A 144,179-nucleotide genomic window follows, 5' to 3' on the forward strand; every position below is an offset into this window, starting at 1 on the left:
TTATTTAGCTTATTGTATAACATTTAAAATCATTCAATTAATAACCATAAAAGGTATAGTAGGTGCCAAATGCTGAGCTTGAGCATCTGTTGAGACAATGCCAGAAATGAAAAAGTGGAGGGGCTTAGCTGCCTGCTTGTAATCAGATTTCCTCCCTCTGCCCAGCCAAATTGGTCAGGTCAATGACAGGGCAGTGAAGAGGAAGATAGTATACTGCCTTTACATCAGACATGGTCGACTAGTGAGTGGGTCAATACCGGACCAGACCATCTTTTTCAGTCTAAATGTGTTCAATGTATTGCATAACATGTGTGTTGTAAAGCTAAAATAGTAAAACATTAATTATTTCAGATTGTCTATGAGCAAATTAGCTCTTAGAACCTGAATAGAAGATATTAACATGTTATTAATTTAATATCTCCTATTTGACAGTTTCTTAACTTTTATAGGCTAATAAAGTATTGTAATATCCTTCCCTGTGGGATTTTAAAAATGTATTATTTCTAGGCAACAGTACGCAACAAACTTCTGCTCGCCTCAATCATGCCACTTCCCCTACAAACTTTTACCATTCTTGAGTTCCTACAATTGGTATAGTAGTTGTTACAGATAGTTTTTCTTCACTAACTGGTTGTTAGTTAGTGTCGCCCCCTCTTGCTTTAAAAAAACATTACATCCTGGTTGTCTCATCGTGCATGACCATAATTTAGATGATGTCATAGTAAAAACTCGGTGTCACTGTGAAAATGATTTATGTATTGAGTAATATGCAGGAAATACAACTTTTGCACAACGAGGGAATCTTGACACAATCATGCCACAAGGGATGAGCATAAAGAACAGATCATATTCAATTGGGGTTTCGAGCTCTCAGTTGTATAAAAAGAAAATGGTACCATACTGAATAAAGGCTGCAGTACTTTAGAATCAGTGAAAAGTCTATTATTATCAACCCCTGTGGAGTAAACACAATATTTCATTGCACTTAACAGGCAATTTCTGCATCACTATTGGCTGGTTTGTGGCTAGCCAGAGGTCACAGTCTCTGTCTTTTCTGTTCTTTAACCTTGTTTCTTCACACATCCTGAAACACAGCTCACTCTCACAGTGAGTGCTCTGTCTCCTCCCTAGGCATCATTTGAACTTTTAATGCGCAAATGGGATTGACAAAAGGCAGAAAACATGAACATGTTAGTACTTCAGGGACTGCAAACGGTAGCGTTTACTGCATATTGGGGAAATTAATAAATGTATAAATATATTGGAGAAATGGAAAGGTGAGGTTGGAGAGATGGGGGGGTAGCCAACCTCTCCATTCATGAGTATTGTATGTGTTAGGAGGACATTATTTAAGACATTACAGAGCGATGGCCCGCCCTGAAATAAATATCTTATGACTATTAATCATGGCCTGTACGACTTTAGAACCTGTAGAATTTGTAAATGTAAACATGGATAGTAAAATGTAATGCTCAGCTCCTAAATGTGTAATCTATCTCAGGTGACATAAATGTATGGCTTCCCTTTCTTTTTGACTTCATCCTTCCCCAAGCAGTTTCAGTATATTCTCATCGTAGACCAGTGTAGACCAGTGTCTCTCTCACTCATTCACTGACTGTTTCTGGTGAGTGGAGATAGGTGGAACTCACTGGCTGAGGTCATCAGTTTGGTCTATCTTCCTCCTATACCACAGCAGAACTAACAGAAAAGAATCCACACCTGCCTTTATTCTTTTAGACTATGATGAGTCCATTCCCAACAATACAGAGTTACCGACCCTTTTTTCCAAATTTCCGCCTAAAATGACATACCCAAATCTAACTGCCTGTATCTCAGGACCTGAAGCAACGATATACATATTATTGATACCATTTGAAAGAAAACACTTTGAAGTTTGTGGAAATGTGAAATGAATGTAGGAGAATATAACACATTAGCACCGATCATGTAGAGTTTAAAAAGCATGGAAAATTTGCTAAATAAAAAAAGGAAATATTAACACAAAATAATCATAATGAGGCTATAAACAAGGAATACCACTAACGAGTCAATGCGTAGGGATATGAGGTAGTTGGGGTAAATGAGGTGTGCGACCGTACTCTGAAAATATTCAGCCCTCTTCACTTTTTCCACATTTTATTACGTTAGTCTTATTCTAAAATGAAGAAAAAAAATACAATTTCCTCAATTTACACACAATACCCTACACTGACAAAGTGAATACAGGTTTTAAAAAATACCTTATTTACGCAAGTATTCAGACCCTTTGCTATGAGACTCGAAATTAAGCTCAGGTGAAACCTGTTTCCATTGATCATCCTTGAGATTTTTCTCCAACTTGACTGGTGTCCACCTGCGATAAATTTAATTGTTTGGACATGATTTGGGAAGGCACACACCTGTCTGTATAAGGTCCAACAGTTGACAGTGCATGTCAGAGCATAAACCAAGCTATGAGGTTGAAGAAATTGTCCATAGAGCGCCGAGACAGGATTGTGTCGAGGCACAGATCTGGGGAAGGGTACCAAAACATTTCTGCAGCATTGAAGGTCCCCAAGAACACAGTGGCCTCCATCATTCTTAAATGGAAAAAGTTTGGAACAACCAAGACTCTTCCTAGAGCTGGCCACCCGGCCAAACTGATCAATCGGGGGAGAAGGGCCTTGGTTAGGTAGGTTTCTAAGAACCCGAATGTCACTCAGACACAGCTCCAGAGTTCCTCTGTGGAGATGGGAGAACCTTCCAGAAGGACAACCATCTCTCAGCACTCCGCCAACCAGGCCTTTATGGTAGAGCAGCCAGACAGAAGACACTCCTCAATAAAGCCCGCATGGAGTTTGCCAAAAAGCACCTAAAGACTCTCAGACCATGAGAAACAAAATTCTCTGGTCTGATGAAACCAAGATTTAACTATTTGGCCTGAATGCCAAGCGTCATATCTGGAGGAAACCTGGCACCATCCCTGCAGTGAAGCATGGTGGTGGTAGCATCATGCCGTGGGGAATGTTTTTCAGCGTCAGGGACTGGGAGACTAGTCAGGATTGAGGAAAAGATGAACGGAGAAAAGTACAGAGGGATCCTTGATGAAAACCTGCTCCAGAGTGCTTAGGACCTCAGACTGGGGCGAAGATTCACATTCTCCAAGCACACAGACAAGATAACACAGGAGTGGCTTCGGGACAAGTCTCTGAATGTCCTTGAGTGACCCAGTCAGAACCTGGACTTGATCCCGATCAAACATCTCTGGAGAGACCTGAAAATTGCTGTGCAGTGACGCTCCAAATCCAATGAGTTTGAGATTATCTGCAGAGAAGAATGGGAGAAACTCCCCAAATACAGGTGTGCCAAGCTTTTAGGGTCATACCCAAGAAGATTTTAGGCTCTTATCGCTGCCAAAGGTGCTTCAACAAAGTACTGAGTAAAATGTCTGAATACTTTTGTAAATGTGATATTTCATGTTTTTTATTTTTAAAACATTTGCAAAAAATGTCTGAGAACCTGTTTTTGCTTTGTCATTATGGAACATTGTGTGTAGATTGATGGGGGGAAAAAACAAATCAATTTTAGAATAAGGCTGTAACATAACAAAATGTGGAAAAAGTCAAGGGCTGATGCTGTCGGATTTGGTACCTCGTTGCATGTTTTAAAGTGACTGTTTAGAATGTATATGTCTGTGTAAGTTTTGTTGCCTTGTTGCAGTGTCACAACTCAGTTGGCACAGTATGTTTCAACATTTGTGCTGACACTTATGCCAATGTCTCTGTGGACCAGTGGAGGCTGGTGGGAGGAGCTACAGGAGGACGGCTGGTATGGAACAGACAGAACGGAGTCAAACATGTGGTTTCCATATGTTTGATGTATTTGATACCGTTCCATTGATTCCATTCCAGCCATTACAATGAGCCCAAAAGGCAGAAGGCATGAACATGTTACTACTTCAGGGACTGCAAACGGTCAGACATCAGTCTCTCTCGCTCTCTCTCTCTCTCCCTCACTCACTCAAGTCACCGACTGGTTCTGGGGAGAGGAGTTAGATGGAACTCAGTGGCGCTGTAGACGAGATCACCAGTTTAGTCTGTCTTCCTCCTACACCACAACAGAACTGACAGAAAAGCATCCACACAAGGTAAGCACCTGCCTTTATTCTTGTATTATTTTATACTACGATACAGTCCACCCCACACAGGGCAAAAACACTACCTTGTGGTTTCTGAGCATCATAGAGCAAATGATTATTTGCACAATATGTTTGAAACCTGTTATGAGGAAAATGCTGAACGTGAGAGCATGATTGTTAGGTTCTGAAGCACAAAGCATGCTCTCCTTAGGATTTTGCATGTATATAGATGTTAGATGATGCTGTCTGATGTTCAGTCTGTGACCCAGATCAGTCTGTAACCCATGTGTTCTGTTTTTTAATAGCATTTATGAATTGGTACCTCATTGCATGTTTTAAAGTGACTGTTTAAAACATCAGTCTGTGAAAGTCTTCTTGCCTTGTGGCAGTGTCACAACTCAGTTGACACACTAGGTTTCAACATATTTTTGAAATGTCTCTGTGGTCATACTGTAAATCTAAGATATTACCCATGAGTCCTTACTCAGTAATAGGTATTGTGTACTTTGCATTACTTAAGATATGTATGAGTGGTCCAAGTACCTATGAGGAACAGAAAAGTAGTCTACTGTGAACTGTCAATCAAAAAATATTTCAGGTCCACACAGAGAGAAGAAGCCTAACGTGGTGTAATAAGCAGATTGCATATACTCGGCCGTCATCTCCCTCAAGCAGATTTAGAAATATTGTCACTAAGGTCAATAAGGGTCTCTGTAAAAAGTAATTTACTTCCTATTTCTCCAGCCCCCATATTCCAAAATGTACTTTCATAAAGCAGATATTTGTGATGGAGAAAATAATAATGATGATCATTCAGAACCTCATAAAATGAAAACAAAATGTAAGCAAAAAGTGGGGCACTGGTGCAATGCCGTAAAAAAGTGACCTATTTGTCTGGTTATGAATGTCCTATTACTATAGACACAGCAGGGCCGTAACTAGAGTTCGAGTTTTAGCGAGATTCTTTTTGAAAGTTGAAGCTCATTGACTGCATTTCTATACAATTTAAAAACTTTAAAACGGCTATTTGGAGAACAGAAAAAAAACGACAAAAATTAACCATTATCACCTGCTGTAGGTTCATTCACCTAAATCGATATACAAAAAACACAAATCCAACATTTACTGAGAGCTAACTCGGCAAATAGCACTGCTGGGTGATTTAATGAGTCATAGTCAATCGATCAATAACATAATAATGTTCTTAGCAAAGGTGATCATTTTTAATGTACAATCTGTAGAAACTATGAGAATAGAAAGGTTCATAACTTTAGTGAAACATCACAGCACTGTGTAAAAATATATGGCAGACAGAAATCAACTGGATGGTCTTCAAAGATAGATGGGAGGGTTAGAGGGTAGCTGAAAGCTGGGACGAAAAAAACTAAAGATAATTAATGTAAAATATACTGTCTGAAATGTATGTAGTATGTATAAACTGGAAGTGGAAGCATAAGTATTGTTGTCCATTAGTTTACTCCAAGTAGGGAAGGGTTAGCGGGGAAAAATGAATAAGGGAAAATATAAAACATATATCTAACATATACAAGGGGTACAAGGGTACAAAAACACAGTGGAAGGGTACAAAAACACAGTGGCCTCCATCAGTTTGGAACCACCAAGACTCTTCCTAGAGCAGTCCTCCCAGCCAAACTGAGCAAAAGCACCTATACACTATCTCCAAAGTCAGGGAGGTGACCAAGAACCTGATGGTCACTGACAGAGCTCCAGAGTACCTTTGTGGAGATGGGAGAACCTTTAAGAAAGACAACCATCTCTGCAGCGCTCCACCAATCTGGCCTTTATGATAGAGTGGCCAGACGGAAGCCACTCCTCAGTAAAAGACACGTGACAGCCCGCTTGGAATTTGCCAAAAGGCACCTAAAGACTCTCAGACCATAAGAAACAAGATTCTCTGGTCTAATGAAACCAAGATTGAACTCTTGGGCCTGAATGCCAAGCGTCATGTATGGAGGAAACCTGGCCCACATTCCTACGGTGAAGCATGGTGACAGCATCATGCTGTGGGGATGTTTTTCAGCGGCAGGGAATGGGAGATTAATCAGGATTGAGGGAAAGATGAACGGAGCAATGTACAGAGAGATCCTTGATGAAAACCTGCTCCAGAGCGCTCAGGACCTCAGACTGGGGTTCACCTTCCCACAAGTACAATGACCCAAATCACACAGCCAAGACAACGCAGGACTGGCTTCGGGACAAGTCTTTGAGTGGCCCAGCAGAGCCCGGACTTGAACCTGATCGAACATCTATGGAGACCTGAAAATAGCTGTGCAGCGATTCTCCCCATCCAACTTGACAGAGCTTGAGAGGATCTGCAGAGAAGAATGGGAGAAACTCCACAAATACAGATGTGCCAAGCTAGTAGCTTCATACCGAAGAAGACTTGAGGCTGTAATCACTGCCAAAGGTGCTTCAACAAAGTACTGAGTAAAGGGTCTGAAAACTTACGTAAATATGGTATTTCCAGTTTTTTTTATTTATTATACATTTGCAAAAACGTCTTACCTGTTTTTCCTTTGTCATTATGGGGTATTGTGTGTAGATTGATGAAGGAAAAAAAAACAATTTAATCCATTTTAGAAAAAGTCTAACGTAACAAAATATGGTTAAAGTCAGGGGGTCTGAATACTTTCCAAATGAACTGTATAGTTTATCTGGAAGCGCGTATTTACCAGTTGCGAACTTATTCTCTAAGAGTCAGTTTTTGTTTGACATGGCAGGAGTAGCGGGATGGTCAAGTTGACAAAATTGCCTTTCGGCCAGCATCTCGCAAACAGCGTTTTCTTCTTCGTGTGAAAATCTGGCAGACTAGATGCTGTATTGCATATTTCCATCTTTCGCAGGTCAGAGGGCAGATTGGACACTTAAAATACACCACTATCTAACTCTGCACCTATACACTATCCCCAAAACCCCCCATCTAACCCTGCACATATACACTATCCCCATAACCCCCCATCTAACCCTGCACCTATACACTATCCCCAACCCCCCCCCCTCTAACCCTGCACCTATACACTATACCCATAACCCCCCATCTAACCCTGCACCTATACACTATCCCCAACCCCCCCCTCTAACCCTGCACCTATACACTATCCCCATAACCCCCCATCTAACCCTGCACATATACACTATCCCCATAACCCCCCATCTAACCCTGCACCTATACACTATCCCCATAACCCCCCATCTAACCCTGCACATATACACTATCCCCAACCCCCCCCTCTAACCCTGCACATATACACTATCCCCATAACCCCCCATCTAACCCTGCACCTATACACTATCCCCAACCCCCCCCTCTAACCCTGCACCTATACACTATCCCCAAAACCCCCCATCTAACCCTGCACATATACACTATCCCCAAAACCCCCTCATCTAACCCTGCACATATACACTATCCCCAAAACACCCCATCTAACCCTGCACATATACACTATCCCCCAAACCCCCCATCTAACCCTGCACATATACACCATCCCCAAAACCCCCCATCTAACCCTGCACATATACACTATCCCCAAAACCCCCCATATAACCCTGCACATATACACTATCCCCAAAACCCCCCATCTAACCCTGCACCTATACACTATCCCCAAACCCCCCATCTAACCCTGCACATATACACTATCCCCCAAACACCCCATCTAACCCTGCACATATACACTATCCCCAAAACCCCCCATCTAACCCTGCACATATACACCATCCCCAAAACCCCCCATCTAACCCTGCACATATACACTATCCCCAAAACCCCCCATATAACCCTGCACATATACACTATCCCCCAAACCCCCCATCTAACCCTGCACATATACACCGTCCCCAAAACCCCCCGTCTAACCCTGCACATATACACTATCCCCAAAACCCCCCATATAACCCTGCACATATACACTATCCCCAAAAACCCCCCATCTAACCCTGCACCTATACACTATCCCCAACCCCCCATCTAACCCTGCACCTATTCACTATCCCCATAACCCCCCATCTAACCCGGCACCTATACACTCTCCCAACCCCCCCCCCCCCCCCCCCCCATCTAACCCTGCACCTATACACTATCCCCATAACCCCCCATCTAACCCTGCACCTATACACTATCCCCAACCCCCCATCTAACCCTGCACCTATACACTATCCCCATAACCCTCCATCTAACCCTGCACCTATACACTATCCCCAAAACCCCCCATCTAACCCTGCACATATACACTATCCCCAAACCCCCCATCTAACCCTGCACATATACACTATCCCCAAACCCCCCATCTAACCCTGCACATATTCACTATCCCCAAACCCCCCCATCTAACCCTGTACATATACACTATCCCCAACCCCCCATCTAACCTTGCACCTAAACACTATCCCCAACCCCCCCCCCCCCCCCCCCCATCTAACCCTGCACCTAAACACTATCCCCAACCCCCCCCCCCCCATCTAACCCTGCACCTATACACTATCCCCAAAACCCCCCCATCTAACCCTGCACCTATACACTATCCCCAAAACCCCCCATCTAACCCTGCACCTATAAACTATCCCCAAAACTCCCCATCTAACCCTGCACCTATACACTATCCCCAAAACCCCCCATCTAACCCTGCACCTATACACTATTCCTAAAACCCCCCATCTAACCCTGCACCTATACACTATCCCCAAACCCCCCATCTAACCCTGCACATACACACTATCCCTAAAACCCCCCATCTAACCCTGCACCTATACACTATCCCCAACACCCCCCCCATCTAACCCTGCACCTATTCACTATCCCCAAACCCCCCATCTAACCCTGCACATATACACTATCCCCAAACCCCCCATCTAACCCTGCACCTATACACTATCCCCAAACCCCCCATCTAACCCTGCACATATACACTATCCCCAAACCCCCCCATCTAACCCTGCACCTATACACTATCCCCAAACCCCCCCATCTAACCCTGCACCTATACACTATCCCCAAACCCCCCATCTAACCCTGCACATATACACTATCCCCAAACCCCCCCATCTAACCCTGCACATATACACTATCCCCAAAACCCCCCATATAACCCTGCACATATACACTATCCCCAAAACCCCCCATCTAACCCTGCACCTATACACTATCCCCACCCCCCATCTAACCCTGCACCTATACACTATCCCCACCCCCCATCTAACCCTGCACATATACACTATCCCCAAAACCCCCCATCTAACCCTGCACCTATACACTATCCCCAACCCCCCGTCTAACCCTGCACATATACACTATCCCCAACCCCCCCATCTAACCCTGCACCTATACACTATCCCCAAAACCCCCCATCTAACCCTGCACCTATACACTATCCCCAAAACCCCCCATCTAACCCTGCACCTATACACTATCCCCACCCCCCATCTAACCCTGCACCTATACACTATCCCCACCCCCCATCTAACCCTGCACATATACACTATCCCCAAAACCCCCCATCTAACCCTGCACCTATACACTATCCCCAACCCCCCGTCTAACCCTGCACATATACACTATCCCCAACCCCCCCATCTAACCCTGCACCTATACACTATCCCCAAAACCCCCCATCTAACCCTGCACCTATACACTATCCCCAAAACCCCCCATCTAACCCTGCACCTATACACTATCCCCAAAAACCCCCATCTAACCCTGCACATATACACTATCCCCAAAACCCCCCATCTAACCCTGCACATATACACTATCCCCAAATCCCCCCATCTAACCCTGCACATACACACTATCCCCAAAAACCCCCATCTAACCCTGCACCTATACACTATCCCCACCCCCCATCTAACCCTGCACATATACACTATCCCCAAAACGCCCCATCTAACCCTGCACCTATACACTATCCCCAAAACCCCCCATCTAACCCTGCACCTATACACTATCCCCAAAACCCCCCATCTAACCCTGCACCTATACACTATCCCCAAACCCCCCCATCTAACCCTGCCCCTATACACTATCCCCAAAACCCCCCATCTAACCCTGCACATATACACTATCCCCAACCCCCCCCATCTAACCCTGCACATATACACTATCCCCAAACCCCCCATCTAACCCTGCACCTATACACTATCCCCAACCCCCCATCTAACCCTGCACATATACACTATCCCCAACCCCCCCATCTAACCCTGCACATATACACTATCCCCAAACCCCCCATCTAACCCTGCACCTATACACTATCCCCAACCCCCCATCTAACCCTGCACCTATACACTATCCCCAAAACCCCCCATCTAACCCTGCACATATACACTATCCCCAACCCCCCCATCTAACCCTGCACATATACACTATCCCCAAACCCCCCATCTAACCCTGCACCTATACACTATCCCCAACCCCCCATCTAACCCTGCACCTATACACTATCCCCAAAACCCCCCATCTAACCCTGCACATATACACTATCCCCAAACCCCCCTTCTAACCCTGCACCTATACACTATCCCCAACCCCCCATCTAACCCTGCACCTATACACTATCCCCAAAACCCCCATCTAACCCTGCACATACACACTATCCCCAAAACCCCCCATCTAACCCTGCACATACACACTATCCCAATAACCCCCCATCTAACCCTGCACATATACACTATCCCCATAACCCCCCATCTAACCCTGCACATACACACTATCCCAATAACCCCCCATCTAACCCTGCACCTATACACTATCCCCAACCCCCCCATCTAACCCTGCACCTATACACTATCCCCATAACCCCCCATCTAACCCTGCACATACACACTATCCCCATAACCCCCCATCTAACCCTGCACATACACACTATCCCCATAACCCCCCATCTAACCCTGCACATACACACTATCCAAATAACCCCCCATCTAACCCTGCACCTATACACTATCCCCATAACCCCCCATCTAACCCTGCACATACACACTATCCCCAAAACCCCCCCATCTAACCCTGCACCTATACACTATCCCCATAACCCCCCATCTAACCCTGCACGTACACACTATCCCCATAACCCCCCATCTAACCCTGCACATACACACTATCCCAATAACCCCCCATCTAACCCTGCACATACACACTATCCCCATAACCCCCCATCTAACCCTGCACATACACACTATCCCCATAACCCCCCATCTAACCCTGCACATACACACTATCCCAATAACCCCCCATCTAACCCTGCACATACACACTATCCCCATAACCCCCCATCTAACCCTGCACATACACACTATCCCCATAACCCCCCATCTAACCCTGCACATACACACTATCCCAATAACCCCCCATCTAACCCTGCACATACACACTATCCCCATAACCCCCCATCTAACCCTGCACATACACACTATCCCCATAACCCCCCATCTAACCCTGCACCTATACACTATCCCCATAACCCCCCATCTAACCCTGCACATACACACTATCCCCAAAAAACCCCATCTAACCCTGCACCTATACACTACCCCCAACCCCCCCCCATCTAACCCTGCACATATACACTATCCCCAAAACACCCCATCTAACCCTGCACCTATACACTATCCCCAAAAACCCCATCTAACCCTGCACCTATACACTATCCCCAAAAACCCCATCTAACCCTGCACCTATACACTATCCCCAAAACCCCCCATCTAACCCTGCACCTATAGCCTATCCCCAAATCCCCCCATCTAACCCTGCACCTAAACACTACCCCCCCCCCCCATCTAACCCTGCACCTATACACTATCCCCAACCCCCCATCTAACCCTGCACCTATACACTATCCCCAAAACACCCCATCTAACCCTGCACCTATACACTACCCCCCCCCCATCTAACCCTGCACCTATACACTATCCCCAAAACCCCCCATCTACCCCTGCACATATACACTATCCCCAACCCCCCCCTCTAACCCTGCACCTATACACTATCCCCAAAACCCCCCATCTAACCCTGCACATATACACTATCCCCACCCCCCATCTAACCCTGCACCTATACACTATCCCCAAAACCCCCCATCTAACCCTGCACCTATACACTATCCCCAAAACCCCCCCATCTAACCCTGCACCTATACACTATCCCCAAAACCCCCCATCTAACCCTGCACATATACACTATCCCCAAAACCCCCCATCTAACCCTGCACATATACACTATCCCCATAACCCCCCATCTAACCCTGCACCTATACACTATCCCCAACCCCCCCCCCCCTCTAACCCTGCACCTATACACTATCCCCAACCCCCCATCTAACCCTGCACATATACACTATCCCCAACCCCCCCATCTAACCCTGCACATATACACTATCCCCAAACCCCCCATCTAACCCTGCACCTATACACTATCCCCAACCCCCCATCTAACCCTGCACCTATACACTATCCCCAAAACCCCCCATCTAACCCTGCACATATACACTATCCCCAACCCCCCCATCTAACCCTGCACATATACACTATCCCCAAACCCCCCATCTAACCCTGCACCTATACACTATCCCCAACCCCCCATCTAACCCTGCACCTATACACTATCCCCAAAACCCCCCATCTAACCCTGCACATATACACTATCCCCAAACCCCCCTTCTAACCCTGCACCTATACACTATCCCCAACCCCCCATCTAACCCTGCACCTATACACTATCCCCAAAACCCCCATCTAACCCTGCACATACACACTATCCCCAAAACCCCCCATCTAACCCTGCACATACACACTATCCCAATAACCCCCCCATCTAACCCTGCACATACACACTATCCCCATAACCCCCCATCTAACCCTGCACCTATACACTATCCCCAACCCCCCATCTAACCCTGCACCTATACACTATCCCCAACCCCCCCATCTAACCCTGCACCTATACACTATCCCCAAAACCCCCCATCTAACCCTGCACATACACACTATCCCAATAACCCCCCATCTAACCCTGCACCTATACACTATCCCCAAACCCCCCATCTAACCCTGCACCTATACACTATCCCCACCCCCCATCTAACCCTGCACCTATACACTATCCCCACCCCCCATCTAACCCTGCACCTATACACTATCCCCAACCCCCCATCTAACCCTGCACATACACACTATCCCAATAACCCCCCATCTAACCCTGCACCTATACACTATCCCCAAACCCCCCATCTAACCCTGCACCTATACACTATCCCCACCCCCCATCTAACCCTGCACCTATACACTATCCCCAAAACCCCCCATCTAACCCTGCACCTATACACTATCCCCAAAACCCCCCATCTAACCCTGCACATATACACTATCCCCAAAACCCCCCATCTAACCCTGCACACATACACTATCCCCATAACCCCCCATCTAACCCTGCACCTATACACTATCCCCAACCCCCCCCCCATCTAACCCTGCACCTATACACTATCCCCAACCCCAAATCTAACCCTGCACATATACACTATCCCCAACCCCCCCATCTAACCCTGCACATATACACTATCCCCAAACCCCCCATCTAACCCTGCACCTATACACTATCCCCAACCCCCCATCTAACCCTGCACCTATACACTATCCCCAAAACCCCCCATCTAACCCTGCACATATACACTATCCCCAACCCCCCCATCTAACCCTGCACATATACACTATCCCCAAACCCCCCATCTAACCCTGCACCTATACACTATCCCCAACCCCCCATCTAACCCTGCACCTATACACTATCCCCAAAACCCCCCATCTAACCCTGCACATATACACTATCCCCAAACCCCCCTTCTAACCCTGCACCTATACACTATCCCCAACCCCCATCTAACCCTGCACCTATACACTATCCCCAAAACCCCCATCTAACCCTGCACATACACACTATCCCCAAAACCCCCCATCTAACCCTGCACATACACACTATCCCCATAACCCCCTATCTAACCCTGCACCTATACACTATCCCCAACCCCCCATCTAACCCTGCACATATACACTATCCCCAAAACCCCCATCTAACCCTGCACCTATACACTATCCCCAACCCCCCATCTAACCCTGCACATACACACTATCCCAATAACCCCCCATCTAACCCTGCACCTATACACTATCCCCAAACCCCCCATCTAACCCTGCACATATACACTATCCCCAACCCCCCATCTAACCCTGCACATACACACTATCCCAATAACCCCCCATCTAACCCTGCACCTATACACTATCCCCAACCCCCCCCATCTAACCCTGCACCTATACACTATCCCCATAACCCCCCATCTAACCCTGCACATACACACTATCCCCATAACCCCCCATCTAACCCTGCACATACACACTATCCCCATAACCCCCCATCTAACCCTGCACATACACACTATCCAAATAACCCCCCATCTAACCCTGCACCTATACACTATCCCCATAACCCCCCATCTAACCCTGCACATACACACTATCCCCAAACCCCCCCCATCTAACCCTGCACCTATACACTATCCCCATAACCCCCCATTTAACCCTGCACATACACACTATCCCCATAACCCCCCATCTAACCCTGCACATACACACTATCCCAATAACCCCCCATCTAACCCTGCACATACACACTATCCCAATAACCCCCCATCTAACCCTGCACATACACACTATCCCAATAACCCCCCATCTAACCCTGCACATACACACTATCCCCATAACCCCCCATCTAACCCTGCACATACACACTATCCCCATAACCCCCCATCTAACCCTGCACATACACACTATCCCCATAACCCCCCATCTAACCCTGCACATACACACTATCCCAATAACCCCCCATCTAACCCTGCACATACACACTATCCCCATAACCCCCCATCTAACCCTGCACATACACACTATCCCCATAACCCCCCATCTAACCCTGCACCTATACACTATCCCCATAACCCCCCATCTAACCCTGCACATACACACTATCCCCAAAAAAACCCATCTAACCCTGCACCTATACACTACCCCCATAACCCCCCATCTAACCCTGCACATACACACTATCCCCATAACCCCCCATCTAAACCTGCACATACACACCATCCCCATAACCCCCCATCTAACCCTGCACATATACACTATCCCCAACCCCCCCCCATCTAACCCTGCACATATACACTATCCCCAAAACACCCCATCTAACCCTGCACCTATACACTATCCCCAAAAACCCCATCTAACCCTGCACCTATACACTATCCCCAAAAACCCCATCTAACCCTGCACCTATACACTATCCCCAAAACCCCCCATCTAACCCTGCACCTATAGCCTATCCCCAAATCCCCCCATCTAACCCTGCACCTAAACACTACCCCCCCCCCCATCTAACCCTGCACCTATACACTATCCCCAACCCCCCATCTAACCCTGCACCTATACACTATCCCCAAAACACCCCATCTAACCCTGCACCTATACACTACCCCCCCCCCCCCCCCATCTAACCCTGCACCTATACACTATCCCCAAAACCCCCCATCTACCCCTGCACATATACACTATCCCCAACCCCCCCCTCTAACCCTGCACCTATACACTATCCCCAAAACCCCCCATCTAACCCTGCACATATACACTATCCCCACCCCCCATCTAACCCTGCACCTATACACTATCCCCAAAACCCCCCATCTAACCCTGCACCTATACACTATCCCCATAACCCCCCATCTAACCCTGCACATATACACTATCCCCAAAACCCCCCATCTAACCCTGCACATATACACTATCCCCATAACCCCCCATCTAACCCTGCACCTATACACTATCCCCAACCCCCCCCCCCCTCTAACCCTGCACCTATACACTATACCCATAACCCCCCATCTAACCCTGCACCTATACACTATCCCCAACCCCCCCCTCTAACCCTGCACCTATACACTATCCCCATAACCCCCCATCTAACCCTGCACATATACACTATCCCCATAACCCCCCATCTAACCCTGCACCTATACACTATCCCCATAACCCCCCATCTAACCCTGCACATATACACTATCCCCAACCCCCCCCTCTAACCCTGCACATATACACTATCCCCATAACCCCCCATCTAACCCTGCACCTATACACTATCCCCAACCCCCCCCCTCTAACCCTGCACCTATACACTATCCCCAAAACCCCCCATCTAACCCTGCACATATACACTATCCCCAAAACCCCCTCATCTAACCCTGCACATATACACTATCCCCAAAACACCCCATCTAACCCTGCACATATACACTATCCCCCAAACCCCCCATCTAACCCTGCACATATACACCATCCCCAAAACCCCCCATCTAACCCTGCACATATACACTATCCCCAAAACCCCCCATATAACCCTGCACATATACACTATCCCCAAAACCCCCCATCTAACCCTGCACCTATACACTATCCCCAAACCCCCCATCTAACCCTGCACATATACACTATCCCCCAAACACCCCATCTAACCCTGCACATATGCACTATCCCCCAAACCCCCCATCTAACCCTGCACATATACACTATCCCCAAAACCCCCCATCTAACCCTGCACATATACACCATCCCCAAAACCCCCCATCTAACCCTGCACATATACACTATCCCCAAAACCCCCCATATAACCCTGCACATATACACTATCCCCCAAACCCCCCATCTAACCCTGCACATATACACCGTCCCCGAAACCCCCCGTCTAACCCTGCACATATACACTATCCCCAAAACCCCCCATATAACCCTGCACATATACACTATCCCCAAAACCCCCCATCTAACCCTGCACATATACACCGTCCCCAAAACCCCCCATCTAACCCTGCACATACACACTATCCCAATAACCCCCCCATCTAACCCTGCACATATACACTATCCCCAAAACCCCCCATATAACCCTGCACATATACACTATCCCCAAAACCCCCCATCTAACCCTGCACCTATACACTATCCCCAACCCCCCATCTAACCCTGCACCTATACACTATCCCCATAACCCTCCATCTAACCCTGCACCTATACACTATCCCCAAAACCCCCCATCTAACCCTGCACATATACACTATCCCCAAACCCCCCATCTAACCCTGCACATATACACTATCCCCAAACCCCCCATCTAACCCTGCACATATACACTATCCCCAAACCCCCCCATCTAACCCTGCACATATACACTATCCCCAACCCCCCATCTAACCCTGCACCTAAACACTATCCCCAACCCCCCCCCCCCCCCCCATCTAACCCTGCACCTAAACACTATCCCCAAACCCCCCCCCCCCATCTAACCCTGCACCTATACACTATCCCCAAAACCCCCCATCTAACCCTGCACCTATACACTATCCCCAAAACCCCCCATCTAACCCTGCACCTATACACTATCCCCAAAACTCCCCATCTAACCCTGCACCTATACACTATCCCCAAAACCCCCCATCTAACCCTGCACCTATACACTATTCCTAAAACCCCCCATCTAACCCTGCACCTATACACTATCCCCAAACCCCCCATCTAACCCTGCACATACACACTATCCCTAAAACCCCCCATCTAACCCTGCACCTATACACTATCCCCAACACCCCCCCCCATCTAACCCTGCACCTATTCACTATCCCCAAACCCCCCATCTAACCCTGCACATATACACTATCCCCAAATCCCCCATCTAACTCTGCACCTATACACTATCCCCAAACCCCCCATCTAACCCTGCACATATACACTATCCCCAAACCCCCCCATCTAACCCTGCACCTATACACTATCCCCAAACCCCCCATCTAACCCTGCACCTATACACTATCCCCAAACCCCCCATCTAACCCTGCACATATACACTATCCCCAAACCCCCCCATCTAACCCTGCACATATACACTATCCCCAAAACCCCCCATATAACCCTGCACATATACACTATCCCCAAAACCCCCCATCTAACCCTGCACCTATACACTATCCCCACCCCCCATCTAACCCTGCACCTATACACTATCCCCACCCCCCATCTAACCCTGCACATATACACTATCCCCAAAACCCCCCATCTAACCCTGCACCTATACACTATCCCCAACCCCCCGTCTAACCCTGCACATATACACTATCCCCAACCCCCCCATCTAACCCTGCACCTATACACTATCCCCAAAACCCCCCATCTAACCCTGCACCTATACACTATCCCCAAAACCCCCCATCTAACCCTGCACCTATACACTATCCCCAAAAACCCCCATCTAACCCTGCACATATACACTATCCCCAAACCCCCCCATCTAACCCTGCACCTATACACTATCCCCAAACCCCCCATCTAACCCTGCACCTATACACTATCCCCAAACCCCCCATCTAACCCTGCACATATACACTATCCCCAAACCCCCCCATCTAACCCTGCACATATACACTATCCCCAAAACCCCCCATATAACCCTGCACATATACACTATCCCCAAAACCCCCCATCTAACCCTGCACCTATACACTATCCCCACCCCCCATCTAACCCTGCACCTATACACTATCCCCACCCCCCATCTAACCCTGCACATATACACTATCCCCAAAACCCCCCATCTAACCCTGCACCTATACACTATCCCCAACCCCCCATCTAACCCTGCACCTATACACTATCCCCATAACCCCCCATCTAACCCTGCACCTATACACTATCCCCAACCCCCCATCTAACCCTGCACATATACACTATCCCCAACCCCCCCATCTAACCCTGCACCTATACACTATCCCCAAAACCCCCCATCTAACCCTGCACCTATACACTATCCCCAAAACCCCCCATCTAACCCTGAACCTATACACTATCCCCAAAAACCCCCATCTAACCCTGCACATATACACTATCCCCAAAACCCCCCATCTAACCCTGCACATATACACTATCCCCAAATCCCCCCATCTAACCCTGCACATACACACTATCCCCAAAAACCCCCATCTAACCCTGCACCTATACACTATCCCCACCCCCCATCTAACCCTGCACATATACACTATCCCCAAAACGCCCCATCTAACCCTGCACCTATACACTATCCCCAAAACCCCCCATCTAACCCTGCACCTATACACTATCCCCAAAACCCCCCATCTAACCCTGCACCTATACACTATCCCCAACCCCCCATCTAACCCTGCACCTATACACTATCCCCAAAACCCCCCATCTAACCCTGCACATATACACTATCCCCAACCCCCCCATCTAACCCTGCACATATACACTATCCCCAAACCCCCCATCTAACCCTGCACCTATACACTATCCCCAACCCCCCATCTAACCCTGCACCTATACACTATCCCCAAAACCCCCCATCTAACCCTGCACATATACACTATCCCCAAACCCCCCTTCTAACCCTGCACCTATACACTATCCCCAACCCCCCATCTAACCCTGCACCTATACACTATCCCCAAAACCCCCATCTAACCCTGCACATACACACTATCCCCAAAACCCCCCATCTAACCCTGCACATACACACTATCCCAATAACCCCCCCATCTAACCCTGCACATACACACTATCCCCATAACCCCCCATCTAACCCTGCACCTATACACTATCCCCAACCCCCCATCTAACCCTGCACCTATACACTATCCCCAACCCCCCATCTAACCCTGCACATACACACTATCCCAATAACCCCCCATCTAACCCTGCACCTATACACTATCCCCAAACCCCCCATCTAACCCTGCACATATACACTATCCCCAACCCCCCATCTAACCCTGCACATACACACTATCCCCATAACCCCCCATCTAACCCTGCACCTATACACTATCCCCAACCCCCCCATCTAACCCTGCACCTATACACTATCCCCATAACCCCCCATCTAACCCTGCACATACACACTATCCCCATAACCCCCCATCTAACCCTGCACATACACACTATCCCCATAACCCCCCATCTAACCCTGCACATACACACTATCCAAATAACCCCCCATCTAACCCTGCACCTATACACTATCCCCATAACCCCCCATCTAACCCTGCACATACACACTATCCCCAAAACCCCCCCATCTAACCCTGCACCTATACACTATCCCCATAACCCCCCATCTAACCCTGCACATACACACTATCCCCATAACCCCCCATCTAACCCTGCACATACACACTATCCCAATAACCCCCCATCTAACCCTGCACATACACACTATCCCAATAACCCCCCATCTAACCCTGCACATACACACTATCCCAATAACCCCCCATCTAACCCTGCACATACACACTATCCCCATAACCCCCCATCTAACCCTGCACATACACACTATCCCCATAACCCCCCATCTAACCCTGCACATACACACTATCCCCATAACCCCCCATCTAACCCTGCACATACACACTATCCCCATAACCCCCCATCTAACCCTGCACATACACACTATCCCAATAACCCCCCATCTAACCCTGCACATACACACTATCCCCATAACCCCCCATCTAACCCTGCACATACACACTATCCCCATAACCCCCCATCTAACCCTGCACCTATACACTATCCCCATAACCCCCCATCTAACCCTGCACATACACACTATCCCCCCAAAAACCCATCTAACCCTGCACCTATACACTACCCCCATAACCCCCCATCTAACCCTGCACATACACACTATCCCCATAACCCCCCATCTAAACCTGCACATACACACTATCCCCATAACCCCCCATCTAACCCTGCACATATACACTATCCCCAACCCCCCCCCATCTAACCCTGCACATATACACTATCCCCAAAACACCCCATCTAACCCTGCACCTATACACTATCCCCAAAAACCCCATCTAACCCTGCACCTATACACTATCCCCAAAAACCCCATCTAACCCTGCACCTATACACTATCCCCAAAACCCCCCATCTAACCCTGCACCTATAGCCTATCCCCAAATCCCCCCATCTAACCCTGCACCTAAACACTACCCCCCCCCCCCCATCTAACCCTGCACCTATACACTATCCCCAACCCCCCATCTAACCCTGCACCTATACACTATCCCCAAAACACCCCATCTAACCCTGCACCTATACACTACCCCCCCCCCCCCATCTAACCCTGCACCTATACACTATCCCCAAAACCCCCCATCTACCCCTGCACATATACACTATCCCCAACCCCCCCCTCTAACCCTGCACCTATACACTATCCCCAAAACCCCCCATCTAACCCTGCACATATACACTATCCCCACCCCCCATCTAACCCTGCACCTATACACTATCCCCAAAACCCCCCATCTAACCCTGCACCTATACACTATCCCCAAAACCCCCCATCTAACCCTGCACATATACACTATCCCCAAAACCCCCCATCTAACCCTGCACATATACACTATCCCCAAAACCCCCCATCTAACCCTGCACCTATACACTATCCCCAAAACCCCCCATCTAACCCTGCACCTATACACTATCCCCAACCCCCCATCTAACCCTGCACATATACACTATCCCCAAAACACCCCATCTAACCGTGCACATATACACTATCCCCAAAACCCCCATCTAACCCTGCACCTATACACTATCCCCAACCTCCCCCATCTAACCCTGCACCTATACACTATCCCCAAAATCCCCCATCTAACCCTGCACCTATACACTATCCCCAAACCCCAACATCTAACCCTGCACCTATACACTATCCCCAACCCGCCCCCCCGCCCATCTGACCCTGCACCTATACACTATCCCCAACCCCCCCCCTCCCCATCTACGATCGTACACCAGGACATTGGCCTGGGAGGATGGAACCCCTTCTCTGAAAACCTCATGTAGATCTTCTGCTCTAAAATCTGCTGCTGCAACTACTAGATCCAACTTCATCAGCGCAGTGCAGTTGATCACCATGGCTATAAATGCAAGAAATCCAACCTTACTCATCCTCTCTGGATCCCTCTCTTCAGGCCTACTCACTGGCGCTCTTCAGGCCTACCCTTGGGCTATCCTCTACTCTCTTCACTGCCACAGCATAGGAAACTTTCTGCCCCACTGTAACTCTGGCAATCTCAACCTGTCGCTCTTACACAGGGCACTTTGGATCACCTGCTGTATGGACACCCCCACAGTTGTCACACAGTGCCTTCTCTATCCCGACTGTACACTTCCTCTGACTATGTCCTCCTAAACATTTCAAACATCGTGGGAACTCCCTTCTACAACATGTCCGAATTCTTGGCACCTAAATCACTGTAGCGGGTTCGTAACATAGGCCCGCACAGAATAGCAAATATAACCTAACCTCTGTGTCAAAGCGCAACAAGACAGACAAGGTATTCTCAGTCTCGTCATTTCCACCGGGTCTCACCAAAAGACAGGTGTCACAAACACCAGGAATATTATTTTTCATTTGATCCACCTCTACAATCAACGTTCCCCCACTGATCACTCCTTTTAGCGGTGCCCTGCTCCAGAGAACAAAGCACTACACAGGTTGCGCCCGCTTCCTCTGGGCCGAGGATGCACAAAAATAAAAAAATTCCACTCCTCAAAACTTTCACAGATCTAACCATTCCCAGTTTGTCCTTTACCCAGCTTGACACAACAGCCAAAAAGCAGGAATCCACTTTTTCCAAAAATCTCACTCCTACCGGATCAAAATAATCTCCTGCAGGATTCACAGAGCAAACGCTGGAAGTCTCTACCACACCTGTCGCCGCAGGTAGGCACACTTCATCATGGTCTGGCTCAACTTCAGAGTGCCAACTGACTTCATTTCGAGATCCTAAAGGTTCTCAAGGGAGCATGTACGTTTGTTTTCAGGAGACAAAGTGTGTACACAGGAAACAAATGATATATTCTGCACTTCTTCTGCATTGAGGAGTAGAGGGGTGTGCAGTGAGTTTGCAGCAGCATCTCTAGACTAGTTGCCTATTGAGCCGACTGCGAGCTGGGGTAGTTTGTTTCACTTCAGGGAGGCAAATCCAGGGGGGCGCAGGCGAACATTATTCCACTTGTTCCCATAGAGGCAAGCGCGGTTAGAACTCAGTCAGATCAAGAATAAGCATTCTGAGCTTTGATCAACGCTGGGAGCAATATTTACATTTTGATCCGTAAAATCACTAGGGAATCAGCTCAAAGTTATTTCCATTTTGGAAATATGTTCCTAAGTATTCCCACGCATATATAGGAGAGACATACACCTTCCTAATATTGAGTTTGGACCCACTTTTGCCCCCAGAACAGCCTCAATTCGTCGGGGCATGGACTCAGTGTCAAAAGCGTTCCACAGGGATGCTGGCCAAATGTGTCCCACAGTTGTGTCAAGTTGGCTGGATGTCCTTTGGGGGAACATTCTTGATACACACGGGAAACTGTTGAGCTCGAAAAACCCAGGAGCGTTGCAGTTCTTGACACACTCAAACCGGTGCGCCTGGCACCTACTACCATACTCAGTTCAAAGGCATTTAGAAATGTTGTCTTGCCCACTCGCACTCTGAATGGCACTCAGTCTAAGTCATGGAAAGAGCAGGGGTTCCTAATGTTTTGTACACTCAGTGTATGCGATCATATCCCAATGTAATCAAGGTTTGAAATTATTTTATTTTTGTCAAATACTGTATCTATTTGGGCTACTTGAGGTCAATTTGTACAAATTATTTATAATTATGTTTCGGGACCCCCCGACCATCCGCTCATGAAGAAAATCGGCCCATGGCTTAATGTAATTGGGGACCCTTGCTATAGTGCATAGAGAGGATGAGGATATGCTTTCCAAGCTTAGTCTGACTGTACTAGACCTTAATGACCGTGGCCTGGTGAGACCCAACTCAACACTGTCTTTCTAACCTAATGTACTTCCATCAACAGCTGGAAATGATGACCAGAGGCCATCTGCAAGGCTCTTTCCACCAAGCCCACTCATGTGGTTACTATGAATCACATCATTGTCTCCAGTAATGATAAAAATGTATATATTTTTTCTCAGGAAGTCACCACCCAATTCATTCACTTCAAGTGAGAGCCTCAAGGTCGAAGTGAGAGATATCTAGAGGTAGCTTTATGTCTATTGATAATGTGTTTGTTTGTACCGTGCCTCTTGAGGTGGGCTAGAAGGGATGGATTTTTCTCTGCTGTAAATAGACAGAGTATTGTTTTGAGGTGATCAAACAGGTCCCCGTGTTTAAATGGTTATGTTTCCACAGAATGTCTGAAGCTTGTTTTTGGTGGATTTCATTTTCTTCTAATAGGAATATATTTGAACACACAGACCTGTTTCATCACCTCAAAACAATACTCTGTCAATTTACAGCAGAGAAAAAAATATCAACGATAATAAAAAATAGAACAATAATTGGTTTTGAATGAACACATTCACAAGCCATTTATTAGCATATTTTCGCCATGAAGAGACCCTGAAACGATTCAGGAAGGTGGCAATTAGGAGGCAACTCCTTCTGACAACGCATTGGAGGAAAGGGTCAGAGGTTCCTCCCCTTGGACCGTCTCCTCCAATGCGTTTTGAGAAGGAAGCGAGGAACGGGAATGCGAAAAGGATGTACAATTTAAGATGCACCATTCAGGAAGTTCTGTTTAAGTAATCAGATAATGTCTCCATCCAGTGGTCATACTTGGTACTGTCTGATGACTTTTGACCCATCTGAATTTCTATGGGTACATACAGTATGAGAACAATGTTCATACATTTCCACTCTGCACCTCTAAGTAGATCTCAGAGCTAACCCCTGACCTATAAGAGATGGATGGATGGGACAAGCCTGTAGGGGCCATGATGTCCGAAGACAATGGCAGCAGCCCCACATCAGCTCTGGGTATGTATATTAGAATATTGTCATCATATTTTAAATAGAATTACTTATAATACAATAACTGCATCTCTTTAAATATTCTTTGATATTAAAAATAAATATTACATATGATGATGATGATGATTGATAATGTGAGTTCACATTGGCTGCCATACAACATAAGCCAATCACTGATGTCTGAATTGTATTCCTGTGTCAACAGTCAACCGGTCCTGTGCGGACCTGAAGTGCTATATGGTTCTGTTCGAGGTGGAGAAGACAGCCATCGGCTCCATCTGTTTCCTGGCCGGACCCTTCACTTTCCTGGAGAATGCGTTGGTCCTGGGTGTGATCGCCGCCACCGCCACCCTGCGACAGCGTCCCTCCTACCTTTTCATCAGCAGCCTGGCCCTGGCCGACGTCTTTGCCAGCTGCTTCTTCACCAGCAGCTTCCTGGACTTCCACCTGTTCCACCGCCTTGACGGCCCCAACGCCTACCTCTTCAAGCTGGGCGGGGTGACGATGGCTTTCACCGGCTCGGTGGGTAGTCTTCTGTTGACTGCTCTGGACCGCTATCTGTGTATACATCAGGCGTTGAGTTATAAAGTGGTGTTAACGCGCCGCAGGGCCCTGTTTGCTCTCCTTGCCCTGTGGAGCACCACCATCCTCATCTCCTTCCTCCCTCTGATGGGCTGGAGGTGCCCCACAGGGCTCAGCCCGCCCTGCTCGCGCCTCTTCCCATACATCGACCACCGCTATCTGGCCTGCTGGGTCAGCTTCATCCTGGTGCTGCTGTCACTCATCCTGAGCGCCTACGCCCTGATCCTGTGGAGGGCCAATCGGCATGAGGCCTCCATGACGGGCCTCCAGGGGGTGCCTACCCGTGGTCAGGCCCGCATGCGGCTGGACATTCGGTTGGCACGTACCCTGGGCCTGATTCTGCTTATCATGGTGGGCTGTTGGCTGCCGACCCTCTCCTTCATGCTGGCAGATGTCTCGGTGCAGCTCACACATGTCCAGCAGAGGGCCTTTGCTTTCTGCAGCACCATGTGCCTGGTCAACTCAGCCGTCAACCCACTGCTGTATGCCCTGCGCTGCCGGGAGCTGAGGTTGGCACTGATGCGGCTGTTGGGGGGCCTGAGTGAGGGGCTGGGGTGCTGCCAGAGGCACGTAGGGGAAGACACGACCACTACCCTTCCCTTAGGCGACAGCAACAGCTGTAGCGCGCACTCCGAGAGTGAGGCGCCCAGACTCGTTAGCTGCCGACCGAACACAGTCTCAGAAATGGTTGGCAAGCAGCAGCTGGACATGACTGGAAAATGAGAAGGGTTGGGAGGCTTACTGTATATCAGGGTTATAGCACTGTTGTGAACTTGTGTTTCTTCTGTTGTGTTCATAGTGATAAGGAGGTAATGTCTCTAAAATGTACTGTGATAACAGGGACTAAAACAAAGACATCGACCATGTTACCATAAATTGTGCTGACCCACCTACAAGCCAAGTCACTCAGAGAAAATATTATTTTATTATTTGTCCAAGGGACATGATAGATTTAAAAAACATTATTTTTTTTTACAAACCAGTAGAAATGGTGAAATATCCCAAATGAACACCTTTGAGAAAACAACAGCATTGTTGGTGTTGGCAGTGTACATGTAGATAGCTATGTGTATCCTATGCTTGTTTTCGCTTGCGTGTTTGTCCTTTAGCGTCCAGAAGAGGATCCTGACGGGTTCCCATCTGCACATAAATACCTGTCCTGAATAGAGGCCCTGTGGATTGTAAACAATGGCCTCCACATGTGACTGCAAGCAGTGTCGAGATCAGAGGTGTAGGAAAGGCTGAGCCTGGGTGGGTCCAATCAGAAAAAAAGAAGAAGTCCACTCAGATTTTGTATTATTTATTTAAATATTTTTTTATGCTCTTTACTTGTCAGTGTTCCAAATGGAACATTGTCTTTTTACCTAAATATGCAAAAACTATCAGAATTCATAGCAAGCAGTACACTGGGTTAGTCAGATTTGATTAAATATAACAGAACAGATGACATGGAATGACATCACATACCAAAAAGAACTAACTGAAAGCCACACCCCAATGAGCAACGAATATGACTGCATTGAGGGATATGTCACTGTGCTTTTATGGCTATATGCACCATGCCACTAGCTATTTCATTTGTTCCTTTAGCAAACAAGACAGCTCATAATCCAGTGCCTTTATCACAGTCAACACACCTATATTTTAGCTTAAAAAATCCTACATTTCTCTCACCTTCATGGCAAAATGTGTAGAATAGCATGAGATGAGCTAAAAAAGCTGCACACGTTCCTCTTTATCCTATGGCAAAATGTGTAGAATTGCAGGAAATTTGCTTTAAAACAGCAACATGCCAAAATGTGTAGAATAATATGAGATTAGCTATAAACTGCACATTTGTCTCTGTTCCATGGCAAAATGTCAAAAATAAAATTGGGGGTCAGGACAAATTTCTGCAGGCCCACCCAACAACAAATTTCTGGCTACGCCACTGGTCGAGATAAGTGGGGCACAGGTCAGAAAGATAATGTCACACAACACAGAGACTAGAACACTTTTTTCTATAGAACACTACAAATGGCAACTATAGTTCACAAGTCATTTTAGTAGATCAATCACAAAACAATCAAACACAAAGATAGATGTTTTGTCTTGTAGATGGTCTAAGTAAAATCAAATCAAAATAACATTTTATTTGTCACATGCTTAAACAACAGGTGTAGACTAACAGTTTAATGCTTACTTACGGGTCCTTTTCCAACAATGCAGTTTATTTTTTAAATTCGTATTTATTTTATTGATACGAGAAATACATACACAGTGAATAACAATAACGAGTTACAATTAGGCAATGTGCATGGGTACTAGTATTGTGTTATGTGTTTATAGTCCCACCTCCCTCAAGAGGTTCCTTCTGAACACAAATGACAGCCTGGAGACAGGGAGCCTGCCATTTCAGGTCAGAGAACAGTGGAAAAAAAGGACAGACAGCATGGTTTATGAGAGGTGGTGAGTTGTCAGAGACTAGAACGAGAGAGATACTGAGTCATTTCTGGGAAACAAGTAAGTACCTTATGGTGATTACTTCCGACCATTTTAATTGAAAATAAACAAAAATAGCTGCATTGATGTGGCCGGAACGACTGGGTGATCTTGCTCTCCGTAGCAGAAACGACTGGGTGATCTTGCTCTCCGTAACAGAAACGACTGGGTGATCTTGCTCTCCGTAGCAGAAACGACTGGGTGATCTCGCTCTCCGTAGCAGAAACGACTGGGTGATCTCGCTCTCCGTAGCAGAAACGACTGGGTGATCTTGCTCTCCGTAGCAGAAACGACTGGGTGATCTTGCTCTCCGTAGCAGAAACGACTGGGTGATCTCGCTCTCCGTAGCAGAAACGACTGGGTGATCTCGCTCTCCGTAGCAGAAACGACTAGGTGATCTTGCTCTCCGTAGCAGAAACGACTGGGTGATCTTGCTATCCGTAGCAGAAACGACTGGGTGATCTCGCTCTCCGTAGCAGAAACGACTAGGTGATCTTGCACTGCTTGTTTCAAGCAGACCACAGTAGTCCTCTTGCCCAAGAACACCAAGGTAACCTACCTAAATGACTATCGCCCACGTAGCACTCACAGTTATAGCCATGAAATAGGTTGAAAGGCTGGTTTGACTCACATCAACATCATCATCCCAGACACCTCCAATTCGCATATCCCCCCAACAGATCCACAGATGACGCAATCTCTATTGCACTCCACACAACCCTCACCAACCTGGACAAAAGGAATACCTATGTAAGAATGCTGTTCATTGATTACAACTCAGCATTCAACACCATAGTCCCCTCCAAGCTCAGCATCAAGCTCTGGACCATGGGATGGAACATCTACCCCTGCAACTGGATCCTGGACTTCCTGTCGGGCTGCCTTCAGGCAGCGAGGGTAGGCAACAACACATTTGCAACGCTGGCCATCAACACGGGGGCCCCTCAAGGGTGTGTGCTTAGTCCCCTCCTGTACTCCCTGTTCACCCACAACTGTGTGGTCGCACATGACTCCAACACCATCATCAAGTTTGCTGACGAAACGACGGTGGTAGGAATAATCAACAACTACGAGGCAGCCTTCAGTTAGAAGGTCAGAGACAACAACCTCTACCTCAACGTCAGCAAGATAAAGGAGCTAATCGTAGACTACAGGAAACAGAGGGGCAAGCACGCCCCATCCACATCGATGGGGCTGTAGTGGAGTGGGTCGAGAAAGTTCAAGTTCCTCTGTGTTTACGTCACTAAGGAATTAACATGGTCTAAACACACCTACACCGTTGTGAAGAAGGAACGACAGTGCCTCTCCCGCCTCAGGAGGCTGAAAAGATTTGACATGGGCTCTCAGATCCTCAAAAAGTTCTACAGCTGCACCATTGATAGCATCTTGACTAGCTGCATCACCGCTTGGCACGGCAACTGCAAGGCACCGGACCGCAAGGCGCTACAGAGGGTGGTGAGTACGGCCCAGTACATCACTAGGGGCAAGCTCCCTGCCATTCAGGACCTCTATACCAGGCGGTGTCAGAGGAAAGCTCCAAAAATTGTCAAAGACTCCAGCCATCCAAGCCATAGACTGTTTTCTCTGCTACTGCATAGCAAGCGTTACCAGTGCACCAAGACTGGAACCAACAGGACCCTGAACATAAGACTGCTAAATAGCTAATCAAATGGCTACCCAAACTACCTGAATTTACCCTTTTTGAACTAACTATCTTGCACTGACACACATTGGACACTACCTATACACATACTTACACACACACACACACACACACTAAATATGCCCACATACATAACATGCATACTGATACCATATACACACACACACTCACCATAATATGCTGCTGCTACAGCTCAGTCTATTATCTATCCTGTTGCCTAGTCACTTTACCCATACCTATGTGTACATAGCTACCTCAATTTCCTGGTATCCCTGCACATCGACTCGGTACTGGTACTCCCGGTATATAGCCATGTTATTTGTACTTGTTATTCACTGTGTATTTATACCTTGTGTCACTATGTCTAGTAATTTAAAAAAATCTTTATCTTTAACGGTGCGGCAGGTAGTCTAGTGGATAGAGCAATGGGCCAGTAACTGAAAAGTTGCTAGATCAAACCCCCGAGCTGACAAGGTACAAATCTGTCGTTCTGCCCCTGAACAAGGCAGTTAATCCACTGTTCCAAGGCTGTCATTGAAAATAAGAATTTGTTCTCAACTGGCTTGCCTAGTTAAATAAAGGTTAAATAAAATAAATACAAATAAAAAAATAAACTGCATTGTTGGAAAAAGACCCTTAAGTAAGCATTTCACTGTAAGTCTACACCTGTTGTTTACAAAGCATGTGACAAAGAACATTTGATTTGAAGCACTGTTTAGTTATGATTATGAACAGTCAGATAGCTAGTAACAATGACAAGAAGCTGCCATGTGGGGAATCATAGGTGGCTCGTTTCAGCTAGTTGTATCTTGTTCTTGATACCATGTCTTGTTTTGCGGTGTTTTGACTTATTTCATGTCAATGTTAATATGGCTCAAATTCGCCAGCTAGCTAACCAACAACTGTAACAATGTATTTGAGAGAGAATAAGTACTCATTGTGCAAATGTATTTATGTTTTCAATAAACATTTGGTGACGAAATATAGTTTACCCCGTCTGTTTTGCCCCATAGTTGCACGTGTCGGTTTTGTTGCTAAACAACCAACCCATTTAATGGTCTATTAACTAATGTACTGCCTGGTGATGTCACCATGCAGGCAGGCCAAAACTGTGTTTTCAAACAGCTCTTACACTAAAAGGGCATTATCATAATTTTAACAATTCCAACCTCATAGTGTGGAAATATATATATAAAATACCCAGGGAAATCAAGTTTTTGACTGCACTGGGCCTTTAAGGCAAGGTGGCAGACAAGATGACCACGGAGAACAAATCCATGTCAATACATAAAGCACGACCGTCTCAGGTACTAGGGTCCAGAAACACAATGGATAACTCACTAATGATTTGACTTCAATGTTTATGTGCAACCACACATGACATTTTGCACTCTGAATAAAAATATGAGGATATATGAATCTAAAAGGACACATTCAATTGCTCTGTAGAAAAAGAACACAAAGCCTGTAGATCTACATTGTGCCAGGCCCAACTAACGCTTTGTGGGGGGTGAAGTGCTCAAATGTCAACTTGATTCATTTAGCTGAGAGCCTCCTCAACTGTGCATCACATGAATAAATGTGTCTGGTGTGAGCTGTGGTATCACCCCTTCTATCCACACACAGTGAGCTTGCAGCTACTACATATTGCCTCAGTGTCAGTGACCATTGAGGATCACTTAGACTGCGTGAACTTCTAATAGACAATGGTAGAGAGAAAAGCCATGGGGAGAGACCTTTAATGACATGATATGCTAACGTCCACCATTCAAAAAGAAGCCTCCCCTGTGCAGAGGGCTCTAGGCTACATGGTACACAACGCATTTCACCTGTAGTGTCACAATGGACTCAGTATGTAATTAAATGCATCACAATTAGCAAATGTTTAGGCTGTATTCTTGCAGAGACAGTGGCATATTAACCTATGAGGAGCCTTAGCCAAATCTATCAATTTGTGGTTCAAAGGTTTTCCCTGTGATATTCTTTGCAATATTGAAAAAACATGGATGAAATAATATGAAGGCAAAAAGCAAGAAGGGAGGTGAGACTGCAAAGTAACAAGAACTAATTAAATTGAGCATCTAGAGACAGCATCTAAAACAGACTGGCACTCAGGCTATCATGCGTAACCGTCACTCACTGTCATGTTTGGCTTGGCAATAAACAATGTAGTTGGAAAGAGCACCAACAGATCTGGTGCTCTTGCTTGAGTTGCTCAACAGTAATTTAAAAAGACATAATTGATGGGAAGTGAAGGGACATTTGAAATGCCTTTGGTTTTCATTGATGTATGTCAAGTGTAAAGAGGGAACACAGTGTTTTGATTTAGTATTTATAAAGAACACGATAGAGAACAGATAAACTGTGGCCTACCTGATAAAAGGAGCAGAAAAATCACTCTAGTCAACCGATTAGAAAACAATCGGGTGCTCTCGTTAACCTCAAATTTGAGTTAAACTGAAAACAGTCGTCATAAAAGAAAAGGGGTGGATGACAACAATAAACGTGTAAAGTAGTACATCATTGACCAAATTTACCACCCATGTATGTTGAATGGATAAAATCTAAAATAAAATCTAAATATCACAATTATGCTCTATACGAAACATTTTACCTGAATAATTTATTTTCCGAAATCTAAATTCTCCCTATTTTTGTAGAATGGTACGGTCGGCCCTTGTGACGTTTTAGAAATTCAGTCGATAGGCACCGCAGTTGGCTGGCTCACTATCCCGGTTTCGGCAAACCGTTGTTGTGAAGAGAGGGAAACGGAAAAGAGAAAGTAGACTACAGCATTTTTAGAAGATATTTTTCGTTTATCTATCGTGCATCTTCGTTGTCTCTTTTGAGCAGGCACCATGGCGTGTGGAGCTACGTTAAAGCGCTCGATGGAGTTTGAGGCCCTACTCAGTCCTCAGTCTCCTAAGCGAAGAAGGTGCAATGCACTACCGGGGGCTCCAAGCACTCCGTCCCCTCAAAGGTGCAACCTCCGTCCGCCAGTTGACTGCCCATCATCACACTCGATGTCTCCCCCGGCTATGGGAGGAGAGCACAGGCTAACTCCAGGTAAGAAATGGTCAAAAGTTGGATTTAGCTGCATTTCATTGGGGTGATATGGGGAGGGGTGTTAGGGTGGAGTGGAATGGGTGGTTCGCGAGAATGGGGGTTGGTGTATAACCTAACGTTAACTAGTTAGGTACCTAACGTTACAGTAGCTAGCTTAACGTTTGCTCTGTTACGTAAACGCAGTCAGGTAGCTAACCTAACGTTATAACTGGCTAACTAGTTAGTCGTTGACGAATGTATATTAAGGAATTAATTTGAATTGCCTGGCATGGTAGCTAGCTAGAACCATTATCTATGACACAAAGCAAAAAAGGTATGTTTTGTTGTCAGCTTGCTAAAATAGCTAACGTCAGTTTGCTAAGCTAGCTGCATAACAACCCTAACCCAGCTAGTTAGCTAACGTAACGTTACATGTTTTCTTTGCATGGTCCACAATCAATGATTTGTTTCGTGTGACTAAAATAAAACATGCGAAGTTAGCAATGACCAGGTGAGTTTGCCTAACTAAATTAGGTACTTAGTGCTGCAAATTTAACCCACTTTATTCCATGAGCAGACTCCATTTTTATGTAGTAGAACGCTGCATTGAAACGTCCAAGCTTTTTCGTTTAGAAGTGTGGGAACGCAGGTAATTTTTTTTGTACCATCTCGCTTTTCCCTGGGCTGAGGGCATTGTTCTACTCCTTTATGCTCGCACCCATCCTGCCCACCCGCTTGAAAATGAGAGTTGAGCCAGTGTGGGGGCTGCAGGGGTGGCAAGATAATTTACCTGGATATCTCGACTGCAATCCAACAAAGCTCATTGAATGTGCCGTCACCTGGGTAGAGGCGAGCTATTTGACAGCATCTAATCTTCACAGCTGTCTAAACCCTAATTAAAACCCTGCTCCCACTTGGCACAATTTGAACCTATTTCTTTGTTGATATGTGTGTGTATAATATGTTAACTGGAGGATTACAATGCTGGGTGCCCCATCTTTTATTTTGAACCCCATGTTCGTTTCATGCAGATATTTTTTTTTTTAGTTTGGTGCACACCAGTACATTTTTTTAATTTTCCGAGTCTCAAATTTAGCTGAGTATAACCCTAATTCAAGCCCTGCATCCTGCTGCAATTCAATGGATGGGCAGCACCTCCTGTCACAATAATTTCAATGACTCAAAAACCTAAGAGTGCCCCTCCTGGGCAGTCTGGTTAACTGGTTAACCCCCCTGGTTGGCTTTGTCTGGCCTCTCTTTTTAAATTGTTGACTGCTTTTCCTTCAGTCCTTAACCAAGGCAGTTGGTGGTTGCACCTTTTTTTACATATTTGCAGGGATGCCAACTTATTCATTGTTTCGATCTCTTCACCATTATACCCCGATGAAGACAGCTATTTCTGTCAACATGTTGGTTATAAAATCATTGCATCGGAGTTCCTGGTGTGCAGCTCTCCTTTTTATTTTTCAAGTGTTCTGCTCCGCTAGCCAGCACCTTGCCTAACGGGTGTTTCTTTCACCTCCAGATTGATCTCAAAATAGGTCATCCATGTGAATCGTGTAGATCCGTAAGGGGGGATGGGGGTGTTGACCATGTTTGCAGACTCAGTATATTACCCATTGAGCAATACAAGATCGGTTCAAACAGATCTTCCCCTGGTGTGATCACTACCTTCTCTCTCTCAAAATGACTGCGCACAGAATGCATCCCCACACGTCCTACAACTAGAATATCAGAGTACGATGCCAGATATGGCATCTCAGAATGAGTGCTTCATCCAATATCACGTGTGGCAGCTGTGAGCAGTCAGCCGCATCCCTTAACCAGCCATTAGTCTACTCAGCTGCTTTTCTCCGTCTGTTCTTTCTGTGCATCTCTCTATCAGTTTTAAAATGTTATTTAGCTGGGGTGTGCAGGCAGTACTTTACTTTGTTATATTTTTTTAATTATTGGTGCTGCATGTCTTTTTAATTTTGCCTGTAACAAGCAGGCCCGTCTGAATAGGCTTCGCTGTCACGCAGCGTCAGAGTGCCACAGCCATAGAGGAAAAGTGGACCACAGTAACAGTCATGCTTGTGCCTTTATATCACTGGAAACCGCTCAAAAGTTATGCCCCATATTACCGAAGTTACCTCATCCCGCAACAAACTCTTGTTTTGTCATGTTACCTGGCTAGCTAGCTAACAACTTACATTGGCTATGCAAAAATGTGGATGACACTGGAAAAAGGGATAAATAGCATTCAATGTGTTGGATTGAGTAGAGGTGTGAATGTCAGGGACATGTTTTTGTGCAGCACACGTGCTGAACATATAGAATGGGAACAGGTGTCCTTGGTATCGTGATGGTGGGGGGGCGCAAACTCTGTGGTATCATGATACTACTATTGTGATACCAGGCCAAGTATCACATTATTAGTAAAATGTTGGTATTGTGACAACCCCACTCTGAAAATTGGCACATTTTTCTTGCATTTTAGAAACTCTCATCTTCACCTTTTTGGTACATCACCAGTTTGTATCCCTGTATTTGTCCAACATTCCTATCTTCAGAATATTCCATGAAACTGATCTCCCATGGCCACCGGCTTCCTGCGCCCCACCTGTGGTTTTTATTTTTATTTAACCTTTATTTAACTAGGCAAGTCAGTTAAGAACAAATTCTTATTTACAATGACGGCTTACCCCAGCCAAACCCGGACGGCGCTGGGCCAATTGTGCGCCGCCCTCATAGCCCGATGTGATACAGCATAGATTCGAACCAGGGGACTGTAGTGTTGCCTCTTGCACTGAGATGCAGTGCCTTAGACCGCTGTACCACTCGGGAGTTGGTATTCTTCATGGCACCCATTGACCTTTTGAAAGGGGTGAGCGCTCTCCTGGAATGTTCCTAATTGAATGCCCACAGAGTGCATACCTAACATTCCCCAACCACTTTTGTCCTCTGATAATGTTACTCCAAAATGACAATGATATCAAAAAAGGTGAGTGGATATTAGGGGGTAGCTTTGAAATCTTCTGTCCTTGAGATATTTGTGCTTGGCATGAACTGTGGGTTCCCACAAGCTTTGACTTGTTGATAGTGGAAGTGAAATGGGAACCGTGTGACTGGCGTCCCAGTTCTGGACAAGCCAAACAAAGACAGTTGGCCTGGTCCTGTCTAGCCCCTCGCACCAAATCAGATTGTGCAACTGACATGTAGGCTAGTCCTAAGCCTGTTTGTTTGGACAAGGACTTGTTTCATAGCTACATTTTCTCTCTTTTGTAAAGGAGAAGCTGTGTATCCAGGGTTTATCTGCCAGTGAAATCATTGGGGGCTCCACCTAAGCAATTTTTTGGGACGCTTAAGTCCAAACAGGGTGTATTCATTTTCTGGATGGGGAATAACGCTTTCTGTGTAAAATTAAACAACTGAAACCAGATATAAAGTATGTAGATATCTTTTGAGAACTAACAATCACTCAAATAAAATCTAGGAGTGAATTAAATTCTATAACAATACATTTATTCAGTTTATGTTTGAGCAAAATTAAAACTGCATAGGCCATGGCAAAAGGCAGGAAAATATCTTTAAAAAGGCAATTCCCTCATCTCAATGGCAGAATGTGTGGAATCATAGGAAATTTGCTTTAAGGGGGACTCTAGAATTCACAAATTTGGCTGTGCCAACAGACCCACCACAGCCCCCACCTAAGCCCCTCTTTGATCCAGAAAAAACCCTGATCCATCACAAGATAAGGCTAATGGCACTTTTGATGCACGAAGCAGAAAATCTAGTAACGTCACAAGGGTGTTGGCAGGTTTACACGCATGCAGGTTTCAACAGCTGAAGAAGCTCGTGTAATGGGCAGATGGAGGAAGAGGTGTTTGTCTGCCTTCCTGTGTGCAATGCACACAATCTCCTTCTGCAATTTAGCCCCTTTCTCTTGATTAGTTGGGTCTTCTTTCACCACTTTAATGGCTTTTGTGTATGTACAGGCCAGCTATCCTCCTCAATGTACAATGGCATTTTACTCAGTATCCGCCTCGCTTGCTGAATTGCATACTGCAGAGGGGAAAGGAATGTAAGATGTTGGTGTGTCTGCAGACATTGATTTGCCAGTGAAGGCAGTTTCTTCTGTCCAGCCCCCCCTGCATATTTATTGGCATTCCCTACAAGCCGGTCGAGTTTCCTTTGTTGTAGTTCCCAGGGCACATGGACGGGTTCTCCTCCTCCCTCTTCAGCCCACTTGATTGGAATAATTAACTGATCTACGAGACTTTAATGAGGACCAGTCAACCTTTTTCATTCAGGATGCAGAGTATTAAAACTGTCACATGTGAGAAAGTGAATGGCGCTATGGTAGAAGGTTTAAGAGTAGTGGCTGCTGCAATCTGGTAAATAGTGTCAACAACTGTCAGGGAAGTTGTCTGTACAATCTGTTTTCTGCTATTTAGGGAGGGCCTAGATCTATTTCAAAAACAAAAAGCCTGCTTTAAATCTTGGATTTTTAACTAGCTCATCCATGTTTTTTTTAAAAACATGAAGTCTTTGTCAATCCAATGCCGTACTGGTAGAGAGTGAATTCCTTGACTCCTTCCATGTCGACTCCCATTTCTTTGCTCAAATATTTTTTTATTGAACCCGCATAAGAATGGTGTATATGGACGGTTGAGCAGTTCTAGATGTAGGAAGATGTTCTATAACTTGGCCTCTAATCTGTAGGTATCTGAATAAGTTACTTTTGGGTAGATTACAGGTTTCCCTTAGCAAATCAAAGGAGGCAAAGGTCCCTTCTATATATAGATCCCCTGTGGTATTGATCCCTAGCTCTCCCCATCGCTCAGTCGTTATCAAGGTAAGCGTGGGAAAAGGAGAGATTCCTCACTATAGGTAGGCCAATATCATTCCTGCTAAGGTAAAATTTTTAAATTGCTTCTGGATAGACTGTGGTATGTATAATATGATTATTACTATAAAGTGACATCTCCAAATTGATGGGACATAACCACAGCACCAATAAAGGGGTGGCAATCCTCACGCTCCATACTAAGTGAGCAGCCAAAACGTAACAGCACAGAGGTTAGCGGCCCAATAGTTAAATATAACATTTGGAAGTGTCAGTCGGTAGGCCGTCATTGTAAATAAGATTTTGTTCTTAGCTAACTTGGCTAGTTTTATAAAGGTAAAACCAAGGTGTTTAGAAGAAAAAAACATCTGTTTTTTATAATAGAGTCCAGTTGTTCATTAACCTCTCTGGGATATGTGGGACGCTAGGGTACCGCATGGCCAACATCCAGTGAAAATGCAGAGCTCCAAGTTCAAATAAATTAGTATAAAAATGTCACTTTCATGAAATCACACATGCAATACACCAAATTAAAGCTACACTTGTTGTGAATCCATCCAACGTGTCAGATTTCAAAAAGGCTTTACGACGAAAGCACACCAAATGATTGTTAGGTCAGTACATAGCCACAGAAAAACACGGCCATTTTTCCAGTCAAAGAGAGGAGTCACAAAAAGCACAAATAGAGATTAAATTAGTCACTAACCTTTTGATCTTCATCAGATGACACTCATAGGGCTTCATGTTACACAATACATGTATGTTTTGTTCGATAAAGTTCATATTTATATCCAAAAATCTTAGTTTACATTGGCGTGTTTATGTTCAGTAATATTTTGCCTCCAAAACATCCGATGATTTTGCATTGAGCCACATCAATTTACAGAAATACTAATTATAAATGTTGATGAAAATACAAGTGTTATGCATGGAACTTTAGATACACTTCTCCTTAAATACAAAGGAGCGTTGTTTGGTAACTACTATTACTAGATAGGAAAACATTTCTGAAGAGCGCACTTAAATGGAAGATGTTCTAACCAAGAGGGGTTTTGCAACTGACTGGGCATTAGTTTGCTCTTGTTCCAATTGGTTCTATGTCACGAGACGGTACCAAACAGGTTAATCAAATAAAAAATAACAAATACTGGATTGTGGTTCTGTTACAGAGAATGTCATCTGCATATAGAGGAATCTTATTTACAACGTCTTTAGTATTATAGCCTTGTTTTGTTGTGTGAGATCTGACCTCTTGAGCAGGGTTCAATGGCTATAGCAAAAAGCAGAGGCAACAGCGCACAACCTTGTCTTGTCCCTCTAAAGGTTAAATCAGGGCGACTGATTGGTTTGTTGATTATTCTTGCACATGGGGTTCCTAAATAGAAGCTGGCTCCATTTATTTTATTTTTATGAACGTGTCTCCAATATTACATTTCTGTAGAACCACAAATAGGACCACTCAACTTGGTCAAAGGCTTTGTCAGCGTTTAGATGTAACGACAAGGTCAACGTTGGGTAACCTGAGAATACATAATGTTGAAGAGGCGCCTGAGATTGAAGAATGAGTTTCTGTCGGGGATAATGCCGGTCTGGTCCGACTGGACCAATTTGCCTACTAAAGTGCTAAGCCTGTTAGCCAGAGTTTTTGCAAAGATCTTCTGGTCTTTATTGAGGTGAGATATTGGACAGTACGACCCTGCTTCTTCTGGATCTTTACCCTTTTTATTTATAACTGTAATAACTGCCACATTTCAAGTAGGTAGGAGAGCTCCATCCTCATTGGCCTGAACAAGTAGTTTGTACAGTTAGGGAGAGAATGTTGCTTAATGTTTTATAGAATTCACCAGGGAATCCATCTGGGCCTGGGTTCTTGTCGCTTTTTAGAGATTTAATTCTTACTCCAATTTCTCAGATTTCCTTATTCTGGAAGTTAGAATATTCCTGGTTCAGGGCAGGGAGATTAGTCTTTCCAAAAGTTTTGCATGATTAAAGGGTTAGGATCTGCTTTAGATGTGTCTATATAGTCTCTTGTAAAACTTACGGAATCTGTCATTGATGTCCTTGGGAGAAGAGCTTAATTCCCTATTTACACATTTTAACTTTGAATCATTCAGTCACTCTGTTTTTCAAAGTCGTCTGGCCAATTTGTTTTCTTGGTATATAGAGAAAAGATTACACAACTTTAGCTGACATCCAAATTTTGTATATTCTAATTGTGAAGCGCTTATTTTGTTTTTTTCCCATAGATGGATGACTAGTATTCTCTCTGTTCTCATGACTGGCCTGTGAGGATAAGGTTACAATGGATCACAGTTCTACGGAGATCTCTCCCTCCTGCAGAGGGAGGGATTGTTGTTGTTGCTGGGGGGGGGGGGGGGGGTTGTTTATGATGCCTCATGTCCATTGTAACTCTTAAGGCAGCAGACCAATCCTTGGGACTGGAATGTCTGTGTGGGCCTTGTGGAGAATCTACCTCAGAACTGTAACACGCAATAAATGGACTTTGGGACATTTTATATTTCATCAGCCAAAATGGTGTTAACAATGATAGATGGTATATGAAAATTAATGTCGTTTTTATGTTAAATGATGATGTTATGGCGGAGACATTGTAACTTTAAGAGTTTTTTTCATAATACAGTTGAAGTCGGAAGTTTACATACACTTAGGTTGGAGTCATTAAAACTAGTTTTTCAACCAGTTAACTTCTTCTAGTTCCTCCCAAACCCGGATCCGGGAGCACTCCCATCAGTAAAAAAAGCTGACTAGCATAGCGTCACAAGTAAATACTAGCATCTAAATATCATTAAATCACAAGTCCAAGACACCAGATGAAAGATACACATCTTGTGAATCCAGCCATCATTTCTGATTTTTAAAATGTTTTACAGGGAAGACACAATGTAAATCTATTAGCTAACCACGTTAGCAAAAGACACCACTTTTTTTACTCCACCATTTTTTTTTTACTGCATCAGTAGCTATCACAAATTCGACCAAATAAAGATATAAATGGCCACTAACCAAGAAACAACTTCATCAGATGACAGTCTGATAACATTTATTGTATAGCATATATTTTGTTAGAAAAATTTGCATATTTCAGGTATAAATCATAGTTTACCATTGCAGCCACCATCACAACTCACCAAAGCAACTAGAATAACTACAGAGACCATCGTGTATTACCTAATTACTCATCATAAAACATTTCTTAAAAATACACAGCGTACAGCAAATGAAAGACACATCTTGTGAATCCAGCCAATATTTCAGATTTTCTAAGTGTTTTACAGCGAAAACACAATATAGCATTATATTAGCTGACCACAAAAGCCAGAAACACAACACCATTTACCAGCAGCAAAGGTTAGCGATCGTAACAAACAGGCAAAAGATATATAATTTTTGACTAACCTTGATATTCTTCATCAGATGACAGTCCTGTAACATCATATTACACAATGCATATAGGGTTTGTTCGAAAATGTGCATATTTAGCGGCACAAATCGTGGTTATACAATGTGATTAGTGGCCAAAACTTCAAGCAATCTGTCCGGCGCCATCTTGGAGAGGCACCTATTCTAATCGATAAGTAATCATAAACTTGACTAAATAAATACAGGTTGGACAGCAAATGAAAGATACATTAGTTCTTAATGCAACCGCTGTGTTAGACTTTTAAAATTAACGTTACTGCGCAATACAGCGTGCGCTAAAGCGAGACCGCACCGAAATTCATGGCGGAATTATTATTTGACATTTGTCAACATAAATACGAATTAACAGCATAAAGACTGCTTACTATTTGCTGAGCTTCCATCAGAATCTTGGGCAAGGTGTCCTTTATCCAGAACAATCATCTTTTGGTTGAAAGATGTCCTCTTCTCCTGTAGAAATAGCAGCTAACTATAGCCATCCACTGGAGAGGTGTCCAACTCGTGATAGCGCGTCACAAAGAAATCCCAGAAAGTCGCAATAAACTGATATAAACTGCTATAAGTCGGTTTAAATGAACTACCTTATGATGTCTTTAACACCTATAACGAATTAAAACATAACCGGAGACATAGAACTGCTAAAACGAAAGCTTTTCAGGGCGCCATTGTGATGTCCCTCTTGCGCCAGGCGCCCCGTTGAAAAGAACGGTACTTCCGTTCCATGAGCTTTTATAGTGCCCCAGATGGTGCAATCCACTCCATTCAAATTCTCACCGCTTACTGACATCTAGAGGAAGGCGTATGCAGTGCATGTAGCCCCATAGCTTACATGGGGACTTATAAACTGACCCTAGAACAGGGGCCTCGATTTCAGAAATCTCACTTCCTGACAGGGAATGTGCTGCAGAATGAGTTCTGTTTCACTCAGAGAAATAATTCAAACGGTTTTAGAAACTAGAGTGTTTTCTATCCAATAGTAATAATAATATGCATATTGTACGAGCAAGAATTGAGTAAGAGGCAGTTTAGTTTGGGAATGAATTTTTACAAAGTCGAAATGGCGCCCCCCTATTGACAAAAGGTTAACAAACTGTAGTTTTGGCCAGTCGGTTAGGACATCTACTTTGTGCATGACACAAATAATTCACTGTCTGTAGAAAAAAATACAAGTGAAATAAACTCACAATCACAATTCCAGTGGGTCAGAAGTTTACATACACTAAGTTGACTGTGCCTTTTAAACGGCTTGGAAAATTCCAGAAAATGATGTCATGGCTTTAGAAGCTTCTGATAGGCTTATTGGCATCATTGGAGTCAATTGGAGGTTTACCTGTGGGTGTATTTCAAGGCCTACCTTCAAACTCAGTGCCTCTTTGCTTGACGTCATGGGTAAATCAAAAGAAATCAGCCAAGACCTCAGAAAAAGAATTGTAGGCCTCCAAGTCTGGTTCATCATTGGGAGCAATTTCCAAAGGCCTGGAGGTACCACGTTCATCTGTACAAACAATAGTAAGCTAGTATGAACACCATGGGACAACGCAGCCGTCATACCGCTCAGGAAGGAGACTCGTTCTGTCTCCTAGAGATGAACGTACTTTGGTGCAAATCCAGCAAAGGACCTTGTGAAGATGCTGGAGGAAACAGGGTAAAAAACATCTGTTTCCACAGTAAAACAAGTCCTATATTGACATAACCTGAAAGGCCGCTCGGCAAGGAAGAAGCCGCTGCTCCAAAACCGCCAAAAAAGCCAGACTACAGTTTGCAACTGCACATGGGGACACATATCGTACTTTTTGGAGAAATGTCCTCTGGTCTGATGAAACAAAAATAGAACTGTTTGGCAATATTGACCATTATGTTTGGAGGAAAAAGGGGGACGCTTGCAAGCCAAAGAACACCATCCCAAACGTGAAACACGGGGGTGGCAGCATCATGTTGTGAGGGTGCATTGCTGCAGGAGGGACTGGTGCACTTCACAAAATGGATGGCATCATGAGGCAGGACACTTGTGGATATATTGAAGCAACATCTCAAGACATCAGTCAGGAAGTTAAAGCTTGGTCACAAATGGGTCTTCCAAATGGATAATGACCCCCAGCATACTTCCAAAGTTGTGGCAAAATGGCTTAACTTCTTCGGGGGCGCCCCTCCCTTCTCAATTTCTGCCTAAAGACATACCCTAATCTAACTGCCTGTAGCTCAGGCCCAGAAGCAAGGGTATGCATATTCTTGGTATCATTTGAAAGGAAACACTCTGAATTTTGTGGAAATGTGAATTGAATGTAGGAGAATATAACACAATAGATCTGGTAGAAGAAAATGCAAGGAAATAAACACATGTTTTTTGTTGTTGCTGCATCTTACAAATGACCAAGAACAGCCAAACATACAGATAGGATTTGAATTAAGAACATAAGATGGCAACAATAGCTGAGCAAAGGTTTAGACAGAACTTCAAAAATGAGCGAGCTACATGACATTGAGCATGAAGTCACCCAGGTGTCCCACACAAATGTTTCCGAATTGGTACAGTGATACATTTTGAAGGAAAGAACTATATACAAAATACATAAATGCTATTCTAACCCCCCCAAGGGTAACTATAACTACAAGGGTAACTATTTACACATTTTTTATTTACAATATTGTGAAGACCCTCAGTCCTCTACACAATATTGTGCTGCTGGTGCCATGGCCCATAGCAGTCTCTTTCTGCTGTAAAGCAGAGGCTTACTGAACAGGTGGTGCAGGTGATGGGGCATTTCCTGTGACAAAGGGCACAACGACGTCTCCCTAATGTGCCCTTTTTGCCCTGAGGCACATTCATGCCTGCAGAGATTAATCTGTTCAGGTGAACACCACTGGTTGGAGCAGAAGGGACAGAGGTAGAGGGGACAGAAGGTGCTACAGTGGACTTGCTGTAGCTAGCAAGCTCCTGGATGAGCTGCTCCCTGAAGGGTAGCTGTGAGATTGGGGGGGGGGGGGGCTATCCACAGCTCTTGGCCATTTTCTTCTGGAGGATGAAGGCATTCACCACAGCAATGTCAATGAAATGATAGAAAAATGTCTTGTACCATTTCATGGTCTTGTGGAGAACATTGTAGTATCCTATCAGTGCATCTGACAGATCCACACCTCCCATGCCCTTGTTGTAGTCCTTCACAGCAGCTGGAATGGGAACATTTTGTGGTTTATGCCCCGCTACCATCCTTCACACGCCTGACGACGTGATCACCACTGAAGGACTTGTGGATAGTTGTGCACATGACGAGAGGTCGACCGATTATGATTTTTCAACGCTGATACCGATTTTAATCGGCCGATTTTAAAATTAAAAAATGTATTAATTAATAATAAAATATATATATATATTTGTAATGATGACAGTTACAATAATACTGAATGAACACTTTAACTTAATACATCAAAATCAATTTAGCTTCAAATAAATAATGAAACATGTTCAATTTGGTTTAAATAATGCAAGAACAAAGTGTTGGATAAGTAAAAGTGCAATATGTGCCATGTAAGAAAGCTAACGTTTAAGTTCCTTGCTCAGAACATGAGAACATATGAAAGCTGGTGGTTCCTTTTAGCATGAGTCTTCAATATTCCCAGGTAAGAAGTTTTAGGTTGTAGTTATTATAGGACTATTTCTCTCTCTACGATTTGGATTTCATATACCTTTTGACTATTGGATGTTCTTATAGGCACTTTAGTATTGCCAGTGTAACAGTATGTAGAGCTTCCATCCCTCTCCTCGCTGCTACCTGGGCTCGAACCAGGAACACATCGACAACAGCCACCCTCGAAGCAGCGTGACCAATGCAGAGCAAGGGGAACAACTACTCCAAGTCTCAGAGCGAGTGACGTTTGAAACGCTATTAGCGCGCACCCCGCTAACTATCTAGCCATTTCACATCGGTTACACCAGCCTAATCTCTGGAGTTGATAGGCTTGAATTCATAAACAGCAGAGCTGCTGGCAAAACGCAGGAAAGTGCTGTTTGAATGAATGCTTACGAGCCTGCTGGTGCCCACCATTGCTCAGTCAGACTGCTCGATCAAATCATAGACGTAATTATAATATAATAACACATAGAAATATGAGCCTTAGGTCATATGGTCGAATCCGGAAACTATCAACTCGAAAACAAAACATTTATTCTTTCAGTGAAATACTGAATCGTTCCGTATTTATCTAACGGGTGGCATCCATCAGTCTAAATATTTCTGTTACATTGCACAACCTTCAATGTTATGTCATGATTATGTAATATTCTGGCAAATGTTCGCAATGAGCCAGGCGGCCCAAACTGTTGCATATACCCTGACTCTGCGTGCAATGAACGCAAGAGAAGTGACACAATTTTACCTGGTTAATATTGCCTGCTAACCTGGATTTCTTTTAGCTAAATATGCAGGTTTAAAAATATATACTTCTGTGTATTGATGTTTATGGTTAGGTACACGTTGGAGCAACGACAGTCCTTTTTCGCGAATGCGCACTGCATCGATTATATGCAACGCAGGACACGCTAGATAAACTAGTAATATCGTCAACCATGTGTAGTTATCTTATAAAAAACAATCACTAGTTATAAGTTTAATGCTAGCTAGCAACTTAGCTTGGCTTCTTACTGCATTCGCGTAACAGGCGGGCTCCTCGTGAGGCAGGTGGTTAGAGCGTTGGACTAGTTAACCGTAAAAGTGAATCCCTGAGCTGACAAGATGAAAAAAAATCTGTCGTTCTGCCCCTGAACAAGGCAGTTAACCCACCGTTCCTAGGCTGTCATTGAAAATAAGAATGTTCTTAACTGACTTGCCTAGTTAAATAAAGGTACATAAAAAATTGGCGTCAAATTACAGATTTCCGTTTTTTATTTTGAAAACGGCCCTAATTAATCGGCCATTCCGATTTAATCGGTCGACCTCTACACATGACCACCTCTCTGGTATCCATCCACTTTACAAACAGCAGGCCATCTTCACGAATCCATCGCATGGTACCCCGCTCAGCCCGCTTAGGCATGTCGTAGGCATGTCGTTCACCTTTGTTTTTGGAAAGCCCACTCTGTTGGTCCAAATGGTGCCACAAGCCCACACATTCTATTTCCTCAGCTCTGTAAACAGGGTAGGGCTTGTGTAGAAGTTGTCCACAAACAGTTTGTAGCCCTTCCCCAGCAGTTAAATTCAATATCTCCATAATGGAATCATAACTCAGTCCATTACCGGTAGCAAAACTATTTTCCCCCTCATAAACAAAAGTAGAAGTGTATGCACACACAGAATCAGCCAAAACAAACAGTTTGTAACCCCATTTGGTTGGATTGTTACGCATGTATTGTTTGAAACTGATTCTGGCCTTAGAGGCTACCATCTTCTCATCGATGGACAGGTTCTGGGCAGGCTGAAAATAGGTCTTGCAGGCCTCAACGATGCTGGGGTAGAGGTTTGATTTTGCAGAGCCTATCAAACCTTGCTGTGCCTCTTCTTGTCATTCTTCCCATCAACTTCTGGGTCCCATCAACTTTCTCTCTTCCCCACCTCCGCTTCTTTTTCACTGACTTCAAACCTCTAGATGGCAGGGTAGGTGTGGGGCCAGAGACAGCAGGGGTCCGGCTGGATGAACAAGCTTCAGAGGGGGATGGACACCTAGACATTGGTGGCGCATAATCAGAACCACTGCCACTGTCGGGGGAAAAATTGTTTCAGTAAGAATACTTTCACTTATGAGCCCTGTATCAACACGTAAAATAAACAGATGTATTATATAGAGTACAGGGAACATAATCACTATGGTGAAGTGCTGTTCCACTCCATGATTATTTATATATATATATCAGACACACACAATGTATAGCCAATGTGTACCTTACACATTTCATTATTGATATTGTTTAGATATTGCAAATAAAATTAAGAAAAAAATAATAATTGTTAAATGATTAAATATTTAATTAATTTCAAACAATGACATTAGCATGAGAATATTTTACCAGTCCAGCATTGCATCCTTTCAGTACAGAAACATGTCTTCCGCTTGGGAGTCAACTTGCCTCGCTGAAAGATTAATCTTCCTGAAGCAACTTGGTTTCGCTTTCTCTATCAATTTCTTCTATAATTTGGGTTACATCTGTATATCTAGACTTTGTTTTAGCTTTTCCTGATTTATTTGCCATAATTTAAATATATAAAATTGCTGAAAATGCTCTTCACTATGTACTGCTATGCGTAACACGTGGCTCCGTCAAGTAGGATTTGCAGTGGCGAATGAACCTCTTTTACGCCAGAGTTTACGACAAATGCTGGTCTTCGAACGTATAACCATTACATATTGCCGTTTACCTAAGCTCATTGGCTATCTCCCAAGCTAGATTTCAAGATGATCAGTGGTCATTGGGCCAAAATACAGTCAATCACCGATTAGACCGCTCCTACCATTGGTGCACAATGTGGTCATTGATTGGTGTCTTCAAATCGGTTTGTTTCGGTCAATACGTCCTGGGAAAAGAGCCATCAAGTGTGCTTGTGTTTCTAACAAAGAGAGGATTGCAATGAAACCAACCATGACTGAATAAACGTGTGTATTTTCCACAAATGTTTTGTCCAAAGTTGAATGAGACGGAAATCACGACGCAAGCGGTTTACAAATGTTTCGTGTTAGGCTATAAAAATGGATTTTATCAAACAAAACTAACATTCACTGTGGAGCTAGGACAATTGGCATTGCCACCAGAGGAATATTTTCAAAGGTAAGTGATTTATTTTGTTATTTCTGACTTCAAAGCCCTGACATCAATCCTATAGACAATTTGTGGGAAGAACTGAAAGTGTGGTAGCAACTCAGTTACACCAGCTCTGTCAGGAGGACTGGGCCAAAATTCACCCAACTTATTGTGGGAAGCTTGTGGAAGGCTACCCAAAACGTTTGACCCAAGTTAAACAATTTAAAGGCAATGCTACCAAATACTAATGGAGTGTATGTAAACTTCTGACCCACTGTGTGATGAAAGCTGAAATAATTCATTCTCTCTACTATTATTCTGACATTTCACATTCTTAAAATAAAGTGGTGATCCTTACTGACCTAAGACAGGGAATTTTTACTAGGATTAAATGTCAGGAATTGTTCAACTGAGTGTAAACTTCCGACTTAAACTGTACATGTTTACATACTGTGCGTTGTGTAGAAAAGAAACACTCTTTGATCTGGATATGTTAAGGTGAACTGTGATAGTTGTCTAAATGAGATCCTGGTAAGTTGTAATACCTTGCCTTTTAACGAGCTACGCTCCAGGGAACCCAGAGAGCATGTCATAAAGACGGAAACGCCCCTTTGTGACCCGAGGGTATAAAACTTGAGTTAAGAATTTACATACCAGACTAAGTTGACCCCGTGCTGCAACAGAGGTCCACGATTAGCCGTGACCCCAAAACGCAACACGAGGACGACAAAGGAACCTCGCAACAATCAAGGCCGTTGTTGGTTACTGTATCTAAGAAGGTGAATTCAAGAAGAACCAACCGGTTATTTCTCTTCAAGTCATCGGTTCTCTACACATCCCTCCAACCCAAGCTGGGCGCGTCGACACGGCTGATTAGCCTCCTCAGAAGCCCACTCTCACAGAACGAGCGCATGGAAACAGACCACTAAGAGAAAATATATTGTCCGCAAGATGTCACAGAGACTTACACTGGCTAACGAAGGAGATGCGACCATCGAAAGAAATGGGTGTTGGCCAAGCCTATCCCACTAAGCGGAACTCAGTTACATAAGTAGATACCCAGCGGAGACCTTCAAGTAAATACGTTCATTATAATTCTGACCCATAAGAGCGACAGTTCATGGTAAGGTGTTCGATAGTTTACAAATGTATGTTTAGTTTAACCCTAAGTGTGCTTTTCTCATGCACTTTCTTTCTTTAAATCTCCATCTTGTGTAACGTGTTATATTTTGTTGGTCCGCTAGGGACCTGTTGCCATTGTATAAAGTTCTAACCAATAACCTAGACTTTATCTTTACTTTATATTTATATTATAATATATATTAGCGTTTATCGTTTGAGTTAATTTGGGAAACGGTAACATATTAAACTTTTCCCATGTTGCCGCATTTTACTCAGTTAACCTCACTAGGGTATGTGGGATGGTAGGGTCCCACATCATCAGCCAGTGAAACTGCAAGGTGCCAAATTCAAAACAACAGAAATCCCATAATTAAAATTCCTAAAACATACAAACATTTTACACCATTTTAAAGATACACTTGTTGTAAATCCAGCCACAGTGTCCGATTTTCAAAAAGGTTTTACGACGAAAGCACACCAAATGATTATGTTAGGTCAGTACATAGCCACAGAAAAACACAGCCATTTTCCCAGCCAAAGAGAGGAGTAACGAAAAGCAGAAATAGAGTTAAAATTAATCACTAACCTTTGGTGATCTTCATCAGATGACACTCATAGGCCTTAATGTTACACAATACATGTATGTTTTGTTCGGTAAAGTTCATATTTATATCCAAAAATCTGAGTTTAAGCAGGACGCTACTGTTTCACTTGGCCAAAAGCCAGAAAATGCAGAGCGCCAAACTCAAATAAATTACTATAAATCTAACTTTCATTAAATCACACATGAATTATACCAAATTAAAGCTACACTGGTTGTGAATCCAGCCAACATGTCAGAATTCAAATAGGCTTTTCGGCAAAAGCAAACGATGCTATTATCTGAGGATAGCGCCATAGTAAACAAATAGAAGCATATTTCAACGCTGCAGGCGCGACACAAACGCAGCAATAAAAATATAATTCATGCCTTACCTTTGACGAGCTTCTGTTGTTGGCACTCCAATATGCCCCATAAACATCACAAATGGTCATTTTGTTCGATTTAGTTCAGTCTATATACACTGCTCAAAAAAATAAAGGGAACACTTAAACAACACAATGTAACTCCAAGTCAATCACACTTCTGTGAAATCAAACTGTCCACTTAGGAAGCAACACTGATTGACAATAAATTTCACATGCTGTTGCGCAAATGGAATAGACAAAAGGTGGAAATTATAGGCAATTAGCAAGACACCCCCAATAAAGGAGTGATTCGCAGGTGGTGACCTGCTGGAGGTCATTTTGCAGGGCTCTGGCAGTGCTCCTCCTTGCACAAAGGCGGAGGTAGCGGTCCTGCTGCTGGGTTGTTGCCCTCCTACGGCCTCCTCCACGTCTCCTGATGTACTGGCCTGTCTCCTGGTAGTGCCTCCATGCTCTGGACACTACGCTGACAGACACCGCAAACCTTGCCACAGCTCGCATTGATGTGCTATCCTGGATGAGCTGCACTACCTGAGCCACTTGTGTGGGTTGTAGACTCCGTCTCATGCTACCATTTACATTTACATTTAAGTCATTTAGCAGACGCTCTTATCCAGAGCGACTTACAAATTGGTGCATTCACCTTATGATATCCAGTGGAACAACCACTTTACAATAGTGCATCTAACTCTTTTAAGGGGGGGGGGGGTTTGAAGGATTACTTTATCCTATCCTAGGTATTCCTTAAAGAGGTGGGGTTTCAGGTGTCTCCGGAAGGTGGTGATTGACTCCGCTGACCTGGCGTCGTGAGGGAGTTTGTTCCACCATTGGGGTGCAGGAGCAGCGAACAGTTTTGACTGGGCTGAGCGGGAACTGTACTTCCTCAGAGGTAGGGAGGCGAGCAGGCCAGAGGTGGATGAACGCAGTGCCCTTGTTTGGGTGTAGGGCCTGATCAGAGCCTGAAGGTACGGAGGTGCCGTTCCCCTCACAGCTCCGTAGGCAAGCACCATGGTCTTGTAGCGGATGCGAGCTTCAACTGGAAGCCAGGGGAGAGAGCGGAGGAGCGGGGTGACGTGAGAGAACTTGGGAAAGTTGAACACCAGACGGGCTGCGGCGTTCTGGATGAGTTGTAGGGGTTTAATGGCACAGGCAGGGAGCCCAGCCAACAGCGAGTTGCAGTAATCCAGACGGGAGATGACAAGTGCCTGGATTAGGACCTGCGCCGCTTCCTGCGTGAGGCAGGGTCGTACTCTGCGAATGTTGTAGAGCATGAACCTACAGGAACGGGTCACCGCCTTGATGTTAGTTGAGAACGACAGGGTGTTGTCCAGGATCACGCCAAGGTTCTTAGCACTCTGGGAGGAGGACACAATGGAGTTGTCAACCGTGATGGCGAGATCATGGAACGGGCAGTCCTTCCCCGGGAGGAAGAGCAGCTCCGTCTTGCCGAGGTTCAGCTTGAGGTGGTGATCCGTCATCCACACTGATATGTCTGCCAGACATGCAGAGATGCGATTCACCACCTGGTTATCAGAGGGGGGAAAGGAGAAGATTAATTGTGTCGTCTGCATAGCAATGATAGGAGAGACCATGTGAGGATATGACAGAGCCAAGTGACTTGGTGTATAGCGAGAATAGGAGAGGGCCTAGAACAGAGCCCTGGGGGACACCAGTGGTGAGAGCACGTGGTGCGGAGACAGATTCTCGCCACGCCACCTGGTAGGAGCGACCTGTCAGGTAGGACGCAATCCAATCGTGGGCCGCGCCGGAGATGCCCAGCTCGGAGAGGGTGGAGAGGAGGATCTGATGGTTCACAGTATCAAAGGCAGCCGATAGGTCTAGAAGGATGAGAGCAGAGGAGAGAGAGTTAGCTTTAGCAGTGCGGAGCGCCTCCGTGACACAGAGAAGAGCAGTCTCAGTTGAATGACTAGTCTTGAAACCTGACTGATTTGGATCAAGAAGGTCATTCTGAGAGAGATAGCAGGAGAGCTGGCCAAGGACGGCACGTTCAAGAGTTTTGGAGAGAAAAGAAAGAAGGGATACTGGTCTGTAGTTGTTGACATCGGAGGGATCGAGTGTAGGTTTTTTCAGAAGGGGTGCAACTCTCGCTCTCTTGAAGACGGAAGGGACGTAGCCAGCGGTCAAGGATGAGTTGATGAGCGAGGTGAGGTAAGGGAGAAGGTCTCCGGAAATGGTCTGGAGAAGAGAGGAGGGGATAGGGTCAAGCGGGCAGGTTGTTGGGCGGCCGGCCGTCACAAGACGCGAGATTTCATCTGGAGAGAGAGGGGAGAAAGAGGTCAAAGCACAGGGTAGGGCAGTGTGAGCAGAACCAGCGGTGTCGTTTGACTTAGCAAACGAGGATCGGATGTCGTCGACCTTCTTTTCAAAATGGTTGACGAAGTCATCAGCAGAGAGGGAGGAGGGGGAGGAGGATTCAGGAGGGAGGAGAAGGTGGCAAATAGCTTCCTAGGGTTAGAGGCAGATGCTTGGAATTTAGAGTGGTAGAAATTGGCTTTAGCAGCAGAGACAGAAGAGGAGAATGTAGAGAGGAGGGAGTGAAAGGATGCCAGGTCCGCAGGGAGGCGAGTTTTCCTCCATTTCCGCTCGGCTGCCCGGAGCCCTGTTCTGTGAGCTCGCAATGAGTCGTCGAGCCACGGAGCAGGAGGGGAGGACCGAGCCGGCCTGGAGGATAGGGGACATAGAGAGTCAAAGGATGCAGAAAGGGAGGAGAGGAGGGTTGAGGAGGCAGAATCAGGAGATAGGTTGGAGAAGGTTTGAGCAGAGGGAAGAGATGATAGGATGGAAGAGGAGAGAGTAGCGGGGGAGAGAGAGCGAAGGTTGGGACGGCGCGATACCATCCGAGTAGGGGCAGTGTGGGAAGTGTTGGATGAGAGCGAGAGGGAAAAGGATACAAGGTAGTGGTCGGAGACTTGGAGGGGAGTTGCAATGAGATTAGTGGAAGAACAGCATCTAGTAAAGATGAGGTCAAGCGTATTGCCTGCCTTGTGAGTAGGGGGGGAAGGTGAGAGGGTGAGGTCAAAAGAGGAGAGGAGTGGAAAGGAGGCAGAGAGGAATGAGTCAAAGGTAGACGTGGGGAGGTTAAAGTCACCCAGAACTGTGAGAGGTGAGCCATCCTCAGGAAAGGAACTTATCAGGGCGTCAAGCTCATTGATGAACTCTCCAAGTGAACCTGGAGGGCGATAAATGATAAGGATGTTAAGCTTGAAAGGGCTGGTAACTGTGACAGCATGGAATTCAAAGGAGGCGATAGACAGATGGGTCAGGGGAGAAAGAGAGAATGTCCACTTGGGAGAGATGAGGATCCCAGTGCCACCACCCCGCTGACCAGAAGCTCTCGGGGTGTGCGAGAACACGTGGGCAGACGAGGAGAGAGCAGTAGGAGTAGCAGTGTTATCAGTGGTAATCCATGTTTCCGTCAGTGCCAAGAAGTCGAGGGACTGGAGGGAAGCATAGGCTGAGATGAACTCTGCCTTGTTGGCCGCAGATCGGCAGTTCCAGAGGCTGCCTGAGACCTGGAACTCCACGTGGGTCGTGCGCGCTGGGACCACCAGGTTAGAGTAGCAGCGGCCACGCGGTGTGAAGCGTTTGTATGGTCTGTGCAGAGAGGAGAGAACAGGGATAGACAGACACATAGTTGACAGGCTACAGAAGAGGCTACGCTAATGCAAAGGAGATTGGAATGACAAGTGGACTACACGTCTCGAATGTTCAGAAAGTTAAGCTTACGTTGCAAAAAATCTTATTGACTAAAATGATATAGTACTGCTGGCTGGTGAAATAGGCTAGCTAGCAGTGGCTGCGTTGTTGACTTTGTTTGAAAGTGTAGCTGGCTAGGTAACCTCTAACTGGCTAGGTAACCTCGACAATTACTCTAGACTACACAATTATCTTGGATACAAAGACGGCTATGTAGCCAGCTAAGATCAAACAAATCAAACTGTTGTACTGTAATGATACCACTAGAGTGAGAGCACCGCCAGCATTCAAAAGTGACCAAAACATCAGCCAGGAAGCATAGGAACTGAGAAGTGGTCTGTGGTCACCACCTGCAGAATCACTCCTGTTTTGGGGGGTGTCTTGCTAATTGCCTATAATTTCCACCTTTTGTCTATTCCATTTGCACAACAGCATGTGACATTTATTGTCAATCAGTGTTGCTTCCTAAGTGGACAGTTTGATTTCACAGAAGTGTGATTGACTTGGAGTTACATTGTGTTGTTTAAGTGTTCCCTTTATTTTTTTGAGCAGTGTATATCCAAAATGTCCATTTTATTTGGCGCGTTTGATCCAGAAAAACACCGGTTCCAACTTGTGAAACGTGACTACAAAATATCTCAAGGTTACCTGTAAACTTTGCCAAAACATTTCAAACTACTTTTGTAATACAACTTTAGGTATTTTTTAACATAAATAATCGATAAAATTGAAGAAAGGATGATCTGTGTTCAATACAGGATTAAAACAAACTGTAGCTAGCTTTCTGGTCACATACCTCTAACAAACAGGAAGGACACTTCAAGTGACCCTCGTTCAAGATGGCCGTACTTCTTCATTACACAAAGGAAAAAACCTCAACCAATTTCTATAGACTGTCGACATCCAGTGGAAGCGGTAGGAACTGCAAGCAGGTGCCTTAGAAATCTGGATTCCCAATGAAAACCCATTGAAAAAAGTGACCTAAAAAAAATAAAAATAAAATCAATGGTTTGTCCTCGTGGTTTCGCCTGCTTAATAAGTTCTGTTACACTCACAGACATGATTCAAACAGTTTTAGAAACTTCAGTGTTTTCTATCCAAATCTACTAATAATATGCATATCTTATCTTCTGGGGATGAGTAGCTGGCAGTTTAATTTGGGCATGCTTTTCATCCAAAATTCCGAATGCTGCGCCCTACCCTAGAGAAGTTAATGGTTACCTGATTAATTTAATCACTTAATTATAAACAGTTAATTATTCAACATAACAATTATCACATTAATACCAACGTCACGACACCGTCCAATAAGTTGACTCCCATTTCTGAGTAACAAGATTTGGCGTCGACTCCTAAGATTCAGTATTTTTGGAACGGAGGAGACTGATCTAGTTGCAGTACTTCTGCGAGCACACACACACACACACACACACACACACACACACACACACACACACACACACACACCTTTCCTAGTGAGGGACACAGTATAGGCAGGTCGACCACCAGGCAGGCAGACAGAACCTTGCACTAGGCCCATCTATTGGCAATCAAAAGCTGCATCTCGCAATGGAACTCTGTCTTGCATTTCTTGTCTTGCAATGGCTCGCAACTTCAGTAAAGTAGGGCTTATCTTCAATGAATAGGCTAGAATATTCTACACACGACTGAACACGTTCACATCCCTACTTGTGGTACGTGTGCTGTATTGTCATGACGGACTGCATCAGCTCAGATGTCTTCAGTGGGTCACTGAGTTGGGGTATGTTGGATTTAAATATATGTGCAGAATTCTTAAGAATACCTTCCAGGTTCTTACCTTGTGCAATAACTGAAGCTGGTTTGTGTTTTGAAGAATACTGCAACCTGACCTACTTCTCTGTGCTAATGTTCAGCACAGCGTGAGCCTAGCTAGTCTAGTACTCGTCGCCAGAATTTTCCTTCAATTCATTATACCCCAACTTCCCGGCAGTTAGTAAGCCCTGTGGCCAGTTCCCACCCATAGCCATGCTCTAGTAGCAACCAATGATGTCTCTATACTTTAACAGGGTCTTTGCTACATCAACTTGGCCTGACCCACAATACAGCCTGCTTCCTGGCGGCTTTGCAGTCCGTAAGTCCCCTCACTATACTTCAGCAATGGAGGGTGAAATGAGTCAGACTTTTTTTTAATTATTTTTTTCACCGCCAACCGTTGTCCCCCACGTCCAACTTATCTGGCCAATCTCTTTCCTTATACACTTTTTGTTTGTTTTCCCTAAGCCTTTTAGCTGAGGCTTTTGCCTCTCGCAGGAAGTCTCTGTGATTGATTGCTTTGGCCTGGCCGTGACAGGGTCGTTGTTGCTAGGCAACACCCTAAGATTGGTATTCTGGTGGTTGGCAGTGCTGGCCTGGCTGGCAGTGACTGGCAGCAGGAGAGGGATTTCACTTGTCACTCAAAAGGTTACCCTGGAGCTCTGAGATCATTCAGCACAGACACCCAAGTCCAGATGTGCCCTGATTCGGAAAAGGATGTCTCTTGTCAACTTAATGCGTTTGATCAAATCAGGTGGAGAAATTAAGGAGGTCCAGTATGGCATCCCAGCCAAATAAATAGTGGCGGTACGCCATACTGGTAAAACATCGCCTATTACAATAATTAAAACAATGTCATGAAAACGAGGCTATTACACCATTTTTTAACATTAGCCACCTGCATGTCAGAGGCATGAACAATGAGAAAATGTACTTTATTAAAATAGGTGGTATAGCCTACGCTCAAATTCAATGTGGTTCGATGAGAACACTGACATTTTGCCACGCCAGAGATGAATGGCTGACGCTCGGACAGCAGTGGATGCATGAATTCTGGCCTAATGACAATCGACAAAATGTCATTACAGTCGGTGTTTTGCCTAACATGTCTATTTCCATTCACCACTGTTTGGATGTTGGAAATATGTTGCAAGTAGATGAATGTGTGTGGGTAGCCTAGTAAAGGAGCCCTTTTTGAAGTGGTTTGTTTGACAATCAGATGAAAATATCACAACATGTTTATGCTACAATAACAGGTCATACATCTCAAAAGCTAAATGATGAATCTTTACATCGAGGCCCACAGAGATCGGTTAGTTACATAGAATCCCAATATTAATTCAATGATTTTAATTTTGTGCACTAAAAGTAAGTCCCGTACTGGGAGGAACTGAAATATACTTTCACCCATGTATCAAATGGAGTGTCTCAATGTAGTCTACAGGAATGGAGATTGAGATACCGGTGACTTTTGCTGTCATGGCACCGACATAAAGAATCAAACATTTTGACTACTTAATGTTAGGGAGTGACTTATGACTTGGGCTTAAGCCTCGTTGTAGGTAAGCTATTTAGATAAACAATGTGACGCTCAAGCTAATAGCTCATTGCACCAATCTGTTTGTCTGCCAATTCTACCCCAATCGGACACATTGGCCTTTCAACTAGTCCGTTCATGCAGCATCGTGAAACATTTTGAGTCACGCCTCAACTGAACTTTTAAAGGGGGGGGGTCATCCAGGTCTAGCCCCCTTCATATACTCCTGTCTCTGGGATAAATACAGCTTTTTAAGTTAGGAAGGTTTAGCAGTGGCTAAATAAACAAAGCCTGTCAGATTAGAGCTGCATTAACACAGGAAGGCTTCAGCTCATCAACCCCTCTGCTGCTTTTATCATGTACTCTGCTAAATTGAAGCTTCCAGCTTGATAATACAGAGCAAGCTATGTGACTGACTGGCAATCTCACTCTCAAAATTACATCTGAAAATGGCTAGTTTTCAATGAATCTAGCCTAGATTCAGTTCTCTTGTTGCTTCTACAGAGTGCATTGGACACATTCGATATGTCCCTCCCCGCTGACTACTGCTTATGATGCATTTTGAGGAGGTGAGGAAAAATGAATTGAACGTGCCCATCTAGGCTGGCTAGCTGGCTTCCCCCGCAGAACAGTTCATGGAGACATGCGTGTTTTTTTATTTTATTTAACTTGGCAAGTCAGTTAAGAACAAATTCCTATTTACAAAACCCACTGTTCCTAGGCAGTCTAACTGCCTTGTTCAGGGGCAGAACGACAGCTTGTCAGCTCGGGATTCGATCTAGCAACCACTAGGTTACCTGCCGCCCCCACACCTCATCTTTGCTCTTACCTTGATATGGCTGTTGCTCTCTCAACCAAGATAAATGAGGCAGGCCTCCCTAGAGTGGTGCACACAGGCCCTTTGCCCTTTGAGGAAGAATAAGGATAAGTCCTCCTTTCACACTCTGGCTATCAACACTTTTCCCCTATATATTTTTTAACTTTACACCCAATCTGTGAAATTTCAGTTTAGTACCCGTTTGATGCGTTTAGTTGTCTTTGTATGTTTGCTAATGCTTTTATTGAACATGGCCTAGTCAAAAACCTTGCAAGTAAGGTGCCAGATCTTAGTGAATCTGATTTCAAAAAGGTTTCCAGTGCGATATGGACTCCTTGCCAAGAAAAGTCTTCACCAATTAGGGGCTAGCTACTTCCCTCCAGGGTTGTTTGCTGAATACTGGAATTGGCCCTGAACTGAAGTCAAAAGGCTTTAGGTGCAGTCCCACTGCTTAGGCTAATAAGAATGGGTACCACCACTGCCTGAGCACATGTAGGGCCTAGCTCTGCCCACAGATCTCTAGGCTCGTCCCAAGGCTTAGCGGTGTTGCCAACAACTGGACGCATCCGGTTTTCAAAGCGAATGCTAATTTAACCTAGCTTCCTTTTCCGTTGAGAACCGGATGTGGGAACTCCGCTCTGGTGTTTTGTCTTTTACGCCTGCTACGTTAGATTACCTCACCCCAAATAGCACCCTAATCCCTTTTTAAAGCCTAGTGCCCTACCTTTGACCAGGGCTCTACATGGAGAATAGGGTGCAATTAGGGATGCAGCCTGGCTGAAGCCCAGCTCTGCAGTGATCAAAGACCTTGGAGGATGAAACCCAACCCAGTTTCTCTGGGAAGGAGGCTTGTAGCATGTCAAACCGGTGCCCTGTTTCACACTCCTTCCTGCCCTCTGCATTGCAGTCAGATGTCACCCAGATCTATCTAAATAAATCACTCTGCTATTCAGGTAGTTTTCTTGCTGTGTTATTGCCAGACATGCTGGTACAAGACAACCAATCTACCATTTTTGTCTTGTTTGTGAGAGGCCAACTAAGCCATGAAGACCTGTTAAGCCTGACTGTCTCCTAGTCAGCTATGGATGAATCACAATTCCTGAAAGATTTGAAGGAAGAAGTGAAACAAACTCCTTCGCCCCTTCTCGCCATTCACAGGATCTCAGAAGGGGTGGTTTCTTTTTGAGGAAGTGTGTGCACGCAAGTGTGCTGTGGGGGGTTGACACAGCTGGTGCGTGTTTGTCACTGACGTTAGTCTCGCCCAGCTTTTAAAGCGCTCCTTCCTGTTAGTGTTTTTTGTTTTGAAAACCACATCAGCTGAACACTGCAGCTCACAGGTTGTGTGCATAGCTGTGGGCCTTCATTGAGGCTTGAGGAAAATATTCTATCATTGAACACTACACCTACTAGGCTTATAGCATGACTGGCTTGTAGTGATCAACAACATGCAATTTTGGAACACATTCAGCTTCTGAAAATGCCTATGTTCTTAGCTATCTGACATGGCTGGTTTGCTATGATCAGAGACCATCTAAAAAGAAACCGGTCACCTTTTTATGTTTGGGTATTCAAGGCAGGCTGTGGCTATTTGTCTTCTAAAATCAACTAGACGGGCACCATCTTCATATTGGTGCTCTAGGCTTTATTTGTCCTCTGAGTGCTGGTTGTTCCCGGCCCTGTTTATAACCGTGTCCCCTGTGTTCTGTCCCCTCTACAGAGCAGATCTTCCAGAACATCCGTCAGGAGTACAGCCGCTACCAGCGGCGACGGCAGCTGGAGGGGGCCTTCAACCAGAGTGAGGTTGCCTGTAGCTCCACCGATGCCCCCAGTTCCTCCCTCACCGGCCCCAGCTCCCCACCAGGTGAGATGGATGGAGGGAGGTGTGTGTGGTGTGGGGGGGGGGTTGATGGTGTGCGAGGTGGGCCAACTGAGTCACCTGCCAAACCCCGTCACCACTCATATGGTGTTCAGTGTGAGCATGCAGTGGTAATACAAACCGCAAACATTTCAGCCTCCATAGACGTTACATAATGATGCTTGGAGTCGGTATATGTTTTTATAGCTCCCATTGGCTCAAGTATAGCTAGTCAGTGCCCTCTCCTTAAGAACAAATTCTTATTTACATGACTGCTTACCCCGGCCAAACCCTCCCCTAACCCGGACGACACTGGGCCAATTGTGCGCCGCCCTATGGTACTCCCGATCACGGCCGGTTGTGATACAGCCCAGGATCAGTAGTCCCGCCTCTAGCACTGCAATGCAGTGCCTTAGATTGTTGCGCTACTCGGGAGACCATTGATTTGAATGTGAATATCTGTCACCCCGTTCTAGTAATTATACTTCTCTCCTAGTTCTGAGACTATTGCCTGGAATTGAGCTTTTAAAAGCTTTGGTCAGAAATTCAGAATGGGTCAAAGTACACTTAAAATCCCAGAGCATGAATCATTCAGCCTTCCCCTGGATCCAGCTCCAAGCTCAGGAGACTTGGCGACGGGGCCTCGTTAGTGCCACTTTTTTGTGCCTTTTTTTAACCGTGGCACACCTTGATGGGATATTAAATTCTGCGGCACACCTAAAATAGCCCTATTTTATTTAGCGGTAATGACCTCATATATCATCTGACTCATTCTGCAAACAATCTATTTTCTGTGACAAAAAAAAAAAAAGATTGCATCTGGCTTCTCAGCTGCGCTATCGTCTGAGACCGGCCATCAGGACAGCTGATGAAACTCAAGAGTATTTCTGTCTATAGTAAAGCCCTTTTGTGGGTTAAAACTCAATCTGATTGGCTGGTCCTGGCTCCCCAGTGGGTGGGCCTATGTCCACCCATAGCTGCACCCCTGCCCAGTCATGTGAACACCTGAGTTCAGGGCACGCAGCACATCGGTTGGGAACCACTGGTCTATGCTGCTGCTGAGTCTAAGGCGACAAACGGCAATAAATAAATTATTGCGCAGACATCTGTTCCTAGAGAGGACATTGTGAACTCTGACCTGTAGTGTATGTATAGATGGCATGGGCAATGTCAGCCTGCATAAAATGTCACTGTGTCCCAGGTGCCTCGAGGAAGGACCAGCCGTCGTTCACACTGAGGCAGGTGAGCTACCTGTGCGAGCGCTTGCTCAAAGACCACGAGGAGAAGATCCGGGAGGAGTATGAACAGATCCTCAACACAAAACTTGCAGGTACAGACAGTACATGGCATATCACCATCCTTAAACCTCAAGTCAAATGGGCTTTTCACATTACTGAGCCAAGCCGAAACATGCTGCGCTGTCATGGTTATGCATCCACTGTAGATGATGGGAACCATGTAAAAAGTTGTGAAAATGTCAGCTAGCACAGTGGTTCGGATCAGCACGATAGTGTGAAAATGGCTTTAGTTTGTTCGGTCTTACGAAAGTCTTTAATGTTTTCACACCCTTTAGCACTAGCAATGAAGAAAGACTTCTACAAATGGCACCCTGTGTGCAATAGGAGAGGCTGATTTGCTGCGTCCCCCGAATACCTTTTAATGCCTTTTATCTAATGTCCTGCTGATTGTTCTTGTTTAATTAGGGGCTGCTCTTGGCAGATATGGATTTATGTACTAGACACTACTAGCCAGGACTGCTAATGTTTCTAGAATATACAGCTGCTCTGACTGGAGTGATTAATATGATCAACCTTTTTAGCTGATGTTTAGTGAAGGCTGAATCACCAAGTATTTTTTTTTGCATCACATGTATCAACACATGTTGGGGTCCTATCTGGTACTTGAATCTGCACATTCACAGTTTTGTACTAATCCATTGGCCTTTTAATCGTCTGTTGCAGAACAATACGAATCTTTTGTGAAATTCACACAAGACCAGATCATGCGAAGATACGGCGCCAGGCCTGCTAGTTGTAAGTACCAGTTTCAGTGTTCACATTCTGTCCATACACCATTTTGCTTTTGAAGAGTAAACCAAGCAATCCCTACAGCCACATAAAATAATAGATTTTTCTCTCTGTTCAGAGTTTTAATGCATTATCTTGTCATCTCATTTCTGTCTTCATGCCGTTTTCATCCATTATTCAATCCCTCTGTTTCAGATGTCTCTTGAATTCCCCCATCGATGAGGTACCAGCTTTTCTCTCAAGATGGCTGCTCTTCTACTGCCCCTTCCTCCACTAGATTTGTGATTTTTATTTCCCCTTTTTTTCATGCTATATGAGTACCATGGTTTATCAACATTTTTAATCCAAAACTGATTTCTATAAAATGCTAATGAATCGGAATAAAATGTAAAGATTCAATTATATGCTAGCTCTCTGGATTTTTTTTGACGAAAGCAGATATTTTTTGTTCTCCCCAGCGCTGTAGTGGCTATTCTCTGATCCTTCTGTATTATAACCTGCCAGCACTGCCCCTCTGCAGCAGCTGTATTACTAAAGCCCCCTGGCCTCTCATCCACCCAGTTTATTTTTTATCTTTTTCAACTCTAACTGAGGATGTGGATTTCTTTTGAAATTAAAAGTTCTGTGATTTAAAATGGTTTCCCTCAATTACTTGTTTGTTATGAATGTTGAACAAACTGTTATAACCAACTGTTTTGGTCTTTTTTTTAAATTCTAAAGTAAATGCATGACAAAGTTAGTCTTTTGTCAAAGGAAGGTTCATTTGTGCAGTACATGTGCTCTAAGGTTGCATAACCCCCTTGAATTCAGTACATTTAAGACTGTTACAGTGCATTCGGTTAAGAACTCAGACCCTTTTTCCACATTTTGTTACTTTACAGCCTTATTCTGAAATTGATGACATTTGCATTTTTCCTCACCAGTCTACACAATACCCCAGCGAAAACAGGTTTTTAGAAAAAAAACATGATAGTTATTTACATAAGTATTAAGATCTTTTGCTATGAGACTCAATTGTGCTCAGGTGCATCCTGTTTGCCATTGATCATCCTTGATGTTTCTACAACTTGATTGGAGTCCACCTGTGGTAAATTCAATTGATTGGACATGATTTGGAAAGGCACACACCTGTCTAAATAAGGTCGGACAGTTGACCCTGAATGTCAGAGCAAAACCCAAGACATGAGCTTGATGGAATTGTCCATAGAGCTCCAAGACAGGATTGTGTTGAGAAACAGATCTGGGGAAGGGTGCTAAAACAGTTCTGCAGCATTCAAGGTCCCCAAGAACACAGTGGCCTCCATTCCTAAATGGAAGAAGTTTGGAACCACCAACACTTCCTAGAGCTGGCCATTCACCCAAACTGAGCAATCGGGGGAGAAGGACCTTGGTCAGGGAGGTGACCAAGAACCCAATGGTCACTCTGACAGAGCTCAAGAGTTCCTCTGTGGAGATGGGAGAACCTTCCAGAAGGACAACCATCTCTGCGGCACTCCACTAATCAGGCCTTTATGGTAGAGGGGCCAGACAGAAGCCTCTCCTCAGTAAAAGGCACATGACAGCCCGCTTGGAGTTTGCTAAAAGGCACCTAAAAGACTCCGACCATGAGAAACATTCTCTAGTCTGAGGAAACCAAGATTGAACTCTTTGGGGGGGGGGGGGGGGGGGGGGCAATTTAATCAATTTGACGATAAGACTAATGTAACAAAGTAGAGAAAGTCATGGTCTGAATTCTTTCCGAATGCTCTGTATGACTAGAGTTATCAGGTTGCGGTTAACTTGTGACAATTCCAAAATGTCTAATTTAACATTACTTCCTACCCCCATGGGCACTTATGAAGATCTGAGAGGATTGGTGTATATGTGAAAATCAACAAGCAGCCCAATAAATTCAGTACATGTAAAACTTGTTTTTTGAGGCGGGTCATTATTATGGGTTTTCTTTTGTAATGGTATCTTACACCCTCTACTGGTACAACTCGTATTGTGCAGAAATAGCATTGATGGGATGCTTGACAGTACAGCAGGCTTTTCCTTCGGAATAATTGAAATATGTGGACACCAGAATCGTTGATTGTCTGTGGTCCACGAAACAACGATGCATATCACACTTTAAATCATCAGTTGTTGATGGACATTATGCAGGTAAACTGCCTAGTTAAATAAGGTTTAAATATATATATATATGGGGTTCTCCAGCCAAAGCCCATGACGACATCACCGATATCAGGTGTTACCGGAAGCGCAGGTGAGTTGTTGCTAAATGCCTGCGAAGTTTGCGCTACATTCAATTTTTTAGATTTGCTTTTCAAGTAGGGACGCTTCAGAGGTTTGTTTGGAAAAAGAAAGTTCCGCTGCAGGAAAAGCTAAGCGAGGTCTATAATTATCTCAAGTCATTTATCAGAATAGACCGTCATTTTCCCAATGTGCAGTAGTGAGGATTTTACCCGCTTGGAATGTCCGGACTGTTTTAGAATTGCGTGAAAATATAAAAACAAAAGTATTTGAGAACTTCTACAATTTATGTATTTTAAGATGCTAGTGGAAACGTTGAGTTGAATCATTTTCACGGCAGCTCTTTCAATCAGTACGTAAGTTACTTCTAAACTTTATAAATTCCATTGCATTCTATATAGGCCTACAGAGTAAAGACGCTGTTATTATGGAAAATGTGCAGACCAACTTCTGTACTGAATGGGACATGATCATGTGTGTGGGTTAAGTTTACATAGGCTCATGGTTCATATGCAGGGAAACTGAAGAAAAAAAGAAAAGAAAAATCCTTATAGTCGAAAAGGGGTTTAGGGAAATTAACGTGTATTGCGGTGCTTGAAATTGTATTGCCCGCGCTTGTATTTATTTCATTCAAATTGACCCTAGACTTCAAAGTAGCCCAATATATCAGCCATTGATGTGTAAGGACAGGGTTACCTAATGGGCCGTTCGAATTTATATCCCCCTTAAGTTTTCAGGGAAAATAAATATATCTAGGCCTATATATAGTAAAATAAATAAATAATGAAAACCCATGTGTTCACACACATAGAGAGGCATATGTGATTGTATCTCAATGTAATCAAGGTTTTACGTAGTTTTTGCCAAATTCTATATTTGTTTGGGATTCATGCGGTACATTTTCTGGCCCCCGAAAGCATCCGCTCTGTGTGCCCGAAAGAGTTGCATAACTACTCTAATTGTCCCGAGAGACAACAATTTTATACTTCAAAGCTGAACTTTACATGTTTATCACAGTATCAAATACCTCACTAATGTGTCGTTAACCCTTTTAGCTACTCAACCCGTAATTCAGAAGCCAATATCTCACCCTTAGTTTTGTTAATCCCATTTAACACAACACACACTCTAACAAATCAGGGAAATCCTGACCTTTATGGTTTTAGTCCAAATAAATCCTCCGTAGTTTCCCAGACACCGATTTAAGTCAAATCTAATCAGTGTCTAGGAAGCCAGCCCTCATTGTATGTCTATCGATACATACTGAAAATAGGGAATGCATTATCTAAAATGGAGAAATGTAGCATGTTCTTCCTGTCAATTCATTTAACTCATCCACTCTATTTGTCTAGGCTACAATCTGAGGAGTGATGGACATAGACATTGAAGAGCAGGACCCCCTCGCTGTAGACCCTGTTGACCGAGATGGGAGACGGATGGGGGATAGGGGAGGTGATGATGACGGGAATAGGAAGGTTGGATGCTGCGAGAGGTTCCATCGCTCCATCTCCAAGTGGATGCTTCCGGAAGAACTCCACGAACAGTACCGGGAGCGAGCCAACTGCTGCCCCCCTCCCATCTTCATCATCCTCATCAGCATCGGAGAGGTGAGGGTTGATGCGCATCATACTAATGGCAGCACAGCGCTGACAGCAAGGAGCCTCTATAGCATCTGCATACGTTATGATGATTGTGTTGTTGTACCTGGGTGAATTTTCAATTTCAGGAAATGCTCTGGACGTAGTATTTAAAGAGGTGCAGCTGGAATTGTACCTCCACCATGGTTCATTGGACAAAGCCTATGGGAAAATAAATGTTAATTTGAAAATAAGGTCTGGGTAAACACAGGCTTAGGAGATCTGATACGTTTTGCTCTATGAGATCATCTTCGTCCGCTAACGCCACTTTTGTGTGAATTTTGAAGCATATAAAGCACAAAGGCTTCCTAATTAATAAAGGTCATGTTATGGTCCCGTGTGGCTCAGTTGGTAGAGCATGGCGCTTGCAACGCCAGGGTTGTGGGTTCAATTCCCACGGGGGGACCAGGGTTCAATTCCCACGGGGGGACCAGGATGAATATGTATGAACTTTCCAATTTGTAAGTCGCTCTGGATAAGAGCGTCTGCTAAATGACTTAAATGTAAATGTTAAATGTAAATGTAATGTTAACTGACTGAACAAAACGTATAAACTCTTCTAAGCCTGTGTTAACCTCTGACCTTATTTTCAATGTTTATGTGTAAAACCCTATTCTTTCCCCATTAATTTTCCCAATAGGAATGGCTGAACGAACCCGAGGTAACAGATTTCTGTTTTTTAGGACTACAAGCTGGCGAGCTCTATTAAATTGCTCAACATTGGTATTTGTGTATTCAGACTCTGAGTTTGGATGCGGCTAAGGTCTGAACTGTAGAGCTCTTGTACCTGACATTTCTCTCTCTCCTTCTGCTGTGGGAAGTCTCGGCCAGCTTATCCATCTCAATGTCTGAATTCATCCAAGATTCTTAGAGCAATCCCTAGACCTATGCATTGGCTCAATGGAAATAGAGTTTGAGCACAATTGACATTGGGACCAGGGTTTAAGGAAAGTGTTTTTAATCATACTCAACCGTACACTGTGTCCATGACATTTCACTGCTATTTTAGTAGTATGGTGAGCTTGTTATGGCAGAATCATTGAGATGTGGGTTTTTATGTTAAAGGTGAAGTGAGTTAAAGGGAGTGGAAAAATGTGCCATGTCAATGCAGTATTTTTAAGGAATTTGTCTAGGGTTCTGCGCTCTTCTCATTAACTTTGTTGCCATTGTGTGTTATCAGTCTGAAATATGTTTGTATGCTGCTGTAATGGTCTGCTCTGCCCACACTGCAACACTTTATGAAAGGCTGACTAATGGCTACATTTAAAGCAACTGTTTAACCTTTCAGGACCCCTCCTGTCATTATGTAACTAGTCACTGATCTACCCTGTGTCTGTCTGGACAGTTAGCAGTGTTTATCTACTATGCGGTGTGGAAGCCCCAGAAGCAGTGGGTCACCCTGGGCGAGGGCATCTGGAACAGCCCTCTCTCCTACAGGTCTGACCGGCGGGAGGAGGCGTGGCGCTTCGTCTCCTACATGTTTGTCCACGCTGGGTAAGGGTCACTTCACCTCACACAGATGCCCAAGCCCACTGGAGATTCTCCATTGACCAAACTTTTTAGTCAATCAGCCAATCAAATGTATTTATAATGTATTTATAAAGCCCTTCTCACATCAGCTGATGTCACAAAGTGCTGCACAGAAACCCAGCCTAAAACCACGAACTGCACGAACTGCAAACAATGCAGGTGTAGAAGCACGGTGACTTGGAAAAACGGCCAGAACCTAGGAAGAAACCTAGAGAGGAACCAGGCTATGAGGGGTGGCCAGTCCTCTTCTGACTGTGCCGGATGGAGATTATAACAGAACATGGCCAAGATGTTCAAATGTTCATAGATGACCAGCAGGGTCAAATAATAATAATCACAGTGGTTGTCGAGAGTGCAACAGGTCAGCACCTCAGGAGTAAATGTCAGTTGGCTTTTCATAGCCGATCATTAAGAGTATCTCTACCGCTCCTGCTGTCTCTAGAGAGTTGAAAACAGCATTTCTGGGGGCGCTAACCCGGACAGGAACATCACGTCAGTGACTCAACTCACTCAAGTGACACACCCCTCCTAGGGACAGCATGGAAGAGCACCAGTAAGCCAGTGACTCAGCCCCTGTAATAGGGTTAGAGGCAGAGAATCCCAGTGGAGAGAGGGTAACCGACCAGACAGACAGCAAGGGCGGTTTGTTGCGCCAGTGCCTTTCCGTTCACATTCCCACTCCTGGGCCAGACTACACTCAATCATAGGACCTACAGAGGAGATGAGTCTTCAATAAAGACTTAAAGGTTGAGACCGAGTCTGCATCTCTCACATGGGTAGGCAGACCATTCCATAATAATGGAGCTCTATAGGAGAAAGCCCTGCCTCCAGCTGTTTGCTTAGAAATTCTAGGGACAGTAAGGAGGCCTGCGTCTTGTGACCGTAGCGTACGTGTAGGTATGTTCGGCAGGACCAAATCGGAAAGATAGGTAGGAGCAAGCCCATGTAATGCTTTGCAGGTTAGCAGTAAAACCTTGAAATCAGCCATTGCCTTGATGGGAAGCCAGTGTATGGAGGCTAGCACTGGAGTAATAAGATAAAAAATGTTGGTTCTAGGCAGGATTCTAGCAGCCGTATTTAGCACTAACTGAAGTTTATTTAGTTCGTTATCCAGGTAGCCGGAAAGTAGAGCATTGCAGTAATCTAACCTAGATGTGACAAAAGCATGGATAAATTTTTCTGCATCATTTTTCGACCAAAAGTTTCGGATTTTTGCAATGTTACGTAGATGGAAAAAAGCTGTCCTTGAAACAGTCTTGATATGTTCGTCAAAAGAGAGATCAGGGTACAGAGTAACGCCGAGGTCCTACACAGTTTTATTTGAGACGACTGTACAACCATCAAGATTAATTGTCAGATTCAACAGAAGAACTTTCTTTCTTGGGACCTAGAACAAGCATTTATGTTTTGTCTGAGTTTAAAAGTAGAACATTTGCAGCCATCCACTTCCTTATGTCTGAAACACAGGCTTCCAGCGAGGACAATTTTGGGGTTTCACCATGTTTCATTGGAATGTACAGCTGTGTGTCATCCTCATTGCAGTGAAAGTTAACACTATGTTTCCGAATGACATCCCCAAGAGGTAAAATATATAGTGAAAACAATAGTGGTCCTAAAACGGAGCCTTGACAGATAAGATCTTAACCAGGCCAGAACTTGTCCGTGTAGACCAATTTGGGTTTCCAATCTCTCCAAAAGAATGTGGTGATCGATGGTGTCAAAAGCAGCACTAAGGTCTAGGAGCACGAGGATAGATGCAGAGCCTCGGTCTAACGCCATTAAAAGGTAATTTACCACCTTCACAAGTGCAGTCTCAGTGCTATGATGGGGTCTAAAACCAGACTGAAGCGTTTTGTATACATTGTTTGTCTTCAGGAAGGCAGTGAGTTGCCGTGTAACAGCTTTTTCAACATTTTTTGAGAAGAATGGGAGATTCAATATAGGCCGATAGTTTTTTATATTTTCTGTGTCAAGGTTTGACTTTTTCAAGAGAGGCTTTATTACTGCCACTTTTAGTGAGGTTGGTACACATCCGGTTTATTATGTTCAACATAGGAGGGCCAAGCACAGGAAGCAGCTCTTTCAGTAGTTTAGTTGGAATAGGGTCCGGTATGCAGCTTGACGGTTTAGAGGCCATGATTATTTTCATCAGTGTGTCAAGAGAGTGTCTCCCTTGATCCTAGGTCCTGGCAGAGTTGTGCAGACTCAGGACAACTGAGCTTTGGAGGAATACGTAGATTTAAAGAGGAGTCCGTAATTTGCTTTCTCATGATCTTTTCCGCAAAGAAGTTCATGAATTTATCACTGCTGAAGTGAATGCCATCCTCTCTTGGGGAATGCTGCTTTTTAGTTAGCTTTGCGACAGTATCAAATTGTTTTGGGGGATTGTTCTTATTTTCCTCTGTTGGAAAAATAGGATGATCAAGCAGCAGTGAGGGCTCTTCGATACTGCATGGTACTGTCTTTGCAAGCTAGTCGGAAGACTTCCAGTTTGGTGTAGCGCCATTTCCGTTCCAATTTTCTGGAAGCTTGCTTCAGAGCTCGGGTGTTTTCTGTATACCAGGGAGCTAGTTTCTTATGACAAATGTTTTTTGTTTTTAGGGGTGCGACTGCATGTAGGGTATTGCGCAAGGTTAAATTGAGTTGCTCAGTTAGGTGGTTAACTGATTTTTGTCCTCTGACGTCCTTGGGTAGGCGGAGGGAGTCTGGAAGGGCATCTAGGAATCTTTGGGTTGTCTGTGAATTTATAGCACGACATTTGATGATCCTTGTTTGGGGTCTGAGCAGATTATTTGTTGCGATTGCAAACGTAATAAAATGGTGGTCCGATAGTCCAGGATTATAACGAAAAACATTAAGATCCACAACATTTATTCCACGGGACAAAACTAGTTCCAGAGTATGACTGTGGCAGTGAGTAGGTCCGGAGACATGTTGGACAAAACCCACTGAGTCGATGATGGCTCCGAAAGCCTTTTGGAGTGGGTCTGTGGACTTTCCATGTGAATATTAAAGTCACCAAAAATTTGAATATTATCTGCCATGACTACAAGGTCCGATATGAACTCAGTGAGGAACACTGTATATGGCCCAGGAGGCCTGTAAACAGTAGCTATAAAAAGGGATTGAGTAGGATGCATAGATTTCATGACTAGAAGCTCAAAAGACAAATATACACTGCTCAAAAAAATAAAGGGACACTTAAACAACACAATGTAACTCCAAGTCAATCACACTTCTGTGAAATCAAACTGTCCACTTAGGAAGCAACACTGATTGACAATACATTTCACATGCTGTTGTGCAAATGGAATAGACAACAGGTGGAAATTATAGGCAATTAGCAAGACACCCCCCAAAACAGGAGTGATTCTGCAGGTGGTGACCACAGACCACTTCTCAGTTCCTATGCTTCCTGGCTGATGTTTTGGTCACTTTTGAATGCTGGCGGTGCTCTCACTCTAGTGGTAGCATGAGACGGAGTCTACAACCCACACAAGTGGCTCAGGTAGTGCAGTTCATCCAGGATGGCACATCAATGCGAACTGTGGCAAAAAGGTTTGCTGTGTCTGTCAGCGTAGTGTCCAGAGCATGCAGGCGCTACCAGGAGACAGGCCAGTACATCAGGAGACGTGGAGGAGGCCGTAGGAGGGCAACAACCCAGCAGCAGGACCGCTACCTCCGCCTTTGTGCAAGGAGGTGCACTGCCAGCGCCCTGCAAAATGACCTCCAGCAGGCCACAAATGTGCATGTGTCTGCTCAAACGGTCAGAAACAGACTCCATGAGGGTGGTATGAGGGCCCGACGTCCACAGGTGGGGGTTGTGCTTACAGCCCAACACCGTGCAGGACGTTTGGCATTTGCCAGAGAACACCAAGATTGGCAAATTCGCCACTGGCGCCCTGTGCTCTTCACAGATGAAAGCAGGTTCACACTGAGCACATGAGCACATGTGACAGACGTGACAGAGTCTGGAGACGCCGTGGAGAACGTTCTGCTGCCTTCAACATCCTCCAGCATGACCGGTTTGGCGATGGGTCAGTCATGGTGTGGGGTGGCATTTCTTTGTGGGGCCGCACAGCCCTCCATGTGCTCGCCAGAGGTAGCCTGACTGCCATTAGGTACCGAGATGAGATCCACAGACCCCTTGTGAGACCATATGCTGACACATGCACATTTGTGGCCTGCTGGAGGTCATTTTGCAGGGCTCTGGCAGTGCACCTCCTTGCACTAAGGCGGAGGTAGCGGTCCTGCTGCTGGGTTGTTGCCCTCCTACGGCCTCCTCCACGTCTCCTGATGTACTGGCCTGTCTCCTGGTAGCGCCTGCATGCTCTGGACACTACGCTGACAGACACAGCAAACCTTTTTGCCACAGTTCGCATTGATGTGCCATCCTGGATGAACTGCACTACCTGAGCCACTTGTGTGGGTTGTAGACTCCGTCTCATACTACCACTAAAGTGAGAGCACCGCCAGCATTCAAAAGTGACCAAAACATCAGCCAGGAAGCATAGGAACTGAGAAGTGGTCTGTGGTCACCACCTGCAGAATCACTCCTGTTTTGGGGGGTGTCTTGCTAATTGCCTATAATTTCCACCTTTTGTCTATTCCATTTGCACAACAGCATGTGACATTTATTGTCAATCAGTGTTGCTTCCTAAGTGGACAGTTTGATTTCACAGAAGTGTGATTGACTTGGAGTTACATTGTGTTGTTTAAGTGTCCCTTTATTTTTTTGAGCAGTGTATATATATATATATATATATATATATATATATATATGTATATTTTGTAAATTTAAATTTGCTATCATAAATGTTAGCAACACCTCCGCCTTTGTGGGATGTACGGGGGATATGGTCACTAGTGTAACCAGAAGGTGAGGCCTCATTTAACACAGTAAATTCAGCTTAAGCCATGTTTCAGTCGGGCCAATCACATCAAGATTATGATCAGTGATTAGTTCATTGACTATAACTGCCTTGGAAGTGAGGGATCTAACATTAAGTAGCCCTATTTTGAGATGTGATGTATCACAATCTCTTTCGATAATGGCAGGAATGGAGGAGGTCTTTATTCCAGTGAGATTGCTAAGGCGAACACCGCCATGTTTAGTTTTGCCCAACCTAGGTCGAGGCACAGACACGGTCTCAATGGGGATAGCTGAGCTGACTACACTGACTATGCTAGTGGCAGACTCCACTATGCTGGCAGGCTAGCTATCTCATTGTGGAGCTAGGGGAGTTAGAGCCCTGTCTATGTTCGTAGATAAGATGAGAGCACCCCTCCAGCTAGGATGGAGTCCTTCACTCCTCAACAGGCCAGGCTTGGTCCTGTTTGTGGGTGAGTCCCAGAAAGTGGGCCAATTATCTACAAATTCTATCTTTTGGGAGGGGCAGAAAACAGTTTTCAACCAGCGATTGAGTTGTGAGACTCTGCTGTAGAGCTCATCACTCCCCCTAACTGGGAGAGGGCCAGAGACAATTACTTGATGCCAACACATCTTTCTAGCTGATTTACACGCTGAAGCTATGTTGCGCTTGGTGACCTCTGACTGTTTCATCCTAACATTGTTGGTGCTGACATGCATAACAATATCCCTATGCTCTCTACACTCGCCATTTTTAGCTTTAGCCAGCACCATCTTCAGATTAGCCTTAACGTCGGTAGTGTATGATCGCTGGAGGATTCGTTTTAAGTCTAATACTACGGGTAATGGAGTCGCCAATGACTAGGGTTTTCAATTTGTCAGAGCTAATGGTGGGAGGCTTCGGCATCTCAGACCCCATAACGGGAGGAGTAGAGACCAGAGAAGGCTCAGCCTCTGACTCCGACTCGCTGGTTAATGGGGAGAACCGATTGAAAGTTTCTGTCGGCTGAATGAGCGACATCGGTTGAGCATTCCTACAGCATTTCCTTCCAGAAGCCATGAGAAAGTTGTCTGGCTGCGGGGACTGCGAGGGGATTTATACTATCTGTAAATTATCCTTGCCTAACGATTGCGTCTAAAACTGGGCTTGCAGCACAGCTATCCTCGCCGTAAGGCGATCGTTCTTCTGTATATCATGACTACAACGACTGCAATTAGGCATCATGTTAAAACCTCTCTGGGATATGTGGGACGCTAGTCCCAACTGGCCAACATCCAGTGAAAATGCAGAGCGCCAAATTCAAATAAATTACTATAAAAATTAAACTTTCATGAAATCACACATGCAATACACCAAATGTAAAGCTACGCTTGTTGTGAATCCAGCCAACGTGTCAGATTTCAAAAAGGCTTCACGGCAAACGCAAACGATGCTATTATCTGAAGACAGCACCCCAGCAAACAAACACAGACAATCATATTTCAACCCTCCAGGCGTGACACAAAATGCAGAAATAAAGATATAATTCATGCCTTACCTTTGATGAGCTTCTTCTGTTGGCACTCCAATATGTCCCATAAACATCACAAATGGTCCTTTTGTTCGATTAATTCGGTCAATATATATCCAAAATGTCCATTTATTTGGCGGGTTTGATGCAGAAAAACACCGGTTCCAACTCGCGCAACATGATTACAAAATGTCTTATAAGTTACCTGTAAGCTTTGTCCAAACATTTTAAAATACTTTCCTAATACAACTTTAGGTATTTTTTTAACGTAAATAATCAATCAAATTTAAGACGGGATTAACTGTGTTCAATACCGGAGGAAAACAAAGTGGATTGTGCTTTTCAGGTCACGCGCCTCTATCAAAGAGTACACTTCTGTCTATCCTCATTCTCAACAATGCTACTTCTTCATTTCTCAAAGGAAAAACCTCAACCAATTTCTAAAGACTGTTGACATCCAGTGGAAGTGATAGGAACTGCAAGAAAGTGCCTTAGAAATCTGGATTCCCAATGAAAAACCATTGAAAAGAGTGACCTCAAAAAAAGAAATCTGAATGGTTTGTCCTTGGGGTTTCGCCTGCCAAATAAGTTCTAGAAGTTTTAGAAACTTCAGAGTGTTTTCTATCCAAATCTATTAATAATATGCATATCTTAGCTTCTGGGCCTGAGTAGCAGGCAGTTTACTTTGGACACGCTTTTCATCCGGACGTGAAAATACTGCCCCCTATCACAAAGAAGTTAATGTTACTACTTAGCTTCGGCTGGTGGAGGTCCTGACGAACCACATCCAGATAAAGCGTCCATAGTGAAAAAGTTGAATGAAAAACAAAAAATATAAACAGTAATTAAAAAGTAAAAACCGTGAAGTTGGCAGGTAGCAAAGTAAGGTTAGCAACAAAACGTACAGCAGCACGTAAATAAGTCCAGGGTTAATCCACAGGAGGCTGCTGAGGGGAGGACGGCTCATAATAATGGTTGAAACAGAGTGAATGGAATGGCAACAAAAATTATACCATTCCACTGATTCTGCTGCAGCCATTACCATAAGCTCGTCCTCCCCAATTAAGGTGCTACCAACCTCCTGTGGCTTAATCTGGCTCCCAAGAAACCATCTCAAAGAGTAGAGCATTGCAGATCATTCTTCTTGCCACATCTCCCTGAAATGATTCACTCTCTCCCCTATCATCTGTTTATACAACACATGGACACTTGCTAAAGCAGTTCTGGGTTCTCCGGAGTTTGAGGTCGCAATTCAATCCAAGTGAAAGGCTTTTAAAGGCAATTTCCCAAATGTTCACAGCGATTGCATTCGCTGTAAACGCTGTGGATGTCGACTCAAGCAAAAATGTCCTTTTATAGGGTCAATTGCAGTGTGCACGTTGTTTATGTGTTTCTTTGAATCCTGGCCTGAGTCTTTCCACAGGTTCTGATTCATGGGTAAGACATTCACTTGCCTATCCACTCCCTCATACTCCCATACTGGCGGCGCTATGGGGTAGCAAGACGGTGCTGAAGCCCCTTCTAGAATTGGCCTATGTTTTAAATTCTCAGTATATATATAACGTCTACATATTTCTCTCTCTCAAAATCCTGTTCTCACGAACGAGCTCCAACTGCTCAGCAATCTGGCATAGCCTACATAACGCCGTGCCTCCTCATTGGCTCAGCCAGAATCTCATGCATTTGAGTGGTTGAAAAATCCTGTTGTTTGAGATACTGTATCATCGGACTATGTAAAAGTTGCTTATAGCTAGCTATACGCTATGAAAGTCCCGCCTACAGTGCCTTTTTCTTATTTTGTTGCATTACAACCTGTCATTTAAATAGATTTTTATTTGGATTTCATGTAATGGACATACACAAAATGTAATTTTTTTAAATATATAAAATGGAAAGGTGGTGCGTGCATACAGTTGAAGTCGGAAGTTAACATAAACTTAGGTTGGAGTCATTAAAACTTGTTTTTCAACCACTCCACAAATTTCTTGTTCAACAAACTATAGTTTTGGCAAGTCGGTTAGGACATCTACTTTGTACATGACACGGAACCCAAACCGGCTGTGCTCGTGCGCTATCATACATTTATTTTGTCCCCCTACAGCAAACGCGATCACGACACGCAGGTTAAAATATCAAAACAAACTCTGAACCAATTACATAAATTTGGGGACAGGTCGAAAAGCATTAAACATGTATGACAATTTAGCTAGTTAGCTTGCACTTGCTAACGTTAATTTGTCCTATTTAGCTAGCTTGCTGTTGCTAGCTAATTTGTCCTGGGATATAAACATTGAGTTGTTATTTTACCTGAAATACACAAGGTCCTCTACTCCGACAATTAATCCACAGATAAAACGGCCAACCGAATCGTTTCTAGTCATCTCTCCTCCTTCCAGGCTTTTTTATCTTTGAACTTATATGGTGATCAGCATCTAAACTTTCATAGTATTACCACGACTACCGGCAAAACAGTTTGTCTTTCAATCACCCACGTGGGTATAACCAATGAGAAGATGGCACGTGGGTACCTGCTTCTATAAACCAATTAGGAGATGGGAGAGGCAGGACTTTCAGCGCAATCTGCGTCAGAAATAGAAAGGAGTTCTATTTTAGCCCTTAACATGGGTTTCTAAATTTATTTTGCGACGTGTCCGGTCTGGTCAGCATGTGACAAGTCATTTTTCCAACAATTGTTTACAGACAGATTATTTCACTTCTAATTCACTGTATCACAATTCCAGTGGGTCAGAAGTATACATTCACTAAGTTGACTGTGCCTTTAAACAGCTTGGAAATTCCAGAAAATGGTGTCATGGCTTTAGAAGCTTCTGATAGGCTAATTGACATCATTTAAGATAATTGGAGGTGTACCTGTGGATGTATTTCAAGGCCTACCTTCAAACTCAGTGCCTCTTTGCTTGACATCATGGGAAAATCAAAGAAATCAGCCAAGACCTCAGAAAAAGAATTGTAGACCTCTACAAGTCTGGTTCATCCTTGGGAGCAATTTCCAAACGCCTGGAGGTACCACGTTCATCTGTACAAACAATAGTACGCAAGTACTACCGCTCATACCGTTCAGGAAGGAGACGCGTTCTGTCTCCTAGAGATTAATGTACTTTGGTGCGAAAAGTGCAAATCAATCCCAGAACAACAGCAAAGGACCTTGTGAAGATGCTGGAGGAAACGGGTACAAATGTATCTATATACAGAGTAAAACGAGTCCTATATCGACATAACCTGAAAGACCGCTCGGCAAGGAAGAAGCCACTGCTGCAAAACCGGCATTTAAAAAAAAAAAAGACTACGGTTTGCAACTGCACATGGAGACAAAGATCGTACTTTTTGGAGAAATGTCCTCTGGTCTGATGAAACAAAAATAGAACTGTTTGACCATAATGAACATCGTTATGTTTGGAGGAAAAAGGGGGAGGCTTGCAAGCCCGAAAAACACCATCCCAAACATGAAGCACGGGGGTATCAGCATCATGTTGTGGGGGTGCTTTGCTGCAGGAGGGACTGGTGCACTTCACAAAATAGATGGCATCATGATGAGGAAAAATATGTGGATATATTAAAGCAACATCTTAAGACATCAGTCAGAAAGTTAAAGCTTGGTCACAAATGGGTCTTCCAAATGGACAATGACACCAAGCATACTTCCAAAGTTGTGGCAAAATGGCTTAAGGACAACAAAGTCAAGGTATTGGAGTGGCCATCACAAAGCCCTGACCTTAATCCTATAGAATATTTGTTGGGAGAACTGAAAAATCGTGTGCGAGCAAGGAGGCCTACAAACCTGACTCAGTTACACCAGCTCTGTTAGGAGGAATGGGCCAAAATTCACCCAACCTATAATGGGAAGCTTGTGGAAGGCTACCTGAAACGTTTGACCCAAGTTAAACAATTTAAAGGCAATGCTACTAAGTACAAATTGAGTGTATGTAAACGTCTGACCCACTGGGCATGTGATGAAAGAAATAAAAGCTGAAATAAATAATTCTCTATCATTCTGACATTTTACATTAAAATAAGTTGGTGATCCTAGCTGACCAAAGACGGGGAACTTTTGCTAGGACTAAATGTCAGGAATTATGAAAAACTGAGTTTAAATGTATTTGGCTACGGTGTATGTAAACTTCCGACTCTAAGGGACTGTATATATTCACCCGCTTTGCTTTGAAGCCCCTAAATAAGATCTGTTGCAACCAATTACCTTCAGAAGTCACGTAATTAGTTAAAGTCCACCTGTGTGCAATCTAAGTGTCACATGATCTCAGTATATATACACCTGTTCTGAAGGCCCCAGAGTCTGCATCAACACTAAGCAAGGAGCCCCACCAAGCAAGCGGCACCATGAAGATCAAGGAGCTCTCCAAACAGGTCAGGTACAAAGTTGTGGAGAAGTACAGATCAGGGTTGGGTTATAAAAAAATATCAGAAACTTTGAACAACCCACGGAACACCATTAAATCCATTATAAAACAAATGGCACCACAATAAACCTGCCAAGAGAAGGCCGCCCACCAACACTCACAGACCAGGCAAGGAGGGCATTAATCAGAGAGGCAACAAAGTGACCAAAGATAACCCTGAAGGAGCTGCAAAGCTCCACAGCAGAGATTGGAGTATCTGTCCATAGGACCACTTTAAGCCATACTCTCCACAGAGCTGGGCTTTATGGAAGATTGGCCAGAAAAAAGGCCATTGTTTTAAGAAAAAAATAAGAAAACACATTTGGTGTTCGCCTAAAGGCATGTGGGAAACTCCCCAAACATATGGAAGAAGATACTCTGGTCAGATGAGACTAAAATGTAGCTTTTTGGCCATCAAGGAAAATGCCATGTCTGGCGCAAACCCATCACCTCTCAATACCCCGAGAACATCATCCCCACAGTGAAGCATGGTGTTGGCAGCATCTTGCTGTGGGGATGTTTTTCATTGGCAGGGACTGGGAAACTGGTCAGAATGGAAGGAATGATGGATGGCGCTAAATACAGGGAAATTCTTGAGGGAAACCTGTTTGTCTTCCAGAGATTTGAGACTGGGACGGAGGTTCACCTTCCAGCAGGACAATGACCCTAAGCACACTGCTAAAGCAACACTTGAGTAGTTTAAGGGGAGACATTTAAATGTCTTGCAATGGCCTAGTCAAAGCCCAGACCTCAATCCAATTGAGAATCTGTGGTATGACTTAAATATTGCTGTATAGCAGCGGAACCCATCCAACTTGAAAGAGCTGGAGCAGTTTTGCCTTGAGGAATGGGCAAAAGTCCCAGTGGCTAGATGTGCCAGGCTTATAGAGACATACACCAAGAGACGTGCAGATGTAATTGCTGCAAAGGGTGGCTCTACAAAGTATTGATTTGGGGGGGTGAATAGTTATGCACGCTCAAGTTGTCAGTTTTTTTTTTTGTCTTATTGTTTGTTTCACAATAAAAAAGAAATTGCATCATCAAAGTGGTAGGCATGTTGTGTAAATCAAATGATACAACCCCCCCCCCCCCAAAAAAAATCTATTTTAATTCCATATTTTAAGGCAATAAAATAGGAAAAATGCAAAGGGGGTGAATCCTTTCGCATGCCACTGTACTTCTGGGTGCTTGACCTGTAATGTTTTTGAATGGACTTCAATCTTATTTATCAAATTCAGGAAAATGTGGTAATTTAAGATATGTACAATTTTAAATTCTTATTCATGGCTTAATTTACTTCTCTACCTGATGTCTTTCATGGAGGTTTTGAATTGCATTTTTTTCTCATTTGGAAAATGAATTGGGCAAAGGTTAATACAGTAAATCTCCTAATATAATTTAGCAACTTAAAATGACCCCATTTTCATGAATTTGATATTAGCTTGATGTCCATTCAAAATCGTTGCCCTTGAGTTGAATATGTTAGCTTGCCAGTGGGCTAAATTATGCTGTGGAATTTACCCCATAAGGAGTTTTTACCAGAAATAATTTAAGAGGATCTTCTCAGGTAAAATAATGTTTTGAGGTGTACTTTACTTGCAAACATGGGAACAGGAAGTTGTGGAAAGCTGAACCTTATCCATAGCTCGTCAATTTTGACCAATCAAAGCTTACTATAGCTTCTAGCCCCTGCTGGATTGGCTGTTGATGCTTGCTTTCTAGTTTTTCTGGCAGCCACATTAGGGTGATGCTAGCGTGGCTATCCGATTTAATGCTGATAGTGGAAATCTGCCTTGAGGCTATTAGCTACTACTAGCTTGAAAATATTGAATGCTAGAATGCACAGTTTTCACTTTGGTTGGCAAGTTTACCAGCTGACACTTCTGCTTCTGATATATTTTTTGTGGCTTCAATGATTTATGAACTTCTCTGACACTGGCCCCAGTGTACAGGTATTCTGGGGCAAAGAGGCTACTATTGTCGACATAGTATCTAACTAGCTTGGATTTTAGCTAGTGTGTGTGCGCGTGCGTACTTCGTAGATTGCAAGAACCCCTTTGCAATGACCAATCTACCCCAGTGAAAACTTCCTGGCGCCACCACTGTACTCCCAAGTCTCAACTCCCATGTCTCCATCTCCCCTCTGTCTTCCTCCCCCACAGCGTGGAGCACATCCTGGGCAACCTGGTGATGCAGCTACTGCTGGGCATCCCGCTGGAGCTGGTCCACAAAGGCTTTGAAGTGGGCATGGTCTACATGGCAGGCGTCCTAGCAGGTGGGAATCCACATACACCCCCTTTTTCCATTGACACAGTCAATTAGACACAGTTGTCTTCAAAGGTTTGTTACGACTGAATAAAGTTGCTTTTTAAGTTGACTCTGTTTTGGTTAGTGAAATGAATAGTATAGCATATGATTGGTTAACCAACACAATGTGCGCGACAGGTTGCCTTAGTTATAATATTAGCTCGCTTGTTACATACAACCTCTGGATTTTTCCTGATCATAACTGCACAATGCTAGCAACTCACAGGCACAGAGCTGTGTAGATGGTATTCACGTTTCACACTTAAGTCTCTGAAATTCTTTCGCTTCTCAAAAGTTCGATTTTTCCTGTTTGGGTTTCATAGCTGAAATGTCTGTAATGCTATAGATGACCTTCTCATGCATGTTTTCTTCAGGCTCTCTGGCCAGCTCCATATTTGATCCTCTCAGTGCTCTGGTAGGGGCCTCTGGGGGGGTATATGCCCTCATAGGTGGATACTTCATGAACGCTGTTGTGGTGAGTTCTGGCAAACTGCTGATTCTACTATTTCTGCAGATTTATTTTCTCTCTCTCATTATTTCCCTGTTCCTTCCTCTTGTGTTACACCCTGACCTACAGAACTTCAGAGAGATGATTCCTCTCCTTGGAGTGTTTCGTATTGGAGTGATTGTGATTATTGGTAGGTCTCTTCTCAGATCCACTCTTATTGTTTTCCCACCAGTGCCTCAAGGTTTACTGTTCCAGCAGCGCCCACGCCTCTGTGGTCGTATTTCAGTAACTAAACGTTCAATGTTTTCTTTCTCAAGTCGGGACAGATGTCGGATTCGCCCTTTACAGAAGGTTTCTTACTCACGAAGTTGGCTTGAAGGTAAGACATCTTTTTTTTTTCGCATGCCCTTTCTCTTCTTAAAATGCCTGGCATTGAAATATTTTCCACAAACAGATAAGTATTTTTTCAGCAGAGAGCAATGCTTTTTTAGAACAGTCTTTAGTTCACAGCTGGAGAGGCTCTTAAGTGAAGTCCAACCCTAGACCAATATAACAGTGAGTAGATCTGGCTTTTATCAGTGTATGTAAATAGAGAACTAGAGACAAAAAAACTGCAGTAGCAGTACCACCCAGCTGCATTATACGGGTTACAGTTACACAGGGCTGACTAATCTCTAAACCAGATTGCCCTCTACACACACTGTCACACACACAACCTGTCTGTTCCCCCTGAATTATTGCACCCATACCATTCCTGTCACTAGACTGAGTGTGATCCTTGATTCTGTTCTCTCTGCTTTAGGAGAAGCTGAGAGCACGATAAGGGTTGCAGCTGTTTGTCTTTCCAGCAGCGTAACTGACTGGCCTATAGGCTACTAATCTATCACCTGCTTCCCCTCTCTCATCTTGCATTTATTTCGTGTTTTCTTGGTCTTCGTGAGAAGTGCAGTTCCACATTCACTGGCTGCTTTTAAACTGGTCCTGCGAGTTTTACTGGCTGTCCATCCTTTGCATACTAACCACAGTGACAAGGCAGAGGGCACTAATTGTAAGGCTGCAGCACAGCATGTCTTTGTTGGTTTGAAGGGAAAAGGCGACTGAAATGAGACTCCTCCCTGGTCTCCCCCAGGTCTCGTTTGTGGCGCACATCGGAGGAGGGGTGGCTGGGATGACCATTGGCTACGTGTTCTTCAGCGCCTACAACCAGAAGCTCCTGAAGGACCCGCGCTTCTGGCTCTGCATAGTCGGCTACATAGTCTTCCTCTTGTTCGCTGTGCTCTTCAACATCTTCCTTTCCCCTGCATAATTTCACACTACACGAATGAATGTGTTTTTAATAACGGAAATAGGGCATTTCAGGGACTTGGAAGGTTATCCAAAAAATGTAAACCTCTACTGCAGGAGAGAAGAGATTTAAATGCAGAGGGACCCCCTGTTGCTGAAGTGTAGTATTACACACAGCACACATTCTCTTTGTTACATGTTTTTTTGTGTTGATAATGATCTCTAGGTTTTGTACTGAACTCAATATATCTCAGTTTGTTGGTGTTACAGGTCTTTTTTTCATATGATGTTTGTCCTGATTGGTCAGTGAGGTAGGACATTATTTCCCCAAGCAGGTCCTTTCCTCCAAGTTTTAGATTGGCCTACAAGTGTGTCTTTTGTGTATTATCAAGCCATCAGGAGCAGTGTGACATCTGTTGGTGACTGGAGTGTCAATTCATAAACAAGCAATGACAATGGCCCAATGCCAGGTTATTGTTTCACTTCCCTGTTGACAGGATGAGACGCTGTCTGCCAATAGTACATATCAATGTAAATCTGCTCACACATCCTTGGCTAAGCCTCTTTCAATGATAATTTATTGAACGCATCTTTTTAATTTGTTTTTCTCTTTAGCTACTTGCCAGCAGTTTGTAATTCATCAGTCAGTCTGTTAGTCCATTGGGTGTTTTAGAATGTTTGTGTACAGTGGAACAGTAGAGGGCAGCACTTTCCATGGTATATTAGGCATTTTCTATATCATTTCAATTGTACCAGTGTGTATTAGTCTACATAACCTTTTAGTAAAATGAAAAGGCCTCAACTTAAGGCCATCTGGATGGCATATTTTTACTGAAGATATCTTCAAAATGTTTTTTCCTACATTTATTTGTGGTGATATTTGTTAGTTGGCATCTGAAACCAAATGGTGGTTCAACAAATCTCTAAGAAACCAATACATGCTTTAGGTAATTATGTAATTACAACTTTACCATGTACTTTAAGTAAATCTTAGGTAGACAGCATAACATTCCAATTGTAAATGACTTGTTTTGTATTTGAACCTCTTTTTATTTTCATCACCAGACTTGATATTGTATCTTTTTATCACTTTTACATTAAATAAATATTTTACATACATTTCCAAAATCCCTTCAGATCATAGATCTGTGTGTTGACAAAGCCATGCATAATCCAATCTCTGAAAATGATTAGATAATGAGTTTTTGTTGTTGTGTAAACTCTATTTGGTGTTATATGACTAATACGTTAATCTTGGCAAAACAATCTTAATTCATCTGGGATTCAGCAAGCCAGACATGGGGGTTAGTGAATGGGTATGGAGCAGGATATTTGTTTGGCTGATGTCTGACCTGAACCAGGGTGCCAAGCAGCCTCGCTTCTATGGCTCTCATTAGCTGACAGTGGCTTCAAAAAAAAAAGACAATTGATCGTACCCCAATGACAGCCACCACTCTAGCCAGTTTATGTGGAACATTCCATAGTTCCAGACTCGGAACATCAATACAGTGCCATTTATTTAATTGTGTGCTAGTTAGTGCTTGCTTGTTGCTTTGTGGACACTTAAGCCATTGGGTAAGAGGGGTAATGAAGCTTCAGAAAGCACTGATAAATTAGTAATGGCCAAGTTGTCATTGCAAATAAATATTGGTTCTTAAATTCACCAAACTGATTGAATCTAGGCTAAATAAAATCCTCAAACAAGGTTAATCTAATGTGAATCCCTGACTATAAATGTGTTTGAATCAGACTAATTTGGAAAGTGACTCAATCCCCCTAGTGTTGCCAAATGATTTGACTTGTATTCTAAAGAGAGACGATTTCAGGGCAGTACACAGGGTTCTCCGGTGAATGGTATAGTCAGTCTATATTGGGTACCAGACTGTTTGGGATTGAACAATGTTAGCTCCTGTATTAAAGTAGAGTAAAGCAGAACCAGACTGGCACACAGTCTACTCAGCAATAATCCACCCGGGATTTGGGGTTAAGGTTTTGTACTGAGAACCAATATTTCCAAATTTTCCCTTTGTGCAGGTCATTAGTTAGAGCATGACAATCTGGTTTACTCATCATGGGGAGATACTAGTAGAAAATGTCTGGATTTGGGCCAGTAGGTAAATCTAATTGATTATTCTGCCAAATGTAACATGAATGAGTGGCAGGTGCTTTGGAAAGCTATAAAGTGTTTGAGATAGATATTAGGGAATGCATTTGAAAGAATGTCTGTGTTAGAGTACTCTGATAAATGATTTTGAGTACGCCATATTAGGTTTAAATGAAACAGGTTTGAAGGGGGGAAAATCCTGTATGCTATTGGTTGTTCCAATTACTGGTTGTTCTGAAAACAAAACATAATGTATTTTCACTGCACTTGATACACCACAAACTATAAACAGAGTTTGAAATTGTGGCAGTGCGCATACATTTAACCTGCTAAATATACTGAACAAAAATGGGAGGCAGGCCCAGCCAATCAGAATGGGTTTTTCCCCACAAAAGGGCTTAATTACAAATGTAAATACTCCTGTCTCATCAGCTTTCCGGGTGGCTGGTATCAGACAATCCCGTAGGTGAAGAAGCCGGATGAGGGGTCCGAGGCTGGCGTGGTTACAAGTGGTCTGCGGTTGTGAGGCTGGTTGGACGTAATGCCAAATTCTCTAAAGCGAAGTTGAGGCGGCTTATTTCAGAGAAATTAACATCAAATTCTCTGGCAACAGCTTGCTGTCAGCATGCCAAAACTTGAGACATCTGTGGCATTGTGTTGTGTGACAAAACTGCAAATTTTAGAGCTGCCTTTTATTGTCCCCAGCACAAGGTGCACCTCATGCTGTTTAATCAGTTTCTTGATATGCCACACCTGTCAGGTGGATGGATTATCTTGGCAAAGGTAAAATGCTCACAAACAAGGATGTAAAAAAAAAAAAGTGTGCACAAAATGTGAGAGAAATAAGCTTTTTGTGCGTACGAAAAAGTTGAAATCTTTTATTTCAGCTTATGAAAGATGGGACCAACACTTTACATGTTGCATTTATATTTTTGTTCATTATAGTTACATTTTGTAAATTTAGTGTACAGGAATTTGATTATTAGTAATAGAATATAAACCTTGTATCGAGTACTCACGCCCATCCCTAATAGACATCAATTGCACATCACACAGATTGGCCAACTCCAATTGGTGTTAGTCTACGAGTTGATAGACAAAATAACAGACCTACTGTAGGCCAACATGTAACTGCACTGTGCCTTGACCAAAGTCGATTATCAAAATCTCATCGACATCCATTCCTTTGGAAATAATGATAGTATGATCTGGTTAAAGGAACACCACAAAGAAAGTTGTGTTTTTTGATCATGACATGAGACTATATGTAGGCTAATACGTACAATGATCATAACTGCATTTCAATTTGTAACTGCTTCATAAACACTGTTTTGTAACTGTTTTCGGGTTGAGTTACAGGACCCAGATTATGCCAACTCCTGGACAAAAAAAACTGATTGCAAGTTTTGAATAAGCAGTTGAAGTCGGAAGTTTACATACACCTTAACCAAATAGATTTAAACTCAGTTTTCACAATTCCTGACATTTCATCCTAGTAAAAATTCCCTGTCTTAGGTCAGGAAATTTAGATCACCACTTTATTTTAAGAATGTGAAATGTCAGAATAATAGTAGAGAGAATGATTTATTTCAGCTTTTAATTCTTTCATCACATTCCTAGTAGGTCGGAAGTTTACATACACTCAATTAGTATTTGGTAGCGTTTCCTTTAAATTGTTTAACTTGGGTCAAACGTTTTAGGTAGCCTTCCACAAGCTTCCCACAATAAGTTGGGTGAATTTTGGCCCATTCCTCCTAACAGAGCTGGTGTAACTGAGTCAGGTTTGTAGGCCTCCTTGCTCGCACACGCATTTTCAGTTCTGCCCACACATTTTCTATATGATTGAGGTCAGGACTTTGTTGTCCTTAAGCCATTTTGCCACAACTTAGGAAGTATGCTTGGTGTCATTGTCCATTTGGAAGACCCATTTGCGACCAAGCTTTAACTTCCTGACTGATGAACTTGTTGCTTCAAAATATCCACATAATTTTCCTTCCTCATAATGCCATCAATTTTGTGACGTGCCCCAGTCCCTCTTGCAGCAAAGCACCCCCACAACATGATGCCACCCGATGTCACAGGAAGGCCAAAAAGATCATCAAGGACAACAACCACCCGAGCCACTGCCTGTTCACCCCGCTATCATCCAGAAGGCGAGGTCAGTACAGGTGCATCAAAGCGGGGACCGAGAGACTGAAAAACAGCTTCTATCTCAAGGCCATCACACTGTTAAACAGCCACCACTAACATTGAGTGGCTGCTGCCAACATACTGACTCAACTCTAGCCACTTTAATAATGGAAAAATTTATGTAATCAATTTTTCACTAGCCACTTTATATAATGCTTACATACCCTACATTGCTCATCTCATATGTATATACTGTACTCTATACCATCTACTGCATCTTGCCTATGCTGTTTGGGCATCACTCATATATTTTGATGTACATATTCGTATTCATTCCTTTACACTTGTGTGTATAAGGTAGTTGTTGTGAAATTGTTAGGTTATACTACTTGTTAGATATTACTGCATGGTCGGAACTAGAAGCACAAGCATTTCGCTACAGTCGCATTAACATCTGCTAACCATGTGTATGTGACAAATAAATTAGATTTGATGATGCTGCCACCCCCGTGCTTCACGGTTGGAATGGTGTTCTTCGGCTTGCAAGCATCCCCCCCTTTTCCTCCAAACATAACAATAATTATGGCCAAAAGTTTTATTTTTGTTTCATCAGACCAGAGGACATTTCTCCAAAAAGTACGATCTTTGTCCCCATGTGCAGTTGCAAACCGTAGTCTGGCTTTTTTATGGCGGTTTTGGAACAGTGGCTTCTTCCTTGCTGAGTGGCCTTTCAGGTTATGTCGATATATGACTCGTTTTACTGTGGATAGATACTTTTTAACCTGTTTCCTCCAGCATCTTCACAAAGTCCTTTGCTGTTGTTCTGGGATTTATTTGCACTTTTCGCACCAATGTATGTTCATATCTAGGAGACAGAACACGTCTCCTTCTTGAGTGGTATGATGACTGCGTGGTCCCATGGTGTTTATACTTGCGTACTATTGTTTGTACAGATGAACGTGGTACCTTCAGGCCTTTGGAAATTACTCCCAATGATGAACCAGACTTGTGGAGGTCTACAATGTTTTTTCTGAGGTCTTGGCTGATTTCTTTGATTTTCCCATGATGTCAAGCAAAGAGGCACTGAGTTTGAAGGTAGGCCTTGAAATACATCCACAGGTACACCTCCAATTGACTCAAATTATGTCAATTAGCCTATCAGAAGCTTCTAAAGCCATGACATCATTTTCTGGAATTTCCCAAACTGTTTAAAGGCACAGTCAACTTAGTGTATGTAAACTTCTGACCCACTGGAATTGTGATACAGTGAATTATAAGTGAAATAATCTGTCTGTAAACAATTGTTGAAAAAATTACTTGTGTCATGCACAAAGTAGATGTCCTAACTGACTTGCCAAAACTATAGTTTGTTAACAAGAAGTTTGTGGAGTGGTTGGAACACTTAGGTTGGAGTCACTAAAACTCGTTTATGTAAATTTCCGACTTCAACTGTACCCTTAACATCTGTGATAATTAGGTTTGAGCTCATTTCGAAATTGAGGCAGTCAATTTAGAAGTAAACTGAAATTCCAATTGAATAATTGAAAAAGGGAATCTATTTTCTGAAAAGGAGAAGCTATTTGTCAGAAGTTGTAAAATGTTTGGATTTTTAAATTCATATCACTTCCTGAATTGACTGACTTCAATTGCCACAAGCCAGAGTAATTGATTTCTTGTAAATGGATAAAAATATTGTCAACTGCCAGAGACAACTTAATTACAGAGGGGAAGCACCAGAGTATGAAATCGGACATGACCCATTGATTGCATTACAAGAGTAAAAAAAAACGATAGATCTGAAAGAGTTGTGGCGCAGTGTGTCATAGCGTTATGTTGTTTGGGGGATACCAGAACCAGTAACTGATTTCAAAAGAAACTCCCATCACATTGCCTATTTTTACTATGATCACCAAACATCTCTCATGGGGGCTATGGAGTCTCCAACAACAGCCTATAGAATCTTCAGACGGTAGACAAGAGTGAACCTAATAAGTTAGCCATCTGTCCAGTACAACAACTTTCCATGCTTCGCTCTTAGATCCCTGGCTATGCATTCAAGCCATACTAGACTGTTCAAATTTAAGTTCAGCTAGTCCTTTAGGAGAAGCCAAATATATTTTTAACAAAGTAATTTTTTGGGACTAATTCCACTGTTTCTTTTTAATTAAGGACATATTACTTAACTAACCTATAACCCCGAATCAATAAATGGCAAGCATGAATAGGCTGAAACAATTGCTGTGTGGCTATGATTTATCTTGTACTGTATTGGTAGAACTCTGATTATTGATTTTATCATCTCGCTGACTGACCAGAATCTGGCACTGGCAGCTGTCTCAACTGTTCAGTCGTACGTAGTGTACTGTCCCTATTGCTGACACTGGCAACCCTGGTAACATTCGGGTCACAGAGGTTCAGGTGATGCGCATCGACAGATGTGGAGAGGGCACAAACGATTTTTTTTTAAAGCTTTTGTGGCCTTATCGCGGCTGGATGACCCGCAGGGATTTAAATCACCGGCAGTCTGTCCATGCTGCTGCAAGGTAAATGGAAATGACTCTCATTGATTTCTCTCATTGTTTATAAGTTAAATCACAGAGGGTAATGTCTTTATTTTTGGTAAAACAGGACTACTGAACGGAGCAAGAGGAAAATAATAAACATGATGCTAACCGACTGCTTGCTTATTCGTACATTTTGATATGCTTTACAAATATGTGATGCTCCATATTCATGATAAATTTAAAATCTGTCTTCGATGTACATTTCCCTTTTTTTCTGATAAAGGTAGGTTGCAATTCATTTTTTGTATGTCAATGACTTAACCATGTTTAGTTTTAATTATATTTATTGATATGAAAGGACTGATGCATTATTTTAATTGGTAAAGCAACCTTTGTGGGATTAAAATAGTCTGCGGAATATATTTTTCAAAGAGTATTTGTTCATGAAATAAAGATTTTAAAACACACTGCATAGAAAATAACATTTACATTTAGTTTAAGATGTATTGTTGAAAATACTAATGTCAGGAATTTATTTGCTAATTGTTAAACACCAAATTGAGGCTTGAAAGTTGCCTGTATGGTTTATATATAGATATTAATATGAATAAATATTTCGCAACAAAAAATCCTTGGTTTTAGGTAAACCCTAAATGCTTTTGCTCATTATTGGGGAGGAATGTCCCTTTATGTCCAATTAGAATTTCTGAGCAAGATTTCTGTCCACTGAGGGGCCTTAGGCTCAAGAGCCATCCCAAAAGGCAAAAGTTCCATATATCCTCTTTAACATGATAAAATTGCCTCCATCCTCTCTCCGCCCCTGCCTTGCCTCCTACTGACAGACACAACGATGCCCGTGTAAAGATGGGGGATTGGAATTTCCTAGGGGGGATATTGGAGGAGGTGCATATCCACTCCACTATGGTGGGAAAGATCTGGCTCACCATCCTATTCATCTTCCGCATGCTGGTGTTGGGTGTGGCAGCCGAGGACGTGTGGAACGATGAGCAGGCCGATTTCATCTGCAATACGGAGCAGCCCGGGTGCCGGAACGTCTGCTACGACCTGGCTTTCCCCATCTCACTCATCCGCTTCTGGGTCCTTCAGGTCATCTTTGTCTCATCGCCCTCGCTGGTGTACATGGGCCATGCTCTCTACCGCCTACGAGCCCTGGAGAAGGAGCGGCAGAAAAAGAAGGTCCTGCTGCGTCGCGAGCTGGAGCTGGTGGACGTGGAGATGGTGGCGGCTCGGAAAACGATTGAGCGAGAGGTGAGGCAGCTGGAGCAAGGCAAGCTCAACAAGGCTCCGCTGTCGGGGTCCCTGCTGCGCACCTACGTGGCCCACATCATTACCCGCTCCGCCGTGGAGGTAGGCTTTATAACGGGCCAGTACATCCTCTATGGCTTCCAGCTCTCCCCTCTCTTCAAGTGCGAGCGTGAGCCTTGCCCCAACGCGGTGGACTGCTTCGTCTCACGGCCCACAGAGAAGAGTGTCTTCATGGTCTTTATGCAATGCATCGCTGTAGTCTCCCTTTTCCTAAACATCTTGGAGATCATGCACCTGGGCTACAAGAAGGTCAAGAAGGGCATCCTGGACTACTATCCACACTTGCAAGACGAGCTTGACGACTTCTACTCAAGCAAAGCCAAGAAAGACTCCGTGGTGCATCAGACATGCATTGCTTCCTCCGGCTGCAAGCCCACCATGGCCTCCGCGCCCAGTGGCTACAACCTCCTACTGGAGCGGGCCCAGGACGGTCACACCTACCCCTCCCTTATCAACCCATCTGCCTTCCTCCCTGTTCAGGGTGAACTGGCTGGTAAACAGAGTGTGGAAGAACTCAAAAATGCTGCACATAGCCTGACGGAGCACAACTCCAACTCCAATAACACCAGCAGTGACAGCCGCTCACCTCCCTGCGACTCAGTGACCCCGCCAAAGCAGGAGGAGCCAGAGGAGTCTGCAGACTCTCCCATGCGCCCAAGGAACGCATCTCACGCTTCCTCCTGCCCAACATTGCTAGTAGGTGCCGGAAGGAAAACATGGAGGGTCAACGCTCCCTCAAATTGTTCCACAGTGGTGGAGGGCAAAGGCTCAGACACAGATTCTCATGGGGGTGCTAAGGCCAGTGGTGGGTACCAAGCCCGGACTGCATCGAAATCAGAACCCAAAATGCATTCCTCCACCCCAGACTCACTGGAGGACTCAAGTTCAGGGTCACAGCATAGTCCGAGACCACCCTCTTCCAATCGCCGACCATCATCCACAAGCAACGCAAGCAGTAGGCGAGCCCCCACAGATTTACAAGTTTGAATGCTAAGAGTAAAACCTAATATTTTGTCCCTCAGACAAGAAAACTTCAGTTCAAACAAGATCAAAAGAACATGACACGAGTTGTGACATTGTGCGAACTGCTTTGGAGGTGGATCTGTTGCAGTAGTCCAGTAAAATGTATAGCTGTCTTATAAGATGGCACCTCTTTGTTTCTGTACTGTTGATCTCTACGTGGTAGTTTATTTTTGTATTCACCAGCTTCAAAGCCTCTGTCATACTTTGTGATGACGTAAGACATCGATCAAACATTGGGTGTGGGGATTTGCTATTGGGAATATTGACCTGCTTTTGAAAGTGTTGCAACTAAGACAGGAAAAACAACAGTATAGATCACACAGCAGTGACACCGTTGAATGCTTTCTGTGTGTTTCGGTCCATTTTAAACACCATTGTTTAGAGAGAAACCATGAAAATGTCTTAGTGCTAGAACTATGGCTGCGTTTAGACAGGCAGTCCAATTCAGAATTTTGATTCATTAAATTGGTCTTTTGAACAATCAAATCAGCTCTGAAAAAGATCTGATTGGTCAAAAGACCAATTAGTGGGAAAATATCAGAATTAGGTTGCCTGTCAAACTCAGCCAAACAGCTTATTGACCACTGAAAATAGAGTATGTAGTCTAAATAATGTATATTGCATAAAAGCTTCTATCTAGATTTTTATTTTGCATTAACTATGTCCATACTATCATCGTAAAACCATGTATGATGGTTACAATGGCCCTCCACGTTCTTTTAGGCACAGCTTTTCTGTTAAGGGTTGTGGGGTATTCCAGTTTCTTATGCATTTCAAGTAAATGCCAGCAGAGCCTCTGTGCACACAGTACAAAAGTGATATCATGATGTAAGATTTCTATATTGTAACAAATATGTGAACGTGATTAAAAAGAAAAAGACCATTATGTTACCGTTTGTTTACTCGAGACAAAGCATTGGTACGCAGTAGGCTGAAGTACACTGAACACAGAAAAAGGGGGTTCGCTTTTATGAGAGGGAGGAGACAATCATAAGGGATAACAACTATTATATTTCAAATATACAAAATAAGTTAAATATTTAAACAGAGTATAAAGAAAATAAAAAACAGGTGTATAAACTCCTTGCCTCCCATTGCTGGTTTCGACTTGCCATAGAAATTGTAGTTTCTAACAAAATGACTTCAATAAAGCCGAGTCACTTTTTATTCGGCAGCTCCATCTTCTTGCGTAGGCTCATAGCGTTGAAGCTAAGGAAATGTGTAAAAAGAGGTTAGAGTAATTCATTAGTTATGAAAAGTTCAAGTCTACCATGTATAGATCAACATACTCAATGAAAAATAATCATAGGCAGGCCTACCCTGTTCTTGAGGTCTTTGTTCTCCTCGGCCAGCAGCTCACACCTCTGCCTCATGTCTCTTAGCTCCTGCTGGAGTGCCTCAGTGTCTGCAGACTCCTGGCCAGCCACACCCAAGTGCTGCTTGAGGAAACTGGATCTTGTTAAAGAAATTACAGTGTGCTGAGGAGGAATTAAATTCATTCTCAACCTCGTTGTCATTGAAAATGTGTTATTTTAATATTTTTGAAAAGCATCCCATCACGATCTGTGCCAGTCTACACTTGTTCTGTCTGACTGAGCAATTCAGGTCGCTAGATACTAAAGGCAACAGAAAGGTCAGATTCTGAATGGGGGGGGGGGGGGGGGGGGGTCTCTGTTTCATCACCTTCCAAAAACATAGTTATGCATGTCTACATTATGTAGGAAATATTCATTACAAAAACATTTTTTAAAGGATACTCAAGTGCATTGTTGGGTTTCTCCGTCTCTTCATACAATGCCACCAGCACTGCAATAAGGCACAAGCCGTTTTTGTAATTTGCATAGGTCAAATAAAATTAACTATTAAAGTTAATGAAATATTCTAAATAAACACACCACTGGTGAGGCTGTCAAGGACACCAGCCTTCTCCAGGTATCTCCGAAACTGCTCTCGTTTGGACTCTGAAGCCTGTGGACACATTGGGATTAAGACAAATGATACTCCCAATTTATTCAGGGTTCAGTAACTAGCTTGTTTCCATGATGCTGCTGGATGTTTGCTGGCACCATTTTGCCAAAGAAAGGGAAGGAACAAGGCCCTGTGCATTCAGACCTCCCTTGATGTAATAATCACTGCTAATAATACATAATTGACAGGTGGAAGCAAGGGCTCCACACCTGTCCAGTCATGGCTTTCACCTGTCCAGTCATTTCTAATCAATGATTCCATCAAGGAATCTATATCTTAATGGAACTAGAACGATTGCAAAAAAGATTATAGCCTTCCTTATTGTATTGAGAAAAACAACTCATCCAAATTGAGTATTGTACCTTGGTAATAAACGAACTAGCTACAGGTTTAGCTAGCCAGCCAGTAACGGACTAAACTCCATGGTTAAGTTGGTTTCTGATTAACTTCACCTGAGTGTAGCCGAGGACAGGCTCTGTGGAAACTAGCTCAGACTACAGCGATTCGCCCAACGTCAATACTTTAAATTATAAAACTTGTACCCATGTTTGCATGCCTTTGTTTGCTGAAATCCATACTTTTCAATAGACGTTAATCAAATACAACCAATTTTCTCACTGCTCTAAGATGGCAACTAATCGCAAATGCGCATGTGCCAATTGAATATCAACAAGGAAACAGTCGGTGGCGGTATCAATATGAAGATAAGCTAATACTGCTTCGTCAATAGAAAAACCCGTCACAAGGTAAACGACTTCATGGAGATGTCGGCTAGAAAAGCGCATGCGTAGAAACACGTCATCGGGTCGTCTCGCGCTGAGCTGCGCATGTGCAAATCGTCAAACCAAAGTACTCCTTCGATATAAAATTGTTTTTGACAAATTCAAAACGTGTCAGTTTGTCACTAATGAAATTGGAGTAATAACATGTTCAACTACTTAAGACATTGGCTCGAATCTAGGTTGTGCCTTCAGATTTAAAAAATGACCTACTAAGGAAAATATTTTTTACTTCTCTCATTGACTTCTCAAACCCCGGCTGGTCTGTTTCGCAAGCTTTCTCGGAAGTCTCGCGATGTTGCACCTCGGTTTGGAAACTGACTATACCTGTGGTATTAGATTCGTTTATTGAAAAAGTATGATTTCAGCAAATAAAGGGCACGCAACTACAAAGGACAAACATAGGTACAATGTGGGCGTTTCATAATTTACATTTTTTTAAGTAATTGACCTTGAGCGAATCGATGTAGTTGGGACTACATTACACAAAGCCTAAGCCTGGTCTCGGCTCCACTCAGTTGAAGTTCATCAGAAAATTCCTTCACCATAGTTGGCTCCTCTACCTATCCAGCTAACTAGCTAATGTGTAACGCGCTAAATTAGCTCGCTAACGCGTTATAACGTTATCTGGTAAAACTTTAAGCTCTCCTGGTTGTGGAAACCATGCCATTTTTCTATTGTTACTCACGCCAATGTAAAACATGATATGTAGTCCACTTACTCTGTAGTGTGCCATTATGAAATTAACGTTAAACCTTGGCTTTACTGCTAACTGACGTTCTTACGACTCTCACCGCCTGCAGCAAGTTTCCTTGGTAGCCTTGAAGTCAATACAAGCACGCTCGTGCTTAGAGCATGCGCAGTATAGTTTATTGAAATACTTTCTGTACGGTCTTTTTCTGCCCTCTGCTGGTGATTTTGTAGGCTTCACACAGACAGTTTTACACTTTATATTTTAATTGATGGAAAACAATACTGGAATGACATTGATTGTATAATTTTACTATGAATCACAGGGATACATTCCATCGTGAGTTGACCCCCCCCCCAGTCAAAACTAAATAAATCAATCAAAACTATACATTTCCAGCCAAAATAACTCCAGCTGAAAGATCACAAAATAAGTATGTGCCCTAGCAGAGATACTGTATATAATGACAAGATGCTCTTATCTCCGCACTAACCATCGGGAAGGCATACGGTCTACTTATCGGTCTCATTTGAGGCATAAATTAATAAATTCGGGCTGCTTTTCGCTGTATTCCCGCAGGGACAGATTTTGACGGGAGTGGACCCTCTCGCTTCGTTTCGTCCTCTTTGGCACTAGTCTACTTGGTCAGCTGACTACAAAACATCTGACAAGGGAAGAACCAGTCTCGACAGATTGACACCCTGGTTAACCAACTACTATTCGCATCCTATATATATCGTCCAATTAGATTCGGAGGTTGGTTGAAGAGCAGGGTTTTCGGCGAAAGGGAAACATAGGGTACCAGAAAATCTAAAGGAGAATATTACAACACACTCTGGATTTGCAAGTAACATTGGCATTTTTGATGCATTTAAACTGTATTTTACGTTTTATCGGCGGTGTAGAAGGATTTGTCGGTAAAAGCAGGACTGCGTAAAACTAATAGGGTGCGGGGGGGATTGGGGGAAGCGAGCGTCGTCGGGTCAAAATGTCGATTCAGTACGAAGTGGAACCGCTGGCAGACAGCTACGGGGTAGCGGACTCGTTTCCCAAAGATTTTGGCTATGGAGAAGAGGAGGCCGACATCGAGGATAGCCCAACTCCATCTGACAGCAAACCTAGAATTCTGTTGATGGGTTTGCGAAGAAGTGGCAAGTCGTCAATACAGAAGGTAGGAACGATCTCGGCGGACATGATTCATCTGTCTTTACATAACGCCTTATTTTTGTTCAATCAGCAACTATAGCTATCATTGCCAGTTATTGAGATGGCTTGCTAACATTGCCACAACTTCTAAACATTCCTGAGGTTAATATAGTAACATGCATGCACTCTGAACGTCAGACCGTACTTCTATGTCAAAGACCAGTTGTCATCCTGGTCTGGATAGCAAGTTACTGCTACATGACAAGCAAGCAAACACGTTAGTATAGCTAGCATCTACAGACATGGTCTGTTTTAAAAACTCCATGGTGTTGCATTCTTTCTAGGCAGTGGTGTAAACATATTTGGTTTCTAAAGTAGTTTTTTGTGGTATCTGTACTTTACTATTTATATTTGGGTTACTTTTACTACATTCCTAAAAAACATTAATGTACTTTTTACTCTATACATTTTCCCTGACACCCAAAAGTACTCGTTACATTTTGCATGGCTAACAGGACAGGAAAATGGTCCAATTCACGCACTTACCAAGTGAACATCCCTGGTCACCCCTTATTGCATCTGATCTGGCGGACTCACTAAACACAAATGCTTCGTTTGTAAATGTTGTCTGAGTGTTGGCATGTTGTCTGAGTGTTGGCGTGTGTCCCTGGCTATCTGTAAATCAAAAATGGTACAGTCTGGTTTGTTTAATATAGGGAATTTTAAATTATTTTTTACTTTCAATACTTAAGTATATTTTATCAATTACATTTACTTTTTATACATACGTATATTTAAAACAAACATACTTTTTCTCATTGTACTGGGTGACTTTCACTTTTTAACGTTAGTTGAGTAATTTTCTATTAAGATGTCATACTTGAGTAAAATTTATGATAATTGGGTACTTTTCCCACCACTGTTTCTAGGGAGGTTCAGCCAACTATTTCAATTGATGTTAGCTGAACCAACTAGCTAGCTCAGTGGCTAACGAGTGCAAACAATATACAATTAATTCAACCGTATTTATGTAAAAGAAACGTTTGCTAGGTAACTTGTTAATCATTAATCAGGTGAAAGCGTGTTTCTTCCACAGCACTCGTGTGTGTGTGTGCGCGGTGACTGTCTGGCTGTCTAAAATCCCTTCTCTGGCGTTCCAAATCTTGGCAGACACACTCATTCAACATTATATTGCTTAACCACCTCACTCATGACGGGGGAAATGGCAAGACACAGCATCAATAAAACAGTCGCTTTCAAACTAAGGATTGTGTGCCTAATTGAGGTAAATAAGTAATTCTGCTCATAGATTATGCATGTATGAACTACACATTGACACATCCAGCCCAAGGTGGAAGGTTTAAATAAAATTATTTTACTCGTCAAAGTACTGGAGCATGTCTTTTTAACGGCGCCAAACTATTTAATTACATGGCTTATTTGTGTTCTCATATATTTGAATTCATAGACTATAGTTGTGCAGTGCTACACTGTTGTTGAAGGCACATCTAAATCCATGACCCTAAGTGCTAAGCCGAAGAGTACTTTCTTCCCTTTAGCCTCTTGCTAGTCCAGAAACATGTGCTTTGGCTTTTTCCTCTAGTAGTGACCCTAGGTACTTGACGGAATAACAAATTCTAAAAATGGAGTATCTTGGTATTTTGAGAAGGAAGCAGTAGGTCTAGGTGTTGCCATTTTGTCTTAACAGCACTATGTCTAATTTCCTGTTTCAGGTGGTATTCCACAAAATGTCTCCTAACGAGACGTTGTTCCTGGAGAGCACCAACAAGATCTACAAGGACGACATCTCCAGTAGCTCGTTTGTCAACTTCCAGATCTGGGACTTCCCGGGTCAAGTGGACTTCTTCGACCCCACCTTTGACTACGAGATGATCTTCAGAGGCACGGGGGCTTTGATATTCGTCATTGACGCACAGGTGAAAAGATTGAGTGGAAACGTGTATTAAAAACACAATGGTTGACTTACTTACTGACATGTTGAACCATAATTGACTTACTGACATGTTGAACAACATAATTGACAAATGTCTGATCTCCTAGAATTACTAGAAAGGGAAAAAGCCCTTCAGATCACAGCATTTTAACAGAATACTCATGTCATGGGTAATGTCTGAACCTGTTCTATGGTCTTTAAAATAAATGTATTCAAACTGAGTGAACTGTATAGTTTATCAACTTAATTTGTGTTTATAGAGAAGTGGATGGTATAAGCGTATTCTAGATTACTTCTAATCTGCAGCACAGAATAAGCTTCTAATGTTGAAACGTTAAGTGACCCACCACTTCAAAGACAATTGATTGTCACAGACGTTTTCCCAAGACGGTGCACATTTTTATCCTAACTGCTGGAACAAAGGGATCTTAACCGTTATCTAAATCAAAGCTAATTTAATCAGGTAGGCCACAGTTTATCTCAATTTAAGGATCGTGTTGAAAGGAGTTCTCAGGGTCACTACATTTCTATCTTTTCAACAGAATAGGAAATTGAGCGTTTCTCATTGTACTTGTCCAAGTAGTCCCTCCCTGTTTCACTCCGTTCTTCCTTTTGGTGCCTAATGAACTAGGGGTGTGAAAGTTAAAACGTTTAAACGAAATTGGGATCCTTAACGTTAAGAAAAATCCCTAACCGAAAAACAATGTACACTGCTCAAAAAAATAAAGGGAACACCTAAACAACACAATGTAACTCCAAGTCAATCACACTTCTGTGAAATCAAACTGTCCACTTAGGAAGCGACACTGATTGACAATAAATTTCACATGCTGTTGTGCAAATGGTATAGACAAAAGGTGGAAATTATAGGCAATTAGCAAGACACCCCCCAAAACAGGAGTGATTCTGCAGGTGGTGACCACAGACCACTTCTCAGTTCCTAGCCATCCTGGATGAACTGCACTACCTGAGCCACTTGTGTGGGTTGTAGACTCCGTCTCATGCTACCACTTGAGTGAGAGCACCGCCAGCATTCAAAAGTGACCAAAACATCAGCCAGGAAGCATAGGAACTGAGAAGTGGTCTCTGGTCACCACCTGCAGAATCACTCCTGTTTTGGGGGGTGTCTTGCTAACTGCCCGTGCACATGTGCATACTGTGTGTGACTGTGAGAGCAAAGTGTTGCATCCTAGCTTATTCATTGATGGTAGGCCCTGCTTTACTGAAGTTGGGAGACATTGCAAGCTCAGAAATTGAGATACAGCACTCCATTGCGAGAGACCGCTTTTAATTGCTGATAGATAGGCCAAGTGCACGGTTTTGACTGTCTGTCTGTCGGCTGACCTGCCTATATTATGCCCTTCACTCCGTCCCACACTAGCACGCTATGAAAGATGCAAGTGTTTGTATTTTCGGAAGTACGGCAACTAATCAGCCTCCTCCGCTCCAAAAATACTGAATCTTAGGAGTGGATTCGTAGCTGAATCGAATCTTGACACTCAGAAATGGGAGTCGACGTGGAAGGAGTCAAGGAATAAATTATTTTGGAGTCGACTAACCACCACTACGTCATCACGTTAACAGTTCGTAAAAAGGCAAGCGACAGCAGTGAAGTCCTGTATGGCATCACTTTGAGAAGGAAATGCAAACTTTGCATGGTGGAATTGAGGTAGAGTTATATATTTTTTTGTGTTTGTGTTTTTTTTTGCAGTTGAAACGGTAAGAAAAATTGTCCATTTGTCACATCCCTATGACCCGGAACAGGACACCGTGTATTCATTGCTGGTGTTTTTTCTCAACCTTAAAGGAATAATCCACCCTAAACCACTAATTCCTATGATTTTCAGTCTTGAATAACAATATTTTTTGTGAACAAATGTTTAATTTTGTCGTTGCTACCAACCTTACAATGTGAAAATTGTTGTGGAAATCTGCGGCGCAAGTCAACTACAAAACCCACAATGCAATACTCTCTCTGGGCTGGCTAGGTAGCTAGCTAACATGGCTACACAATAATAACAAAGTCAATATCAGCATGTGAAGTAGCTGGCTGTAAAATTGCTTAAATTGTAAATTGCCTAAATTGCCTACTATTTAGCAGTCTCTCACAGAGTTCGCCTCTCCCCAGAGCGAGTACAGAGTACGTTGCTATAGCAATAACGGCCTTTTCCCACATTTCCAATGGGCACACAGGGCGCATTGCAATATAGTACTTGAAGGAGAAACTGACTTGAATAAATTTGGTTCACTGTTTAGATTGAGTACATCTAAGCGAAAAAAAAAAACAGTATATACTTTGTTATGACGATTTAAATGGATGTATTTGTTCTAGACAAGTATGCCCATACCATCTATTGGCTGATTTGGTGATCTGGAGTGCAGGTAGGCCTAATTGTTTTAAAAGCTTTGTGAAATGTCATAGTGTGTTATCCCATATCTCCAGTGACGAGAACCATGTAGCTATGACGCGTTCCTACACGACTTCCTGATTTCAGACGGACAACTTAGAAGTTAAATCACTGGGGGGGAATTGTTATTTTACCCACTGATAGAACATAGGCTTTCACCAAATTGAAAGGAGTTTCATGATTCTTATTTCTGGGGGTGGATTATCCCATTAATGCTGTCAATTATCTGTGAGGTGTAACTAGGTTGTAACGACGTAACGTGTCCTAAGTGTTGTATGTCCGACAAACCTACTGTATAATTTTGCCAGTTTATTTAGATTTTCCAGCTGAGTAAATTTGAGGAAGTGTTTGTACAAGCCACTGTACTGAGGCAGAGTGGCACTCTATATCTCACTAACGTTCAGTATCTCTCAGTGCAGATGCAGAATTCGCAGGGAAATAAATTGGCAGGCTTGCTCAACACGTCATTTTTGCAGTGGGGACTTTGAGATTTTGCAATGTGAAGCATTATGATGGTTATGTTATTCTTCAATGGCTTTAATCTCAAAAGTAGCCTAATTCTCCAGGAATTCTGTCTAACCCCCCCCCCCCCACCACCACCACGGTGACTGTAACAAGTAGGATGTCGGGGATTGCAATTTGGTATAGGGGATTGCGTTATGCATGTTGGATAGTATGGTCATGGAAATGTGCATGCAGGCAGCAAGAAGCATCTAGTCTACTTTTTAGGCACACTTGTACACTACTTTTGTTTTAAGCCACCTTTTCTAAGGCTCTATGTCTCTCTGTTTGTCTCGGTCTGTCTCTGTTTGTGCGTGTGTTCTTCCTTTTCTCTTCTTTCTGCCCAGGATGACTATGTGGAGGCGTTGGGTAGACTCCACCTCACCGTCTCACGGGCCTACAGGGTCAACCCCGAGATTAACTTTGAGGTGTTCATCCACAAAGTGGACGGCCTCTCCGACGACCACAAGATCGAGACCCAGAGAGACATCCACCAGAGAGCCAACGACGACCTGGCAGACGCCAGCCTAGAAAAGCTTCACCTCAGGTAGATCCACAGATACTCACCCTTTAAAAGGGATAGTTCAAAAAAAATCTAACCATCCCTTTAATCCTCCCCTTTTTGAGTTTACAGTATGCCAAGGGAAAAGCATTGAATACCTACAGAAAGAGCAGCTACACTAAATTAATTAGCCTTCTCAGCTTATTGCCTTGCTATTGTGGGTTAGTATTCTATTGTTGTCCTAATTCTCCTTTTCTACTGTTCAAACCAGCAATGACCTCATGGGAGTTCAGTCCATGTGCATTTGACTAAAATGCTAGCAGTTTTAGTATTGGTCAGCCATCTTTTTCGCGCAGCAAGCTAGTCATCTGTGCTGCCAAGTCATTTCTTGTGACCTCTGTCACTTTATTTTCTAGGTTTTGGAATCTGACTGAATCAGATTGCACTTGTGATTCCATATTGATACAGTGAAAATAGCTTCCGGTAGTCTCATATTAGTGTCAGCCTAGCTGTTATAACACGCCTCTCTATTTGCATGAAGAAGGTTGGCCAGTTTATTTAGGCTTGTAAGATTGGGTTCTCAGAAATAACTTGCCTTACACAGCACATGGATGAACGTATTTCCCACAATGTGACTGAGTTGGGGCAATAACATACGAATGACAAGCACACTTGTCAGTGTGTGTGGGCCTGGAACATAGGAGTTTGCTTGTATACTTCCAGAGCATGGTTGTCATGCTCCACCCCGGCCTCTTATCAAACAAACACCACAGCAAGTGTGCATGGTGCAAACTGTCTATGTTAGAGGACCAGAAGGATTCCATGTAGCCTATATATCATGTACCGTTATGCTCATACTGCCTTCAATGTTCGCTATTTTCTCTTTTGAAGTTGAAACTTTAGCCTCAAATTTGAACTCTGCTGAAATGGTTGTTTTCGATAGGGATATCATCACATGTCCTGATGATCATTTCCCAGATACAGACCTAGGGCCTTTATACATTAATGATACTGAGCCTAGCAAGTTGTTTTTTGAACCGACAAACCGGTTCCGACACGCTCTGCAGATTTTCAGTACTTGGTTTTTCAATCGTCTGTCTGCTTTTCCTTTCTTGAGATGTAGGCCTATTTTATGAAAGGTGAGATTGCTGTTGGTGCACGCCAGACAGTTGGATCAATGGTGGATTTATAGTGAAGCTGGGAGGAGGGATGTGTTGTGTTGTGTTCTGTTCTCTGCACTGCAAAGACGTCTCTGTGCGAAGTCTGTAGTCACATCCACTGGCCTCTCTTCTTTAGGACCTTTGGTTCTGTTGGTTAGAACTGCAGTCCTTGAAGTTTCCCAATTTTCTATTTGGAACTATCACTATACTATCACTACTATTATTTATAGAATTCCTTAAAATGTTACGCTACCTTAATGCTTTTAAATACATTGCTAATATTTTTGTTTCTGCAGTTGGACGGTCCCAAATTGTACCATCATGGTCATTTATTAGGCTATAGCTTATCCTTGTGTGTTTTAAAGCTGAGAAATGCTTTCAGTTTCTAATGTTCCCTACTGTTTTGGGACATGATCCAGTCTCACTTTGTGTTTTTACTTGAACTACAGAGCACGAGGAATTAAGTTATCAAATTAGTCCTAACCTGTGCAAACCTATAGCTATCTTCCCTTTTATATATCTTTCAGTTTCTATTTGACAAGTATCTATGACCACTCAATATTCGAGGCCTTCAGTAAAGTGGTCCAGAAGCTTATCCCACAGCTGCCAACACTGGAAAACCTTCTAAACATCTTTATATCTGTAAGTACCAAATTCCCTCTTGATTTAGTTCTTGCTGTTTGATTTGAAGGCATTTTTTTGCATTTCTTTCATTCATTTGACCTGGGTCGGATTCATTAGTGCACACCATAACAAAACATTTTGCAACGGAAACTAATGTTTGTCATTGGACAAGTTCAGCAAGTCCCTCCCTGCTCGTTGGCTGTACCTGTACCAAAACTCTGTTTGTTTTTTCCCCCTGCACTTTTATTTCTATGGCTGATCAAAACGTGTTTCCTCATTGCGCCCTCTTGTCCCTCTGCAGCAATATGTGTGGAACGTCGAGTCGCAATAAAATCCCAGTATCGAACCGCAATACATATAGAATCGTGAGAATTGCAATACATATAGAATCGTGAGAATTGCAATACATATAGAATCGTGAGAATTGGAATACATATAGAATCGTGAGAATTGGAATACATATAGAATCGTGAGAATTGCAATACATATAGAATCGTGAGAATTGCAATACATATCGTATCGGCACCAAAGTATTATGACAATATTGTATCAGGAGTAGGGCTGTTGCGGTGATGGTATTACCGCCACACCGGCAGTCATGAGTCCTGACTGCAGTCAAATTTCACGTGACCGTTGAGTCACGGTAATCTCCTCTTATGCACTGTGGACTTGTGTTGGTAGTACCCAACTCGCTAACTACCATCAGGTCCTAATGGCCTGGTACTCAGGGCTCCATATCCCCTCTAACTAACCATTCTGACATCATTGCAAATACCATCGAAATCACAACAAACACTTTTCATCAAAACGGTATCATGCTCAGATCACTGTGATGATCAATGTGAAGAAAGAAGTCCAACAGCAGGTTGAAACTGAGTGGGAAACATGGTCGTTGTGGATGTTGTTTCAAAGCCTCACACCACGAAGTGGACAGCGCTTTCTAAGGTGATGATTCATTCAAAACACCCATACTATATATCACCCCGAAAACCCCCAGAAATAAAATGATTGCCGTTTTACAATACATAGCCTACCGCATATTACGCATGGGGGGAAAAATGGATTTAAGATGTCTTTGGTACACAATTGGTCTAGCCTATACTCTAGTAATGACCTTGTTTCGTGTGGACTGTATTATTATGCATACTGGATGGACTGGTTACCTTTATGCTACGTTCCAAACTCTCTCTCCGTGAGTCTGGGAGAGAACGTATAGGTCTAGGCGAAGCTGTTGGTTCGTTGATTGTGCAGGGCGGCTTACAGAGTTGGCCTACAATTTATAGTGCATTTGTATAGCCTAGCAATAGGGAATTGTTTTATATTTTCCAAATCAATAGGTTGACTCATAACCTTTTTAGCTACAGAATATCTCACCACTGTGCGTTTCCATTTCTCCTCTCACTCGGTTTCCCATTTAAGCACTGGGTAGCTGCAGTAACAAGGTTGGAGAGCCTGTGGCATACAGAGGCCGCATGCTCCTCAAACAGTGGTTGATGCATGGTGTGAAATAACCAGAGTTGCCGACCCGGCATAATTAAAAAACGGACTGGCGGGAAAGCGGCCTCCATTCGCTATTCAAGTGCATCCCCTGTTCCTGCCCATTTGATAATGGATCATCATGCAACCTATATATGTTTTGATTTCTAAGACATTCTAAGGTTTATATACATTCACCACTAAAGTTGCCAATAACTCTGAATCTACCGTATAAGACCTGTTTCAAATGATCACTTTTACACTCAACATAGCCACTTCATATGCGTACTCACTTTGGAATGGGAAAAATATCCTTTCTGTTTTATTCAACTAAGTTCAATTATATTCTTCTTGGTATTAAATCATATAAAATAATGTTACTGGACTTATAAGCATAACTTGTCTACTAAATGAACAACCCTACAGCCTATGGCATGGCACATAGTCAGATAGCGTACAGTAGACCAATTCATATTCAGTAGACCAACTCATATTCTGTTCTTCTGAAATACTTTTTCTTCATATCATAATGTTTCTTTAGACCTGCATAATATAAATAATGGATTTATTCTGAGGGTGTACATTCAATTGATTTATTAGACTTTTTTTTTTTTAAACGTAGATGTTCCAAAGGCTTCGCATCAGCGGCTTGTATGCGTGCAGGCCTGGAGATGCTAAACATGTTTCTGTTAATTAACGGTCAATTACCGCGGGACCGGAAGTCTTTTGCATGACAATAACCGTCTGACAAAATGTCATAACGGCCACAGCCCTTACCATGAGGTCCCTGGCAATTCCCAGCCCTGCCTTAGCAGAAATGGTCTCTGGTGTGACTCAGTGTGACGTGTCGTCATCATCATCGTCAGCCCTGATGACTCTTTCATGCAATGCTTTTATAGTTGTTGTATAATACCGACCTTCCAGACCATAAAGTCTCTTCAATCCCGGTCAAAATACGTGTATTTGTATTTTGCATTGGTAAATAAATGATATCCTTTTTTTAACTTAGGAGCTCAATAATTCATTTGGTGTGACATGACCTGAAAGATGGCTCTGAGAGATTTCTGCCACGCTACCTTTTAGGAGTACCAAATGACCACTGATGCCGTTTCTCTGCCCCTCCTCCTTCCTATACCTCTCCTCCCTTCCTCCCCTATACCTCTCATCCCCTCATCTCCCTTTATCCCCTCCTTCCGTCCTCAGAACTCGGGCATAGAGAAGGCCTTTCTGTTTGACGTGGTCAGTAAGATCTACATCGCCACAGACAGCAGTCCGGTGGACATGCAGTCTTATGAGCTGTGCTGCGACATGATCGACGTGGTTATAGATGTCTCCTGCATCTATGGGTTCGTCCCCTTTTTAACTGAGTTCCTGTCAGATATGTGTAGTTTACAGCTGTGTGTTTTGTGGTCATTTTTTTGACAACACTTTACTACAAGCTGACAAGTATAAAATCATACTTTTACAGCTTGTTATAAGCATGTATGAGGCATTTAATGTCTTATCATAAAGTTTCATATGTTAGGTCTCTGTATCAAACACGTTTCCAATTTGAATAAGTTCCTTACACTGACTGTTCTATATTGTGTGTGTTATTCCAGTCTGAAGGAGGACGGCAGTGGTAGTGCCTACGACAAGGAGTCCATGGCCATCATCAAGCTGAACAACACCACAGTCCTCTACCTGAAAGAGGTCACCAAGTTCCTGGCGTTGGTCTGCATCCTCCGGGAGGAGAGCTTTGAGCGCAAAGGCAAGCCATCCACCCCGGCATTTCCTCATTACTGCATTGAGCTGTCTCTCAATAGCTGCTTACCCATTATCGTTCAATCCAGTGTGACTTCACTCCCACAAGCGCAAAATGCAGACAGATGTCAATGGAAGAGTGGCACCGTCTTATTTAAGGAAGTAATCATGTCTTGAGTCAATTGAATTTCAAGCTTCTCAGGCGATAGCACTCATTTGAACTGGTTTAGGTATTCTTTGCCATTGTTTTTGTAAATGTTCTTCACACTGGGCGTTATTGGTTTATCTTGATAGGGGTGATACTTTATTCACGTTTTCTTCTTTGTTTCAACAGCACATGACTCATGGAGTAATCGACTGAGTGATATTCAAAGTCTCTCAAGGTCACGGAATTGAAAATAGATTCATACCTTTTTCTTATTGACACGTATCTCTCCCCAGGCTTGATAGACTACAACTTCCACTGTTTCCGGAAGGCCATCCACGAGGTGTTTGAGGTGGGCGTTTCCACACCGTGGACGGGCTCCCAGGCGGCCGGCACGCCCTGCACCAAGGCTGTGACACTCAACGGCACGCCCCGGAGCACTGTCTAAACACAGACAGACCGACGGAGAGATGATAGGAAAGACAGAATGATCTAAAATGAAGACGGGGAGGGATCGTGCGGAGAAGACTAATGGATTGGGGTTTTCAGTAAACCAATCATATCTCTCGCACCCAGATCCTAAAAATCACAGGAAGAGGACTAGAGCTAAAAATTCAAATGAAGACTCAGGGCTGAACCCGAAGCTCAGAGGGTAGGGAGGACTGCGAGCTTACAAAGCTAGGATGGAAGGGAAACTAAATGCAGAGTTACCAGGAACATTCGTAAATTTGTGGGAATACAAGGCATTGTTTTCCGCTGTTCGGCACGAAAACAGCGACATGAAAGTCCAACTGGACTGGTATACACAAGCAAAAGCGTATTTGTCATTTGGGAACTTTCAGTGAGATTAGGCCTCACGTGCTGCAAGTCCCAAGAGCCCTGAGGAAGCTTGGTAATATCGCTGTCTGTTTTAGCTGCTAGTTCATCCATGTGAAGAAGTACTTAAAAAAAAAAAAAAAAAAAAAAAATGAAACCTTGAGTAACCCTCGATAAGGACAAGAAACTGCAAAGGCTGTGTGGGGATCAGTATAGTTGTGTAACCCTGTGCAGACTTATGGGTCGAAGTCTCGAAGAAATGCTTGGTGTTTATCCAAAACGCACATAGTAACACTTTCCCAAGGCCTTACTTAGATTGAGCTTGCCTGTTGCAAACTTTCTCTCACTACTCACTTGCCTGTATGCTGCCCAAGACTTTGCTTCTGGTTTCACTAATTCTGAAGAAAACAGGGTTCCTCAGTGCAAAAGGGATTGTAGTGTCCACTTTTTCTTCTTCTGTTGTGTGTGTGTCTGGAAAAGAGGATAGTTGGTGTTTATGGATTCATGACTGCCCCATCATGGTGATTTGCCAGTGTAGGCCCTATGCTCAAATTTGTTGAAGTGTCATACTGTATAATGCTATGTCATGTTGGAAAACTGAGCTAAAAAATAAAACTGTTACCAGTGGTTTGTTCAGTGATGCTTTGCTGTCTTGCCAAGGCATGACCATGAATAAAATAGTTGGCAAGACGGCACAAACAGATCTAGGACTAGTCTAACTAGGAAAGGTCTCTGATGGGATCTGTACATTCCAGTTGTGTGGCATAAAGCGACATATCATTTTAATGATGGTTATGATAAACAGAATGGTGGCAATGAAATGCCGGTCACCACTTCTTCAAACCTTGCCTTAAGTGATTAGTCGATTCATTCACTCATTCCCCATCGCGCCGTCTGGCGCATATAGGACAGAAACAACGACTTTGGAAATCTTCTCCACTGTGCTTTAGCTCTACTGATGTTGGTCAGCATTTCGGTGTCTGTTAGGTCAGTCTCAGAGTCACAAGGAGTTGGGCCATTGCTTCTTGTTTGTCTGAGGAGGTTGGGGTTTACTGCATTAGGCCAACAGATGTGGAGTGTCCTTCGCAGACAAGTTGTGTGGAAGGTGAATTGTTTGTTCAGGTCCAGTTCAGTCACTTTCCAGCACTCTGTACTATATAGAATTGGTCTTTGTGCTGTTATCTTCACTTACAAATTTGTTGGAACTTTGTGAAGGTTTCACTTTAGCTGAGGGTTCTGTGCAAGGACTTTGTCAGTTTTATCACAGCAATCCACACGCAAAACAAGAGCCGCAGCATGGAGCCAATAGGAAAACCCATTCCAAGCATGTATGCAATAATGTGTCGTCAAGCTAAATGATTCTCAACATAACATTGCTCATTGTATTTCACTGTGGGTAAGGGAGACCAGGTCTAACAATGAAAAAATGACCAAATTGCGTTATTCTGACCTGAATGCAAGAAGGGTTTTTTTTTCCCCTGTTTGTTTTGTTCAATAGATTTTTGCAAATAGTAGACATTTGGGACTATAGTAAAACCACTTGTCAGTTCTGCCAAAGGTTTTATCATTCACATGAAATAAACACTTGCACATCAAAAGCAAACGTTTCTGGTTTTACTTAATGTTTTAGGACATTAGGTACACTATCGTTCAAAAGTTTGGGATCACTTAGAAATGTCCTTGTTTTTGAAAGAAAAGTAACTTTTTTTTGTCCATTTAAACCACATCAAATTGATCAGAAATACAGTGTAGACATTGTTAATGTTGTAATTGACTATTGTGGCTGGAAAGGGTAGATTTCTTTTAATTAAAAAAAAATGTTTTTTTAATGGAATATCTACGTAGGAGTAGAGACCCATTTATCAGCAACCATCACTCCTGTGTTCCAATTGTATGTTGTGGTAGCCTTTTAAAATTATAAACTTGGATTTGCTAATTGATCATTAGAAAACCCTTTTGCAATTATGTTAGCACAGCTAAGAACTGTTATGCTGATTTTAAAGAAGTAATAAAACTGGCCTTTAGAATAGTTGAGTATTTGGAGCATCAGCATTTGTGGGTTCGATTACAGGCTCAAAATGGCCAGAAACAAAGAACTTTCTTCTGAAACTCGTCAGTCTATTCTTGTTCTGAGAAATGAAGGCTATTCCGTGCGAGAAATTGACAAGAAACTGAAGATCTCGTACAACGCTGTGTACTACTCCCTTCACAGAACAGTGCAAACTGGCTCTAACCAGAATAGAAAGAGAAATGGGAGGTCCCAGTGCACAACTGAGCAAGAGGTCAAGTACATTAGTGTCTCGTTTGAAAAACAGACGACCTCACAAGTCCTCAATTGGCAGCTTCAATAAATAGTACCCGCAAAACACCAGTCTCAACGTCAACAGTGAAGAGGTGACACCGGGATGCTGGCCTTTTACGCAGAGTTGCAAAGAAAAAGCCATATCTCAGATTGGCAAATAAAAGATTAAGATGGGCCAAAGAACGCAGACACTGAACAGAGGAAGATTGGAAAAAACATGTTATGGGCAGACGAAGTTTGAGGTGTTCAGATCACAAATAAGAACATTTGTGAGATGCAGAAAAAATGAAAAGATGCTGGAGGAGTGCTTGACCCCATCTGTCAAGCATGGTGGAGGCAATGTGATGGTCTGGGGGTGCTTTGATGGTGGTAAAGTAGGAGATTTATACAGGTTAAAAGGGATCTTGAAGAAGGAAGGCTATCACTCCATTTTGCAACGCCATGCCATATCCTGTGGACGGAGCTTATATTGGAGACAATTTCCTCCTACAACAGGACAATGACCCAAAGCACAGCTCCAAACTATGCAAGAACTATTTATGGAAGAAGCAGTCAGGTGGTGTTCTGTCTATAATAGAGTGGCCAGCACAGTCACCGGATCTCAACCCTATTGAGCTGTTGTGGGAGCAGCTTGACTGTATGGTACGTAGGAAGTGCCAATCCAACTTGACTAGGGCACAATGATGTATCATGAAATCTGGTGCAGTATCATAGGCTCATGTGCCGGCTTGCCAAATCTCCAGGCTCTTTCGACACACCTGGAAATGAACGCTAGATGGTGCCAAGTGACTGTTCAAATTTTTTTCATTGTGTATTGCAATTCACAGTTTGCCAAACTTCCTGAATAATTTCACTATGCATTTCAGGGATGACTACATTGGCTATGATCGACTCGATGCAAATGTTTTGAACCCTAGCCACAGCCACAGGGATCGAACCAGAAACACTTGAAGGAGAGATGACTGAGAGCGGTCTCAACGGGTTCGCTGTGGAACAACTTGCTCCGAACCGAGAGAGATGGAGAACAATGGCCTTCGTCAATGGCCTATGCTGAAGGTAAAGTATATAAATCCGACAACCACGTTTTTCAAAAAACACCACCATAACATGCCTAAAAACATCTGTGTTTGATGTGTATACTTTCCATATGTAATAACATAGGCTAATCAAATCGTAGGCTAAACACATAGGCCTACATTTTCAACAATGCTATTATTTGAAACCTTAGCCCAGAAATGGCGCATTTTGTTGAGTTTGCTGTGGTTCAACATTGTGTGGTCTTTTTAATAAATGTACCAAACCAGAAACCCCCACTGGTTTACTGTGTACAAATATCAGTTGAATGGCTCCACTACGAAAGTGCCTTGCCAGTTAAAATAAGCCTCACAGCCACTGACGACCCATTATGTGCAGAGGTAGGCGAGGCAACCAAACACCCTTTCCCCACAATTTAGATGCAATAATACACTGACAGCTTTTTTATCCACTTCATTAAGCCTCTAATTTCTTATAAAAATCCTGCATTAATTTTGGCGACGGCTTCCCCGCGGTTCTTTAAACTCTCCTCCAACCTTCCCGCGTTGGTTTGATGGCTCCTCAAATAGGCTCTAATTTAAGATAAATAATGCATTCCCACTGTAGTAACAATGCCAAGGACTCTAAAATGTCACTGTGACATACTGGAATCATACATTAACAATCAAAATATAAGGTCTCTCAAACCCTACATCCCAAACCATTCTGCCACCTCTGGTCTCTTGGCCATCCCACCCCTACGGAAGGGCAGGTCCCGCTCAGTTAAAGCTCTTTTCTGTCCTGGCACCACAATGGTGGAACCAGCTTTTCCCTGAAGGTAGGACAGCAGAGTCCCTACCCATCTTCAGAAAACATCTGAAACCCTCTATTCAAAGCGTGTCCTAAAGAATCCCACAACACCCCCTGACTTTGCTGATAGCAATCTTATTGAGGAAAAATGTACTTACTATGACTGAGATATGTGGTTGTTCCACCTAGCTCTCTTAATATGAATGCACTAACTGTAAGTCACTCTGGATAAGAGGGTCTGCTAAATTACTAAAATGTAAATGTCTCAAATTGTAGACGAATCACATTCTCTGATAGGCCGCCTGTCAGCCAGATGTTATGTGAATACTTAAGGTATTGCTCTGCAGTTTTAAGATGTATTTATTATTATTTAAAAAAATGTTCATAAGATGAGATAAGTTTGACCTTTGGTATGGTGTGAATAAAGTACTTAAGGTCCTGGCTTACTATGCTGAAGTTGAAGTTAATGTTTTTGGGCTCTACTGCCATCATTGGTCATAAACCTGAAGTCATTGTGATGTGATGATGGTACACCATATATTGTACAGTGCATTCGGAAAGTATTCGGACCCCTTGACTTTTTCCACATTTTGTTACGTTACAGCCTTATTCCAAAATGGATTAAATAGTTTTTTTCCCCCCTCATCAATCTACACGCAATACCCCATAATGACAAAGCAAAAACAGGTTTTAATTATTTTTTTGCAAATGTATTAAAAATATAAAAACTGAAATATCACACTTACATTAATATTCAGAACCTTTACTCTGTACTTTGTTGAAGCACCTTTGGCAGCGATTATAGCCTCGAGTCTTCTTGGGTATGACACTACAAGTTTGGCACACCTGTATTTGGGGAGTTTCTCCCATTCTTCTCTGCAGATCCTCTCAAGCTCTGTCAGGTTGGATGGGTAGCATCGCTGCATAGCTATTTTCAGGTCTCTCCAGAGATGTTCGATCGGGTTCAAGTCTGGACTCTGGCTGGGCCAGGACATTCAGAGTCTTGTCCCGAAGCCACTCCTGCATTGTCTTGGCTGTGTGCTTAGGGTCGTTGTCCTGTTGGAAGGTGAACCTTCACCCCAGTCTGAGGTCCTGGAGCAGGTTTTCATCAGTGATCTCTCTGTACTTTTCTCTGTTCATCTTTCCCTCAACCCTGACTGGTCTCCCAGTCCCTGCCACTGAAAAACATCCCCACAGCATGATGCTGCCACCACAATGCTTCACCGTAGGGATGGTGCCGGGTTCCCTCCAAACGTGACGCTTGGCTTTCAGGCCCAAGAGTTCAATCTTGGCTTCATCAGACCAGAGAATCTTGTTTCTTCTGGTCAGAGTCTTTCGGTGCCTTTTGGCAAACTCCCAACTCCAAGAGGGTTGTCACGTGCCTTTTACTGAGGAGTGTCTTCCGTCTGGCCACTCTACCATAAAGAGTGGAGTGTGGTTGTCCTTCTGGAAGTTTCTCCCATCTACACAGAGGAACTCTGGAGCTCTGTCAGAGAGACCATTAAATACCACCTTCCTGACCAAGGCCCTTCTCCCCCGATTTCTCAGTTTGGCTGGGCAGACCGCTCTAGGACGAGTCTTGGTAGTTCCAAACTTACATTTAAGAATGATGGAGGCCATTGTGTTCTTGGGGGCCTTCAATGCTACAGAAATGTTTTGGTACCCTTCCCCAGATCTGTGCCTAGACACAATCCTATCTCGAAGCTCTACCGACAATTCCTTTGACCTCATGGCTTGGTTTTTGCTGAGACATGCACTGTCAACTGTGGGACCTTATATAGACAGGTGTGTGCCTTTCCAAATCATGTCCAATCAATTGAATTTACCACAGGTGGACTCCAATCAAGTTGTAGAAACATCAAGGATGATCAATGGAAACAGGATTCACCTGAGCTCAATTTGAAATCTCATAGCAAAGGGTCTGAGTACTTATGTAAATAAGGTATTTCTGTTATCATTTTTTCAAATAAATTAGCAAAAATGTCTAAACCTGTTTTCTCTTTGTCATTATAGGGTATTGTGTGTAGATTGATTTTAAATCCATTTTAGAATAAGGCTGTAACGTAACAAAATCTGGAAAAACGTCAAGGGGTCTGAATACTTCCTGAATTAGTACATAGGCCTATGTATGATGCTGGCCTATGTTGATATGTACCAGCTAAGCTCTCCAGTCTATTAGCAAAACAAAATATAGTGATGAAAGGCACAGCAACAGATCTTTAATAATGACAAACCTTTACTGTCCAACATAATGTGGATTATATTCAAATCAATCACATTTAAAACAATTTCAGACAGGCTGACGTGACTGCCGTAAACATAGGCGTTTCATCCTCCAGAATCCCCGTAGCACTTCCATTCAGTCTCTAGATGTCAGTAGTGTCTACGTTTTCCTCTTCCTGAGTCACTAATATCCCATCCTCACCCACACTCTCACAGTGGTGGGCAACATGCAAAGGAAATGTTAACATCACAGACTTGCACAATGAGAGAGAGGGAGAGTAGCTTTGATGTACGTCTGTAATTTGGCACTATAGCAGTTCCTGAAATTGCCTTGTTTTATCAAAACAGACGTTTGTCTTCTCCTCGCCATCTAATAAGGAAACTCACCCAATAATGAAATGAAACCAGCAGAACATACTTTTGCCTGTCTGTGATGTCACACACTCGTGCGTTCACTCGCAATGTAATGGAACGTCGAGTTGAACCTTTATCTCATGTGCATGCGCTGTCGTTGTAGCGACGATGCAGTCGGTGAAACCCTTAACAAAGCGCTCTCTTTTTGATCTGTGTGTTAGTATTAGATGTGATGAGGAGGAAATGAAGTCACCCCTGGTAGGCATGTTGGAATCTCTGACAAATGTGAAAGTAGTTAATTGATTTCTTTCCATTGTAAGGCAACACATCCTCACAGTGTGTACTGTAGTATTCAAGCACATTAGGATTAATTCATTAGGATTGTATGGTTTTAAAATCAGCAGTCACTTTTTATATTAGATCAGCCTTATATCAGAGTAATTACAATTCAATAACATTATGTAACAAAACTAGTAAGTATATGGAATAACATTTGTACTCATTTGAAAGTAGAAGTCGACTTGGTACATGATTCCCCTGTTCTCCTATATATAGATACCCTGAAATGATGCCACTGCAACTCAGTGTTGTCATGTTCAGTAGCCTTGAAACATGGGTCTCAGTGGAGGGGCAGGAGCACCTATATCTGGGCCCTGACTGTCAAACCCCCTTGCCTTATTTCCTCTCCTCTTCCACCCTCTGACCCTGCACTGGAGGGGGAAAAGAGGAGAGACAGAGGGAGGGAGAGGGAGGCAGCCGTCTCCTGTATTTCCGTGGCTGGTCAGCCAGTAGACCATGTAGTGCAGGGCCAGTCAGACAACAGCCAACTAATGGGCAGTAGCAGAGCAGCCACAGTGACAAAAGGAGCGGTGACAGATGCCATTATCTCAGCCTCATGCAGATACAACTGGATGCAGGCACAGGCCGGGAGACAGACAGACAGGCAGCCCTGTGTTTGTGTGTGTGTGTGTGGAGGGAGTGAAGTGGTGTGTGTGTGTGTGTGTGGAGGGGATAGTGTGTGTGTTTACACATGCACTAGTGTGTGAGAGCGAGTACGTGGGTGGATGCATGTCTGCGCGTGCAAAGTTAATGAAACAGCCTAGAGAAGCACTAGATTATCACTGGGACTAGACTTGCCTGTTCACACTCGTCTGAGCACCTCCATACTCCTCCAAGTGTGTGTGTGTATGCGACTGACTGTGAGTGCGTGTGCTTGAGTATGCATGACCAGTGTAGTTACCGCTAGACATTTGGATCACTCACCCAGTTCTCGCTCAGTATTCAGGGGGATCGTGAAAACTATATTGCATCTTGTCCGAATTTCATCTGGTGTTGGGTTTATAACATATGCAGTTTCCACTTCACCAAGGATGTCCTGGTCATTTGGAGAACCAAAATGGGGCACGTACGGGGGATATAGCAGCATATTTAACAGGCTTGGCAGAGGGAGAGAGAGTCGTTATGCAGCGTTTTGGGGGTATAACACATTTGTGCTAGCTCTGCTCAGTGTGGTGTGGTGATATGGGACAGTGATATAGATTGTGGAGATGGATGTTGACAGTGGAATGTCAGCCCTCCAGTCATTTGCTAGACTGAGACCGAACACTTTTGGATTGGAGTTTCCGGACCTTAGCAGGAGAGGGGGAAAGATGGACGGAGAGGGAAAGAGAGGTCAAGAAAGGGAAAGAGAGGGCGAGAACGAGAAAGCGAGGCAGACAGACAGATTGTGGTCTATGATGATGGAGGAGTGAAGGTGTCTGCGGTGCTACTTTTCCTCCCATCGTCTTTGAATCTCCACAGGTGAATGAGAAATCCAGTTACTTGTGAGGAAGCAGATCTTTGCAGTAGGCCTCTCTTTACTCATTACTGTCACTACGGCATTTCAGCCTCAACCACCACTGACGCTTGCGCACACACTACACACACATACGCACACAAACACACACACAGCCTCTACCCCCCCCCCCCGCTGAGTGTCTGACACCGTTGCTGCCAGACTAATCAGGGCACTACTGTACCCCCTCCAGCCCTGCATTCTAAATTCTCTCTCTCGCTCTCTCTCTCTAATCAGTGTGACTGGAAGCAGACCTTTAGTATGACGTCATGCCTTGCTTAGATGTCAGTGATCAGCCTCATTGGAGATGTATGTGGCTGTGTGTTTTTTGTGTTTCGTTAAAGGAGGACAAACTATCACGTCAGACTAATGTACCTGCTTTCTGTTGTGGAACCTTCTGTTGGGAATACTGGTGTCTAAAGTCAAGGTTAAAAATGAGGGGAAACTCTATGGTCCCCCTCTCTCACACAGAAACGCAGAAAAACCATGTTCAAATCCAGATTAAGAAGGCGATATCTATTAAAGGATGCAGTCAGTGCAGTCATGGTGAGGCCTTTTTCTAAGACAGGCCAGTATGTGAGCATATGAGACATAGGAGTCGTATGCTGCTGGATCTTCTCAGGAAGAGGAGCGCATTACAGGGAAACCGTAATGAGAACCATGGAGCCCTGATATATATATATATATATATATATATATACACACACACACACTTGTGCATGCAGAAGCGTGTACACACACACACACACACACACACAAACACACACACACACACACACACACACACACTTGTGCATGCAGAAGCGTGTATACACTCACACACACACCCTTCTATGGCAGAGCGATGTCCTGATGCTGTGTGAAGTGCAGTCTCTCCATGGTAACTACTGGAGCCGTGTATTCAAATGGCACTGCAAGACACCACCCCCACCACATCCCATACTTAGTCTCTATCCCTGGGTCTCTGCCTTCTCTATTTAGCTCTAAAGCTAACTCTCTTGTTGTACTGACGAGCTTCTTATAGTCTGGTAGTATACTTAGTATTCTCCTCTGAAGCGATCTGTCTTCTTTATTCTTCTTTATTTAAGAGAGAGTGAGTGTGTGTGTGTGTGTGTGTGTATGTGTGTGTGTGTGTGTGTTTGCCCCTCAGAGCCTTCCAGGGGCAACACACTGAGAGAGTGCAAGTGAGAAGTGAGTGTGACGGATTGCATCCTGCCGCCGTGTGTGTGCGCGTGTGTTTGCGCGCCTGTGTGTGCGTGCGCATGAAAACGAGAGCAGCTACATGTAACCAGCCGTGGGACAGAGGAAGATGACGGTAGAGGAGTGGAGCGGGACGTGAATGTGGATGGAGAGGTGCTGATACGTAACACCGTAGAGTACCCGAGGAGAGAGAAGGAGAGAGACCAATAGGAAGCAAGGCTGAGAGAGGAGGTCTATGGCATGGGGACGCAGACAAGAGCCCAGCCTGCATACATTGCATCCACTGCTCCTTATACAGTATCTGGAGCCAGGCAAGCAACACACAGGAACACATTAACCCAAGATCCACCTGCACATGCTAATGGTATGGCCCTGAAATTTGTGCAGAGCATTGGAGTATAGGCCCTTTGAGCTGTGCACCCACTCTCAATGCACACACATATGCATGCACAAACCCCGACACGCACGTACACACACACACACACACGGATGGATTCACATGTGCGCACACTTGGACGCGTGCACACAGACACAGAAACAGTGGGAGATGGGCCTGGAGGTCCTGGCTGTTCTGCAGCTTGGATCCACACCAGTGGTTTCCCCTCACTGCACTATTGTTATTTAAATGTGGGAGAGCGATCAGTGAGCATTAATGGCACCCTCAACACTGCAGAGGCAATTCTCCTCCAGTTCCCTCCTCTCCTTTCTCTCACACATGGCTCGTGGGCACACCTTGAGGGGCATATGAATACCAAATATCCCCGGCATTCGCAATACAACACATTTCCTAGTTTTTCTGCACATTTTGGCATATTAGTCAGCAATACTCCAATTTGAGGTTTAGTAACAGCAAATAGTGTATTTGTCATCACTGCACGTCAGGAATAATTTGGGCATGGAGGTAGAACCCATACTTACAGGGAGTATCGATGTATCTGGGCTTGTTGTTGTCAGAAGTAGGTGGGTTTTAGGTTGTTTTCAAAGCTCTGTGTCATTTGATGGAAATTTAGTGTCAGGCCTGCCCCGACCTTGTCTGTCTTTCAGAGTTTGACGTTCCTGAAGCCCTCGTGATGTTTACTCTGTCACGAACAATCAGAGCCCGGCTTTAACACCTGTGGTGATGGGATCGTTTTAGCTGCGTATGAAAAAAAATCCCCAACTCAACAGTAAATAGAATGAGAATGGACAAGCACCCCTGGCAATTTCCCCTTAGTCCTTACCTGTTTTATTTTTTTGGGTAAACCAACTAGGACGATTGTCCCAAAATTCAACACATTCTTTCCCTTTTCTAGTTCTCTGGTGTGTCCTAATGCTTTATTTTAAGAATGCGTAAATAGTTATTTTTCATCCTTAAATGAGATATTTCATGTTTTGATGTTTGATATAGAGGCTTCCTGATGTTAGTGGTCAAGCAATTAATAACATGTCTTGTGGGCTCAGTATTGGGACACATAACACCAGCTATATTCAAGTCAAAAATTCGATGTAAGAACGACAAGTTAAACCGCACAGAGGACAGGTAATGGGGACATTTCATTGCATACCCTGAAGTGTTGTGTATTTGGTGAGCAATTTACATATCCGTTTTGTCCCACAATTAGCTAGACAATGAATTCCTCTGTCACATTTTTATTTTAAACAAGAGAATGAAAGCACATATAAATCACGTGAGTTAATAAACTTGCGGAAGACATGTTAAATAGAATAGGGGCACAATGCACATTTTAAACAGTCCACCTTCTTCGGACAGACTGACATTTTATTTAGCACAAAATATTTCCTTCCAATTTAAGAATGATAAATGTAACCAAATTGCAGAGCAACCTTTTTTTTCTTCTTTGAAATGCAATTTAAATTGAATGAATGTGTTACTTTGCAGATGTATTTAAATGGAATAGAGAACAGGGCAAATGTGGTGCATGTTCACTAAACTCAGCCACCTTAAGTTGGGAGCATGGTTGACTCATAGGGCTACGGGTGTAGGTGTGTGTGCTAACACATGCCATTTCTATGTGTTTGTTTGAGTGTGCATTTATTTGTGAGTGTGTGTGTGTCTTTATCTGGGTGTGTGTTTGTATGTTTGTCTGAGTTTGTTTGTGTGTGTGTGTATGCGTGTATGCGTGTCTTTCTCTGTGTATTTGAGTGGACGTTTGTTTCTGTGTGTGTGGGTTCAAGCCTGTACACACACACACACACCACAGTAGGTGTTGTCAGAAATGATCCCATTTTCATTACTCACCAGTTCAAAGAAGGAGGTGAGGCCCTGCCTTGCTGCAGTGATAAATGCATTACCCCAATAAACCCTGTCTCCACAGAGGTGCTGAGTAGGGAGACACACACAAACACTGTTGTGATGAAGAGAGCGAGAGGGTCATAGAGAGAGAGAGAAAGAAAGCGAGAGGAATGAAGGGAGTGAAGAGACGATCAGATGAGAAAAGAAGATGAATGACAACGAAGAAGTGATGGAGAGGGAGGAGGAGGAGGAGGAGAGGGAGAGGGAGGAGAGAGAGAAAAACAGCACCGAGAGTGAAGGAAAAAGAAGTGAAAAAAGTAACAGATGTCAGAGAGGAAAGAGAAGGGACCGGGAACGATAGACACAAGAGGAAGAGAGACAGACAGACGCCGAGGAGGGAGGGAGGAAGCGAACGGTCGAAGGTGGGAGGGAGGGGTTAAGAGACAGAAGGTTAGGGGTAGAGGAGGGCTAATGCAGTATTTGTGGCACTGGGTGTGTGGATGGAGGGAAGAGGGAGAGCTCAGGGACCACTGATGTCCAGCTAACCCCTGCCTATGCCCCTCATTAGAACAGGGCCATGGCCCTGTCCCGAATAGTAATCCAGGGAGGAGGTGGAGATGGAGAGAGGGGAGGAGGAGGACAACGGTGTGTGTGGGTAAATAGATATGTGTGCTTGCATACATGCACAAATGTGTGTGTGTGTGTGTCTTTGCTAACTGCGGATCAGCCTTTCTCCCTGCCCGGCCACCACCTCCGATAATGAGGAGAGAGGAAACGGATCAGAACCTTTTAGAGGAAGTGGACCAGCGTTGCTTCAGTTAAACACACAAGGTCACGATTCTTCCTTACCATCAAATGACATCAGAGCGCCAAAATTTACGCGTGTAAATTGAAACGGGCGGCGAGTTCATCAAAATCAAATCCAAACCTGAACCAACGCAACGACAGGGACTTTTCAACATAACCACCAGGTCTTCCCTCTCTTTTTCCACTCCGTAAGGAACAATGATTTGGGGATGGAGGGGTGGAGGGCATGCGGCATACAATTAAAAGGCGAAGCAGCGAGTCAAGGGGACTGACCCGGGTGGAGAAAGTGTTGTGTGTGTGCACCACATAATGAAAGGTTGAACTTTGCAGTTACCGGGGTGGCATACCAAATCAACTCACCGCTGGGAGAGGCAAGTAGAGAGGGGGGGAGAGGGAGGGAGGGACTTGGCTAGTGAGAGGGGAGGGAGAGTGGGACCGAGGGAGAGAGGGACTGAGTGGGAGGGAGAGGGACCGAGAGCAAGCAATGGATGGAGGGAGGGAGAGCCAGAGCGCGTCGTAGCCACAGGGGCTGAGTGACAGAAATTAATAATTAGTGACAATGATTGACAGCGCTCCCTCCATCTGCGGCTCTCCGCTGCCTCGCAGGCGCTCGCCTCCGCCGGCGACCGGCGGGCACAATGAGTTCCAGAGGGATTCTGGGAGAAGCACATGATTGACAACTGCCTCCTGGAGAGAGGGGGAAAGGGAGCGTGGCGGGGCGGTGAGTTAGGGTGGAGGATAGAGGGGGCAGGGGGACAGAGTTAGGAGGAGGGAGAGGATGGGGTACTTTGGGAGAGGGGGTCAGAGATGGTCCCCACACCACACCATGATCCCTTCACCACACCCCGATCCCTCTACCACACCACGATCCCTCTACCACACCACGATCCTTCTACCACACCACGATCCCTCCAACACACTATAATATTATGCAAAGCAAACAAATTTACTGCAGAGAGAGGGAGCGAGAGAGAGAGGGGGAAATAAACAGAAGAGAGAGAGGGGGAAATAAACAGAAGAAAATGAGAAGTGTTCAAGTCATGGCTTCTGCGGTGAGGGGGAATAGCCCTCTAAATATCCATCACCTGTGAACTTGTCACCCCTTCTCTCCTCTGTCACCCCTTCTCATTCTGTCACCCCTTCTCATTCTGTCTCCCCTTCTCCTCTGTCACCCCTTCTCATTCTGTCTTCCCTTCTCTCCTCTGTCACCCCTTCTCATTCTGTCTTCCCTTCTCTCCTCTGTCACCCCTTCTCATTCTGTCACCCCTTCTCATTCTGTCACCCCTTCTCATTCTGTCACCCCTTCTCATTCTGTCACCCCTTCTCATTCTGTCACCCCTTCTCATTCTGTCTTCCCTTCTCTCCTCTGTCACCCCTTCTCATTCTGTCACCCCTTCTCATTCTGTCTTCCCTTCTCTCCTCTGTCACCCCTTCTCATTCTGTCACCCCTTCTCATTCTGTCTTCCCTTCTCTCCTCTGTCTCCCCTTCTCATTCTGTCTTCCCTTCTCTCCTCTGTCACCCCTTCTCATTCTGTCACCCCTTCTCATTCTGTCACCCCTTCTCTCCTCTGTCACCCCTTCTCATTCTGTCACCCCTTCTCTCCTCTGTCACCCCTTCTCATTCTGTCACCCCTTCTCTCCTCTGTCACCCCTTCTCATTCTGTCTTCCCTTCTCTCCTCTGTCACCCCTTCTCATTCTGTCACCCCTTCTCATTCTGTCACCCCTTCTCATTCTGTCACCCCTTCTCATTCTGTCACCCCTTCTCTCCTCTGTCACCCCTTCTCATTCTGTCTTCCCTTCTCTCCTCTGTCACCCCTTCTCATTCTGTCACCCCTTCTCATTCTGTCTTCCCTTCTCTCCTCTGTCACCCCTTCTCATTCTGTCTCCCCTTCTCATTCTGTCTCCCCTTCTCATTCTGTCTCCCCTTCTCATTCTGTCTCCCCTTCTCATTCTGTCTCCCCTTCTCATTCTGTCTCCCCTTCTCATTCTGTCTCCCCTTCTCATTCTGTCTCCCCTTCTCATTCTGTCTCCCCTTCTCATTCTGTCTCCCCTTCTCATTCTGTCACCCCTTCTCATTCTGTCTCCCCTTCTCTCATTCTGTCTCCCCTTCTCTCATTCTGTCTCCCCTTCTCTCATTCTGTCACCCCTTCTCATTCTGTCACCCCTTCTCATTCTGTCACCCCTTCTCATTCTGTCACCCCTTCTCATTCTGTCACCCCTTCTCATTCTGTCACCCCTTCTCATTCTGTCACCCCTTCTCATTCTGTCACCCCTTCTCATTCTGTCACCCCTTCTCATTCTGTCACCCCTTCTCATTCTGTCACCCCTTCTCATTCTGTCACCCCTTCTCATTCTGTCACCCCTTCTCATTCTGTCACCCCTTCTCATTCTGTCTCCCCTTCTCATTCTGTCACCCCTTCTCATTCTGTCTTCCCCTTCTCTCCTCTGTCACCCCTTCTCTCCTCTGTCACCCCTTCTCATTCTGTCACCCCTTCTCATTCTGTCTTCCCTTCTCTCCTCTGTCACCCCTTCTCATTCTGTCTTCCCTTCTCTCCTCTGTCACCCCTTCTCATTCTGTCTTCCCTTCTCTCCTCTGTCACCCCTTCTCATTCTGTCTTCCCTTCTCTCCTCTGTCACCCCTTCTCATTCTGTCTTCCCTTCTCTCCTCTGTCACCCCTTCTCATTCTGTCTCCCCTTCTCTCCTCTGTCTCCCCTTCTCATTCTGTCTCCCCTTCTCATTCTGTCACCCCTTCTCATTCTGTCTTCCCTTCTCTCCCCTTCTCTCCTCTGTCACCCCTTCTCATTCTGTCTCCCCTTCTCTCATCTGTCACCCCTTCTCATTCTGTCTCCCCTTCTCTCCTCTGTCACCCCTTCTCATTATGTCTCCCCTTCTCTCCTCTGTCACCCCTTCTCATTCTGTCTCCCCTTCTCTCCTCTGTCACACCTTCTCATTCTGTCACCCCTTCTCTCCTCTGTCACACCTTCTCATTCTGTCTCCCCTTCTCTCCTCTGTCACCCCTTCTCATTCTGTCTCCCCTTCTCTCCTCTGTCACCCCTTCTCATTCTGTCTCCCCTTCTCATTCTGTCTCCCCTTCTCATTCTGTCACCCCTTCTCATTCTGTCACCCCTTCTCATTCTGTCTCCCCTTCTCTCCTCTGTCACCCCTTCTCTCCTCTGTCACCCCTTCTCTCCTCTGTCACCCCTTCTCATTCTGTCACCCCTTCTCATTCTGTCACCCCTTCTCATTCTGTCTTCCCTTCTCATTCTGTCTTCCCTTCTCTCCTCTGTCACCCCTTCTCATTCTGTCTCCCCTTCTCTCCTCTGTCTCCCCTTCTCTCCTCTGTCACCCCTTCTCATTCTGTCTCCCCTTCTCTCCTCTGTCTCCCCTTCTCTCCTCTGTCACCCCTTCTCATTCTGTCTCCCCTTCTCTCCTCTGTCTCCCCTTCTCATTCTGTCACCCCTTCTCTCCTCTGTCACCCCTTCTCATTCTGTCACCCCTTCTCATTCTGTCTCCCCTTCTCTCCTCTGTCACCCCTTCTCATTCTGTCTCCCCTTCTCTCCTCTGTCACCCCTTCTCATTCTGTCTCCCCTTCTCATTCTGTCTTCCCTTCTCTCCCCTTCTCTCCTCTGTCACCCCTTCTCATTCTGTCTCCCCTTCTCTCCTCTGTCACCCCTTCTCATTATGTCTCCCCTTCTCTCCTCTGTCACCCCTTCTCATTGTCTCCCCTTCTCTCCTCTGTCACACCTTCTCATTCTGTCTCCCCTTCTCTCCTCTGTCACCCCTTCTCTCCTCTGTCACCCCTTCTCTCCTCTGTCACCCCTTCTCATTCTGTCACCCCTTCTCATTCTGTCTCCCCTTCTCATTCTGTCTCCCCTTCTCTCCTCTGTCACCCCTTCTCATTCTGTCACCCCTTCTCTCCTCTGTCACCCCTTCTCTCCTCTGTCACCCCTTCTCTCCTCTGTCACCCCTTCTCATTCTGTCACCCCTTCTCATTCTGTCACCCCTTCTCATTCTGTCTTCCCTTCTCTCTGTCACCCCTTCTCATTCTGTCTTCCCTTCTCTCCTCTGTCACCCCTTCTCATTCTGTCTCCCCTTCTCTCCTCTGTCTCCCCTTCTCTCCTCTGTCACCACTTCTCATTCTGTCACCCCTTCTCATTCTGTCTCCCCTTCTCTCCTCTGTCTCCCCTTCTCATTCTGTCACCCCTTCTCTCCTCTGTCACCCCTTCTCATTCTGTCACCCCTTCTCATTCTGTCTCCCCTTCTCTCCTCTGTCACCCCTTCTCTCCTCTGTCACCCCTTCTCTCCTCTGTCACCCCTTCTCTCCTCTGTCACCCCTTCTCATTCTGTCACCCCTTCTCATTCTGTCACCCCTTCTCATTCTGTCACCCCTTCTCATTCTGTCACCCCTTCTCATTCTGTCTTCCCTTCTCATTCTGTCTTCCCTTCTCTCCTCTGTCTTCCCTTCTCTCCTCTGTCACCCCTTCTCATTCTGTCTCCCCTTCTCTCCTCTGTCACCCCTTCTCATTCTGTCACCCCTTCTCATTCTGTCACCCCTTCTCATTCTGTCTCCCCTTCTCTCCTCTGTCTCCCCTTCTCATTCTGTCACCCCTTCTCTCCTCTGTCACCCCTTCTCATTCTGTCACCCCTTCTCATTCTGTCTCCCCTTCTCTCCTCTGTCACCCCTTCTCATTCTGTCTCCCCTTCTCATTCTGTCTTCCCTTCTCTCCCCTTCTCTCCTCTGTCACCCCTTCTCATTCTGTCTCCCCTTCTCTCCTCTGTCACCCCTTCTCATTATGTCTCCCCTTCTCTCCTCTGTCACCCCTTCTCATTGTCTCCCCTTCTCTCCTCTGTCACACCTTCTCATTCTGTCACCCCTTCTCTCCTCTGTCACACCTTCTCATTCTGTCTCCCCTTCTCTCCTCTGTCACACCTTCTCATTCTGTCACCCCTTCTCTCCTCTGTCACACCTTCTCATTCTGTCTCCCCTTCTCTCCTCTGTCACCCCTTCTCATTCTGTCTCCCCTTCTCTCCTCTGTCACCCCTTCTCATTCTGTCACCCCTTCTCATTCTGTCTCCCCTTCTCATTCTGTCTCCCCTTCTCTCCTCTGTCACCCCTTCTCATTCTGTCACCCCTTCTCTCCTCTGTCACCCCTTCTCTCCTCTGTCACCCCTTCTCTCCTCTGTCACCCCTTCTCATTCTGTCACCCCTTCTCATTCTGTCACCCCTTCTCATTCTGTCTTCCCTTCTCTCTGTCACCCCTTCTCATTCTGTCTTCCCTTCTCTCCTCTGTCACCCCTTCTCATTCTGTCTCCCCTTCTCTCCTCTGTCTCCCCTTCTCTCCTCTGTCACCACTTCTCATTCTGTCACCCCTTCTCATTCTGTCACCCCTTCTCATTCTGTCTCCCCTTCTCTCCTCTGTCTCCCCTTCTCATTCTGTCACCCCTTCTCTCCTCTGTCACCCCTTCTCATTCTGTCACCCCTTCTCATTCTGTCACCCCTTCTCTCCTCTGTCACCCCTTCTCTCCTCTGTCACCCCTTCTCATTCTGTCACCCCTTCTCATTCTGTCTTCCCTTCTCTCCTCTGTCACCCCTTCTCATTCTGTCTTCCCTTCTCTCCTCTGTCACCCCTTCTCATTCTGTCACCCCTTCTCATTCTGTCACCCCTTCTCATTCTGTCACCCCTTCTCTCCTCTGTCACCCCTTCTCTCCTCTGTCACCCCTTCTCTCCTCTGTCACCCCTTCTCATTCTGTCACCCCTTCTCATTCTGTCTTCCCTTCTCTCCTCTGTCACCCCTTCTCATTCTGTCTCCCCTTCTCATTCTGTCTCCCCTTCTCATTCTGTCTCCCCTTCTCATTCTGTCTCCCCTTCTCATTCTGTCTCCCCTTCTCATTCTGTCTCCCCTTCTCTCCTCTGTCACCCCTTCTCATTCTGTCTCCCCTTCTCATTCTGTCTTCCCTTCTCTCCCCTTCTCTCCTCTGTCACCCCTTCTCATTCTGTCTCCCCTTCTCTCCTCTGTCACCCCTTCTCATTATGTCTCCCCTTCTCTCCTCTGTCTCCCCTTCTCTCCTCTGTCACACCTTCTCATTCTGTCACCCCTTCTCTCCTCTGTCACACCTTCTCATTCTGTCTCCCCTTCTCTCCTCTGTCACCCCTTCTCATTCTGTCTCCCCTTCTCTCCTCTGTCACCCCTTCTCATTCTGTCACCCCTTCTCATTCTTTCTCCCCTTCTCATTCTGTCTCCCCTTCTCTCATTCTGTCTCCCCTTCTCTCCTCTGTCACCCCTTCTCATTCTGTCACCCCTTCTCTCCTCTGTCACCCCTTCTCTCCTCTGTCACCCCTTCTCTCCTCTGTCACCCCTTCTCTCCTCTGTCACCCCTTCTCTCCTCTGTCACCCCTTCTCATTCTGTCACCCCTTCTCATTCTGTCACCCCTTCTCATTCTGTCACCCCTTCTCATTCTGTCTTCCCTTCTCTCTGTCACCCCTTCTCATTCTGTCTTCCCTTCTCTCCTCTGTCACCCCTTCTCATTCTGTCTCCCCTTCTCTCCTCTGTCTCCCCTTCTCTCCTCTGTCACCACTTCTCATTCTGTCACCCCTTCTCATTCTGTCACCCCTTCTCATTCTGTCTCCCCTTCTCTCCTCTGTCTCCCCTTCTCATTCTGTCACCCCTTCTCTCCTCTGTCACCCCTTCTCTCCTCTGTCACCCCTTCTCATTCTGTCACCCCTTCTCATTCTGTCTTCCCTTCTCTCCTCTGTCACCCCTTCTCATTCTGTCTTCCCTTCTCTCCTCTGTCACCCCTTCTCATTCTGTCACCCCTTCTCATTCTGTCACCCCTTCTCATTCTGTCACCCCTTCTCATTCTGTCTTCCCTTCTCTCCTCTGTCACCCCTTCTCATTCTGTCTCCCCTTCTCATTCTGTCTCTCCTCTGTCACCCCTTCTCATTCTGTCTCCCCTTCTCATTCTGTCTCCCCTTCTCATTCTGTCTCCCCTTCTCATTCTGTCTCCCCTTCTCATTCTGTCTCCCCTTCTCATTCTGTCTCCCCTTCTCATTCTGTCTCCCCTTCTCTCATTCTGTCTCCCCTTCTCTCATTCTGTCTCCCCTTCTCTCATTCTGTCTCCCCTTCTCTCATTCTGTCTCCCCTTCTCTCATTCTGTCACCCCTTCTCTCATTCTGTCACCCCTTCTCTCATTCTGTCATTCCTTCTCTCATTCTGTCACCCCTTCTCATTCTGTCTCCCCTTCTCTCCTCTGTCACCCCTTCTCATTCTGTCACCCCTTCTCATTCTGTCTCCCCTTCTCTCCTCTGTCACCCCTTCTCATTCTGTCTCCCCTTCTCATTCTGTCTCCCCTTCTCATTCTGTCTCCCCTTCTCTCCTCTGTCACCCCTTCTCATTCTGTCACCCCTTCTCATTCTGTCTCCCCTTCTCTCCTCTGTCACCCCTTCTCATTCTGTCTCCCCTTCTCTCCTCTGTCACCCCTTCTCATTCTGTCACCCCTTCTCTCCTCTGTCACCCCTTCTCTCCTCTGTCACCCCTTCTCATTCTGTCTCCCCTTCTCATTCTGTCTCCCCTTCTCTCCTCTGTCACCCCTTCTCATTCTGTCACCCCTTCTCATTCTGTCACCCCTTCTCATTCTGTCTTCCCTTCTCTCCTCTGTCTCCCCTTCTCATTCTGTCTCCCCTTCTCATTCTGTCACCCCTTCTCATTCTGTCACCCCTTCTCATTCTGTCTCCCCTTCTCATTCTGTCACCCCTTCTCATTCTGTCACCCCTTCTCATTCTGTCTCCCCTTCTCATTCTGTCACCCCTTCTCATTCTGTCTCCCCTTCTCATTCTGTCACCCCTTCTCATTCTGTCTCCCCTTCTCTCCTCTGTCACCCCTTCTCATTCTGTCACCCCTTCTCTCCTCTGTCACCCCTTCTCTCCTCTGTCACCCCTTCTCATTCTGTCTCCCCTTCTCATTCTGTCTCCCCTTCTCTCCTCTGTCACCCCTTCTCATTCTGTCACCCCTTCTCATTCTGTCACCCCTTCTCATTCTGTCTTCCCTTCTCTCCTCTGTCTCCCCTTCTCATTCTGTCTCCCCTTCTCTCCTCTGTCACCCCTTCTCATTCTGTCACCCCTTCTCATTCTGTCTCCCCTTCTCTCCTCTGTCACCCCTTCTCATTCTGTCTCCCCTTCTCATTCTGTCTCCCCTTCTCATTCTGTCTCCCCTTCTCTCCTCTGTCACCCCTTCTCATTCTGTCACCCCTTCTCATTCTGTCTCCCCTTCTCTCCTCTGTCACCCCTTCTCATTCTGTCTCCCCTTCTCTCCTCTGTCACCCCTTCTCATTCTGTCACCCCTTCTCTCCTCTGTCACCCCTTCTCTCCTCTGTCACCCCTTCTCATTCTGTCTCCCCTTCTCATTCTGTCTCCCCTTCTCTCCTCTGTCACCCCTTCTCATTCTGTCACCCCTTCTCATTCTGTCACCCCTTCTCATTCTGTCTTCCCTTCTCTCCTCTGTCTCCCCTTCTCATTCTGTCTCCCCTTCTCATTCTGTCACCCCTTCTCATTCTGTCACCCCTTCTCATTCTGTCTCCCCTTCTCATTCTGTCACCCCTTCTCATTCTGTCACCCCTTCTCATTCTGTCACCCCTTCTCATTCTGTCTCCCCTTCTCATTCTGTCACCCCTTCTCATTCTGTCACCCCTTCTCATTCTGTCTTCCCCTTCTCTCCTCTGTCACCCCTTCTCTCCTCTGTCACCCCTTCTCATTCTGTCACCCCTTCTCATTCTGTCTTCCCTTCTCTCCTCTGTCACCCCTTCTCATTCTGTCTCCCCTTCTCTCCTCTGTCACCCCTTCTCATTCTGTCTCCCCTTCTCATTCTGTCTCCCCTTCTCTCCTCTGTCTCCCCTTCTCTCCTCTGTCACCCCTTCTCATTCTGTCACCCCTTCTCATTCTGTCTTCCCTTCTCTCCCCTTCTCTCCTCTGTCACCCCTTCTCATTCTGTCTCCCCTTCTCTCCTCTGTCACCCCTTCTCATTATGTCTCCCCTTCTCTCCTCTGTCACCCCTTCTCATTCTGTCACCCCTTCTCATTCTGTCTTCCCTTCTCTCCTCTGTCACACCTTCTCATTCTGTCACCCCTTCTCTCCTCTGTCACACCTTCTCATTCTGTCTCCCCTTTTCTCCTCTGTCACCCCTTCTCATTCTGTCTCCCCTTCTCTCCTCTGTCACCCCTTCTCATTCTGTCACCCCTTCTCATTCTGTCTCCCCTTCTCTCCTCTGTCACCCCTTCTCATTCTGTCACCCCTTCTCATTCTGTCTCCCCTTCTCATTCTGTCTCCCCTTCTCATTCTGTCTCCCCTTCTCATTCTGTCTCCCCTTCTCATTCTGTCTCCCCTTCTCTCCTCTGTCACCCCTTCTCATTCTGTCACCCCTTCTCATTCTGTCTCCCCTTCTCATTCTGTCTCCCCTTCTCTCCTCTGTCACCCCTTCTCATTCTGTCTCCCCTTCTCTCCTCTGTCACCCCTTCTCATTCTGTCACCCCTTCTCTCCTCTGTCACCCCTTCTCTCCTCTGTCACCCCTTCTCATTCTGTCTCCCCTTCTCATTCTGTCTCCCCTTCTCTCCTCTGTCACCCCTTCTCATTCTGTCACCCCTTCTCATTCTGTCACCCCTTCTCATTCTGTCACCCCTTCTCATTCTGTCACCCCTTCTCATTCTGTCTTCCCTTCTCTCCTCTGTCTCCCCTTCTCATTCTGTCTCCCCTTCTCATTCTGTCTCCCCTTCTCATTCTGTCACCCCTTCTCATTCTGTCACCCCTTCTCATTCTGTCACCCCTTCTCATTCTGTCTCCCCTTCTCATTCTGTCTCCCCTTCTCTCCTCTGTCACCCCTTCTCTCCTCTGTCACCCCTTCTCATTCTGTCTCATTCCCTTCTTCAACCTGACCTGCCGTGCAGCTCTCCCAGCTGTCTGTCTTTCACTGTCAAAACTGACACCTTTTAATTGTACAATGATATAATTCCACTATTGGCCTTTTACTGAAACACTATCAAGTTGTAGGCCTGAACAAAGGTGAAGTTTGCCCAATCTTCACATGCATTTTTCGATCAGAACTTTTCCCCCCAAATCTCTTCTCCATCTCTCTGTCTCTGTCTCTCTCTCTCTCTCTCTCTCTAACTCCCTCCCTCTCTCTCTTTGCCCAGCGAGCGGACAGACACATTTCTCCCATGCCAGGCCAGCTTTAGCCCTCTTTGACATGGGCCTGGCTAATATGCTCTAGCACTGCAAGGCGGTCTCCAAGGCTCACAGCTACAACACTGTAACAAAGTACCGCCAAATGCCTCAGGGGCACAGGGAAGATTGTGCAGAGCAAAGGAAAATACAGTGGGGAAATGGTTCATATCACAAGACATTATTGATTTTCCCCCAAACAGCTTTGTTTTTCAGCATTTCTTCTGTGGTCGGCTGGGGGTTTCCTAAGTCATGCCCTGGAAGTGAGTGCAGTAAGTTGTCTCATTTTTCAGGGTAGTCCGACTGTTATTTCACAAATTGTTACGTTGAAATGGATTTGGAAAGGATTCTTTGAGGGACTCGGATGTTGTATGACTTCAGATTGAGCACGGACTGTTTGATAAGGAAGTACATGTTTTTGAAAGGAGCCACGGAGGAGGATTGTGTTGTTTTTGTGGTGTACCTCGATGTGTGTGTGAGTTTGTTTATGTGTGTGTGTTTTCAGAAGCGCCACAGGATAGTCTGACCAGTCACACACCTGGCAGGCTGTTTCAGGTCGATTAGTACTGGAAGATAGTGGGGGGGGGGGTTAATATAGCATTATTGGTCATCTCCTTCACCCCTTATATACCCTTAAGGGTCTCTCATCCCTCCCAACTCACCAGCTGAGCCACACAACTTTGTTTCTTTCCCTTTTCCTGGACTAGCTCACACACACACACACACACACACACACACACACACACACACACACACACACACACACACACACACACACACACAAATAACCCCCCACCCTCCCTCCCACACATAGACACCAATAAACAGACGTGGGGGCACACGTGGAGTTGTAGACTTGACAGCTGGTTACTGCAGGGCCCGGCAGGTGTGGTGTGTGTGGACCCAGAGGGCCCCTGACTCATGGGCAGAGAGGTGTGTCCTGGGCTGACTAGCCTGGAGTTTACTTCACCTCCACTACACTGATTGATTGGAACAGGCCTGGACACACAGGCTCTCATCGCCTTTGGACATCCAACCCAGCTTTTCCTACCGCCAACCCTCTAACATTATATATTCATCTATTAGTCTCTCTCTCTCTCGCTCTCTCGCTCTCTTTCTGTCTCGCTCTGTCTCTGTCTCTCTCTCTCACATTCTTTGTGTTTTTGTCCAAACTCTCCAACTTAGAAAGTTGACTAGTATAGGTGATTCACAGAAGAGCTTGGATAAAAAGTTGAATCATTGTGGGGTATGAATTAAATAGTACGATAGGCCCTTTGCTCCACTAGTGGCTAAAAGGAACACGTGTGAGAGGCGGCTGTTTAGTGTATGTTCATTCTGGTAATTGGTAATGGAATGACACATTGATAGTGACATCAAACATAATGATATGTTTTAGTCTGGGTCAGGAACTGTGTTAGAAAAATGCTCTGTGCGATATCAGATCAAAATATCCCTATTTTCACTGATTAATTTATGAATACTAAGTGATGATGTACAGATGAGAGGATGACTGTGATGAGGTTCTTACCCTGACACAATATCTCCATATACCTCTCTATTTCTCTCTTCTCGCTCTGTATCCATCCCTCTCTCTTTCTCTCTCTCTACTTCCCTCTCTCCGTGTCTCTCTCCCTACTTCTTCTCTTTAGCTTTTTCTCTCTGTCGCCCTCTCTTTCTCACCCCTCTCTCTGTCTCCCTCTCTTTCTCTCACCCTATTTCTCCCTCTCTTTCTCTCCCCCTCTCTCTCTCTCTCTCTGTCTCCCTTTCTTTCTCTCTGTCTCCCTTTCTTTCTCTCCCCCTCTCTTTTTCTCTCTCTCCCCTTTCCCTCTTTCTCTGTCTTCCCCTTCTCTCTCTTTCTCTGTCTCCTTTTCTTTCTCTCCACCTCTCTCTTTCTCTTTGTCTCCCTCTCTTTCTCTCCCCCCTTTCTCTGTCTCCCTAATCTATCTATCTTTCTCTCTGACTCCTCTCTTTTTCTCTGTCTCCCCTCTCTCTTTTTCTTGGTCTCCCCCTCTCTCTTTCTCTCTTTCTCCCCCCTCTCTCTTTCTCCCCCCTCTCTCTCTCTCCCCCCTCTCTTTCTCTCTCTCCCCCCTCTCTTTCTCTCTCTCCCCCCTCTCTTTCTCTCTCTCCCCCCTCTCTCTTTCTCCCCCCTCTCTCTTTCTCCCCCCTCTCTCTTTCTCTCTGTCTCCTTCTCTTTCTCTCTGTGTCCCTCTCGCTCTCTCTCTCTCTCTCTCTCTCTCTCTGTCTCTCTCTCACCGCCACCGGAACAAGCCTGTTCTTGGTCAGTGTCGGCTTGGAGTCCGAGCTCGGTGCGGTCTTGAAAGGCGCCGCGCCACACACACCTGGCCCGCCGGCTGCCTCTTTGGTCTGCGTCATCTTTTGTCAGCGCCATGTTAATGAAGCCTCCACACACACTGGGGCGCCTTTTAATGAGTGCGGCATTTGATCGCAATAGACACCCGACCCTGGCTTCGGCCGCGCTGTTTTATTTCTGGACACCACCGTTGTATGTGTGTTCTGAGGAGGCTAGGATGAGTAGGAGGGAGGGGGCAGGTCAGCTGATGAGAGATTGTTTATTGAAAAAAGGGTGTGTTTGTCATCTATTTTTTCTTTCTTTCTCTCTTTTTCTTTTTTTGCACCCAAGTCAGACGTGCATCATGGCTCTCTCCCTTTTCAAGCAGGGAGATGAAAGGGGCCCCGCGCAGGGCTTCCAACAAAAGTGCCAGCGATCACAAACAAACCTTCAAATGAAACACATCAAAGCCGCTGCCCCAATTGTTAGCCTCTCGTATCCGAGGAAAATTGGCTCATTAAGGGCAAAAAATGACATTGTTTACATTAGCCGGGGCCCTGATTAGATCCCGCCATGTTTGTTGTGTTGTGTTGTCCGCCTTCGCCCCGCTGCCGCTTACCAACAGACCACTTCAGCCCCAACGCAGCACAATCACTCCTTTGAAGGCTTTCTTCATTTCTCAGGCAAAAAAAAAGAGAGTGGGACGAGAAACACACAACACACAATCACCATCGCAAACACACACAGATGGACATGATAGCTGTGGCTTTTTTCCGCTCCTCCTCGTTTCTCTCTCTCTCTTTAGAACTAATTAGGTTGCCTGTGGAAATAGAGCCGATTGGAGAGGACAGTTGGGTCCGTGATGAGACTGTTTGTGGCGTAATTGTGCTGATAAAGAGCAGGGTGTTGCTGGAGGGAAAATAAAAGAAAAGAAATGCTTGACAATGAAAGGGACCCGGGCTCTTTTGGTGCCTACAGGCTCGGCTCCATCTCCTCAATGAAAATAACACCTTTTGTCGTCTTTTGAGTCTTTTGTAAGCGGAGATGATTTCTAATCTCTGCGTCGCATGTTTTTGGACCGGCCGACCAGGCGCTGTGTCATGAATTTGTTGCTGTGTAAGAGCCCTTCTGCTGTCATTCATCTCCCACTCAAGCTCTCTCTCTCTTTTTTTCTCTCTTCAAGCCTTTCTCCAGCCCGGATCATTCCCTTATGGAACACATGCCGGGTAGAGCACGACCGTGATCAATGAAGAGCTATAATAAAATTCAATCTTTCAAAGCAGATTCGTGATCAATTATGAGTTTCTTTACACTGAACTGAAGTCACCAGGGGAAAGTATTTGGAACTGAAAATTCAGGTGTAATTGATATGTTGCACAATAAAACTGCAAGAGCAACCAACAGTTTATCTATGCTTTATTAACTTTTTTTGTACGCTGCACCTGCAATTTACTGGATGTGCACTACTTCCAAACAAATGGTACTTTGCCCAGTAAGTCCTGAGTCATAGTGGTGAAGATGGACAGACAGGGGTGGAACAAACTTAAAGATGAGGTGAGCGTCGCTAGCATCGTTGCATCGCTAACGACAGCCAGTGACCCTGGCCGTGCCCTCCGCTGGCCCTCAACTCTCCTCATTCCCCGGGCTCCCCCCGAGAGAGAGCCCTCTTTCCTCACACACTGATGACCTCTCCCAAACATAATAATAACCACTGAGAGATGGCCACTAGCCCCTCGGCCCCCAAACACCCAGCCCTCAGGTCACAGGGCACCAGCATTATTCAGACCGCTTCCTCCTGAACTCTGACTCCCTATTTACATATCTTCTGTTTTTCTCTCTCTCTCTCTCTTCCCTGTTTCTCTCTTTTTCTCTCTTAGCGTCTTTCAGTCAATTCCTTTCCTTCCTCTTATTCTCTCTGTTTCTGTCTCTGTCTTTGTTTCTCTCACTTTCTCTCTCTCTTATTCCTCCCTTCCTTTTTCTCTCTCTTTGTCTTTTGCATTGTGGCAGTCAAGTCGAATCAACTTATAATTACCATTTAGAATAGTATGGAATTTGTCAGGGAGGGGGCCTGGAGTTTACCCAGTTGCCTATAGAATGGTTGAGCTGTTTGGTTTGTTTTGGAGCGGAATCTGAATTTCCTTGACTTTTGACCGCCTCGGTCTCCAGGGGGGAGCTGGGAGGGAAAGAAGGGCACGCAATGAGTTCCATTTTCCATTTAAGGACCCATATGGAAAATAAAAATTGGTAGCAGCAGGAAGGAGAGGGAGGAGAGGCGACGTTGCCGTTCTGGGGCAGCCGCCATTTGAATTCATGAGGTTGTGTTGTGTGTCTCTGCCCACGCTTCTCGATTGGAATATAAAGTTGTCCTTTCTTGAACTGTCTTCCTCTTTTATTTTCTCCTCTCAGAGTAGGGTATAACACGTTTAGATAATGTTTTTTTTCTGATTTATAATTAGTTGAATTTAAGTAGTTTAAAACTATTTTAAGAAATCATGTTCTCTATTGTATTGTATACATTGTATACATGTCGTGAAATATAGTAAAATACACTGAGGGTACAAAACATTATGAACATGACATAGCCTGGCTAGATGAAAGCTATGCTCCCTTCAAGACCACTTTCACAGGTAAAATGCAAGCCGAGATCTACCGCTTAGATTTTTTTATTTTAAACATGACTCTCTTTCTCTGACAACCTCATCATAATGGTGTCACGTACCGTATAGCTCCCTGTCTCTCTGTTACTCCTCTATATCTCTATGGAGGAACGACAGTGAGAGGAGCTGGTGCTGAGAGTAGGCGAGGGGGAGATGGGGGTGCGGCGAGGGGGGCAGGCCCAGTGGGGGACTACATTAGGAGGGTTTGTGTCCGGCTCGTGGGACAGGGGTCCGGTCCGTGACCTTGCGGATAATAACTGTCACAGAGGTCAGCGTTTCAGGTCCACGTCCCCGGGCTGCTCTTAGGAAGGACCGGGAAGAGAATAAAACCCCATCACTTCCTCTCTTTCTCTCTCTGTCTCCATCATCCCATCTTCCTCCGAGTGCCCTCCACCGCTCATGTCACCGCTATCAGTTTAAATAGTGCATTATGCAAAGCGGAGATGATTTAGCTGGGGGGTATGATAGGGAGAATTACTTGGGGGCGAGAGAAAAAGAAAGAGGGGATTTTTTTGGTAGAATGTAAGGGGAGTGGGTGAGAGGTTTTGGAGGGTTGGAGGAGTTTGGGGTGTAGAGGAGGGTTAATATAACTGACATGGGAGTCCTTCATTCTATCTAAGCTAGCCTCCAAGACAGGTAACTCACTTAGTGCATCGGCTCACTGAGATGGGCTGTTGAGAGTATCTTCACTTTGGTGTCTCTCTCAATATGAGCCGGAGGCGATACAGGGCCTGGGGGTCCCACTTTACCATGCAGAGGGGCCACCGGAGAGCCACAGCAATAAAGATGACTTAGGCAGGTGCAATATGGCCGGAGGGGAATTTGTAGAAACAGATTTGGGGAATGAAATTGAAACTCAAGAATGATGATTTTCTTAAAATCAAAAACCCCAGGTTGACTTAGGAGAGTCATCCATATAAGATCTATGGTTATATCGTCTAGTTAAATGAATTTGGTTTTACCTGACTCAGAGAAAAAAGTTATTGCGGAATAAGATTTGGGGGGGGGTGGTCCCGTGTGGCTCAGTTGGTAGAGCATGGCGCTTGCAACACCAGGGTTGTGGGTTCAATTCCCACGGGGGGACCAGGGTTCAATTCCCATGGGGGGACCAGGATGAATATGTATGAACTTTCCAATTTGTAAGTCGCTCTGGATAAGAGCGTCTGCTAAATGACTTAAATGTAATGTAAATGTTCCCGACGTGCCAAATATTTCCTAAGTATTTTTGATTTCCAATTCATGCCACAATATTCTCCAAAACAATCGACTTCTTAAAACATGCAGCCAAAAAAACAGCTTTCACGGTTAGCTTCTAAAGTATTTCGAGACATGCTAATGGTGCTTTATAGTTAAGATATGAAAATGTGAATCTCTTTGTTTATCTCATATCTCAGTCATGTGGCTAATGATATGCACAAGTTCATTTGGCATGCTTTGTTCTGTTTATTTATCTCTCCAACCTTACTGGAGGGACGACGCAATGTGACTGTTTAAAGCGGCAGATTGCGATTGTTTGAAAGGCGGCCATTTTGTCCGTCAAAGTGGCCATTGATTAGCCCAAGGCATCCCCCTGGGGTGAGTTAAATGGTTTCTGTGTATCGCTATTACAGAGGTTAACAATCATTTTTTCACTGAAATGAAGGGCACTGACCCTAATATGGGGCTACGTAGCGTCCATAATATGATGATAATTGGCCAGTGATGATGATCCTGCCCTCTCCCCCCACCACCAAAACTGTCAGTTAACAGTAATAGATTACCGATGCATAACTTACATTTATCTTTTCTGAAATGAGCCACGGAGAGTGTGTGTGTGCCTGGAGTAGTGGGGCTAGGATAAGACTTGAAATGATAATACTTCAAATCGTTTCCTCTCTCTGTCTCTATCCTGATATTTTCTTCTGCAGGATGCTCCTCTTCTTTACGTGCACGCTTCACTGGTGACTGTCGTAATTGCGGGTGCACAGGCACGATTTCCCCCGAGGGGTCCCCAAATTAAAAGAAGTCATCCCATCCCTCCCTCCAGCACCATCACTCCCTGCTCCAGGGACCCCATGCTTATTTGAATGGAACTTTATCTTTTTCTCTCTTCTTTGCTAAGCTTCGTGTCACTAATGAATAAATAAAACACAAGCGTGCAGTGGATTGACTTTCACGCCTGGGTGCTCCGGCTTTGATGAGATCTCCTCTTCTTATAGATAAGCTGGAGAGGAGAGGACGGTCATCTTTAGTTTTGCCCCACTGCTCTAGCTCACTTGATGCAGATAGAGGAGCTGTTGGGTGCTGCAGTCTATAGGACCAGACATATCGCTAATATGTTTCTGCTGCTTTCTTGGACCTGGTATTGTTTGACAAATAGATTTGATAAAATAAGAGATATGAACTGTAGATGAGTGAAGGTGAAACAAAAAATATGATATTCTGAGGCTGGTTTTCCTTCTAGCTGGTTAAAATTCTGATGGAGGAAGTCACTTTCTAGTGGTCTCTCAGTTGTTCCTTTTGAGGATATAAAGCAGCTACTTTTCAAGGCCTGCTCTGTGATACTTACAGCAGCTTTTGATCATTTAAATTAGTGATAAATACCCATTGATTATTGAAGAATATCACTTCTGAATACGTATTGAGCTGAGTTCAACTGTCTAACCCTTTCTATGATTTACAATGTAGCATGACTGATCATATAGTCTTTGTTACTAGCTTTAGAGTTAGAAAGGTAGCCGTGTGAGCGCTAACTGTGTGCTGTGCTGAGCTGAACAGGGCACGGGGATTGTGGCACTAATTAGCCCATAATGGCATCATAAATTATGGTCAAATCAAGGCCGGTCGTCGGGCAGACGTTTTAATGAAAAGTTGTAATGGGTCACCCCCAGACGCCTGAGGGGGGCTGGGGGTCCTCACTCATGCCATGGCCATCCATCACCTAGCCTCTCGCAACAGTTACTGGTACTGTGCTAATGCGTTATCCACCAAACCAGAGAACCATGGCATAAACAACACTGGTATAGAGATACAGCAGCCTAGTGCTAGCCAGTATGGCCATGGGGACTGGACAGCAGACCTGTCGTTTGAGTGAGGGGTGTGTTGGTGCCCCTGGGTTCTGTCGTTTAATTTTAGAGGAGATTTGAGAATGCTCCATACTATCTTAATATGGCCAATATCGTTAGAAGGGTGCTGTAATTGATGTTTAATTTGCTGGTTTGAAATCCCTGAAACACAATGTGGAGCATCCAAACTAGACTGGTCCCACATCTGTTTGTGCTGTCTTGCCATTTGTTGTGCATGACAATGACCATAGGAGTTGGCAAGATCGCACCAACAGATCTGGAACCGGGTTCTACAAATGCCAAATGTCTGGAGTTTGTTGTTTGCAAATACCAAGTGCTTATACATGCCCAGACATGTCATCCTTGGACATGTGATGCAATGAAGACCATGACTTTTCACTGACTTCTCTTTCCTTCTGAGAAATCCTTGATTAACAGGATGTCAATGCCTTGAAAGAGTGGTGAGATGAAATCGTTTTGGGACTTATTGATGTTTTTTTTGTCCCCCCCATACACGACTCGATGGGTTCTTGCCGATCCTGCCAGACGTGCGGGTGAGAAGTGTCATTAACGAGGCTGCTGTGATTTACGTCCTCTGTAGATGGGCCACCCAAATTATCTGCCTTGCCATCGCTCTCATCAATCACCCACAACCAGAGGGCACTGCAGGCACACAGAGTGGGGCGCCGCATGGCGCGTGGGGTGGCACTGAAATGCACCGAGAGGGGTGTGTGTGTACGTGTATGCGTACGTGGGTATCTGTATCTGTGTGTGTACGCGCAATCTGCGCATGTGTGAGTGGGGGGGGCTAATGACAAATGGCTGCTTTTATACATCGGAGAGGGATGAGTGATTTACTGACCACATTCCATTGGCTGAGCAGAGTGTTGTGGTTGGCAGCCTTCCACACAGTGTTGTATACTCTGAGTGGGCTGGCAGCCGCTCCAAACCTCAGTAGGATAGCATAATGCGCACGGTTTAGATTCCATCGCACTGTTGCGTCAGAAAATAATCTACTCAAGCCAACAACACACAGGGAAATGAATCAGAATCATCGGTTCCGTTGACTTCATCCTAACCTCCTAGAATCTCATCCAAATCCTATTGAAAGACCATAGAGGAAATATTGGAATATACATACAGGGCTGGTCATCTGAGATACACTATATCTACACCCCTTCAAATTAGTGGATTCGGCTATTTCAGCCACACCCGTTGCTGACAGTTGTATGAAATCAAGCACACAGCTATGCAATCTCCATAGACAGACACTGGCAGTAGAATGGCCTTACTGAAGAGCTCAGTGACATGGCACCGTTATAGGATGCCACCTTTCCAACAAGTCGGTTCGTCAAATGTCTGCCCTGCTAGAGCTGCCACGGTCAACTGTAAGTGCTGTTATTGTGAAGTGGAGACACCTAGGAGCATCCAGCGAAGTGGTAGGCCACACAAGCTTACAGAACAGGATTGCCGAGTGCTGAAGCGCGTAGCTCGTACAAAGCATCTATCCTCGGTTGCAACACTCCAAACTGCCTCTGGAAGCAACGTCTGCACAACAACTGTTCGTCGGGAGCTTCATGAAATGGGTTTCCATGGCCGAGCAGCCATGCTTCGTCTGGAGTGGTGTAAAGCTTGCAGTCATTGGACTCTGGTGCAGTGGAAACAGTTCTCTGGAGTGATGAATCAAGCTTCACCATCTGGCAGTCCGATGGACGAATCTGGTTTTGGCGGATGCCAGGAGAACTCTGCCTGCCCGAATACATAGTGCCAACTGTAAAGTTTGGTGGAGGAGGAATAATGGTCTGGGGCTGTTTTTCATTGTTCATGGTTCAGGCCAGGCCCCTTAGTTCCAGTGAAAGGAAATCTTAACGCTACAGCATATAATGACATTCTAGACAATTCTGTGCTTCCAACTTTGTGGCAATAGTTTGGGGAAGACCCGTTCCTGTTTCAGCATGACAATGCACCATGCAATAAAGCGAGGTCCATACAGAAATGGTTTGTTGAGATTGGTGTGGAAGAATTTGACTGGCCTGCACAGAGCCCTGACCTCAACCCCATCAAACACCTTTGGGATGAATTGGAACGCCGACTGCGAGCAAGACCTAATCGCCCAACATCAGTGCCTGACCTCACTAATGCTCTTGTGGCTGAATTGACGCAAGTCCCCACAGCAATGTTCCAACATATAGTGGAAAGGTTTCCCAGAAGAGTGGGGGCTGTTTTAACAGCAAAGGGGGGACCAACTCCATATTAATGCCCGTGATTTTGGAATGAGATGTTCGACGAGCAGGTGTCTACATACTTTTGGTAGTGTATATTAATGAAAATGATAATTTCTGATATTATCATACATTAGCTGGTGTTATTTTACACCTTTAAAGCAATCAACATAGTGGTCAAAATATTAACCATAGAATCCTCTCTTCTCTGTAGCACTGTTGGTTTAGCAACTTGAAATATCACCTATTGGGGGAGACGAGGGAGAAAATGGGGGGGGGGGGGGGGGTTTGCAGGATTAGCCTGGTTGTATAAGCAATTATTGGGGCAGGGTATGTAGCTAAGCACCCTAATATGTATCTAGAGGCGGCATTATTCAATTAAGGTGGCGGCTGGCAGTGCGCGGGGGACAGAGCACCGGTGACAGCGGCGGTGTCTTCTCCTTATGAAACAACCTATTTAAGCTAAATCAACTCCCACTTAAGAGCGGCGGTAATAAGCGCTGGTGCGACACTCGCCAGCCCGCAGGGGCCCATCCGTCATACTGTAATACGGAATCAGAATGAGTGATAACACCTTGCTAGGCCGCTATTCTCCTCGCTCCGAGCCGAGGTGTTGCTATACACACACAGAGACACACACGTAGTGAAACAAAAATGAACACGCACACAAACAAACACATACATGGTTTGTTCTTCTATCCTCATGGGGACCTGAAGTTAATTTCCATAAAAAATCCTATTTTTCCAGCCATTACCCTTACCATAACCCTAACATTGACCTTAATCCGTAACTCTGACCTAAACCATAAACAAATTCCTAAACCTAACCCCTTACCCTAATTCTACACCTAACCGTAACCCTAACCTTAAACCTAACCTTAAAATAGCCTTTGTCCTCATGGGGACATAGGAAATGTCCCAACGAGAGATCGTTTTCCTTGATTTACTGTCCTTGTGGGGACTTTGGGGGATTTTAAGTCTCCACAAGGATAGAAGAACCAACCAACATAGATGCACGCACGCACGCACAGCCAGCCAGTTTTACAGACTCATTCTCTTATTCCTCCTCCTTTCCCACACACCTACCTACCTTTTTACCCAACAAGCTCCCACAGTCTCACTGCATAATTAGACATTTTTTTGCGGGTTCCTAGGGGTTTCTAGGGGTTCCTTTTTTTACGGGTTCCTAGGGGTGGCTGGGGATTATGCCCATCTGCCAACCCTGCCCACAACACCCTAGCAAAAACCAAGCCAACTGAATGGTTATAGTGCTCACTGTTTCCCCTAGTGGTTGGTTTTGAGAAAGCATTCCCCGATGTCCTCAGGACATGGCTAGACGTCCAATGCTGAAGTCACTCTTGAGTAATCTGCCTGATCTACCGCCCAGCTCTGCATATGCACAGGGAAATTGGGGTTGGATGCAGTTGCATGCATATGCTTGAGATTGCATACAGATGTGCGACAGTGTGAATGAAGTGTTTGGGTGTGTGAGGTGTATCTTTCTGTGTGTATCTTTCTTTCTCCCTGTGTGTGTGTGTGTGTGTGTGTGTGTGTGTGTACTGTATGAGGGTCTCTCTGTAATGTCTGAAACTCCTTAACTCAGAAGACCAACTATTGTATCTGATGTATCACTCCTACCAGGTCCTGTATCCACAGTCTTTACCCTGGTAATCATATAGAGCTTATGTTTACTAAGATCAACACAGAACACAGACTATATCAAGCTCCACAACTAACAGAAACAAACGTATGAACAGATAAATTAATAGATAAAAACAGAAACGACAACAAAACATCTTTGATGAAAAAAGCGAAATGGAAAAAAAACTAAATGAGTGGCACGCCTGGAATGTTTGTCGGTTCTCCTTTCTTTCTTTCTTTCTTTCTTTCTTTCTTTCTTTCTTTCTTTCTTGTTTGTTTTTCTCCATCCCCCATCTCTCTCTCTCTCTCTCTCTCTCTCTCTCTCTCTCTCTGCTCATCAGTGTGGTGTGTGCTCGGTAATGACTCCCACTGTGGCAGGGCTCCTTTAAGGCTGGCGTCCCCCCCTCCACTCCCCTAACTATGCATTATTCATTCAAATCAAATGAGGGAACAACAGTAGCAGGAGACATGGTGCATGGCTCTTCCTCCAAAACTCCCCGAGGTGCCCCAGTCTGGTACCCATCGCCCCCCACTCATCATCCCCAGCCCCATGGCAGATATTTAAGGGTGGACAGAGACAGAGGAGGCCCAAGCCCCACCACTGTGTTTGTTGGCACTCTTTTTTTGAGCTTGCACGTCCGTGATGACCTCTGTTGCTCTTTGTGGTCCTTGCTTTCTCTTGCTCGCCAAAACGTTTTGAGGCTTTTGCTGTTATTTGGTGGGGGGGGGGGGTGATCGGTTATCATTTCAGTAGCATTGCCATGCTATCAAAGGTTATGTGTGGTTTATATGTGTATGTTTTGTATTGTTTATAAAAGATCAAATTAAATCTTACTACAACAAAAACAAAAAGGCAGTTTAAAAATGTATGTGATTGTGAAGTGAGGTCCAAACTGTAGATTCTTGAGAAATAAATCAGAAGTCTGTACTTTGACCTTTTTGTAGCAGGCAAACGGTGTGTGTTGTGTTGTTGTTATTATTGTGAATACTGTCTTGAGTACTGTGAGTTACTGTACACTTTACAAGTCAGTATCATCTCTTTCATATGTGTACATTCCTCTCTGTCCTTCCCTTCTCCCTCCTTTGGTAAATGAGTATGATCTTAGCGGCCCCAGAGGAGCAGAGGAGGTTTCACACCCTCTCTGATGCTGCTCTAATATTTGCCTGAGCACAGGAGGTGGCTGATGGAGTTCCCTGATTCCATTACACTAGTATAGTGATTTCTGCTCTGCATTAGAAAAGTAGGACACAGAGATGAGCGAGAGAGTGTGTGTGTGTGAGAGAGAGAGATACCTGACCAAAAGGATGTGGATACCTGCTCGTCGAACATCTCATTCCAAAATCATGGGCATTAATATGGAGTTGGTCTCCCCCCTTTGTTGCTATAACGGCTTCCACTCTTCTGCAGGGACTTGTTTCGTTTCACCCACAAGCGCATCAGTGAGTTCGGACACTGATGTTGGGTGATTAGCCTGGCTTGCAGTCGGCGTTCCAATTCATCCCAAGGGTGTTCGATGGGGTTGAGGTCAGGGCTCTGTGCAGGCCAGTCAAGCTCTTCCACACTGATCTCGACGAACCATTTCTTTATAGACCTCGCTTTGTGCACAGGGGCATTGCCGTGCTGAAAGAGGAAGGGCCTTCCCCAAACTGTTGCCACAAAGTTGGAAGCACAGAATCGTCTAGAATGTCATTGTATGCTGTAGCATTAAGATTTCCCTTCACTGGAACTAAGGGGACTAGCCCGAAACATGAAAAACAGCCCCAGTGTCACGCCCTGACCTTAGAGAGCCTTTTTTATGTCTCTTTTTGGTTTGGTCAAGGTGTGATTTGGGTGGGCATTCTATGTCCTTTACTTCTAGGATTTTGTGTTTCTATGTGTTGGCCGGGTATGGCTCTCAATCAATTGTCTCTGATTGGGAATCATACTTAGGCAGCCCTTTTTCCCACCTGTGATTGTGGGTAGTTAACTTTGTTTGTGGCACTAATGCCCTGTAAGCTTCACGGTTGTTTCTTTCGTTTGTTGTTTTGTTGGCGACATTTTAAATAAAAAAGGAAAATGTACGCTAACCACGCTGCACTTTGGTCCACCTCCACCAAACTTTATAGTTGGTACTGTGCATTGGGGCAGGTACTGTTCTCCTGGCATCCGCCAAACCCAGATTTGTCCATCGGACTGCCAGATGGAGAAGCTTGATTCATCACTCCAGAGAACGTGTTTCCACTGCTCCAGAGTCCAATAGCGGCGAGCTTTACATCACTCCAGCCGACGATTGGTATTGTGCATGGCGATCTTAGGCTTGTGTGCGGATGCTCAGCCATGAAAACTCCCGATGAACAGTTCTTGTGCTGACGTTGCTTCACCATGCAGTTTGGAACTCGGAGTGTTGCAACTGAGGACAGATGTGCTTTAGCACTCA

General features: G+C 44.6%; 6 protein-coding genes across 10 annotated transcripts; 5 read left to right on the plus strand and 1 right to left on the minus strand.

Moving 5' to 3' along the window:
* Positions 1–3,671: 3,671 nt before the first annotated feature.
* LOC129837116 (cannabinoid receptor 2-like) lies at positions 3,672–30,792 on the plus strand. Of its 2 annotated transcripts, none has more exons than XM_055903031.1 (4): positions 3,672–4,126; positions 24,243–24,308; positions 24,981–25,086; positions 25,286–30,792. In XM_055903031.1, exons 3-4 carry the CDS (start codon positions 25,014–25,016, stop codon positions 26,383–26,385), a joined length of 1,173 nt encoding a protein of 390 aa, XP_055759006.1. In that variant the 5' UTR covers positions 3,672–4,126; positions 24,243–24,308; positions 24,981–25,013; the 3' UTR covers positions 26,386–30,792. The 2 variants fall into 2 exon arrangements, with proteins under 2 accessions (XP_055759006.1, XP_055759007.1); XM_055903032.1 differs by having other exon boundaries at positions 24,984–25,086.
* Positions 30,793–32,487: 1,695 nt separating this feature from the next.
* LOC129837118 (akirin-1-like) lies at positions 32,488–62,317 on the plus strand. Its single transcript, XM_055903035.1, has 5 exons — positions 32,488–32,872; positions 59,518–59,661; positions 60,857–60,985; positions 61,617–61,688; positions 61,878–62,317. The coding sequence occupies exons 1-5, from the start codon at positions 32,665–32,667 to the stop codon at positions 61,886–61,888; spliced, it is 564 nt and encodes a 187-aa protein (XP_055759010.1). The 5' UTR covers positions 32,488–32,664; the 3' UTR covers positions 61,889–62,317.
* Positions 62,318–63,346: 1,029 nt separating this feature from the next.
* LOC129837117 (rhomboid-related protein 2-like) lies at positions 63,347–83,054 on the plus strand. Of its 2 annotated transcripts, none has more exons than XM_055903033.1 (8): positions 63,347–64,273; positions 65,270–65,524; positions 66,900–67,048; positions 80,043–80,155; positions 80,562–80,662; positions 80,765–80,825; positions 80,953–81,014; positions 81,765–83,054. In XM_055903033.1, exons 2-8 carry the CDS (start codon positions 65,288–65,290, stop codon positions 81,939–81,941), a joined length of 900 nt encoding a protein of 299 aa, XP_055759008.1. In that variant the 5' UTR covers positions 63,347–64,273; positions 65,270–65,287; the 3' UTR covers positions 81,942–83,054. The 2 variants fall into 2 exon arrangements, with proteins under 2 accessions (XP_055759008.1, XP_055759009.1); XM_055903034.1 differs by having other exon boundaries at positions 63,347–64,269.
* A 6,467-nt stretch (positions 83,055–89,521) lies between these two features.
* On the plus strand, positions 89,522–91,392 carry LOC129838095 (gap junction alpha-9 protein-like). Its single transcript, XM_055904813.1, has one exon. It carries the CDS (start codon positions 89,522–89,524, stop codon positions 90,968–90,970), a length of 1,449 nt encoding a protein of 482 aa, XP_055760788.1. The 3' UTR covers positions 90,971–91,392.
* A 497-nt stretch (positions 91,393–91,889) lies between these two features.
* LOC129838098 (c-Myc-binding protein-like) lies at positions 91,890–94,604 on the minus strand. 3 transcript variants are annotated; one of them, XM_055904815.1, is made up of 5 exons: positions 94,475–94,604; positions 92,902–92,974; positions 92,764–92,812; positions 92,326–92,455; positions 91,890–92,215 (listed from the first exon to the last, which is right to left on the minus strand). In XM_055904815.1, exons 1-5 carry the CDS (start codon positions 94,487–94,489, stop codon positions 92,171–92,173), a joined length of 312 nt encoding a protein of 103 aa, XP_055760790.1. In that variant the 5' UTR covers positions 94,490–94,604; the 3' UTR covers positions 91,890–92,170. The 3 variants fall into 3 exon arrangements, with proteins under 3 accessions (XP_055760790.1, XP_055760793.1, XP_055760791.1); XM_055904818.1 differs by lacking the exon at positions 94,475–94,604 and adding an exon at positions 93,986–94,010; XM_055904816.1 differs by lacking the exon at positions 94,475–94,604 and adding an exon at positions 93,517–93,815.
* Positions 94,605–95,188: 584 nt separating this feature from the next.
* LOC129838097 (ras-related GTP-binding protein C) lies at positions 95,189–107,546 on the plus strand. The gene is made up of 7 exons (XM_055904814.1): positions 95,189–95,615; positions 97,324–97,527; positions 100,801–101,000; positions 102,643–102,757; positions 105,419–105,561; positions 105,817–105,965; positions 106,400–107,546. The coding sequence occupies exons 1-7, from the start codon at positions 95,433–95,435 to the stop codon at positions 106,549–106,551; spliced, it is 1,146 nt and encodes a 381-aa protein (XP_055760789.1). The 5' UTR covers positions 95,189–95,432; the 3' UTR covers positions 106,552–107,546.
* The last annotated feature ends 36,633 nt before the right edge of the window (positions 107,547–144,179 follow it).

The sequence above is a fragment of the Salvelinus fontinalis genome, chromosome 38 (assembly GCF_029448725.1).
Source record: "Salvelinus fontinalis isolate EN_2023a chromosome 38, ASM2944872v1, whole genome shotgun sequence".
NCBI classification, from domain to species: domain Eukaryota; kingdom Metazoa; phylum Chordata; class Actinopteri; order Salmoniformes; family Salmonidae; genus Salvelinus; species Salvelinus fontinalis.

Bases quoted from the DNA above. Each gene is read 5' to 3' on its own strand.
- LOC129837118 (XM_055903035.1), top strand. From the start codon at position 32,665: ATGGCGTGTGGAGCTACGTTAAAGCGCTCGATGGAGTTTGAGGCCCTA. The intron at 32,873-59,517 runs GTAAGAAATGGT...TCCCCTCTACAG, and splicing joins AGAGCACAGGCTAACTCCAG to AGCAGATCTTCCAGAACATC. The intron at 60,986-61,616 runs GTACAGACAGTA...CGTCTGTTGCAG, and splicing joins CCTCAACACAAAACTTGCAG to AACAATACGAATCTTTTGTG.
- LOC129837116 (XM_055903031.1), top strand. From the start codon at position 25,014: ATGGATGGATGGGACAAGCCTGTAGGGGCCATGATGTCCGAAGACAAT. The intron at 25,087-25,285 runs GTATGTATATTA...CTGTGTCAACAG, and splicing joins CAGCCCCACATCAGCTCTGG to TCAACCGGTCCTGTGCGGAC.
- LOC129838098 (XM_055904815.1), bottom strand. The intron at 92,813-92,901 runs GTGTGTTTATTT...GCCTTATTGCAG, and splicing joins CCTTGACAGCCTCACCAGTG to TGCTGGTGGCATTGTATGAA. The intron at 92,456-92,763 runs GTATCCTTTAAA...AACAAGATCCAG, and splicing joins AAACCCAACAATGCACTTGA to TTTCCTCAAGCAGCACTTGG.
- LOC129838095 (XM_055904813.1), top strand. From the start codon at position 89,522: ATGGGGGATTGGAATTTCCTAGGGGGGATATTGGAGGAGGTGCATATC.
- LOC129837117 (XM_055903033.1), top strand. From the start codon at position 65,288: ATGGACATAGACATTGAAGAGCAGGACCCCCTCGCTGTAGACCCTGTT. The intron at 65,525-66,899 runs GTGAGGGTTGAT...CTGTCTGGACAG, and splicing joins TCCTCATCAGCATCGGAGAG to TTAGCAGTGTTTATCTACTA. The intron at 67,049-80,042 runs GTAAGGGTCACT...CCTCCCCCACAG, and splicing joins TACATGTTTGTCCACGCTGG to CGTGGAGCACATCCTGGGCA.
- LOC129838097 (XM_055904814.1), top strand. From the start codon at position 95,433: ATGTCGATTCAGTACGAAGTGGAACCGCTGGCAGACAGCTACGGGGTA. The intron at 105,562-105,816 runs GTTCGTCCCCTT...GTGTTATTCCAG, and splicing joins GATGTCTCCTGCATCTATGG to TCTGAAGGAGGACGGCAGTG. The intron at 105,966-106,399 runs GCAAGCCATCCA...ATCTCTCCCCAG, and splicing joins GGAGAGCTTTGAGCGCAAAG to GCTTGATAGACTACAACTTC.